Below are 144,179 nucleotides of genomic sequence, written 5' to 3' on the forward strand. Positions count from 1 at the left end.
ACCTTTCCAAAATCTGCCTCCCAATCTGCTCCTCTGTATCTCTGCTGCTACCAGGGGGCCTATAGAATACCCCCAGCAGAGTAACTGCTCCCTTCCTGTTCCTGACTTCCACCCATATTGACTCAAAAGAAGATCCTGCTACATTTCCCACCCTTTCTGTAGCTGTAATAGTATCCCTGACCAGTAATGCCACCCCTCCTCCCCTTTTTCCATCCTCTCTATCCCTTTTAAAGCACTGAAATCCAGGAATATTGAGAATCCATTCCTGCCCTGGTGCCAGCCAAGTATCTGTAATGGCCACTACATCATAATTCCATGTATGTATCCAAGCTCTCAGTTCATCACCTTTGCTCCTGATGCTTCTTGCATTGAGGTACACACATTTCAGCCCTTCTACCTTACTGTCTTTACACCGTTTATTCTGCTTCTCTTTCCTCAAAGCCTCTCTGTATATTAGATCAATAATAACAATAATAAACCAAGTTACCAGATGTTAAGCTAGGAAGATAGGAAATAACCATTTTCAGGAAAGAGGAATTGTTTGAATGGAAGTCAGCAATAACAGCTAGTAAATCCTTAACTTTCCCTCTCAAACCTCCGGCAGGCTAAAACAGAAATCATTAGCCGAATTACATTACAGAAAATCCAAGGTTGCTCATGATTACATCTCCTTTTGTACCTGGTCAGAGTGGAAAATCAGGTAAGAGAATTTATCCATAACAGTACTTTGAGACATTGCCATTCTGCTACTGCACTTTGAGCAATGCAGCAGCAGTAAGTAGTGAGACATAACACTAGTACTGTACTTGTCAATGTTTAGGATCTGTATTAATCTCTGTAGCTGAAATTGTTCCAAATTTGCTTGTGTTTAGATAGATAACCCAGCAAGGTTACAGCCATAATCTTTTCAAATATTATATTGAGCAGATAATGGACAAGACATTGGTCAAGCAGTGCCTTTTTTCTGGTTGACTATGTCTTAGAATGGCTGAAGCAATATTGTTTTTTTTAAGCATTGAGCATTCAGTCTATTCCTGTGTCAATTAGCCATTGCCTCAGTTTGTATTGAATTTATATAAAACCTTCCACATCCTCCCAACAGAAACAAAAAAAAAAAATTGACTGGGAAACCTTCCTCCACTCAGATCTTTATATATCCTTCAGAAAATAGGCAGGACATTGGTTTGATGTCTGAACCAAAGATCACACTATAAGATGATGGCACCTGTAAGGCACCCGAGAAACTATAATCAACATTTTGAGATTGAAGTATGGTAACACATTGCAGGGAGAATGTACTTTGAAGCACTGGCAGCTCAAAAATTCTTCCTCTTTGAGGTTTAAGTCTCATACTGTTGAATGAACATCCAAGTGGATATGGTTCCTCCCATGAGCTCCCCCACAGTTCAGTCTTCCAGCAGCCGCCCAGTTCTGTCTGTCATTTATGAAATCTTCGACGGGAAGTGCCCATTAACGTATGCATGTCCAGAAGAAATTAGTTATCAACTCATCTGAAACCACTGCAAGTCCCTTAACATAGTCCGTGTTAAGTAGACTGGAAAACCTACTCAGTGCAGAGGGTCTGATATCATATGTTTGTTTGGTTTATCTGGGTTTCAAGCCATGTTAATAGTACAGAAGGGCTTGTCATCCAGTACGCAGTAACGGTATCATGGAGACTATGGGATGCCAAAATAATTCAAGTATCCAAAGGGCCAGTCAAAATAAAGGAAACTCACATGTTCTTGTTAAAACGTGTTGAAATCAATCTAACATTTCACACCCATCATTCAGAGGAAAATAAAAAAGCACATGTAGATCTTATTTTCAAACAGTTGGCATGTTTACTGTTTCCTCCTGAGTTGGCTTCATTATCTTTGCCTGCTGAAGATGTATTGGGCAGCTTTTATTTTGCATTTATACAATATGATGATTCATATTCAGCTCTGGAGAAAGAACTGGCCTTAATTCACATCTCCCACAAGAGGTGGCATTTCTAACAGTATAATGCTCAGAAAAGCACAGGATATCAGCATGGTTTATATTTTAAGAATTTGTTCTAGATCTTGTATTTGTGACCTTTGCACTCAGAGTTGGTAAAACCTGAAGAGTGCAGCTAAACTATCATTTCTGATGATATAACTGATGACTCTTACAAATGACACACATCAAAGTTGCTGGTGAACGCAGCAGGCCAGGCAGCATCTCTAGGAAGAGGTACAGTCGACGTTTCGGGCCAGGACCAAATTTGATGTGTTGCTTGAATTTCCAGCATCTGCAGAATTCCTCGTGTTTGCGTTTTTAAATTCACTACTGCGAAGCCTCTTCCGGTGATGCCTACACTGAAGAAGTTTCAATCTTCTCTTCGACGGGAGTTCAGTGAAACCATCTCTCACTGCTCCCCATCTGTAATTTCTTCTGCTCTTCAACTTTTCGACCACATTTTGACTCAGACTCGCTATCACAGCCATTTTGCCTTTCTTGGAACGTGCCTCCGTCACCAACTTACTCCAGTTAGACAAAGGGTCTCGGCTCGAAACGTCGACTGTACCTCTTCCTAGAGATGCTGCCTGACCTGCTGCGTTCACCAGCAACTTTGATGTGTGTCGCTTGAATTTCCAGCATCTGCAGAATTCCTCATGTTTGCACTCTTACAAATGATTGTGTTATTAGAATTTAACCAGCTAAGAACAATAAAATTATGTTACATTGTAAAAGACAAAATATGTCCAATTCTTCCAATCATTTGTTGAAAACTGTTTGTGGTTAATATCTGGTCTTTAGTTTTGTGCTCTGTTTCATGATCTCGAAGTTCACTGCCAAGATGATACAATATTTCCTTAAAAACACTTGAAAATGTGTAATGAATATTTGGCCTTTTCCTGAGGAAAATTATGGTAGATAACATTTTTCTCAGCATATTTTGCTCTAATTCCACAACTATGTAATTATAAACACAAGAATAAGCAGAGAAAACAAAAGTACGTAAGTTCAACTTGCAGAATTTATTTTGCTATAAGATGCAAGTTTTAAAACCACAGTAATAGTTTTAATATGGTTGCAATAATTGCTTAGATTTTTCCAGGAAATGTGCCTTGTTCCAACTGATCATCCCATTTCTTTATCTAAAAGTACAAAATAACAAAAGTTATTTCACAGTAAATAATTAACGGATTCAGTAAAATTTGATTTTAAATTGATCACCTATCTATTTTCTTCAATAAATATAAAATGAAATGCTAAATGTGATCAATTTAAAGTATTAATTTAAAAATTTTAAAAAACTACTGGTTTAAACTGGTTAACAAATTAGCCAGTTTGATTTTTAACTCTATAAATGCAGATTATTGCATCACTTACCCATGAAATGGGGCAGATTGACTTGAACACCCTGTGATACCATTCACAGGGAGAAGCATCAACACCTTTTGCAGTCAATGCCTTGGTACAACGATGGAAATCTGTAAAACAATTGCAAATATAGCTTGGCTATAATTATCCAATCACATTCTCTCCTGCCCAGACTCAATTTTGAAATTGACTTTCCTCAATACAGGTGTCTCTCGCTTTTCGAACGTTCACTTTACGAAACCTCCCTGTTACGAAAGACCTACATTAGTTACCTGTTTTCGCTAACAGAAGGTGTTTTCACTGTTACGAAAAAAGGCAGCACGTGCCCCGAGCAGCAAAGCTCCTCCCCCGGAATTGCATTCTAGCCGGCATTGCTTATACATGTGCCTGTGAGCAGCCGTTTGCAAGATGAGTTCTATGGTATCAGAAAAGCCTAAAAGAGTTCGTAAGGGTGTTACACTTAGCGTAAAACTAGACATAATTAAGCGTTTTGATTGTGGTGAACGAAGTAAGGACAAAGTGAGTTTGGCTTGTGGAAGTTGACGAAGATGATGTTGAAGAGATTTTGGCATCCCATGACCAAGAACTGATAGATGAAGATCTGATGCAATTGGAAGAGGAAAGGATAAGAATCAAAACCGAATGCAGTAGCGAACGGACCGAAAGTGAAGTCGTCCAGGAACTGAACATGAAGCAACTGCATGAGATGACAGAAAAATGCGCGAGGCTAAGCAGTCAAGCATACTGTCATTTTTCAAGCCTTCCACATCAGTCACAGCAGAGGACGAACCCCGACCTTCGACATCGAGGCAGGCAGATATAGAAGAAGATGACCTGCCTGCCCTGATGGAAACAGACGATGATGAGATGACACCCCAGTGTACCACCACCCCAACCCCCGGGCCGCAGACCGATACTTCGCTGCAGAGAATGCAGCGGTAGCCGGGATGCACCCAGCAGATCCTTAAGAAAAAAAGCCGAAATAAACAAGCTAATTAATTACGTGCCGGGCAGCACCTAATTAATTAGCTTGTTTATTTCGGGTTTTTTCTTAAAGATGTGCTGGGTGCGTCCTGGCGACCGCTGCGTTCTTCGCGGATTGGTATCGGTCGGCGGCCTGGGGGTTGGGACCACTGCACCACCCCAACCTCCAACGACTCAGCCTAACAAACCATCATCAGTGTGCTCGATGCTGTCTTCCCAATTCCGGTAAGTGATACTACACTGTAGATACATTATTTCTACTTTATATAGGCTGTGTATTTTTATGTGTTATTTGGTATGATTTGGCAGCTTCATAGCTTAAAGGTTACTGGAGAGAATGTTTCTGCCGAGAGCGCTTGCATAAGATTTTCACTACAGAGAACAGTGCAGCAACGATTGTAGAAAAGTATTTCTACTTTATATAGGCTGTGTATTTATCATATCATTCCTGCTTTTACTATATGTTAGCTGTTATTTTAGGTTCTATGTGTTATTTGGTATGATTTGGTAGGTTATTTTTTGGGTCTGCGAACGCTCACAAATTTTTCCCATTTAAATAAATGGTAATTGCTTCTTCACTTTACGACATTCCGGCTTACAAACCATTTCATAGGAACGCCCTACCTTCTGATAGTGGGGGAAACCTGTATTATAAACATGTTGATGACACAAAGGTTGGGGGTGTTGAGGTTAGTGTGGAGGGCTGTCAGAAGTTATAGTGGGACATCGATTGGATGCAAAACTGGGCTGAGAAGTGGCAGATGAAATTCAACACGGATAAGTGTGAGGTGGTTCATTTTGGTAAGTCAAATATGATGGCACAATATAGTATTAATGGTAAGACTCTTGGCAGTGTGGAGGATCAGAGGAGTCTTGGGGTCTGAGTCCATAGGACACTCAAAGCTGCTGCGCAGGTTGAATCTGTGGGCAACAGTGTATTGGCCTTCATTAACCGTGGGATTGAGTTCAAGAGCCGAGAGGTAATGTTACAGCTATATAGGACCCTGGTCAGACCCCACTTGAAGTACTGTGCTCAATTCTGGTCACCTCACTACAGGAAGGATGTGGAAACTATAGAAAAGGTGCAGAGGAAATTTAAAAGGATGTTGCCTGGATTGGGGAGCATGCCTTACAAGAATAAGTTGAGTGAACTCGGCCTTTTCTCCTTGGAGTGACGGAGGATGAGAGGTGTATAAGATAATGAGAGGCATTGATCGTGTGGATAGTCAGAGGAATTTTCCCAGAGCTGAAATGGCTAACATGAGAATACACAGTTTTAAGGTGCTTGGAAGTTGGTACAGAGGGGTTGTCAGGGGCAAGATTTTTTTAAACGCGGAGGGTGGTAGGTGCATGGAATGGACTACAAGTGACTGTGGTGGAGGCAGATACAATAGGGTCTTTTAAGAGACTCCTGGATAAGGACATGGAGCTTAGAAAAATAGAGAGCTATGGATAACCCTAGGTAATTTCTAATGTAAGTACATGTTCGGCACAGCATTGTGGGCGCTGTAGGTTTTCTATGTTTCATGTTTTAAAAAACTGTCTATTATATGACACCTTGTCAAAAAAAGCCTTGCTAAGTTCAACAAAGGCTATTACAAATTGCCCAGTCTTAGATGATTCATCTTCAAAAGCAGATCTCCTAAACAAATCCAAGCTGACAGTTCTTCAAGAATCTATATTTCCTATGTAGATTGATATTAATGGTACAGTTATGCTATTGACAAGATTTTTTTTCAATAATTTGTCCTCCAGCAGTATAAGGCTGACCTATAGTTAAGAAGTGAACCCCTTTCTTTTGAATAAAAATAGTTCTGCAATTGTAGTTGTCCAATCCCTCACACCATACCAGAAGGGATTGGAAATTGAAGCTCAGGGCCTCTGTTCCTTCCCTTAACAAAATTTTATATGGACTCGATTTACCTACTCATAAAAATACAATACTCTTGAAATTTTACCCATGCATATTCTATAATTTAAAATTGATGCAGTACCTACTCATTGGTATTTCTTTCTTTCACACTCTAAATACTTTGATTTCCAGGGGCCTTTGGATTTGAGTTCCACTCTTCACCTGACTTCTATTTGCCCTAAAAACCTGCTATCTCTGCCTCAAATGCTTGTTGCTACTGTAAGACTCAAAAAAACTCAAGTAACTGCTTCCAGACTACTTTGGTAAATTATATTAGACGGCCTTCTCCAGACTGAACTTTACCTACTTATTTCTTTCCAATAACAATCTACCTAAATGACCAAACTTTCTCCCATAATGGTCTCTTATTAGATTCCCCCCCCCCCCGGTTTCACTCATTAAAGCTTCCACAACAGCCTCTCCTTCAACTGAACACTCCACACTAAGTTCTAAATGTAAGAAGTTGGTGTTATAACACCAATTTTACTCCAGTTAATTGGCATGGCCAAAAATGCCTTTTATTCCTTCCCATTAGTACTGTACTCAGAAATCTGCCTACATCTCTTCTCACTCCCTTTGCCATTTTACTTGGAGGAGGGTAGATATCATGGGGCAAATTCATTTACTACTTGCGACACACACACAATACTGGAGGAACTCAACAGATCAGGCAGCACCTATGGATAATGGATGTTTTTGCCAGAGCATACAAGCTCCTGGGACTTGATCTAAACATCAAGAAAATCCAAGTCTTGCACCAACCTGCTCCAGATCAAGCTCCTCACCCTCCAATTACCAAATTCACAATATCTCCCTGCAGAACACTGATCATTTCCCGTATCTTGGCAGCGTACTTTCTCCAAGAGCCAAGATTGACCTTGAAATAAATAGCAGAATACGCTGTGCAAGTGGAGCTTTTGCCAGGCTGAGAAACAGCGTTTCTGAAGATCAGGATATCAAGACCAACACTAAGCTTCTGGTCTATTAGTCAAGTCAAGTTTATTGTCATCTCGACCATAAGCTGCTGGTACAGTACACAGTAAAAATGAAACAACATTCCTCCAGGACCATGGTGCTACATGAAACAACACAAAACTACACTAGACTATGTATAAAGTTATAGTCCTTCGCTCCTGCTACATGGACAATATACACTTAAAATCCCTAGAAACTATCAACAAAGATGCCTCCGAAAGATTCTGAGAGTTAGCTAGAAGAACAGGTGTACTAAATTCAGCATCCTGGAGGAAGCGAACTAACTCCATAGCTACAATTGTGACTCAACACCAATTGAGATGGGTCAGCCCCATCATCCATATGTCTGACTCCCGCCTCCCGAAACAACTTCTGTTTGACCAACTCAAGTATGCAAAGTGCACTCCTGGAGGGCAGAAAAACGGTTCAAGGACAATATCAAGACCTACCTGAGGAAGTGCCACATCAACCTGAATGGATGGAAGAAGTTAGCACAGGATAGGAAAAGCTGGAGAACGGCTGTCTATGAGGGCACTGCACAACTCAAAGAATACCTCCACTGTGCCGCTAAGACTAAGCGGCTTCAATGTAAGGACAGGCTGGGAAATGCCCAACCAGCTATATCTTTCAGCACTTCAATGACCTACACCTGCCAACACTGAATAGGACTTGTGGATCACGGATCAGCCTCTTCAGTCATCTCAAGACCCACAAGTGACCAAATCAACCACAAGAATTATACTCGACTACAAGGGATCACTCTTAATGATGATGACTGATGGAAAAGAGTAAACAACTGACATTTCGGGCCGAGACCCTTCATCAGGACTGATCCTGGCCAGGAGTCCTGATGAAAGGTCTTGACTGAAACGTTGCTTGTTTGCTATTTTCCATTGATGTTGCCTGAATTGCTGAGTTCCTCTAGCGTTTTTTGTGTGCGGCTTGGATGTTATTACTTCCTCATTTCAATTAATAATCCCTGATGGTCAATAATTAATTAACTAATGCCCCAATCGCCCTACTCTCACTAATTTGAAAACCAAACAGGAAATGTGTTTTTCTTGACTTTTTAAAACAATGTTTCTGTACATACTACTTTCTCCCATGTATTCTCAATTTGTTTGTCTTGCATGATACATTAAACAATACACTTTTGTTGTCTAGTTTCTTCCCAAACTTAATTAAACTTCCAAACATGCCCATGTTAGAGAGGATGCTGATTAGTGTATTCAGTTCTAAAATAGGAATGCTGCTATAACTATGTCCCTCAAAAATGAAACAAAAGTCAAGCTGTTCTCCCAATATTTCAAATTAAGAAAAATAGTGAATCAAATTAAATATTTAAGACTGAAAAATTATGATGAATTCCAATCCCTGTTTTGAACAGAAGCTCAATTGTTTGTTGCATTACTTTGATGAATACATAAAATTCTTTTGATGGTTTAACATTATTAATGTTTCCATCCATATTTCAAACTAATTTAGCCACCTCCTAACATAAGTAGCAAATTTCCCAAGATGGCACCATTGAGGGTTTGACCCATCCGACTTCTACGGCTCCTAGCTCCCTTGGAACCAGTCCCATTCCCCATGAGAGCCCCTCCTGCAGCATCTCTCTACTTGGGTAATATATACATTATCCTCCTATTTCTATGCTCAGTATTGCAATCATCATCATCATCAGGTGCCATGCGCAGTTTGAGCTTTGACTGCCATGGCCCACACACTCCTGTTTCGAGTCAAGTGGATCAATTCATTGGTATTCATTTCCAGTTCTCTGGCTGCTGTCTCCATCATCATTTGTCTTTGTCTTCCTCTTGCTTTCTTCCCTTCAATCTTTCCCATAATTACTGTGCATTCTAACTCCTAATCACAAGTTACGTTGCCTTTTCATGATCTCATACATTATTTCTCTTTTTGTGTTTGCTCTGTTCATGACATCCTCATTAGATATTTGTTTCGTCCATGATATTCTTTGCATCCTCCTCAAAAACCACATCTCTGCTGCTACAATTCGTTTCCTCATGTTACTAGATATTGTCCAACATTCTGAGCCATATAACATAACTGGATAAACATAACATTTCAGTACTCTGAGGTGGGTTGTCAGGCCTAGTTTAGTATTGGTCGGTACACTCTTCATTCTCATAAAGGTGTCTTTTGCCATCCCTGTTCTTCTTTTGATGTTCATGTCGCACCTGCCATCTGAAGTCACCCAGCTTCCGAAGTAGCAGAAGTTCTGTACTTGTTTTATGTCTTCCCCATTTATTCTAAGCCTGCAAATAGGATTCTCCTTCTTTTTGGATATCACCATACATTCTGTCTTTTTGCAATTGATAGATAGACCCATTTTTGCACTTTCTTCAACAATTATGTCAATAAAGTTTTGTAGTTCTTCCTCCATACTTGCAATTAACAATGTCATCTGCATATCTGAAATTATTGATGTTTTCACCACCAACTTTGATTCCCAAGATGTCTCTTATTTTTTGTAATATTGTTTCACTGTACACATTAAAAAAAATCAGGGGAGAAAACACACCCTTGTCTAACGCCTCTCTTGATTTTTGTAAACTGACTCACTTCTCCATCTATTCTTACAGCTGCATTTTATTCCCAGTACAGATTTCTGATTAGGCGGGGGTCTTTTGAATCTAGATCTAGAGTTTTCTGTAATATTTCAAATAACTTATTGTGCTTCACTTTATCAAATGCTTTTGTGTCGTCCATTAAACAAACAAATCTTTTTGCACTTGAATAGCTCGTTCTGATGGTATCCTTAGCATCAACAGTGCATTTCTTGTACCTTTGTCTTTCACAAAACCATTGTTCTTTACCTATTTCAGCTTGTATCTTACTTTTAGCTCTTGTCAACAAAATTCTTATAAGTATCTAGGTTTCTGATTCTTTCATTTTTTAAGTTTTACTTTTACATGACATACTACTGGGTTATGGTCATTATTACAGTCTGCACCTGGATATGTTTTGCAATGAGCCACTGAGTTTCTAAATCTTTGGTTTATAGTAATAAAGTCAATTTGATTTCTAGTGTTATCAGCCGGACTTTTCCAGGTCCACAAGCATCTTGGATGGTTTTTAAAGTAGGTATTCATAATAACCTGATTATTCATCTTGCACCATTCTACCCATTTCTTATCTCTTTCATTTCTTTCCCCTAGTCCAAATTTTCCTATGGTATTTCCATCAGCATCTTGTCCTACTTTAGCATTTAGATCCCACATGACAATAACAATACCTTGAGATTTGCATCCATTCTTTGCTTGTTCAAGATCTTCATAGAATTTGTCTATATCCTCATTTCTTCTATCTGTTGTTGGTGCATATACCTGTATAATTGCTAAATCAAATGGTTGTCCTCTGAATCTAACAAGGAGCACTCTTTCTGATATTGCCCAATGTCCTAAAACACTTTTTGCCATGTTTTCATCCATAAGCATTCCTACTCCATTATTATGGGATGTTCCACAAGAATAATTTAGCGTTTTATTTCTATTCTGACATGTTCCAGCACCTATCCAACGAACTTCGCTAATTCCCATGATGTTAATCTTTAGTCTTTCCATTTCATTTATCACATTGTCCAATCTTCCTGCTTGATATCGGGCTTTTACATTCCAAGTGGCAACAATTTTCTTTTGTGTTACTTGAATTTTATGAGCAGTAGCTTGGTGATGGTTGGGGATCCCCTGCTGACCAGAATCAACCCTACCAAGCGAAGCATCCTCAGAATTGTCCTGAAGATGCTCTTGACGCTGTTGTTGTGTGATACACGTCAAGCTTGACCTCGATTTTCTTAGCAAATTGCAATGGTGGTTTGCTATTGCCTACCGTTGGGCAAACTAAAGAAATCACCATTTCTCTTCCCAAATGTTCATCTGCCTGTACCATAGCCGTTGACATTTGAGGTCCTAGCTCATCCGCCTTCTCCGTCATAAGTTCAGTTACTGAACCTGCCGGATCTGCCGTTGGCCTTCGCTCGTATCCTGAGCAGGAACCCTTACAGGTGCTACCGTTCCGGGTCAGAGCGGCCCTGGGAGCAATGAATGACTAAGGGGTAACTCCACTTTCCCCAAAGCTCTGAAAGTCCCCAGTCAGAGCCTCATCACCGGTTGCAGTTTAGAGTCATATCCAGGACAGAGTACTGCAATACAGTATTGTTAAACAGCTATGAAATCATTTTACCTTCAAGTAGTTGTTTCCTGACCATTTTAAGTTATTTTGTAACTTAATAAAGTAGACCTTTTGCAAGAAGTGACATCAAATGTAGCCTATTTTGTTCTCACCATAACTACATTATGAACTCTACTGCCAAAATCTTCTCCCACGGATATTTCTTGGTTCTATTTGCTGAGTTTCACACATCTTATTTTGATGTACATATTAATCTTTGTGAGCTCCCTAAAATCTGCCTACAGGACCCAATTTCTTCCTTCCACTTAACTCAACAGATCATGAGCTCTAGCTCTACCTCACTCCCTGTCCAAATGCAACCCTCTATCCTTACAAATTCTCAACTTCACAAAATGTTTTGCAGCCACTGTAAGATCCCTAACCCTATTACAAGAGGAAGAAATCATCCTAGAATCGCATTTGCAGCCACTCCCTTAATTATAGAATCACTTTTGCTTTCCTGTTCTTCCTCATTTACTGTACACCTGAACTATCTATACTGGCATGGATTTTGCATTCATTCTGAGCAAAGTGTAGGTATGGGACTCCTTGATTGCTTGTTGGTTACCTACTCTCTGACTGTCTGCAAGTGAGAGGTGTCCACTTCTTGAAAAATCCTCTCTTCTAATGCCTAACCTAGTGAATAGATTACATTGATATCAACTGCTATTGAAAGTTCAAAGCCAAAACCTTGGACACACAATGGATTCCAGTTAAGTGGGACACATCAGGACCAGTACATTTTGGCCCAATTAAGCTGCTGCCCCAATTATTCAAGATTCATAGAAATAGCTTTAAAAAAAGACAAACTACCGCTTAACTGAGTTACAGGTACTGTATTTAAATGAAATTCAGAACAAATTAGAATACTTCCAATATTACTACAGTATTATAAAACAGTTCCTAATAATTATTGCGGAATCCATGAAGTGTACACTGCCGTGTTCTTTTGATTGCCTATAAATGAACAAACTCCAGTGCACACACCTAGTGCAGATAATGGATTGCCTTCATTGCCTTCCTGCATATAGTGTCAAAACTCACTGCTTTTTAATTTGGCATCGGTTGGCCTAAATAAATAACAAATATACGCAACTGGTGCTATTTAAATCTGATCGCTCCAAGCTTGATGTAGTGTCTAACGACCACATAAGTGCACATGACTGAGGCTAGTTAGAAACTGTTGGATCCTCCAAATCTTCATTTTCATTGTAACAAACAAGATTATTGTAGATACATTCAAATTCTTCATAGTTCCTAATTTGCTGAAGTACCGAAGTTGTTTCATTTTCACTCCCAGCAGTTTATGACATCTCCAAGCCTGAATGCTTGAAATCACAGTGAGCAAAACAGTTCTGAATTGTCTTACTGCTTATTTCAAGCCAGCTATCAGTGACAAAAATAACTGATTTTTGAACACAGACAGATGCAACTGACAATATTTAAAAACTGTTTGCTCTAAGCATGATGTGGTGTCTAACGGCCACAGTACGTACACACAACTGATGCTAGTTAGAGGTTGTTCAGCAACAGTCTCCTGTCCCAATTCAGCAGCATAGTGAATGGTGAGAGGTCCTGGTAGAGTCAATGTGGAGATGATGTTTCTTACGGTGGGAGAGTCTAAGACCAGAGGACACAGCTTCAGAACAGATCCTTTTAAAAGATCTTATCCTTTTAGAACGGAGATGAGGAGAATATTTTTAGCCAGAGAGTGGTGAATCTGTGGAATTTGTTGCTACAGATAGCTGTGGAGGCCCAGTCTTTAAGAGTGCTAAGACAGAGGTTGATGGATTCCTGATTGGACAAGGCACGAGCAAATATAGGGAGAAGCCAGGAGACTGGGGCTGAGAGGAAAAATGAATCAGCCATGATGAAATGGCAGAACAGACTCAATGGGCCAAAGGACCTAATTCTGCTCCTATATCTTATGGTCTTCATTTACATTAGTTCACTCTGACATTTTAGAGTGCCTACTTATGCAGCAAAACCAGAGCATTTGAGGACAAATTGAATTTGTTAATTCAGGGCAAGTAAATATGCAAAAATACTCTTTTTGAAGCTCAATTAAAACAGATAACAGTGATTTCCTCTTCAGCTCCCGCATCATACATGCAAACTAAGAAATTTTATAACACAAGAGGCCCTCGAGTTGGGGTCGACCATGGACGTTGCGTCGCAGCTGTCTACGTGATTCACAAACCAGGGCAGTACCATATGGAGAGCAAGCTGTTGCCCATGTAGCAAGCTTCATCTCTTTGTGCACCTGATGAACCCAATGAGCAACAGAGACCAATACAGTTTGGCACCAGCAGCATCACAGGAGATGCCAGTGTTGAATTCAACATAGGACTGCCTTAAGGACTCCAACTCTGGACTTTTCCTCAGGGTTTACTCCCAAAGCCTTGGCCATGAGCAGGTAGAGCCCCAAGGCAGTGGAGGTTTGAGATCAGAATTTTCCTTCTCCCAGATGAAATGTCAACCAGGCTGACAAGCCCCATCTGACCAAAGCAACTGGCTTTATAGTGCCAGTAACTCGTCTTTGCCCCTTCTCCTATCAGTAGAAATAGTTTCGCTGGGGTTAGTAGCTAAGCCACACATGAAGCAAGGAGCTGGACTTGGTCGTCAGAGGCTATTTGAGATGCACGCCATAGAGAGCATTTACTAGGTAGTGGGAGCTTATTCCCACTGCCAACCTCGGCTGTAACAACCATAAGGAATCAGACACAGATGTTTATAAGAAGATGCAATGGGTATATGAGAAATGCAACTAAATTTCTTGGGAAAGGTGCTCAAGTAAAACAATTAGACACCTGTCACACAATACACAATGTATCATTTTCTCTTCTGGGTCTTTGTATGACAATTTGCTGTTCTACAGACCTAAACATGTAGAATGAGGTCCAACATATGATTGGTACCGTGATAAGGCCAAATTCAGTTCCAGTTAAAGAAGGTTACCAGTCATGGACACCAGCTGCACGTACGAAGGAATTTGCCCATCAAGCAATTTTCACAGACACAATATGCTTTCCATTAAAATCTCTAAATCCTCTGTGATCATAACCTCAATCGAGAGTAGCTAATCTAATCAACCAGTCTGCACTGGAATAAAAGCCTCACCACCAACTCATGGCAGGCTTCTCTTATGTGTCCCAATCAACACATTCCTGTGATTTATCTTCAAAACAGGAATGGTGTTTATTATGTTAATGGTACACGATGCATGGGCCTTATGCATAAGAGAGTTTTACAGCAAAGAGTTTCAAATAAAAATTCTATTGCCCCACTCCATAAACACATTATTAATTTAACATACTTTCCTGAGGCCAGTCAATTTCTAAGCTCAAGTCTCAACAGAACATTTTCTTACCAACATAATTTTGGAAGCAGTTCCTAGTTTGGTTTTGATTAGGAAACCTTGCATCAAAAGGAGCAGTCTTATAGTTCTTCAGCTTGTCATCAATGGTGTCTGCCATGGTGCCTGAAAAAAGATTTGAAAAAAAAATTTTACAGAACATATTTCTAAATTTTTTTTATCTGAAGAAGAATAAAGACAAAATGCCATCTGGATAACAGGATATCAAAAAGGCTCTGCACTTTCACTGAAGGAAGCTGCTACAGGTGTCTTTCTGCATGTCAAATTCAGTGGCCTGCTGCTAAGCCTCTCATTCCTCTTCACCTCTCATTTCTCTTTGAGTGTATCTAAACAGGAAGCCTAGATCACAGCCAGAGTAACTGCCACCAACATATGTGTAACACAAGGCAGGCAGTCACAGGTCCAGCTGATATTGGAGATCATTGTTCCTTTTGAATATTTTTTGAGTAAAGCCATCATGACAATTTACTAAGAAATAACATTAACGAAATGACAAAAACAAGATTCCCTCCAACCAGCAGATCATAACCATTTGAACGTTTAATGTATCTTAAGTATATGAAAGCAAAATAAGTCAAACTCCAGCTTAATAACGCGAACACGACGAAATCTGCAGATGCTAGAATTTCAAGCAACACACATAAAAATTGCTGGTGAATGCAGCTGACCAGACAGCATCTATAGGAAGCCGTACAGTTGACATTTCGGGCCGAGACCCTTCATCAGGACTAACTGAAAGGAGAGATAGTAAGAGATTTGAAAGTGGGAGGGGGAGGGGGAGGGGGAGATCCGAAATGATAGGAGAAGACAGGAGGCCTTATTCCGCTAGACGGAGCAGAGTGGTGGTAGAGGGGAACTGGTTAGGTCTGGAATCCAAAAGGAAGCGGAGAGCTTTAAGACCTTCCTGGTGGGGGATGGAAGTATATAGGGACTGGACATTACCACCACTCTGCTCCGTCTAGTGGAATTAGTCCTTACTCTTAATAATTTCTCCTTTGGTTCCTCCCACTTCCTCCAAACTAAAGGTGTAGCCATGGGCACCCATATGGGTCCCAGCTATGCCTGCCTTTGTGTTGGCTTTGTGGAACAATCCATGTTTCAAGCCTATACTGGTATCTGTCCCCCACTTTTCCTTCGCTACATCCACGACTGCATTGGCGCTGCTTCCTGCACGCACGCTGAGCTCGTTGACTTCATTAACTTTGCCTCCAACTTTCACCCTGCCCTCAAGTTTACCTGGTCCATTTCCAACACCTCCCTCCCCTTTCTTGATCTTTCTGTCTCTATCTCTGGAGACAGTTTATCTACTGATGTCTACTATAAGCCTACGGACTCTCACGGCTCTCAAACGCATCTCTCCCATTTCACGCACATCTGCTCTCACCCCATCCTCCCGCCACCCCACTAGGAATAGGGTTCCCCTTGTCCTCACCTACCACCCCACCAGCCTCCGGGTCCAACATATTATTCTCCGTAACTTCCGCCACCCCCAACGGGATCCCACCACTGAGCACATCTTTCCCTCCCCCACTCTGCTTTCCGCAGGGATCACTCCCTACGCAACTCCCTTGTCCATTCGTTCCCCCCCCCCATCCCTTCCCATCGATCTCCCTCCTGGCACTTATCCTTGTAAGTGGAACAAATGCTACACATGCCCTTACACTTCCTCCCTCACCACCATTCAGGGCCCCAGACAGTCCTTCCAGGTGAGGTGACACTTCACCTATGAGTCGCCTGGGGTGATATACTGCATCCGGTGCTCTTGATGCGGCCTTCTATATATCGGCGAGACCCGACGCAGGCTGGGAGACGGTTTCGCTGAACACCTACGCTCTGTCCGCCACAGAAAGCAGGATCTCCCAGTGGCCACCCATTTTAATTCCACGTCCCATTCCATTCTGATATGTCTATCCACAGCCTCCTCTACTGTAAAGATGAAGCCACACTCAGGTTGGAGGAAGAACACCTTATATTCCGTCTGGGTAGCCTCCAATCTAATGGCATGAACAGTGACTTCTTTAACTTCTGTTAATGCCCCACCTCCCCTTTGTACCCATTATTTTTTTTTCTCTCTCTCTCTCTCCTTTTTCTCCCTCTGTCCCTCTCATTATACCCCTTGCCCATCCCCTGGGCTTCCCCCCTCCCCCTTTCTTTCTCCCTAGGCCTCCTGTCCCATGATCCTCTCATATCCCTTTTGCTAATCACCTGTCCAGCTCTTGGCTCCATCCCTCCCCCTCCTGTCTTCTCCTATCATTTCAGATCTCTCCCTCCCCCTCCCCCTCCCACTTTCAAATCTCTTACTAGCTCTTCTTTCAGTTAGTCCTGACGAAGGGTCTCGGCCCAAAACGTTGACTGTACCTCTTCCTATAGATGCTGCCTGGCCTGCTGCGTTCACCAGCAATTTTTATGTGCCCAGCTTAATAAGTAATTATTTCAAAATACCATTACCCAGGATGTAAATACCTTCATTTGAATTCAAAACATGTTGAAAAATAAAAAATATGGGTAGTATAAATTTAACCAACACTTGACAATTCAAACATGAATCAATACATACAGTATTATCAAAGAAAGATCACTTTCTATTTTAGGGATTTGGAAGAAATAGATTCCAAGCTCTACTTTTATGTTATTTTTCTAGTACTTACGCAAAACCCCATCTGACTATAGAGCTCAAACACGAGAAAATCTGCAGATGCTGGAAATTCAAGCAACACACACAAAATACTGGTGGAACGTGTGCAGGCAGCGTTCCACCAGCATTTTGTGTGTGTGACTATAGAGCTAACTGCACCTCAAACTACATCGAATGCTCTGGTGTGTACACAGGTAACTGCAGTGATTATCAGCACTTTTACGAGGGTTCACTCTGTGAGTTTTGCACCAGCGATTTAGTAATGTTCCTCCCCATTTTAAATAAATGTAAACTGGCAGTCCTTTGAGGGTGAATTTTATTACATGATGGCTCAAAGCAGTTACGATTAATTGGATTCTGAGGCCGCGAAAGATTGGGCATAAATGTCTAGCCTTGCTCCTTTTTTTAAACCATTCATCAATTTCGTATGCACCATTCTTTGTGCATACGGTAGTTCCTGTTTACAGTTCGCTATTCGCGTATCAGTTTTAACACCCAGTGACTGGAATCTCTGGCGCCACCACCTGATTCATATGTCCACATAAGGTCATTTCCCCACAAGGAACAGGAATCATGATCTATTTCTTAATAATTTACCGTATAAACCATGAAATCAAATGCTCGATCAAAATCCCTCCTATTAGTTCGGAGCATGGCAGTTGTGAAAAGAACGGCATTCCGTTCCGCACTCTTTCAAAAAGCCAAAACACCAAGTGAATTTTAAGTTTTGTCAACACTTGCAGTAAGGTTGATTCGCAAAAAAAGATTTCATGTTTAAAAATTCCATCTAGTTTGAACCCGTCTTCCTTAACTCTTATCAGTAAAACTGCCGATTCATCCTAGCACTGTTGTAGTACGTTTCTAGGACACGCAAGGGCAAACTAAAATACGCAAATTAAAATTCCAGGATGGGATGGGTAATTCTGGACTATGGTCCTTGGGGCTATCCGGTTAACAGCCGAAGTGTGGGGCATCCCATTCCTCACGCTATTAGGTCGAGGGCCCCAATTTCTCAAGGTCATTGTTCAAGTACAACGGCAATCGATTGTCAAACACACGGCGCCACCCCCTATCCTCGAAAGGTGACCCGAGTGTCTCCCCGGGACTCAGTCCACCTACCCCACCAGGAGAAACATCAGAGCCACCCACTCCCACCCCGCCCTTCCACAGGGGAAACATCGCGAATCGTTGGACTCACGGCCGTCTCAGCTACAACGACTCGCCTTCACTTCCCTCCTCACCGCTGCTGCCCGACAACCAGCTATAGCTCCGTGCGCAATCGACAATACTGCATGACGGAGCAGGCGGGGTACGGAAAGGGCGGGGGTTGGGGTGAGGATGGAGGGCGCAGGGCACAGGGAAGGGGAGCAGCAGATGGTGGCGAGGGGAAAGGATGAAGGTCGACGGGGATGAGGGGAAGACAGGTGGCGAAGAGAGGGGGATGGCGAGTGGAAGGTTAGAGTGGGCGTACAGACCAGGTAGTCACTAACTCACGCACCTGCCGGTCTCAACTCCTGAGAGCGGTATCTTCCCCTGGCTTCAACTCGCTCTGCGTCAGTTCTCCGCCCCCGGCTGCCTACACTACGATCAAGTCCAAGCGCAAACCGGAAAAGGCGCGACGGCCGCAAGCCGCCTGGGACGCGAGATGGCGGCGGGCGCCACGTGCCGGACCGGTGCGCCGTCACCTTCCCACCAAAGCGGGGCTTGGCGGCGGCGGGAACAAAAAAACACCTTCAAGCCGTTGGTTGGTTTCAAGGAGCCCCGCACCGCACGTGGCCAACGGTGGGGTGGGGGGGGCCTCGAACTCTCCGACCCCACACCCAGACCGCCCGTCACCGGGGGCGCCCGCCAGGTGCCCACAGTTCCCTCTCACACAGTGGTATTTTGTGCCTAGTGTTAGCTGAAAATGAACCCGGAAAGGTCCGCAGATGATGGAAATCCAAGGCAACACACACACACACACAAAATGCTGGAGGAACTCAGCAGGTCGGGCAGCGTCTATGGCAATGAACAGATAGTCGACGTTTCGAGCCCAGACCCTTCTTCAGGACTGAAAAGGAAGGGAGGGGGGATAGACCAGAATAAGTTCATTTCCATAGCTGCTGTCTGACCTGCTGAGTTCCACCAGCATTTTGTGTGTGTTGTTTTGAAAATGAACCTCCCTCCCACCCAAAACCAAAACCATGAGCACCATTGCAAGTTAAGGATTCAAGCTTGTCAGCATCTTTGCTACCCATTCGCAGTCATGCTCCCATGTCCACAGGGCCAATTAAAACAAATCTATTTAGAGATACAGCACAGAACAGGCTCTTTTGACCCAGGGAGTGGAATTGCCCAGCAATTAACCCATTTAACCTAGTCTAATCTCAGGACAATTTACAATTACCTTGTCTCTTTTGGTCTCTGCATCACTGTAAATAAAACAGTGGGCGATATACCATTAAAGTTCACAGGCTTCCCAGCTATCTCAACCTCCTACCTCATCTGGAAGGATTCCCATCAATTTCTCTCATTTACTGTTCTGGCCGTGAGACTTTACACAGTAGTTTTTCTGGTTAAGTCTTTTTCCTTACCTGTACCCTTCCTTACACTGCAGTTGACAGGACTTCATCCGAGCCCTGATGCAAGGTTTCAACTGAAACAGATAATCCCACCTATGCTGATTGACCCAATAAATACCCCCAATAGATTGTTGCTCCAGATTCTGCAGTCTCATGTCTTGTTTCAACAGCTTGTTTCCAGGATGAAGGAGATGTCCTTTTTTAAAGAAGGGAGCTTCCCTTCCTCCACCATCAATTCTCTTCTCAAACACATCTCCCCCATTTCACACACATCTGCTCTTGCTCCATCCTCCTGCCACCCCACCAGGAATAGCGTTCCCCTTGTCCTCACCTACCACTCCACCAGCCTCTGGGTCCAACATATAATTCTCTGTAACTTCCGCCACCACTAAGCACATCTTTCCCTCCCCCCCCGCTTTCCGCAGGGATCGCTCCCTACGCAACTCCCTTGTCCATTCGTCCCCCCATCCCTCCCCACTGATCTCCCTCCTGGCGCTTATCCTTGTAAGCGGAACAAGTGCCATACATGCCCTTACACTTCCTCCCTCACTACCATTCAGGGCCCCATACAGTCCCTCCAGGTAAGGTGACACTTCACCTGTAAGTCGGCTGGGGTGATATACTGTGTCTGGTGCTCCCGATGCGGCCTTCTATATATTGGCGAGACCCGACGCAGACTGGGAAAACGCTTTGCTGAACACCTACACTCAGTCCGCCAGAGAAAGCAGGATCTCCCAGTGGCCACACATTTCAATTCCACCTCCCATTCCCATTCTGATGTCTATCCACGGCCTCCTCTACTGTCAAGATGAAGCCACACTCAGGTTGGAGGAACAACACCTTATATTCCGTCTGGGTAGCCTCCAACCTGATGGCATGAACATTGACTTCTCAGACTTCTGCTAATGCCCCACCTCCCCTTCGTACCCCATCCGTTATTTATTTATTTATATACACACATTCTTTTTCTCTCTCTCCTTTTTCTCCCTCTGTCCCTCTCACTATAGCCCTTGCCCATCCTCTGGGCTTCCCTCTCTCCCCCTTTTCTTTCTCCCTAGGCCTCCTGTCCCATAATCCTCTCATATTCCTTTTGCCAATCAAATGTCCAGCTCTTGGCTCCATCCCTCCCCCCTCCTGTCTTCTCCTATCATTTCGGATCTCCCCCTCCCCCTCCCACTTTCAAATCTCTTACCAACTTTTCTTTCAGTTAGTCCTGACGAAGGGTCTCGGCCCGAAACGTTGACTATACCTCTTCCTAGAGATGCTGCCTGGCCTGCTGCGTTCACCAGCAACTTTTATGTGTGCTTGTATTCCCTTTCCCACACTTTACTCTCTCTCCATCTCCTACTCAAAGCAAAGATAGGGTAGCCCTATCTACCCCTCCAACCTCCAGATTCAATGGACCAATTTCTGGCACATTCAATGAGATGCTACTAGCAATATTCCAAATGGACTGTTGCCTTCTTGACCTACACAGGCAGAACTGGACCAAATGGCCCCTTAAGCTTGCCCTATCATTTAATCATTGCTGCCCTTCCTCAGGCCTCAACCTCCTCTCATGAGCTGGTAAGCAAAACTACCACCTGTGTTGGAGACTTGCTCACTGCCTGTAACGTAATATGTGTTTTGAAACTGATTTCATTGCATTACTATGATTCATGAACACAAGGTCACAACACATTGAAAAAATAACCAAGTTATAAGAGAACAAGTTATTCAGCAGGATAAAACAGGAATTTATTATGAATCACATTTCTCTCACAGTATTTCTCATCTTTGATACAATACAAGAACACCATTGTAAAACATGAAAATAAGTTCAATCTGCCATTATATCTAAATATTATAACGTACCCAAACCATAAGCAGTTAATTTCAAAACACATTAAACTACATATGGTAAAATGAACGTTGATTAAAATCAGTGTAGCGTTTTGGAGTACATACAAAGAAAACCACACAGCACAAAGTAATAATATTGTCACATTCTCAAGGTAACTGGTACTCTGCACATACAAGGTCACCAATGAAGAAATACAGTTTTGAAATTTTAGTACTTTAGTAATGTGAACTTCTGTTTCATCTAAAATTAAGTTTTCTATCTTTGTATTAATTCATCTGCCTACAAAGGTAGGTTGGATTAAATTGGCAATCTGTTTTTGGCATGTTTAATTTAATGATTTTTAATCAGTGAATGCGCAAAATGTTGACATCTGTGTAATCAATTTGTGTCATTGCCTAACACAAAAGAAGTTAAGATTGCAAGTATGTAATACAAAATAAGCAGTGAGAATACACATCAATAAATTAGTCATACAGATACAATATATCAACCATTTTGTAAATATATATAATCATCAACTAGTACTCTTTGGAGGCATTTAAAACTTAATTAGAATATTGAGTTTATCAATTTAAAACCTGAAGCATAAAGTTCATGCCGATAGCAACAATTCATTTTGCTGTGATCATTAAACTGAATTTTTATTTACACCAACATCCGGTTGCTCATGAAAGAAGAAACAAAAAGTGGCCTTTTTCATGACTTCAGGAAATTGTACAGTGCTTATAGCCCATGAATTATTTCCGAAATCCGGTCACTACTGTAATATTGCAAATAAGGCAGCAAATTTATATAGCAAACTTCCAGAAACAAGGACAAAGTAACTTAAAAATACCCAAATTATCTATTTTATTCCTTGAAGAATAAATATTGGCAAGTACATCAGGGTGAACGGCTCTGCTTCCTAGAAATGTCACGGTATATTTTAATTCAAGAAATCCAATTCAACATTGCATCCAAAAAACGCATTAGTCACTGGAGTCAATCTACTGTACTAGACTGAATGATATGGTTCTGGCTCTGAAATGAGTCTTAAACTATAACCTTATGACTCAGACAAAAGTCTGACAGCCAACCAAGGCAGAAAAATTACTGTGCATTGTTTTTGCAACTTCAGCCATTAGTTTTTTCTTGTAATTTGTATATTGAAGTATTATAGATCTTTTCCCACATATTAAAATAACCTGCTCAATACTGGCAATCAATAACTTAAGGCCATTTGGCATATCTTCAGCCACAGCTGCAGAAATATTTTATTGGTGAAGATGGCACATTGACACAATATAATCACAAATCAGAGCTTCTTGATTTCCCAGTGTTTTTTTTTAATAAATTAATTGACCTGTTTTAAAATGGAAACTTATTTTCTCCACAACTCTTTTCAAAAGTGCACTGAAGCTTCTTTGCTCAGCCAGGTTTCTTCATTAATAAAGATCTAGGAGGAGCAATAAGTTTGTAATTAAATGCAATTAAAATGCTTCTTTATATTGTAGTTAGCATAATTTTAAACAAAGCACCATATAACCATATACAAATTATAATACAGAGCAAGGTTCACAGTATTCATCATCGATTGCCTGATAGAAACCCTGTTCTTAAAGTCAGATTTTGTGAATGTCATTTTTGGGTACCCTTAAGTCTTAAAAATGATGCAATTTGTAAAAAGATACTTTTCAGAATGTCAAAACAATTTAAAGTAAAAATAAATCCTAGCAAATCCATCAACGTGCATTTTCTGTCATTTTTTTTCCAAATCTGGGATGATCATATGTAGTGGTTTGAAATCACCTACCTATCTATATTTGACTTGAGCACATAAAAGGTTACATTTTATATAATTACAACTCCCTAAATTATTTTGGTCTAAAATTGGAGTGCAACAATACATGGAAGCAGTAAGCAAAATACATTGTTCCAAGTCATCTTTATCTTACATTCCTCTGGCATCATACAAATACAGTGCATTCCAGTTAATTGATCCATCAGTTAATCGGCGCAGCCGCTTATTTGGAACAACTCTTAAAGGACAAACACTAACCAAGAAATAACCAGCATTCCCTTCGTTTATTTGGGACGCTTAGTTGGGACAGGACGCTGTTGCTGAGCAGTTTCTAACTAGCATCAGTCACATGAACTCTATGGCTATTAGACACTACACTGTGCTTAGAGTCACTGATAGTTGGAGAGAAATAAGCAGCAAGACAATTATGACTTATTTTGCTCACTGCAGTTTCAAGCGTTCAGGCTTGGAGATGTGAGAAATGGCTGGGAGTGAAAATGAAATGATTTTGCTACTTCAACAAGTTAGGAACTACAAAGAATTTGAAGATATTGACAATAATCCTGAATTTTACAATGAAAATGAAGGTTTAGAGGATGCAATCATCAAAAGCATTATATGAAGGCAGTCCATTATCTGTACTAGGCGTCCGTGCTAATTTTGCTCATTTACAGTCACTCAAAAGAACATGGCAGTGTGTTAAATGTCATATCTGATGATCACCATGAAATCTGTGCGAAGAGTTTTTAATGCGGAAAAGCTGTTGTACTGGGACAGTTCCACTCTCTTGACCTTGGAAGTCCAGGTCCAGTGGTACAAGTAGTCATCACAAAATGGGGTCTTCTTTGGTTGCAGTGAATAACCATGACTTTGTCAGTGCCTTATCACGTCCTTCACTCTCCATGAAGCATTGCAAAAATGCCTGCTTGGACATTGGATCTCATCTGCTCTGTCTGCTGGAGCTGACTTCACGCACTAGGACAGGAATGTCGCTCTTTCACTGGGGTGTGAAGCCCACTGGCTACCCTCACCTGGTTTAGCCTGCCTGTTGAAGCAGTCTACTGGGGTGTGGCCACTGTCGCATGCAAACAGAAATTTGGAGCTACAGGTGAGAGTTAAGTGTCCGATGGGGACCAAAGGTGATTGAGTTGTCCCAGAGCGGACATGACAATTCCCTTCACCACAGGTAATGTTCCCCCGCCCCCAGACATTCCATACATGGCAGCAAACACTGGATGAATTCCTCCATCGATAACAATGAGGAGCTAATGCATAATTTTATAGTTGTGTTCTAATTTGTTCTTCATTTCATTTAAATATATAATTTGTTACTCAGTTAAACAGTAGTGTGTCTTTTTTATACCTTTTTAATATTTCCGTGAAATCCTGGCTAATTGGGACAGTCATTTAATTGGGTCAATACGTACTGGTCCTGAGGTGTGTCAATTAACTAGAATTCACCGTCTACCGGAAAATGCAATTCTTCAACACACTTCTAACTTCAAACATTACCTGTCCCTTACATCCTAACCCTTATTTTCTATTCTTCAACCTTTACACTTCACTTTCTACAGACCTTTTCTATCCCCACTTTCTATTCATTCCTTGCCTCCCCAAGGATGAGTAGAAAGTGATCCTTATGTGAACTACTTTAGTAAATGTGCATGGTTTTAAATGAAAACCAGAGGTCAGTAGTGGAACCCATATTATTGCCACAATATTTACAAATTGAACCAGTGTCCAAACTAAAAGTTCAAAAAGTGCATTAAGTCCTCTCATTTAAAAAATTGTTTGAAATCCCTTTGGAAGAATTTTGGCTTTAAGTGTTGGCTATTGGGATTTTGTGGACATAACTCCATAATGACCCCATTTGATTTGAATGATTACATATGATTTTAGTTTCTTTAATACAATGGGTATTAATTTTGAAAAGGGGCATTGAGTTTCTTCTCTAATGTACTCTTGCAAATATATTGAGTTATATTTGAAAATCCTTATTGAAAGTGCAGACTTACCATTGCCAGATTCCAATGTATACAAAGAAGACCCTAAAACCAATTCCACTCAGGTGTAAGATTTACTTAACTTTGTATATCTTTTTTTAAAAAGAAATAATTGTATATCTACAAGCAATTGGCAATCAGGTGGAAATTAGCAGCAGTATTATTTTCAACCCCTAATTTCCCATGATCATATATACGAATTCTATTAGAATTCACACTGAAGAAACAATTATTTAGAATATAACTTAAGTACTAATTAAAATATTGAAAAGATTCTAAAGCTGCCAGATAATTAGGATTGTGTACACTGCTCTAACAAAGCAATATCTTATTTTATTTGCATTCACAGTTAAATAAAATACACACAACTTCAGGAGAGACTTTTTAAATTAAAGGCCTTCTGATTTGGGACTATTATTATTTCTGCATGTGAACAGCATTTTATTTTACAAATCAAAACAAGTTTTTAATTTGTAAGTTAAAATCCTTGTATTGGATTAATAGATGTTAGCAAGTTTGCTCCATGCAATACATTGATGAACTGTATATTACAGCCCACTGCAATAAATGTTATGTTTTTCATGAGGGTGGGTGAAGATCCTCATTTATTGCTATCATTATAACTCTGCATTACTTTACCACATCATTATTTTACAATATGAAGAATATTGAAATGCACATTAAATATCAGGTCAAACTTCAGAGCTTTTGGTTAGCAAGAGATGAAAAAATTTGCAGTAAATAAACCTTCAATGATTTTACAATTTACCATTAGCTGCTGTATCTCATTCTGTAAAAATATTCTTTAAGTTCATCATCACCAAAGTCATCATGTCCTTTCTTTAGACGTCTAACCCTGCTCACACTGATGATGTCTTTCAGTTTTTGTTTGATTATCTTCAAAGGTCCTGGTTTGTTTCCCAAAGGCTGCCCCAACAACAGTACACTCCCTGCATGTCTGTTTGGTTCAAATAAGGCAGCTGGAATAAAAAAATAGGGATATTAGTAATTTTTTTTTAAGAACATTAATTTTTTTTCACTATCTGATAAAGAGTAAAAACAATAAATTACCACTAGCTATGTATTTTATGTTATCAATAGATTCTGGCATAGTTCCAGAGGACTGGAAAATCGGAAATGTAGGAAAAAGAAAGGAAACTATAGGCCAGTTAGTCTGACCTCAGTGGTTGAGAAGATGTTGGAGTTAATTGTTAAGGATGAGGTTTTGGAGTACTTGGAGGCACGTGATAAAGTAGGTCCAAGTCAGCATGGTTTCCTCAAGAGAAAATCGTGCCTGACAAATCTGTTGGAATTCTTTGAGGAAATAACAAGCAAGATAGACATAGATGTTGTGCACTTGGATTTCAGAAGGCCTTTGGCAGGTGCTGCACATGAGGCTGCTTAGCAAGAAAATTGCCCATGGTATTACAGGAAATATATTAGCATGAATAGAGTATTGGCTGATTGGCAGAAGGCAATGAGTGGGCATATAGGACAATTGCCAGTGACTAGTGGTGTTCTGCAGGAGTTGGTGTTGGGACTGCTTTTTATATTGTATACTAATGGTTTGGATGATGGAATTGATGGCTTTGTGGACAATATGATGCCAGGTGGAGGGACAGACAGTGTTCAGGAAGGACAGAGGCTGTTGAAGGACAGAGGCTGCAGAAGGACCAAAGACAGATTAGGAGAATAGGCAAAGAAGCGACAGATGGGTGTCAAGAAGTGTATGGTCAAATGGGTCAAAATTCTGCTCCTATGTCTTACGTAATCACTAAGTATTCTCCACGACTTCTCCCCTCATTTTCGTCTGTGGATGTTCATCAGGCTTTCAGGCTTAATTTTTCAATCTAAAGCAGTTGTTTCAATGTGACAACTATCAATAACATTTAAAAAAATCAATTAAAGGGGACCAGGGCCTTTCTAACCCAACAAATTTGGCAGGAACAGGTTGACAAAAAAAATTACATATTAAAAAAAAATGGGGGGGGGGGCAGGGAACATTTATGTGCAGATTTCCCAAAGAATGCTGTAGAATGTAATTGGAAATAGCAAATGGGTTTTCTTCTCTCTTGTCCAAGATGCTGCATATATTAGAAGTTTTAACCTTTTTGATTAATTGAGCCTGATGCTATTTTGACTAAATTTATTAAGTGAATTACGTAAAAAAAAAAAAAGCAGCATCCATCAAAGATCCTCACCACCCATGCCATGCTCTTTTCTTGCTGCTGCCATCAGGCAGAAGGTGCAAGAGCCTCAGGACTCACACCACCAGGTTCAAGAACAGTTACTACTCCTCATCCATCAGGTTCTTGAACAAAGGAGGATAGCCTCTCGCATTTAAGGACTCTGTTATATTGTATTTCATGCTTCTTATTTATTGCTATTTATTTATATCTGCATATGCACTGTTTGATTACAGTTAACAATTCCTGATGGTTACAGCTTACAGTTATTGTTCTATAGCAACCTCTTTGTCCTGGAGAAGCCCTTCAAGTAATTTTCAGGTCTCAGGGAACCCCTGCGTAAAACTTATTATACCCACAGCTCACGGTACGTTAGCCTGATCAGTAAGTTGTAGATATAATAATCCAAAAATAATTGTCAATGCTCTTTTTGAGTAGTGAGTGAATTTTGAGCCAACCTTGCTTGAAAAAAAACCAGGTAGTTAAGCTTAGTTTACCTTTCTTGAAATTAATCTCTTTCTTTCCCTTTCATAAATTTTAAAAACTCATAAGGCAAACATAATAAATTTCTTTTAAATAACTGGTTTAAGCCAAAATGGGAGTTAGTTTTTCTAAAGATGGGCTCGGTAGATTTAATCTAAATAAAGGTTGTAAATTGATTTTAATTAATGCTACTTACGACATGAAAATTTATTGACAATGTTGAATAGCAAAAGCTACTAAAAACCATAAACCAAAGGCATATAAATAACTAAATGAGAAAACTGCAAAAAATATGAACAGTTCACAATACAATTCACTTCTAACCTACACAAACCACCTTTTGCAATGTTTACAACAACAGCAAAGTGGCAAACCAGCAGCTGAGTTGCAGTGTATAAAAGTTCCTTCTTTATAATGAAAATTTCCCTCCAATTCTAAACTACAACCGGTAGAGTTTGTTTGCTCCCTAAGTCATTTGGCGGTGCGCAAGGGCAAGTTGGGAAAGGTTATTCGGGAGGGAGAGGCTGACGTCATAGCTTGAGTTGGGCAAGTCCATTCAATGCTTGGAAAACACAACTTCACGCACCTCATCAGCCTACTGTCCTTCCTTCATGCATTACAACACTCACCAATTACCAGTCTATTGTCCCCCCTCCATGCAATACAGCACTCAACAATTACCAGTGGCCTCCCCTATCTCGCATTCAAAACTGAGAATGGACTTAACCAAACAAGCATGGTCCTACTGCGCACTGTCATACTGGGCTGAGAGACCGCTAACGAGATTGCTGCTCGGTCACTGCCCACCACCGCGAGCACTAGCACCACGTAACATGCAAAGTTCAAAAAACGCCGTTGTTTTTTTTTTAAACCATGATCTCTCGCAGAACCCCTAGCGACCTCTCATATCACCTCCGGTTGAGAAACACTCTTCTATAGATTTGCTAGGTATGCCTACAGAGAAAGAATCTCAGGGTTGTACGTAGTGACATGTATGTACTCTGATAATATATTCTACTTTGAACTTTTTTTTGAACTTCGATTAGTAAGTTAATTGGTCATTGTAAATTGTCCCATGATTAGGTTAGGGTTAACTTGAGGGTTGCTGGGCAGTGCTGCTCAAAGGGACTATTCCACACTGTATCTCTAAATAAATAAAAGTATATATGGCCAAGAGATCGAACCTGCAGAAGTACATCAAGCATGGTCTTGCCAAGCTCTTGTATAACTGCGATAAGAAATCCTTTACTCTTGTATTTAAATCATCTTTTAAAGAAGGCCCACATGCCACTTGCCTTACTAATTCCAGCTGAACTTGCATGTTAGTTTTCGGTAGCTTGTGTAAAGCATATCCAGTTCCCTTTGAATATTAAAATTATCCCATCTCTCCATAGTGAAAATATTCAGCTTTGTGTTTATTCTACAGAAGTAGATAACATCACAGCCTTCCACTGCCTTCTCACCCGAACAAAAACCATGCAAGAGCCCATTCCTGAGCTTCTATATGTGGATGACTGATGACTGTGCTCCTCTCATGCACACAGAGGCTGCAGTCACTCAGTTTGCCAAGGCTGCAAGGGTTTTCAGGTTAACAGTCAGTCTGAAGGAAGCAATGATCCTCCATCAGAAGCCCCCCCCCCCCCATGGTGTTTACAACCCACCTCGTATCACCACTGACGACCACCCTCTCACCACAGTTGAGCAGTTCACCTACCTGGGCGGTGTCATTTCCAACGATACTATGGCAGTAAGGGATATTGACAATCGACTCACCAGAGCCAGCAGTGCCTTCGGGCACCTCCAAAAATATGTGGGAAGAACCACCAGCTGCGGCTGTCCACAAAAATTCAGGTGTATGGGGCTGCCGTCGTCACAACACTGCTATACGGCTCCGAAGTCTGGGTTTTGTACCGTAAGCAAATCTATCTGCTCGAGCACTTCCAGCAACGCTGCCTCCACTCCATCATGGGTATCAGCTGACAGGATTGTGTCTCCAATGACGAAGTCCTGGGGAAGGCTCAACATCCAAGCATTAAAGCCACTTTGCCACTCTAGCAGCTCTGCTGGCCAGGCGAAGTGCCTCACAAGGACAACTTCAGGTTACCAAAAGCAGTACTCTACGGAGAACTCTCAGGACAAGAGAGATCAAGGTGCCCCATGCAAGAGGTACAAAGACCAACAGCAGCTCTCTCAGGCAAATATAGAGGTTAGCAAGTGGCAACAGCTGGCTTGTGACAGAGACCGCTGGAGTACGCTGATCCATGGAGCAGTCAAGAATTCTGAAGAACCCAGAAGAGCGACTGCTGAAGAGAAGAGGAGATGCAGGAAGGATCCTACTACGCTCATTTCTGCATACCTCGACACTGTTTTATCACCCCTTGTTCAATCCCTTCCGACCTATGTTCGTGACACTTCTCACGCTCTTAAACTTTTCGATGATTTTAAGTTCCCTGGCCCTCACCGCTTTATTTTCACCATGGATGTCCAGTCCTTATATACTTCCATCCCCCATCAGGAAGGTCTCAAAGCTCTACGCTTCTTTTTGGATTCCAGACCTAATCAGTTCCCCTCTACCACCACTCTGCTCCGTCTAGCGGAATTAGTCCTTACTCTTAATAATTTCTCCTTTGGCTCCTCCCACTTCCTCCAAACTAAAGGTGTAGCTATGGGCACCCGTATGGGTCCTAGCTATCCCTGCCTTTTTGTTGGGTTTGTGGAACAATCTATGTTCCGTGCCTATTCTGGTATCTGTCCCCCACTCTTCCTTCGCTACATCGACGACTGCATTGGCGCTGCTTCCTGCACGCATGCAGAACTCGTTGACTTTATTAACTTTGCCTCCAACTTTCACCCTGCCCTCAAGTTTACCTGGTCCATTTCCGACACCTCCCTCCCCTTTCTAGATCTTTCTGTCTCTATCTCTGGAGACAGCTTATCCACTGATGTCTACTATAAGCCTACTGACTCTCACAGCTATCTGGACTATTCCTCTTCTCACACTGTCTCTTGCAAAAACGCCACCCCCTTCTCGCAATTCCTCCGTCTCCGCTGCATCTGCTCTCAGGATGAGGCTTTTCATTCTAGGATGAGGGAGATGTCTTCCTTTTTTAAAGAAAGGGGCTTCCCTTCCTCCACTATCAACTCTGCTCTTAAACGCATCTCCCCCATTTCACGTACATCTGCTCTCACTCCATCCTCCCGCCACCCCACTAGGAATAGGGTTCCCCTGGTCCTCACCTACCACCCCACCAGCCTCCGGGTCCAACATATTATTCTCCGTAACTTCCGCCACCTCCAACGGGATCCCACCACTAAGCACATCTTTCCCTCCCCCCCCCCCGCATTCCGCAGGGATCGCTCCCTACACAACTCCCTTGTCCATTCGTCCCCCCCATCCCTCCCCACTGATCTCCCTCCTGGCACTTATCCGTGTAAGCGGAACAAGTGCTACACATGCCCTTACGCTTCCTCCCTTACCACCATTCAGGGCCCCAAACAGTCCTTCCAGGTGAGGCAACACTTCACCTGTGAGTCGACTGGGGTGATATACTGCGTCTGGTGCTCCCAATGTGGCCTTTTATATATTGGCGAGACCCGACGCAGACTGGGGGACCGCTTTGCTGAACATCTACGCTCTGTCCGCCAGAGAAAGCAGGATCTCCCAGTGGCCACACATTTTAATTCCACATTCCATTCCCATTCTGACATGTCTATCCACGGCCTCCTCTACTGTAAAGATGAAGCCACACTCAGGTTGGAGGAACAACATCTTATATTCCGCTGGGTAGCCTCCAACCTGATGGCATGAACATCGACTTCTCTAACTTCCGCTAGGCCCCACCTCCCCCTCGTACCCCATCTGTTTCTTATTTTTATGCACACATTCTTTCTCTCACTCTCCTTTTTCTCCCTCTGTCCCTCTGAATATACCTCTTTCCCATCCTCTGGGTCCCCCCCCTACCTTGTCTTTCTTCCCGGACCTCCTGTCCCATGATCCTCTCGTATCCCCTTTTGCCAATCACCTGTCCAGCTCTTGGCTCCATCCCTCCCCCTCCTGTCTTCTCCTATCATTTTGGATCTCCCCCTCCCCCTCCCACTTTCAAATCCCTTACTCACTCTTCCTTCAGTTAGTCCTGACGAAGGGTCTCGGCCTGAAACGTCGACTGCACCTCTTCCTACAGATGCTGCCTGGCCTGCTGCGTTCACCAGCGACTTTGATGTGTGTTGCTTGAATTTCCAGCATCTGCAGAATTCCTGTTGTTTACGCAAATGCCTGCATCCGTGTCCCTACTGCTCCAGAGTCTGCGGATCCGGAATTCGCCTCTACAGTTACAACGATCATGCCGCCACTCCTGAGGATTCTTCCTCCCTCCTGATCTTCGCAAGCGAAGAACTAGCCATCACCATCAGATAACATCAGTCTTCCACTTTGTACGCTGTCTGTCATATTTTTGCCCACTCACTCAGATTGTTTTAATCCCTTTGAAGCCTTTTTGCATTCTTGGCACTGCTCAAGATCCCACTTGGTTGCATCTCATCAACAAACTTTGCAATAATATATTTGGCCCAGTGATGTAGATTGCAAACATCTGGCTCCACACACTGATCTTGGTGGTACCCATAGCAAGGATCCATTTATTCTTACTTTGTCTATATAACCGTAGTTCTGACATGTTCCAATCTTGTTTTACAGTCTCAAGAGCAGCATTGTCAAAAGCCTTCTGAAACTCTAAATAAATCACAAAGGGTACAGTTCAAGGTAAGAGGGAAAAGATTTAAAAGGGACCTCAGGGGCAACCTCTTTGTAGAGAGGGTGGTGCATAGATAGAACAAGCTGCTGGACAAAGTAATTGAAGCAGATACTATAACGTTTAAAAGACATTTGGATAAGTATATAGATAGGAAAGGTTAAGAGGTATGTGGACCACATGTGTGCAAATGACTGAAATGCCATTAATCTACTCTAATAGATGCATCCTCAATAGACTAATAGATTTTCATTTCACAAATCCACATCAAGTCTGCTCAGATATTTTCTAAATGTCTTGAAATCAAATCCTTAGCAATAGACTCCACCACTTTTTCTACTACCAATGTCATGCTAATAGATCGGTAGTTCTCTGCTTTCTCCTTCCTTCCATTTTTAAAAGTGAGGTCACATTTACCACTCTTCAATCTGCAGGAGCCATTCCAGATTTATTCATGCTCTTAACAAATTTAACCTGTCAAATCAAAGTACATTTGCAGATAGACAAAGGTTAAATTACACAAATTACAGAAAAGCTGTATAGGATTACAAGCAATTCATCATTATTTTCTACAAGTTATCATATAAGATAAAATATAGTAACTTAAATTAATTATTTATAACCGGCAATAGGAGGACTTACTGGTGAATGCAATCACATTCTCAGTGCTATTTCTTAACTCCAGAATGACATTTGGGTGTGATGGATGAACCATATAAAGGTTATAACTTTTCTCAGAGAAACCTTCCTGTAACTGAGAAAATAAAAATTCACAAATTATTTTAGAAGAGGACCTATAGAAAGGTGTATGGGGATGAAGTTAGATGAGACGCTTTATTAGAGAAAAAAAATCCAAAGAATCAAATTTCTCTTGACCCTATAAGTATATAAAAAAATTAATGTTTTAAAGAGACTGGAAATAAAAAATGAATAAAATGTCAAATATATAAGAGGCAACATTCTTCAAAATAGAATGGATTCATAGTAGGAAAGAGATTGCTAGATACAAAGTATTCATTCATTAGCTTTAGACTTGGAAGTAGACTGATAGGGTTCTCACTTACACTGGGGAACCATCAATCCTGCATGTACCCCATCACATTGGTGCCAAAAGCATGATTAAATTGATGTCCACTGTTCTGACCCACACTAAATTATTTTGTATCTAAGCCAGCAGTCTATCACTTATTCAGCATGCAATTAAGATAGATTAAGGCATCACAATTAATTCTATTCTCATCCTTACTTGATGCGCCCAGAAATCTAATTCTAAGAGACAGCACTGAATGAAGGATATCCAATCAGCCTTTTGACCAGAGGCACTGCAGTACAACTTTGTTGCCCATTTGCTAGAATCAAAAGATGCAATTTCACATACATCGTAAGTTTAGGGCTAATCACAGTAGTGTCTCTATAGTGTAAAATGATCATGGGTCACTGGTCAAGATATCTTATTATTGAGGATCAACACAGGAATAAACACAGCCCAAAATTACATATTTTTAAGAGTAACCCCCAAGATTGATTTTGCTTTCACTTCTTTACTGGACCATTAGAAGGTATGGCACTTTCTATACATTCTTCAAGTAGTGTTTGTAATAAAGTAAAATATTAGTAATGAATACATATGGCATAAGATCTATTTCTGACGGTATGAAAATGCATTACTGCACTATCAGAATATCAGAGCTGAACATCCTAGTTGCAACCTTTTATTTGTACAATTCTATTTAAAAAGGTTGAGTAAACAACAATCTGAGCAGTTAAATATGTAATTGTTTATGCTATTAACAATAGCTAAAACAATCTGCTTTAATTATTACAGTAATTGAACAGAGTAGTAAAGTATTTTCTTTTAATACTTACAGAAACATTGTTTTGTGTTGGAAGTTCACCCCAGAAAAGAAAAATTGACCGGGACATGGTGTTAATGGAAGATGGTTTTGGACAGTTCTCCCTGCATATTAATTCTTCCTCCCATAGTATTTTGCCACTTTTACCATCCACAATAGTAACCTAGAGAACAAATCAATATCATGTATTGATATTCCTAGCAAAAAATATATATCAAGTCTTAAAAACTACTTTCTAAATTAATGTTGATCTTATTATTTAACTTCATATGGTTAGTAGCTGCTTTATGTTCTTCTACCAGACACAAATTCCTCCTTTTCTAATTCTGTCTACTCTTCTGTCCCTACAAACTGTTCTCCATTTTATGACACTTTCCATGCAACCAGAGATACAATTCCTCTTCTTTCACCACTTCCCTTTACATATTCAGGGACTCTACAATAGTCTTTCCAGGAGAAGCAGCAATTGGCACTTCCAGTAGAGTGTACTACATTCAGAACTCTTCTACAGCAGAGAAACCAAATGCAGGTAGGGTGATCACTTTGACAAGTACCTACATTTAGTCCATAGGCGTGATCCTGAGTGTCCAATTGTCTGTCACTTTAAATTTCCATCCCACTCTCCTTCTGACTTAACCACCAATGGCTTCCTGCACCGACCCTCAGGAGCCACCACAAGCTGGAAGAATAACACCTTTGTGGTCTGTAATGATGGTTTTGGGGGTCAGAGAAAGTTTAGGAAGAGGGATGTGGGGAACTAGAGGACATGCTGGAGTCTAAGTCTCCGCTCTGCATTCAAACACCAGCGGCGAGAGCACGGTCAGATTTTGGGCCCACAGACCAGTGAGTATATTCGAGGTCCCGTCAGTAGCAAGACAGGAGTTCGAGGCCTGGAGTTCAGGCTCTCATCCCGGGTCCTCATTCAACATTATCTGCAAGTCCTGGATTGACACTGCAGATCCAAGCCGAAAGGTTGATCAGCTGTCCGGATCGAAGTCCAAAGGTCTATTGGAGGTTCAGATCAAAACCCAAAGGTTGATTGGAAATCCAGAAGTCAAGGCCCAATAGCTGGAGCATGCGTCTTTGAATCTCTGTGAGTACGCCGGGGAAGACAGGGCCCAGTAACTGCGAATCCACAAGTCCACCAGAGGCTGAAGAAGACAGCCTGTCCTGGAGTTAGAGGACTACGAGTTGCATTGGGGGATGGGTGGGAAGGAGGGAAAACACAGCTTGTTCCACTGGTATTGCTTTGTTGCTTGCTATCTTCTAGTTTGTTGTCTCTGGTTGTTCTGCTAAACATTGTGAACATGCTATATTGGTGCTGGAATATGTAGTGATACTCCCTTGCACATTCACAAATATTTCACATTTAGAACGGCACATTTTACCATATGTTTTGACATTCACGTGAAAAGTAAATTAAAATCTAATCCAATATCATCTTCCAAATAGACACAACACAGTCTTCTGGTCTCAATTTTACATAACTCCTTTCATTCTGAATCGGAACTGGCAACTTCTGCCACGCATCCGTTTTTTTCTGTTTGGCTCAGTTTTTCTCTTTCTCTATTTTTACAGCCTATAAGAAACTTAATCTGCTTTTAACTTCTACATTAGCCATTTGGTCTCACCCAATGTCATATTAGATTTTTTAAAACAATGAATGAATGTCTGTCAGGTCAAGCGACAACTCAACTCTTTCTAAACTCTAGAGCATGTAGTGTCTGTAGGTCTGTACAGTAAATAAGTAACCATTAAAATGTGAATGTCTGTGAGTGGATAAACACTAAGAATGTCTATCTGCATTTGGGCTTATTGTTTATGCATGTAAACATTAATATGCTTTTGAAAGTCCAAGGAACATTGTGTTGGGACATGAGTTAATGAGGCAATGTCTAGTTGATTTATGACGACTGTGTTAATGGACAGGCTGTGTTGAGACAAAAGATCAAAGAGTTTCTCTGGTTCTTGTGAGGCTTGTGACTATATTGGGCTGCGTTTTCACAATTTTCTTTGAACTTCAAGTGGAGCCGGATTGCGATCAGTGCCTGTGACCAAGGGGTGATTTCATGAGCAAGTCAGAAATGAGAGTTCCCCTGCCAACAGCAACAACCAAGTGGTGAGTAAGAAATGTGAGCCCAGAAATCTTTGTGACTTGCTATGTAGTACTTTATGCTTTCTATTCTATGATAATAAATTAGACTTAAGTTAATTTGTTGTGCCTGTATGCTTATTATCACATTTAATGGACACTTGAATGGTTGGGTCTGATTAAACAAGCCCATTACACCCTATCACAAATACTTTCTTTCTTCGACTCACCCCACATCCCATCTTCTCTGCAACTGAAAACTAAACTTGCTTTCTTTCCCAGTTCTGGCGAAGAGTCTGGGACTTGAAACCTTCTTTTCCTCTTACCACTGAAGCTATCTGATCCATTTCCTGTGTTCTCTGTTTTATTCAGATTTCCAGCAGCTGCAGTTTCTTCTTGATTTTCACTTAAAACTCTAGGCTCTTCTCAGCAGGGAACTCAATTTAAAATGCTATAGGAATGGATTCACATCCAATCTACTAGAGTGCCCAGCTACAGACAATTCTGTTTCAATCAGAATTTAGTGCAGTTAATACAAACACTCTACTTATTTAAAATGGCATTTAGACATAATGTTTAATGAACATGATTAGTTGTTGCTCTTATGGACAGCATGCAGATCCAGAATTTAGGAGACGCTCTCCTTTGGTCGGGGTTGGAGTCAACCAAGGATGTTTCGTCCCATCTGTCTATGTGATATGCAAGCCAGCTCAGTATGATATGGAGAGCAAGCTGTTGCCCATGTAGCAGGCACCCCCTCTCCGTGAACTCAATGTGGGACTGCATTAGGGACTTCAGTTCTGGATTTTCCCCCCGGGTTTACTCCCAAAGCCTTCCCCATGAGTGGATAGAGCCACAGGGCAGCGGAAGTTTGAGATCAGAGTTTTCCTTCTCCTTATAAGCTCTCAACCACGGCTGATGAACTCCCTCTGCCCAAAGCTACTGGTTTTAAGGCACATAACCTGCCTTTATCCCTTCTCCTATCAGGAGAAACACTTCTGCTCGGCTTAGTAGCTAAACTACACATGAAGGCCAGGAGCTGGACTTGGTTGTCAGAGGTTATTTGAAAAGCACGCCATTGGGAACATTTGATAGGCAGTGGGAGATTATCCCCACTATCAAACCCGGCTACAACAACCTTACAGGATCGTCCAGAATTTAAAATGTTCAAATAATAGCTACAGTTTATTCCTAACAATCTCCCCCTCCCATCCACACATCCAAACCCCAGAAATGAAAACCAAATTAATTAAAAATTAACATTGTTTTGCTTGAATTTTATAAAACCCAAAAGTTTCCCATGTATCTTTGACGAATACAGATGTTTCTTTATGATATGGTTCTTATACAACTTCAGCCCAATACAAACATTGTTGACTCTGAATTTATTGCTACTCAGTCACATTAACCAACCGTATATAAATTTGCACTGAATGCTGATTTTGGCAGGGATATCTGTATTTTGAGAATAAGGATCACAAATTGGACTGATTAAATTATCCCTATGAATGGCAGTGATTAAACCATTATAAAGATTGATAAAATATCATTATTGCCTAACTGAATGGGGAGGGGGAGAGGTTGATGCTTTGCTGCTGCTTCTACGTGGGAGGGGAGAGGAGGGGGCTTTGGGTTCTAACATTTTTACTGTCATTCATTCTTTTGGGTACTCTTCTGTTTTCATGGATGTCTGTGAAGAGCAAGAACTTCAGGTTGTATATTATATACATTCTCTGATATTAAATGGAACTATTTGTTTTGTTAATTCATAGAAATATTCCAAGTGATATTACATAAAGGTATTTATTATAATCAAACCTTCTTCTTGTCCTTTTCAATGAAATCTTCAATTAAAAAATCAAACACATCATCCATGTTAAAATAACCAGGTAATGGCACCCTGTAAATAAAAATCTTGCATCATTCCAAAAAGTATTTTTATATACTATTTTTAAATAAATGCTGTATAAAGTTATCTTGTCAAAAGTAATCTACTCTTATTTCCTTCAACTTAAAAACAATATATCGTAACGAATCAACACATTTTGAAATGCCGTTCATCACTTTTTCTAAAAACTTTCAGTAAATGCTTGGCAAAGGATCCCAAAATATTGGCATAAAATAAGGCAATTTTTCCCACAAAGTCTATGCTGGCTCTAAGTAAAAACAGTGCAGCCCATCCCCCTCTCTGCCTGCTCCCCATAATGCGGAAATATTTTTTCTATTTATCCAGTTAATATGGCAATTGAATTTATTGCCATTAATTTTCCATCAGTGCATTCCAGATTGTGATAACTTACTTCATTAAGAACCAGCCCTGAAGCATATTGGAGGGTGTTGAGTTATATTCTCTCTCAATCTTCAATGGTTTAATGGATACAAGCTCAATCTTTCCTTGTACAACAATCCTATCATTCTGGGGATCAGTCTGGTAAGCATTAACTGCATTCCCTCAATGGCATGAAATACTTTCTTTCTTAGATAACGAGACCACGGCTACACACAATACTCTAAGTGTGGTCTTACCAAAACCCTGTTCAAACGAGCCTTGCAAGACTAGTTGTTCAGTTGTTATTAAACTATTACTTTCATCTTTTTCCTGCTTTCTTTGACTCTTCCTTTCTCTTTGTACAAGTTCTGGGTTTGACTGTGTTTCCTGCATGCACCCACAATGCAACCAAACCACCTCCTTCCTAAGGTCCTCCCTTTGTTCAAGTAGTTTTGCATGCTGATCTTTAGTGCCAATTTAAACAGAAAGTGCTGGATACTAACATGTTGGTTAATGTTTCAGTTTGTGACCTTTCATCAGAACAGGTAAAGTTCAGAGATAAGAGTAGTTAGAAGTTGCAGCAGAAGAAGCAGTGAGGAAAATGAAGATAAGATGAATGGTAGAATAAAGACCAGTAAAGATTGCAATATTAATGTGGAGGAGGAGCCAGATGAAGGAGGTTGATGGTAAAGTTAACAACAGAGGACAAGCAGATGCTAGAGGAGATGCAAGCAGGTGTTGTTACCAGAAGAGGAAGAAACTAAGCCTGAGATACAAAGCTGGAATGGCTGAACTGAATATTAAGCCCAGAGGATTATAATGCATTTAACCAAAATATCTTTCTGGACTCGACAATGAGCAACTGAATCAGCCGAGAACTGATGAAATATCAATGGCCTGAAATTATGTTTTTCTTTCAGATATTACCTTTCCTGACACCTCTGCTATCCATTTTGTCTTCTATACCAGATTTTCAGCATCTGCAGGCTTTTATTTGCCCTTTGATTCCAATTTGCCAAATCAGATTCTTAAAATTGGCTTTCGGTTCACCTACTTTTCTCATAAAGTAGTCCATATCAATTTCATAACTATTGTGAGCTCATGATATAATGCTTGTTGCTTTCCAACTCTTCCACCACAGAATCCTGTTCCACATTTTTGTACAGAAGCAAGTCCTCCTTCCTGCTGGGCCAGATATCCTCCTGAATACACCATTATTTTCTTACCCGCTTTGCCTCTTTTATTATCTTTGTCCATATGAACAGATGAATCCCCTCACAAGGCTAACAATCTCAGAATTTGGATGTTTCTGTGACTTTCCAACAAATTTGCTCCTCCTTTTCCTTTTCATTGTTGAGCAATCCATAGAATACATCCATTGATGAAATGGTACCTTTATAGATTCTCCACTCTTACCAATTAGATTGTGCTTCCCTGTCTAGGCAAGCTCCCTCTCCAAAGATGTGATATTCTCTAAATGAACACTGCCCCTGAATGCCACCCATCCTTCCCCATGTACCATAACACCCCAATCCTGCCTTCTCCACCCCAGCCATGACTCTGTTATTATTATAACAGATGAATCCTACTTGACTATTTATTATGAGAGCCATTGTTTTCTATTAATATATGGTCTCTGGAGCAGGATAAGAATAGCACAGCCACGTACTGACTCACAGCTGACACCACTGCTTACATCTCTGCTTTATATAACCACACAAGTACAACCAGCCAATACAAATCAACTGAGGATCTACAGGATATTAATAAAGTAAGGTCCTAAACTTTTAATATTGTCATTACTACCCACATCTACTGTTTTAGTTGGAAATTAAATAAAAATTTACCCTTGAATCTGCGATAGATTATGATACCAACAGGTCTGCAAGCTCTGTCCATCCAAAAGCTCAACTGTATCATTTGTGCTAATTAGCAGTTTGCCAGCATTCTTTCCCGGGACATGCACCTGCTGAAGATATTTAGTAGTCTGGGAGCTGGAAGGGAGAAAGATGAAGGGACGAAATAATAAATGTTTTAAAAGTTAACAATTCAGACATTACTCCAAATTGCTATTAGTTATATTTAATTTCACTGATGACCAACAATTGTTAAATGTTCTCATATAAAAAGGCATTAGGTCTTCAAAAAAGAACTCACCAAATAGAAGGTATTTTCCTTTAAAATATTGTAAGTTTTGTTTTCAAAATAACTAACTTGATTTAATTTATGGTTTCATTGTTTGTTAGCAGTAAGAACCTAATATTAGATATGCACAAACAGAAACTCACCTGTACACTTCTACCATTCCAGACATGGTATCAGTCTTTTTCTCCCATTCGGGATCTGATTTCTTTAATATTGGATTCAGTTTTGACGTTGAAAGTGGCAATCCAGTTGCTTGAGCATAAATATCTTTTAGTGCCACTCCTTGCCCATTTCCTGGAAATTTAGAAAATTAATTTGTTATTTTAACTCCATGCACTAGATGGTCTATGATCTGCATATAAAGATAAGTAGGTGGCAAGAGGCCAGGCACATTTAAATATGTCAAAAGTTCAAAGTGAATATACGTACTTTGATAATAAATTTTCTTTGAACTTTTGACATACTTAACCAATTACCTTGCTATGGAAAAGGTGTGTTACCCCTAGAAATTTCTTCATATTTATACTTCAGTGAACATCACTAATACATGATTGATTGACTGGTGACTATTATGTTCCTGTTTGTGGGAGTTGCTGTACACAGGCAGGTTTAGGCTACTTACAAAAACTAAAGAGTTTACTTGGTTATTATCATTTAGCCAATCCTATCACAATGTCCTGAACATATGGATCAATATTGTGCTTTCTTAAAGAAATGTAGTACGTATCCTCACTCTGTAGTAACAGTCATGATCCAGTTTACAACGATAGTTTTCTTTATTCATCCCATTAAATGCTGGAAGGGAGAAAGATGGAGGGAAGAAATAACAGATGATCTCCTTTCAACCCAATCTGCTTTAGTGATAACCCTCGCGGTCTCTCACTACGTACAACTTCTTACCCAGTTTATGATCAATGCAGACCTACAGGACATTACTGTTGTTAGCAAGTATAAAATGATTTTTGCTTTACAGATATATAGGCTCATATAATTTAAGCTGTCTACCTCTTCTTTGCAACTCAGACACATTTTTTTTAGTTGTTCATTCCACAATTTAAGTAGGTCCTTAATGATCATCTATAGTTGTTTACCAGATAATATACTAACCACTAGATAGCTTTTGAAAAGAACTCCAGTCAACTTTAATATTAAATGCCCCCCCCCCCAGTACTAGATATGATTGTACCTTACTTTAATGTCAATCCCATCCAACTTTCCTCAGAAAACGACAGTAACATCCTTTTCTGAAATAATGTTTTGGCACTAGAGTTTCAGGAAAAAAAAGCAAGTTCTACATGAACTGGGAAGAGATTGACTAGGTGGGCCTTGACAAAGTTTGAAGGTAGAGCAAGCCTGGACAATTTTCCATGTTACCAAATCAAGGATGTTGTCATAATCTCTCTTGAAGCAGGTGAAGAACATCTGCAGGTGCAAATCTTCAGCAATACAAATGTGATCTTATCAGAATCCAAACCTTCATTTTATCTCTATACTTTTTGGTGTCACATTGACTGAACCAACCTGGCTGGATGTTTGAATGTGCAATTGTAGAGATCATGGGTGGCACCATCCACTTGGGATATGTGGACAAAGGTGGTCAAGGATATATCCAGCTAGTTCTCAGTATGCACTTGGTAATCAGTACCTTAGCTGATGAAGGGATATTTTATTCTGATTTGTAGGATCATTTTCCTCTGACTACAAAGACGCTGCTTTTGGTATTTAGCATGCATCTCTGTGTTGCAGCATCACAGGATAGCTGTAATTCACTGTTGGGTTGAACTGATTGGTTGTTAAATCAAGAAAAAATAAAGTATGCGCTCATTTCACAACTAACCTCAATCCCCAATGTTCACAGCACATTACTCAAAACCATTAGGAAGGTGCTATTTCTGGAAAACCTTTTAATCACCTAATCAAGCATTGTACAGCCGATGAATAAATTGAAATTCAATGACAAATGTTTTGTGAATGAAAGCAGCTTCATACTAAGAAATAAGCAGCTTGATGATTTATTTTCATTGTGTCTGTTGAAAATGAATGTTGGTCACGCTCTTAAGAGAATTTCTCAATCATTTTTCACAAAGATAGGCAGAGAGAGCTGAAGTTTAACATATCAACAAAATACATACTTCTCTAATTGTTTACCATTGTAAAGTACAAGTGAAATGGGCCATTGGTCGCCAACAAAGGCTCAGAATGATCCCAGTCAAAACTACCAACTACACATAGACCCCAAACAACAGAGAATCTGCAGATGCTGGAAATCAAAGTAATACACACAAGATGCTTCAGATGCTGCCTGGCCTTCTGAGTTCCTCCATTGTTTTGTATGTATGACTACACATGGAGGCAAGTTTTGCTATTGATGCTTCATTGTCAAAAATCCAACACCTGGTGTTTTGGCCGACCTGAAGAAAATGGAATGAGCTTTTCCAGAACCTTATTAATTGTGTAATTGTATTTCAAGAAATTAAAAGTGGCAATAAGCACAAATAGAAACACAAATATCTTAGCAGTTACCTTGAATAAAGAGAATATAGTAGGCCCCAGTATTGGTAATATGAATCAGGGGACTGGAAGGCATGAAACCTTTGGTAATATTGCGGTACACTTTTTCACCAATGGGATCTCCATTCTTTCCAGATATTAGCAGGAAAATCAATGTATTAACTGAGATACCCTAGGAGCAAAAACACAGAACTCATTCTAAATGCATATGTAAGGCTATAGACAAACCCTGCTCCTCAGTGTCTAGGGAAACCCCGCAACCAGCCAACCACGTAAGCCAGTTTATGTGGAGGCTGCATAAATGCCCAATTCACAGGTCAGACAGAACATCATAAGCGGTTCAATACGTATACTTTATAAATCTTGCCGTGAATATCGGTTAACAAAGAATACACTCTAAAAGAATAAAATGAAAGGCGCCAAAGTTCAAATGGAGTTTTAAAAGTCAGTGCACCTAAGGCTTTGTTGGAGCTCAATATCCCGCAGAACCTCAACCCTCCGTCCTTGGCCTCCGACGACCCGCACGGGACCACACCTCGGGTGGTCAACCAGAGCGCCTCTGATTGCGACCTTCCTCCGTCTTCTCCACCCGATAAACCCGCCAAACCACATGGTCCCCAGCCATATGAGACAGAATATCACCCACAAAAAGAATAACATAGACACCCATTGGTTCGTTCTCCCCCTTATCAATAATATAACCCAAACAAGCAGGGGAGAGAGAGAACTCCTTACATCGCAGTTATTATTACAGAAAAGCCATTTTATATAACATACAAAGAAGCCATTTTAGACATCTCAGCAGCCATTGTAACCAAGACCCAGTTACACTCTGCCCCCACCAAATAAAGTCATGTCCTCATGACATTAAAGGAGTTCACCAATCCTCCTTGCAAAACACATAACCCAACCCAGGTGCATAAAGCAGTGACATAACTTCCCAGGGCGGTAGAGATCACACCTTGTTCTCCCCGTGCTACATAGGTCAACCTCTCCGGGGGGGGTTCCTACTTCTCTGAGACCTCTGTACCTCCTCTGGTGACCCTTCCGGCTCAGACACCACTGGAGATATCTCCGGTCTGCTTGCCAAATCCTCTCTGAGTCTCTTACTCATGCCCCCACTGCAACCTGGAGCCTCCTGTCCTGTGTCTAGACACCCCTGTCTCTCCTTCAGGCTCCTGCAGTAACCCAGGCTGCCCACAGCTAGCCCCCCCCAGCCCCACCTCACCTGCCTCAGTGGGCCAGGAGTCTCTTCATCAGCAAGGGGAAGTTAGTGAAAAGCAGCATGCAACACACCTTCATCTCATCATCCTTTGAATCCACATTCTTCTCCCTTTCCTTGATTTGTAGCTGCTGTTTGGTTTTCTCCAAACTGGAGCACTTGGCCTGAGCTGCCCCTGCAGCCTCTTCAGCCTCCTGCAAATCGAGGCGTCAGCTTCTTCACTAACTCCTCTGCTTCCAGCCGCAGTAGTTCAGACTCACGCTGTGTGTTCATCTCTATCTGGGACGCAGTTACACCACCAGCTTCTTCCAAGCTGTTCTGGATCAATTTCTCCAGTTTCTGCTGATCCTTTCGAAGGTTGGTCATTGTTTCATCTCTCTGGATTACTTCACCAGTAAATGACTGCAGTTTCAGCTCGGAATTCAGTTTCCCCGTCTTCACTTTGACAAGCGTAGACTCCAATTCTTCAATCTTTGTCCCAAAATTGCAGCACTCAGTCTCCAGCCTGCATCCCTGAGCGTTCAGTTCAGCGGTGCAAATTTCCTCTCTCAGCAGAACAGTCACGAGCTGCGTCCTTCTCCAGACTTGGCACTCATCCAAATAAAGTTTTACTTCGTTAACCCCTAGTCGCCTGGGATCCCTCACTCGCCTTGCTTCATAGTCGTCCAAGGCGAATCCCACAGAGACACACCAGCACTTATTTAAACAGGGCAAACATGCAGCATCCTACAAAAATCCATATTCCGGACGAGCCCCCAGAATGTAAAGCTATAGACAAACCCTGCTCATCAGTGTCTAGGGAAACCTTGCAACCAGCTAACTACGTAAGCCAGTTTATGTGGAGGCTGCGTAAACGCCCAGTTCACAGATCAGACAGAACACCATAAGCGGTTAAATACGTACACTTTATAAATGTTACTGCGAATATCGGTTAACAAAGAATACACTCTAAAAGAATAAAACAAATGTAACTGGATCTTGGATACACTGGCTGCTGAGGTGTCTAAAATGGCTTCTTTGTATGTTATATAAAATGGCTTTTCTGTAATAATATCTGTGATGTAAGGAGTCCTCTCTCTCCCTGCTTGTTTGGGTTATATTATTGATAAGGGAAGGAACGATCCAATGAGTGTCCATGTTATTCTTTTTGTGGGTGATATTCTGTCTCATATGGCTGGGGACTGTGTAGTTTGGAGGGTTTTTCGGGCAGAGAAGACGGAAGAAGGTCGCATTCAGTGGCGCTCTGGTCGACCACCTGAGGAGTGGTCCCGGGCAGGTCGTCGGAGGCCGAGGACGGAAGGTCGAAGTTCTGCGGGATATTGAGCTCCAACGAAACCTTAAGTGCACTGACTTTTAAAACTCTATTCGAACTTTGGCGCCTTTCTTTGTGTAAGGAGTTTCTTCTTTCATGTTACTTGCTGACGCTAATAAAATGGTTTCTCTGTAGTGTTGTAATAAAATGGCTTCTCTGTAATTTTAACTGATGTGGTAATGTTCTCTGTAGCAGCATGTTTGGGTTATAATTAGTGATAATGGGACGTATTCGTTTGCTAACCAACTGGGATAGATGTTATTCTTTCTTGTGTATGTGAAAGCTGTTGTTCACGCGGGATTTGAGGGAAAAGGCGCGAGGAGGATGAAGAGAGAAGAGGTGGCTTGAGGAGACGGTTGCCGGACCCGCTAGGCCTGGGCTTGGGGCAGGACCCCAGGGGCCAACTAGCGGAGGAGGATCAGCGAAAGGGCATCAGTGGGCTCCAACGTTTGTGCACTGGACATGTTTATGAGATTATTGGCGCCTTTTATTTGTTTTCCTTTTCTTTTGTTTCTCTACTAACCCCATACTTAGATATAAAATCTTAATCGTTTAACCACACATTGTGGACTGAATGTTATTTTGGGGTACTGAGGTTAAACAGGGGACACAACTCGCAGCATCCACCCAAACAAGAGTGCTAAAGTATGGCCAGGGAGGGGCCCCACCCCCGCGATCATGCCACTAGATGCAATGAGTCTTACACATACATATCTGCCAGTCATATTCAACGCAACCACCTTGTACAAAGTCAAAAGTGCACGTGCTTGAAGTTAATGTAGTAATTATCAATTACTTTACAGTTTGCTAATTCTTTATATAAATGACCACACGGTATTGACTTCTTAAAAAATTTTATTTAGTGATAACAGTTTGGAGTACAGGTTTCCCCTGCCATCCGAAGGTAAAGCGTTCCTATGAAACAGTTCGTAAGCCGAAATGTCATAAAGCGAAGAAACAATTACCATTTACTTATATGGGAAAATTTTGTGAGCATTCGCAGACCCAAAAATAACCTACCAAATCATGCCAAATAACACATAAAACTTAAAAATAACGGTAACATATAGTAACAGCTGGAACGATATGATAAATACACAGCCTATATAAAATAGGAATACTTCTCTACAATCATTGCTGCACTGGTCTCCGTAGCGAAAATCTCACGCAAGCACTCTTGGCAGAAACACTCTCTCCAGTAACCTTTAAGCTATGAAGCTGCCAATTCATACCAAATAACACATAAAAATACACAGCCTATATAAAGTAGAAATATGTATGTACAGTGTATTATCACTTACCGAAATTGGGAAGACAGCGCCAAGCACACTGATAATGGTGTTAGGCTGAGTCGTTGGAGGTTGGGGTGGTGAAGTGGCCCCCAACCTCCGGACCGCCGACCGATACCGATCCGCGAAGAATGCAGCGGTCGTCGGAACGCACCCAGCACATCTTTAAGAAAAAAGCCGAAATAAACAAGCAAATTAATTAGGTGCCACCCGGCACGTAAATGTCGGCCCAGATCAGAGGAGACACAATTGGCAATCGCCTCTGATCTAGGTCGACATTTACGTGTCGGGTGGCACCTAATTAATTAGCTTGTTTAATTTTGGGTTTTTTTCTTAGATGTGCTGGGTGCCTACCGGCTACCGCTGCATTCTCCACAGCCCAGGGGTTGGGTTGCTTTGTTTCCATCAGGGCTGGCAGGTCATCTTCTTCTATGTCTGCCTGCCTCAATGTTGAAGGTCGAGGTTCGTCGTCTGCTGTGGCCGATGTGGAAGGCTTGCTTGACTGCTTAGCCTTACACATTTTTCTATCATACAGTTCTTTGTAAGCACTCAAACCATCTTGCAAATATGCCCTAAACCGACATACCCTTTCAAAATTAAAGTCGTACTTTATCATTGCAGCGAAAATCTCACGCAGTTGCTTCACGTTCAGTTCCTGGGCGTCTTCACTTTTGGTCCGTTTGCTACTGCATTCGATTTCGATTGTTATCCTTTCCTCTTCCAATTGCATCAGCTCTTCATCTACCAGTTCTTGGTCAAGGGATGCCAAAACCTCTTCAACATCATCTTCCTCACCTTCCACATGCCAAACTCACTTTGTCCTTACTTTGTTCACCACGATCGAAATGCTTAATTATGTCTAGTTTTACACTAACACCCAACGAGCTCTTTTAGGCTTTTCCAATACCTTAGAAGTCACCTTGCTAACGGCTGCTCACGGGCACGTGTTTAAGCAATGCCGGCTAGAATGCAGTTCCGGGGGAGGAGCTCGGCTGCTCGGGGCGCACGCTGCCTTTTAGCGCGCGCTGCTTTTTTCGTAACAGTGAAAACACCTTCTGTTAGCGAATTCTGTTAACTAATGTAGGTCTTTCATAACAGTGAGGTTTCGTAAATCAAACGTTCGAAAAGCGGGGGACACCTGTACCGTTTCCTACTTCCGGTCTTTTGCACCACTCTGCCACAGCAACCCCCAACAGACTGGATTAACCCAAACCTAACCATAGGATAATATACAATGACCAATTAACCCACCCGCTATGTCATTGGACTGTGGGAGACACCGCAGCACCCGGAGAAAACCCACACATTCCACAGGGAGGACATACAGACTCTTTACGGAGAGCGCTACAATTTAACTCCAAAATACAGAATGCCCCCGAGCTGTAAAATAGTCATGCTAACAGCTACGCTACCGTGGCACGCTAATAAATGGCATTGATAAATTTTGAAATTTACATGGCAGTCCAATGGTACCAAGCTTAGATATCAATCAAGTTGCAAGATAGAGATAGGCCAGAAGAATGTGCAGAAAAGTGGCAGATGGAATTTAACACAAAAATAGATGCAATTCACCAGCAAAAGAAATGGGAAGTGGCAACGTATACCACATGTCACAAATCTAAAGATTTGTGCAGGAACAGAGGGTCTGGGGATTGAGTGCATTGAACTTTGAATACGGCAGAACATTAGGAAAGAGTAGTCAATGAATCATGTGGCATCTTGGGTTTCATAAATAGATACACAAAATAAAAATATAGTTATGTTACAGAAGAGCTTAGGAAAGCCCTGTTTAAATTATCAGAAAAATCTCATTTGGTTCTGGTAACTACACCTTAGGAAAGGTCCTCAAGTATTTGAGATGATGTAAGGCAAGAGATCTAGCAATAAGGTTAGGCTAGAGAATCTGTTCTCCCTAGGGAAAAGGAAGCTGAGGGGAGATTTAATTGATGTGTGTGAAATTATAACAGATGTAGACAAGGGAGACAAAACAAAAGCTGTTGTTATGAGCCAGTAATTGAAGAGCCAATGGACACAAACTTCACACTTCGGGCAAAAATATAGAGAAATGTGAGGAAGAACCCACAGTTTGTTTTTATATAGCAAGTGGTATTAAACTGGCATTCTTAGCCTATACGAGTCACTGAAGCAGAGACTATTAATGATTCAAGAAGAAAATTAGATACGTAGGAGATCAATAACTTTGCAAGGCTAGGTGGCCAGAGCAGGAGAATGAAACCCATAGGATTGTTCTACACAATTCTAACATGGCTCGAGTGGGCAAATGACCATGTGGCTCAAGATGGCTTTGGTAACTTCTAAGTTAAAGAAAGGCAAACTACTTATTATTATTGTTTCTCCGCACAAAAAAGTTGCATATTTGGTATGCAACAACCACAGACATTCACCTTGTTGCAGTCAAAGTAATTATTTCCCATACCTGATCAGCAGGTACAAGAAACAGCAAAAAATCTCCAACTTCATCACCATCTAGATCTGGAAGCACCAGTGCAGGACTAATCACTGAAAGGTCAGCAGCAAGACTGGTATTGAGTCTCCACAATGTTTCACCTTAAATATAATGCACAAGGCAAAATTTTTAAGTATTCATGAAAAATCAAATGCCAAATAAAGGTTTAGATTGGTTTTAGAAATTACCAGCAATCAACATGCTGGATTATCCACTTCTCTTATAATTAAACCATTAAAATCTTAACTTTTACATTTTCTGCTATTGTATTAAGGTGGACACAATGCAAAATTAAAGTACATGAAATGCATGTTGAGTAACTTGACAGAATCTAAAAAAAACTGCTTATGTGAAAATTAATGGGCCAGATCACAAGGAACCACACATCATTCAATCTTGGGCTTCGTAGCACACCTACATTTGTAAAACACCTACAGGTTCACAATAAAAGCAAGTGTTGCACTTCACCATCTCTGATTACTAGGTGATATCCTCTCCTCAGTAAGCAGAGAAGAGGTACTCGACTCCCCATTCTTTGCCATCAAAGTGAACAGGAGCAGGAGGGAGCATCGTGGTTGCTCATTCTTTGGCCATCATTAACACAAGAATATCTCCAAGTCTGAGGAAGGACATATCGCAGACCAGTCCTTAACGAGTTGAAATGTTGCCACCTCTGCTATTTCTTCCTGCATTCTTACCACCCCTCCAATTTCCCTGTTTCTTCGCACTTCTACCAGCATCCCATCTCATCTCTCTCTTATCCCTCTCCTTAAACTCTTAAACTCTCTCATCATCTCTATGTATGCATTGGCCTTTCAATTCCGTAAGTAAAAAAAACTCCCTGTTCTCCAGTTTTAGTTAATAGGTTATGAACCTTTTCATATTTACAGAAATCTAAGTTTATCTAATCTATTTAAATAACTGCTCCATGATTTTGTCTCCGTAAATATTCAAAATATTTATGATAAAGTCCTTCAGAGAACACTATCATGAAGTTAAATATATTCTAAATATATGTCAGAGGAACTGATTGTAGAAAGGTAATGATTGATTCCGATAACTAGGCATCCTGAAGACCATCAAGATTTTGTAGACGACATTCAATGTGTTGAATAGAAATATCACTGAACTTAACAGGCAAAATCAGAATCTGGAAAAGGTTTCACTTCACCATCCTCAATTACCAGAAGATATCCTCTTCTGAGCAGAGAATTACTAGCCTCCCACTCTTTGCCTTTAAACGAATATGAGCTAGAGAGAGCAGGGTGGTTGGCCATCATTAACAGAAGAATATCTTCTTCAGAGAACACTACCATAAAGTTAAATATACTCGAAATATATACCAGAAGAACTGATTGTAGAAAGGTATTGGTTGATTCCAATAACCAGGCACCCTGAAGACCTTGTACCACCAAGATTTTGTAGCCCACATTCAATGTGTTGAATATCCTCTGCTAGAGCTGTCTTCCAAAGGAGGCTCCCATTTGTTCCGGAGAGAAGTGTTAGATGTGCACAAGGATGGGAAAGGCCCTCTGAAAAAGCAAGCCAGAATAAAATTTAACTGGGAATTAGTTATTATACCATTGAGCAGTTACATAGACAAGGCAATTAAAAAGCATTGTTTAAAAAAAAACCTCTCCTTTGCAGCTCAATTTGAGCAGGAGATTATGAAAATATAAGATGTAAAATTTCAAAGTAAAAAAACACTTGATATTGTAAACCCACCAGTTCACAATTACACCAATTTGTCATAGAATCATACAGTGTGGAACCAGGCCCCAGAGCCCAACATGTCCATGTCAATTGTGTTGTCCAGTGAGCTAGTCCCATCTGCCTGCATCTTTCCCATAGCCCTTTTCAACTCTCTGATCCAGTACTTATCTAGGTGGCTTTTAAATTTTGCTAATGCACCCATCCCAACCACTAGTTCTGACAGCTCATTCCAAATATGGAGCACCCTTTTCAAAGGGAAGCTGCCCCTGATGTCCCTTTCAAATCTCTCACCTCTGATCTTGAACTTATGCCCTCATTTTTCACACACCTCCCTGGATAAAAGACTATGTACTTTCACCCTGTCTGTGTCACTCATGATCTTATATTCCTCTATCAGGTTATAGAATCATACAGCATGGAAACTGACCCCTTGTCCCAACTGGTCCATTCCAACCAAAGCATCCCACTTTCTAGTCTCAGTTGCCCGTGTTTAGCCCATAATACTCCAAACCCTTCCCCGCCATATTCCTATCCAAATACTTCTTAAATGTTGCAGCTGTACCTGGCTCAACTACTTCCTTTGCCAGCTCATTCCAGGTACTCACTATACTGTGTGGAAAGAAGTTACCTCTTGGGTCCCTTTTAAATCTCTGCCCTCTTATTGTGTATGTGCCCTCTGCTTTGGACTCCCCAACCCTGAGGAAAAGACTATGACCATCCACTTTATCCATGCTTCTCATGATTTTATAAACTCCTGAGGCCACCTCTCATTCTCCCATCTTCCAAGGAATAAAGATCCAGTGTTGCCGACCTCTTCTTCCAACTCAGACCCTCTAGTCCATGTAAGATCGTTGTAAATTTCTTCTACACCCTCTCCAGTTTGACAATGTCTTTCCTATAACAGGGCGACCAAAACTGTACACGATTCTCCAAGTGCAGTGTCACCGATGACATACAGCTGCAACTTACTACACCTTCTCCTAAACTCTAGGTCTTGTCTGACCAAGGCGAGAACGTGAAATACATTCTTCACCACCGTCTACTTGTGTGGCTGCTTTCAGCAAACTATGCACCCCTAGGCCCCGCTGTTCTACAACACCAGCCATGGCCCTAACATTCACAGTACAAGTCCTTTCCTGGTTTAATGTCCCAAAAAGCGCTATCTCACATTTTTTTCTGAATTGAAAGCCATTTGACAATTTTCAGTTCACATATCTAGCTAATCAAATTCCCTGCCTGTAATTTTTCATAGCCTTCTACATTACATACAGCACTACCTATTTTAATATCATTTGCAAACTTACTAACCATGCCTTGTACATTAATGTCCAAGTAACTTATATAAAGTACAAAATACAAAGGTCTCAACGTCAACACCTGTGGCACACCACTGGACACAGGCTTGCAGTCTGAGGAACAACTCTTGACCATCATCCTCTGCTTTCTACCATGGGGCTAATTATAAATCTAATCTGCTTCCAGACTAGCCTGCCATGAGTGATCACATCAAGATCTTGCAACACACTTCAAAGTTGCTGGTGAACGCAGCAGGCCAGGCAGCATCAATAGGAAGAGGTACAGTCGACGTTTCAGGTCGAGATCCTTCGTCAGGACTGACGAAGGCAGCTCTGACGAAGGGTCTCGGCCTGAAGCGTCAACTGTACTTCCTCCTATTGATGCTGCCTGGCCTGCTGCATTCACCAGCAACTTTGATGTGTGTTGCTTGAAATTCCTGCATCTGCAGAATTCCTCATCTTTGCGACATCAAGATCTTGCTAAGGTCCATATGGACACCAGCCAATGTCCCACTCTCATCTACCACTTGGTTACCTCCTCGAAGAACTCCAGAAAAGGACTGTAAGAAAAATGTAAGCTGTTTCACTGAGATTGTGATATACAGAAATTAACACCAAATTTTTGGAATACGCCAAGATATTTTTCAGAAAAGAGTGATATTTTATAATTTTCTTCATTCCTTCATACAAATTAGTATGAGAAAACTCTGAATTTCAATATACTGCCCTCAGATTATATTCTAATTAAATGGAAAAGTGGTAAAGCCAATCAGTGAGAATACCAAGGGAAGAGAATATTGTTAGATTCACTATCAATAACTTCAAAAGGTTCAGGACCTTCAATACATAAACAGCCAGCTTGATTTAATTATGAAAATCAGCAATCTGTATAATTAAAGTGAAGGCATCAAGTTAACAGCAAACTGAAGTAATACAGAAATTGGAGTACCAATATAATAAAAGCAAAACAAAAATATCATGCACAACTACGATAGTCCCTTACCGTCATATGAACACGATCCATTGTTAGTGTCGTTGGCATCCTTGAATGCAAACATCACATCTGCAACTTTGTCTTTGTTCGCATCCCACAGTGTGAGAAAAGGGTAAGTTACTGAAATACGATAAATGAAAAAATATTTTCAGGTCTCAATATCTTATTTCTGTTTAATGAATTGAGTATGTTTGTATCTTCTCAAATAGCAAGAACTCAAGAAAATATAACCAAACTGCTTTTAGAAATCTTGAAATTATTGACCTGTCGATAAAACTAACAAGTAAAATTTAACATAAAAAAGTAATATTTCTTTAAAATGATAAACATTTAAATCCATATTGCTCTTATTATTTTGCATCATTTAATGTAATTATCCAAGACCCAAGAATGATAAGAAACACATTTAACTTTACCTGCATTTTCAAATGTTCTGGTCCATGTCCTTTGTGATGAAGGCCTCACTGGGCAAGGAATTACAAAGGAAAATGCAAACACCACAACAAGGCATAAAAATAAGACCAAGAAAAAGGCAGCGGTTCTCCACCAGGAAAGCTGACGAAATTTTGTAACCTTTTTGGACTTGGTTTCTTTGGGCTTGTCAGAAGCTTCATTCAAGTCTTGAGTTCTGACTTCTTCATTTTTCAGAGGATGTATCTCTGCCTCTAAATCTTTGTTTTCAGTCATATTCCTAGTCTACATCACAATACAAATAGCTGAGTTTCTTATTCAGAACGTTCTTCTCCTCTTGCAGCAACTCTCCTCACCTTGCCAGTACACTTCCTGTAAGGGTTAAAAACAGAATTTACACAATACAGAAACCTTTCTGTCACTGTGAACATCAGGTGAAAGAATATCCATTCAGCAGAAAGTAATCTCTTCTATTTGCTCATCATTATTTTGCAAAAATCTTCCAGAAAATATAATTTCAAGTCCCAAACAACCACGGTTTATTAGACTCACCAACAGAAGACAGAAAGGGAAGTTACACAACACCACAAGAAATGTAATCAGCACACTTACGTCACTGGTGCAACAGAAAAGTCTATTAAGTGACATGAGAAAACCTGTTTATTACAGAAACAAGTTCTAGATATTCAAGTATTACTTTTGGGAACATGAAAAACATGAATTAGGCCATTTGGCCCGTCAAGTCTGCTCTGCCATTCAATCATGGCTGATCCTCCCCCCCACCTTAACCCCAGTTCCTGGCCTTCTCCCTGTAATCTTTGATGCCATGTCCAATCAAGAACCTATCAATCTCTACCTTAGTAAGACCATAAGACATAGGAACAGACTTAGGCTATCTATAGTCCAATTAGCAGCAAAATCCAAACTGCTGGAGGAAGTCAGCAAGTCAGAAAGCATCTGTCAAGACAAAGGGATAGTCGATATTACAGGTTGAGACCCTACATCAGGACGAGATTTTGTATCAGAACTCTGGCCCATTGACTTCCACCAGTAATTTGTTTTTGGTCAGATTATAGCACCTGCTGCCTTTTGTACCTGAATCACCCATTTTGCAGCAACAAACAATCTGCTGGAAGAATCCAGCGGGTTAAGCAGTATCTGTGGGACGAAAGGAATTATCAATGATTCAAGTCAAAACACTACATCAGGACTAAAGTCTTCCAGAGGATTTTTTTTTGCTCCAGATTCCAGCACCTGCTGTCTCTTGTGTAACCCAATTTGTGTTTGGTTTCTCCAGAGCAGAGGTCATATTTTTGTCAACCATCCCTCTCTTCCTTTTTGATTTATCTGTATATTCTAGCCTGCTGGCATGTCATGAATTTCACAACAATAGTAATATTTTACATAAAGAAGTTACTGCCTTTAACAGCCACACTATTTCACTCTATAGTAGAAATTTTCTTTGTTGCCCTCCTCTGTTACCTAAGGTAACCAATTTTCTTTCTTTCTCTGTTCTGAGGCTTACAGACCCACTGAACTGTTGCTACATTTTCTACTTTTATCTAGATTAGTTCCATTTAAGCTTTTTCATAAACACCAACGATTCAAAAAGACATTGACCCAACAAAAGCAACGACAGAAAAAAATTTATTTAGTAACATTTCAGATACATTTATCTAGTAATATTTGCAACATGAATAATATGTTATATTATTCAAGTCTATGCTGCATTTTTCCATGTTTAAAATTGAAAGTGACGTTATAAATTTAAATAAGAAATCAAACAAGTTCATCTTTATGAAAGACATCTTTCACTCCATATAGAAATCTCACCATATTTCGAGAATCATGCATATATATCAGGGCGCGCATGGTTTTTGAAATACAGTGGATATATAGACACAAACGCACACGTAATGTGTAAAAATTCTGTAAAGTGAAGATGCTTTCATAGTTATAGAACAGTACAGCTCATAAACAGGCCCCTCGGCCCATTTACTCCATGCAGAATCACTTAAACTGGCTACTCCCATTGACTAGCATCGGGACCATGGGACCATAGTCCTCCATATACCTACTATCCACGTAAATTTCCAAACTTCCCTTAAACACTGAAACTGAGCACACAAGAACCTCTTACACTGGCAATTCACTCAACACTCTCACGACCCTTCTGATGAAGAACTTTCCCTTCATGTTCTCCTTAAACATTTTTACCTTTCACCCTTAACCCATGATCTCTAGTTGTAGTCCCACCCGCCCACAATGAAATGAAACGTTTCTAAATATCAAAAAAAATACTAGAAGGAGCAGTAAATGGTAAAAAAAAAACTAAATCAAATCAATATTTGGTGTGACCAGCCTTTGCCTTTACAATTGCTTCAATTCTCTTAGGTACACTATTGTGCTGTTTTATAAGAAAATCTGCTGGTAGGTTGTTCGAAGCATCTTGGAGAACATGCCATAGTTCTTCTGCACAGGTGGTGTGTTTGGAGTCATTGTCATGCTGCAGAATGAAGTTAGGACTGATCAGACACCTCCCTGATGGTATTGTACAATGGATGAGAATCTGCTTGTACTTCTCAGATTGAGGATTCCTTTGATTCTGACCAGATCACAAACTCCATTTGCCCCAAACCTGCAGGGAACCTCCACCATACTGCACTGTTGGCTTCAGACACTTATCCATGTAGTGCTCTTCAGCTCTTCAACAGACAAACTGCTCCTGTTTGCATAAAAATGTAAAATCTTGACTCATCAGTCCAAGCACTTGCTCCCTTTGTTCAGCACCCTTGTCTGTGTTTTTGTGTGTAGGTGAGTGTTTTGGCTTTGTTATCACCTCAGAGGAATGACTTTTTGGCAGCAACTCTTCCATGAAGGCCACTTCTCCGGACTGTAAAGGGGTGTACTTGGGTTCCAGTGGTTTCTCTTAGTTCAGAGCTGATAGCAGTGCTGGACCTCTTCTGATTTAGAAGATGTATCTCTCATCTGCTGCACTCAGTTTCCATGGATGACCACCACTGTGTTTCTGGTCCTCATCCTTGCCCGCTTCTTTGTGCTTCTTCAAAAGAGCTTGGACAGCACATCTTGAAACTCCCATCTGCTGCAAAATTTCTGCTTGGGAGAGACATTGCTGATACACAATGGCCACCTTGTGTCTTGTTACTAGGCTCACTCTTACCAAGGTGTAAGATTTGATGATTTGAAGACTAAATTGTCAAATCTGCCACATCGTCACCTTTTAAGTTTGGTTGGCTTTTGCCCAGTTTGATTCCTCCTACACCTGTTTCTGTTTCAATTTATCATTTAGTTCATTCAACTCATTATGTCATTGATCATTAGCGTCCTGTTTGCTATTTTTATTTAACCACACCTATAAAGTAACCAAGTTTTTATTTGAAAAGTGGACATTACTTAATATGCTAGTTAATGAAACAGAACAAAGTTCTCTGTAATATTAACTTTTATGGAAATGATTGTTTATAAATCTAACGTGCTCTTTTCTAGTGGCACATGAATGCAGAAGACAAAACATAAAAATCTAAAACAAAATTATAAAAATTTATATATACACACACACGTGCGTGTTACTCTAGATTTCCAGTGTCAACTGAATTTCTTGCCTTTATTCCCTTTAAATTGTGAATCATCTTCAACTGATCTCAATATACATTTTTAATTGGTAAACTTCTTATCAGGAGATTTACAGGATTCATTCCATAACAGGCTCATAGGTATAAAATGACACCAAAATAAAATCGTCATTCTTCCAACCCAAAGAGACCAAAATGATAGCACAAACAACAACCACCCCTCTGCATAATATTTAAACATTTGTCCAACAATTCCTTACTGCAACCACCAGCAGTCACCGACTCCAATTCTCCAGCCAATGCTTTCAAGCACTGTCACGTCCGTTTCCTCGTCCAGAGGCCGAGCACTGCGCATGCACGCTTGGTTCACGATACTCTCTGGGTATTGTAGTCCATTTCCGGACAGGCTACAACACAAGATCTTTATATGTACTACAACTCCCGACAACCCTCACGATTTGTTCGTTGTGAGAGTGCCCGGAAGGTTGGTACGTTACCGAGGGAGAGCGCCGACTAGGCCTCGGATTCACGGCGCAGTGTTTCCGACATTTATGCAGTAACATTTTGTTTTACAATTAACAAAATAATCTTGAAACAATAAAATGTCTGCTCAAGCTCAAATGAGAGCGATGCTGGACCAGTTAATGGGCACATCCAGGGACGGTAAGTATGAACATCTACCTGTGACTTTTCTATCAGGTCGTGCCTTGTTTCTTTCGTATTCAATTTTCTCTCAAAAAAAATCAAATAATTAGTTTAAAAAAATAAAGTCCGTCAAGTTCGTCATAACGAAGAGGAAAATAGACAACAGTACCCAAGGTGTTCTTCACTCGAATCGAAGGCCGTCGGGTCTGGGCTAACTTGTAGCTGACCTGTACAAATGTGCGGACGGAGGCCACATGTGCGCCTCGTAGGCCATAGCTGGTACACCCTCACTTTAGTGTTGAAACTGTAGTTGTGTGCAATTTTAGGTAACGAATTCGGGCTGAGCAAAATGGTTGAAATTAATTACGGAATATACATGGAATGTAGAGTTACTAGTTCCAAAGCAAGATTTTTAAATGAGGTAGAGTCAGCTCGCAAGAATATACCTTTGTAAATAGCTGTAAATATCCTGTGGATCAGGCAGTATCTGAGAATAGAGAAACCATGAGTAATATTTCAGATGGATAATCTTTCACTAGAGCTCAGAAAAAGCTAGAAAACACTTTTCTAACTTCCTGGTTCTGGTCATTTCTGTTTTTCTCACCACAGATGATGATTGAAATAGTACCAGTATGTTCTATACTTTATCCAAAATCTGCAGCTTATTTTTTGCAATTTTGGTGTCATTTGAAAGATTGATTGCAAAAAGACATAGAGATTGGAATTGTTATAGTAAACAGTCAGCTGAGATCAGTGAAGATTCAAAACACGTTCATTATGAAAGAATATGTAAATTATACACTTTGAGATTTGTTTGCTTACAGGTAGCCACAAAGCAAGAAACTCAAGTAACCCAATTTTAAAAAGAAAGAAAGACCATTACTACTGCGCTGAGAAAGAGGGGAAACACACACAAACCATGCAAGTGATAGGAGCAAGCTGCAGCATTCCGAACCAGATTGAGTCCTTAGATCCACTCCCATGTCTGGATCTCAGTTCATCGTATTAGTGAGGCAAAAATACTGCAAAACTCACAGAGACAGATAAAACAAGATGCAAGTGGGATACTCAACCAAAACGAAGTGTGAATTTTGAAATAAAAGTACCCAGAATATTAAAGTGCTGAGCAGGTCAAGTTGTGTCTGGAGAGAGAAGCAGTCATTTTATATTCACTCTGAAAGACTATGATTTTTTTTCTCTTCCTTTCCACTTATTACTGCTTAACCTGCCTGGTAATTCTTCGGCAGTTTTTGGTTCTTATTTCAGGTTTCTGACAATTTTTTTTCTTTATTATCTGAATTTGTTGCTTGCTAACCTTTTAATGTTCAAGAGAATTCAAGTCCATTTTCCATGGCAAGCATTTAGGACTATTCTGTATGATATACGATAATAATTGATAAATACTATTTTTGCCCAAATATTGATGCTTCAGAGAACATGCAATTCTTAGTATCAGAATTGGAGCCAGTGGATGAGATATTATTTGGAGATTCAGAAAGCTTTCAATTGGGTGTCAGTCAAAGAGATGTTAAGCAGGTAACTGAGATTGAGAATGATATTCTGGTACAAATTATAAATTGGTCATTAAAATAAAAGCAGGTCATCAGTGGGTTGTCAGGCTATGACTAATGGTTTGTTTCAGCATTGGTATTGTTCACAGTCTATTTTGTAAATTTGGATGAGGAGATCAAGTCTTGTTGATGAGATGAAACTGGGTAGCGGTGATGGCTGTGGGGAGGACGTGGATGCCCAACTTAATGGGCAAGGCATGGCATATGGAATAAGATCTGCAGAAAAAATGCAAGATTTTGATCTGGAAAAATAGAAACTTTTATGCAGCTTGGGTCTGTACTCCTTTGAGTTTAAAAAGATGCAGGAAAATATAGAAACAAATTAAATGCATGTGGGATTTGACAGTAGATGCAGAGATTGTGTTTCCCCTGGCTGTGATGTCCAGAGTTGAGAGCCAGTTTCAACACAAAAGAATCATTCAATACTGAGATCAGAAATATCTAGAGAATAGTGAATCTTTGGCATGTTCCACACTGGTGGCTATTCAAGACAGATTAACAGCTGTTTGAATATGTGGAGAATGGAGGGGTATGGTGTTTGTTCAAGAATGTTGCACTGAAGTAAAAGATGAGCCATTATCTGTATGGTTCATACTTGTTCTAAGTAGAAGAGGCCCAAAGGCCTGTATCTTATTTGGATTTTCCATATTTTTTATAACATCAGATAGAGACATTTTATGCTTTAAACACAAATAATTCAATTAATAAAAAAGATGGAAGTGTCCTGTCATTATTTTAAATATTCATGAATTTAAATTCTTTTGATTAGGTCCGCTGAATGTACCTTTATTTTAATACTTAATCCATAAAATGTGTAAAATATAAGAAAGTGTTGTGCAGTAATGTGAATCTCTAGACAGCACTGAGAAATTTTAATGTAAAATATTTTACTGAAAATTTCATAATAATTGATATTGGTTCAATGTCACAGTGTATTAGGTATACTTACTATTATATTGAAAGCAAAATTTGTTAAAATCTTTGAAAGATCTTTCTTTGAGTTGTAGCAAAAATCCCAAATATTTTCCAAAATAAAATTGCTATTGAGTGAAATGTGATAAGTGTTTCCTCCTTTTGCTGCACTTGTGACTGTTACTCCAGTAAAATAAACATAACAAGACTAATGAAACTTGGAGAAAAACCATCTTTGGTTTTGGCCTATTTATAGAGGATGAAGTTGTCCTTTAATAATATGCCCAGGACTAAATTCCAGTAAATAACAGCAGCCCTTTGAAATTGCATCTTGTTGAAACACGGGAGCAGAATATAACTGCAGTTTAATAAGTCATGCACATAAAGATTAGGCAGATCATGTTTTTAATGTCAAAAGTAAGCACTGAAGATATGTATGAGGAAACTGCTTTTGAAAGTTTCTAAGGTGATCTTTCTGTTCTCTTTGATAGCAAAATTCTTTTTGCCGTGATGGGACACATGGGTACTGTTGATTTATTTTCACTACTCTCGTACATTGCATTGTGTATGCTTTGGTACAAAATTTTTATTATTGTAGATAATATCTGATTTTATTTGAACATTTTGTTTAGAACTTTTAAAAGGAATTTTCGTTCCATGATTTATAGTGAAGAAAATCCTTAAGGTTGTGTATCTTTTAACTGTAATATCTTTCAAAATAGTTTGGTGAAATGGAACTTTTTAAAATGGTCTTGCAGTTTTTTTTTCTTTTTGAGAAGGCAAGAGAAACATGTAATTTTAAGGAGATTAAACCAAGCAATGATGCTTCCCATTTTTAACTTGTTAAATGACTGCAATTATTAGTAGTTTGTTCTTTCACTGATTGTCAAATGTTTGATTTTTGTCATCTGTTTCCCGTACTGAACTGAAAGGCACTAGGTATTATCTGGATGTTCCTTTTGTAGGAATTTGGCTTTTAACAGTGTAGTGCAAATTAATGGCTTGCACTTCAATTTCTTACAGGAAGCTCAGTTATGTTTTATTTAGTTACATTTGAAATTTGCTTCCCATATCTCTATTCATACAAACTGAACAATTGTGGCCCCTTGTTTTATTTATAAAGGTTCAATGTATCTTTGCCTGCCTACATCAATCTGCAAGGGAGTTGCAGAAAAGCCTCATGTTCATCGAGCCGTGAGTCATGAATAATTTTTAAAGCTGTTATGAATATCAAAAAAAGTGTTTGCTTTTCAAAAGTAATTAATATAAACAACATAGTTTAGACTAAATAAACTGCATACAGTGGGAGCACTACATGGTATTTGGATGCTTGCAGATCTAGAGAAATTATATTTAAATATTACACATTTATCATATACACAAAATATCATTAAAATTATCACCAGTTACATTTTACCTTTCCTTTGAACACCTTGCTACATGGTGTGGCTCAGAAAACTTTTTTTTTACAGCAAGTATAATTCTTTGCAGATGAGGCGCAAAGGTTGCGAATGCTGTGTGGTATCTTTTGGACGCTCATTGTATATTCAAACCCTAACCTGAGTTTTTTGTCTCTGAAAGTGTTGGACGCTGTCATGTGCTGTCAGTAAAAGTGGACTCTGCCCATCATTCACTTAAAGTACTTAAACCTACTTTGGGTAATCATTTTGACATTTTGCAATGTTTTTAAAAGGCATGCCTTTGTTGGAATTTCTGTATAATATGATTAGAGTACCACATTCCAGAGGTCCAAGATTAAGAAGAATATTTTTCCAAGGTGTTGCAATGAATTGTGTGTGTACTATCCAAAGAACGTTTGCATTCTGCAGTAAAATGAGGAACTAGTCCCATTATTACATGCAAGAAGCCATAGTACATTAATTTGCTTCAAAAACGGCCTCATGATGTCCAATTATTCAGTCATTTTGATAATTTTGATCTCATTAGCTTTAAACTGCCTTGTTTCAGGAGATGCAACACGACAACGTGTGAAATTCTCAGATGATAGAGTTTGCAAGAGTCATCTTCTTGGTTGCTGTCCTCATGATATCCTTTCAGGAACGGTATGTAGTTTTAATTTTTTTTTACTGATCTGGGAGATGAGAAAAAGTAACACTATTTTCACATGACACACAAAATGCTGGAGGAACTCAGCAGGCCAGGCAGCATCTATGGAAAGAGAGTACAGTCGAAGTTTCAGGCCATGACCCTTCATCAGGCCCTTCCTGCTGAAGGGTCTCGGCTAGAAACGTCGACTGTACTCTCTTCCCATAGATGCTGCCTGGCCTGCTGAGTTCAACCAGCATTTTATGTGTGTTGCTTCTATTTCCACCATATGCAGATTTTCTCCTGTTACTATTTCTGGTTTCTTTCTGTTCTCAGCTTTTAGAATGGATGGTCTGTGCTTCAAATTTCTCTGATTGCAGTATATTCTTCTCTGATCACCCAACTCTTGTGTAAACAGGACAGTTAAAAAAAATTCAATTCCAATATTAAACCTTCTGTATAAATGCAAAAGTATCAATGTAAAATCAATAGTGTATTTTGAGATTTCATTTTGATGCCCTGATTATACATCAAACTGAAACAATTTGAGGCCATACTGTTGTCATGTTCTTGAACAGGTTAGGGGTGCAGTAAATTTCCATTTCTGTGTGGGAGGGTCATGCTTTACAAATGTCCCTATAATTTATTGGACAAAATAGTGTAAATGTTAGGGATTTAATTTGTTTTACAGATAAAAATTAATATAACCATAATTTCTTTCAAGTAAAAATAAATTTATGGTCTGTAATAGACCACTGTAAGTTGCTTGGGAAGCATTGCTGTCAGTAAATTGCAACTTTTTTGTCTGAATGAAATTTCCAACTCCCTATCAGTACAAAGGTATTTAAAGCAGGTGGCATTTCAGTAATATCAGCATCCTTGGCATCCACAGCCATCTATGGCAATGAATTCCATAGATTTACAACCCTCTAACTTAATAAATTCTTCATCTCTGTTCCAAAGGGATATCCTCCTATTCTGAGGCTGTGCCCTCTGGTCCTAGGCTCCCACTATTAGAAACATACTCTCCATGTCCACTCTATGGCATAATATAGCATTCTTTGGGCAGGATAACTTTTAATTGAATACACCAGGCTAAAATTTTGCAGGATGTTCATTGATGCTTTTTATAAACAGTTGAACTAATCAGTCCTAAATTTTTGAATTCAATAGAACAGATAACAAAATTCACTGTGGGGTTCAAGATATTTTGATGTAAATGGCTAAGCTACAAGACTATACTAATGTGTTGACGTTTTTTAAGAATTTATTATTAACATGTAGTTAGTATTTTGGATCTTAGAAACCTGGTAAATTTTTGAATTTTTAATTTTACTTTTTAAAAAGTAGTAAGCCTTAAATTAATTAAGGAATGTAATGGTTAGCGCATTGTTTTAACAAAATATCGCAGCTTGCATTTAAAGGACATTGTCTGTTTTTGAATATTGTGTTTCCACTCAAAATGTTCTGTTTACTAGCGTATGGACCTGGGAGAATGCACAAAGATTCATGACCTCGCTTTGAGAGCTGATTATGAAATTGCTGCAAAAGAACGAGATTTATTCTTTGAACTTGATGTAAGTTACCTGATTGTTTGAGTGTGAATTATTTGATTATACTTTTCTAATGGTTAATGAGGAAAAGGCTCTTCAATCTTTGCCTCTTACTGTACTTTTATTTTCACTGCTAATATGAGATGTATCAAACTTCATAATGTTAATTTGCATAATTTCCAAATCAGCACAGAACTTGCTGCTAACAGCATAACAAGCTGAGGTTTATATGTTTAAATCAGACTTTGTAAGACTAATATCATTAATGGTGCATTTTTGTATGAAATTTCAATTGACTCATTTATGTTCCCAAAGAGTTAAATCTGCTTTCTTTACACAATATAGCCTATCATATGAATTCAGTCTTTCAACTGCTTTAAATGACTTGGGTAGTAATTGAGCTTCATCAAATCACTATTAATGTGATAATTAGATTATAACTGACTGATCGCTCATGCTGATTTTGATAATACAATTGAAAACAAAAAGCTGCATATCTGAACTAAGACAAGGAAATCTGGCACTGCTTCAGCCAGTGTTTAAGGACTTATTCTACTGAAGATTATAGTTGTATTCTTCCAGTAAGCAAGATCTGTTGTATAGTTTTGTATTGCAGATCTTTTCAGCAATCAGATTGTTTTATTGGAGTCAACTTTAGACTCTGACCTTAATTTCTAATGAGGATAATTGTTCCAAAGTGGTGATTTGCTTGTCCTGTTGTTTCTGCTTCATATTTCTTTTGCATCTTCAGACAAATTGAAGCTAAGTACTGCACAACTGGGAACTCATAAAAGTATGGTTGATTTCTTACAGCTGCAGTTACTGAGGGGATCACTAGGGGGAGAGCTTTAAAACTTCTGCAATTGTGCTTTGTCTGTTCTCACCCAACATGATAAATATAAGACCTCCTCTGTCTTAACTGTAACATTGTACTATTTTGAAGATTGGTTACTCTTTATATGTTAAAAGATTCTTACAAAATTAATGCTATTAAGATTTTTGAAATGGAAGGGGGAAGAATGCAAACTGTGGGGGAATAGCTTAGTGCTGGAGCAAATAGAGCGTATTTTGTGAATGAAATGGAGGACAATTGTATTGGGAACCACAGCTAGAGAGAATTTAGAATGAACATTCTTTACATTTATAGATGACAATCTTAAAGTCTTTGCTAAGAACGGCAAAATGACTGGAGTTTGAAGAGAATAGGAATATAGAATTTGAATCTAAAAGAGGTATAATGCTGCATGGCTGTTTTGAATAAGTTTGTAAAATTTACCTAGTGCACTCATGGCAGACTTGTGCCAGCAGGCACAGCAAGGATTGAAAAAAGAGAAGTATACCAAACAAGAAAATATATGTGGGGAATTCAAAAGTATGATGGGGCTATCCAAAATTTAAATATTTCACTATGGTTTTGTGAAAAAATGTCATTATCATTTTGTAGGCTATGGAACATCTTGAAAGTTTCATCGTTGACTGTGATAGAAGAACAGATATTGCCAAGAAGCGCTTGGCAGAAACACAAGAAGAAATAAGTGCTGAAGTAGCTGCTAAGGTATATTTGCCATTTACTTAGCTTGAATGTAGATTCCTGTATTCTCTTCATCTGAATTATAAATTTGGTGATTATGTCAATAAGAGAGGGGAGTTGAACCCAGTCAATGAATGATTTTAAAAATTCACTTTTTGTTGCGGAAGGAATTCAAGCAGAGTTAATGCAATATTCTTTGGACGTAACTGAATCTATGAATGGATAGTTGATGGTTGCCATGGACTTCATCTGAGGGATCTTTTTCTGTGTTGTACTTCTGAGTTTTCAGCTAGAAAATTGCAACATAGACAGTCATGGCTTTTCCAGATTAATTCCAGATTTTATATTTAACCAGATAAACTTATTCTGGGAATGTTTATTGCCCGGGGAAAAAGTTTTCTTCTATTGATAGACTTCTCAATATTGCAAGGTGAAGTGGTCAGTATGCTTTTTTTTTATAAACAAAGGAGTTGCTGCCTATTATTCACATTCAGACATCCTGATTTGGATACATGATAAATATATTTGTTTGGAACCAATAAGGGCATACATAAATGTGACTGCAATAGTGACTTGCAAATTCCAAAGTCTGCTCTGCCCAAAAGCAGACTTGGTTTGAGTGTTTTGCTGGCAAGCATTATTTTTCCTTACGTTGGTAACAAAGATGAAAGTTCTTGCAAGTTTTCAGGAAAATGAAGTATTTCAAGTCTTTGAGAAAGCATTAGTGCAGCCTATTTTCTAGTTTTCCAAAATAAGATAAAATTGAGATAGATTAGCTTTATTTGTCGCATGCACAGCAAAACATACAATGAAATGCATCAGTTGCATCAACGATCAACACAGTCTTAGGATTATGCTGGGGGCAGCCCGCGAGTGTTGCCAACACAACTTACCAACTCTAACCCACGTGTCTTTGGAATGTAGGAAGAAACTGAAGCACCCGGAGGAAACTCTACAGTCATAGGGCAGACATACAGACTTCTTACAGACAGTGGCGGGAATTGAACCTAGATCTTCAGATCTTTGGTGCTGTAAAGCCTAAAGCTAACTGCTACACTACGGTGTCGCCCTTTAACAGTAACTTTAATGTGAAATGTAACCTTTTATTTCCTCTGCAAACTTTTGGTTAAAGATCATAGATCATCTAGGGAATTTTTATGGTGTTAAGAATGCATTCATGTGCTTTTAGTTTAACAATGCAGTCCTTTCTACTTTGCATTCTTTAGCAATTTTCTATTTGACAGAATCATTCCTACTTCTTTAAAAATAATGACTTTTAGTTATGATTACGTAAAGTAACATAGCTAATATTTACTTACTCTGTTCCTAAGAGTAAAATCCTTGGTGTTTAGAAGAAGGTGCAGTGACTGCGTTGAAACGTGTATATATAAAAAAAATTGGGAGGAATTTATAGCATAGATTGTCTTTAGATGTCAGTCTTAAAATTCTACATAATTGGCATATGGGGTAATTGAGAATACTGAAGCAAATCTGAACCAGAAGGTTGAGGCAAGCTTTGGCATTATCTAAAGGGTTTTACCCAGGTCACTGTTGGCGAGTCCATCTTACTCTGTCAAGATAGAGATTCTTAACATTTCATCTTTATTGATCACCCCCTCACTGTCAGTGATTTTTCTTAGCCAAATCTTCCCTCTATCCAGGATTGTAATGTTTTTGAGTATATTTAGTAAGGTTCTAGTTACATAGCAGATGCTGCAATATCAAGTCTTAACCAGAGTACTGATTTTGTAGAACCTTCCAATTCCCTATACTTTCTTCTCAACTGCTTTTTGCCACTTGGCTCATTTCATCCACTTGAGGTATCTGACTGCTGTCAGGCACTCCCAGATTTTGTCACTTAACTACCCAATCTTCAACCATAGTGTGGTTTGGATTACTTAATGGTCTGTGAATTAGGCCAATCATCTCCCTCAAATTGCAGCAATAAACTGCAATTTACCAAAAGAAACCGTACAGCAGAAACATTATTAAAAAGCATGATTTAATTGTTTCAATAAAATATCAAGTATTTCATGTAACAATAAGCCGTTCTTTCTGAAGACTGCTTGAATATGCCAGTTGATAATTACTGATTACAATTAATAAAAGTAAATTAGCTTTTTCCATATTTTTGCCTGTATCTCAATTACAATTGTTTCCTAAATTGTGATACCTGCCAAATGAAAGGTCATAGAGCCTAATTTTGAAACTTTTGGTGTGAGTATTATTATATTGAAGAATGTTTCATTAAACACAGATTTGTACAATGCCTTTTGTAACTGGATAAAATATAAACGCACAAGATGCTTAATGTTTTTGGCTGTGTATTGAACAAAATTAAGTTCTTGAATTAGCTTGCCTAAAATCAGTGTTGTTCAACACACGTTGATTTTGGAAAAATTACGGAAGTGTTGTCAGAAAAGATCAGTTGCAACTTTTACAGTTTTTGAGAAAATGAGACCAAAGCCACCATCTTTTTAATAAGCATTAACATCTAACATGTTTTCTTAAGTCTGCTCCAAATGTTACTTTAATTGCAAACATGGGATTATGTTTTTTTCTGATTCCAGCTACTTTATGAAAATTTGATGTACAAATATGTAGCATTAGCTTGGCTTCATATGTGTCCTTTCTTTATCTTCAGTTTGATAACAAATACAGATGTATTCTATTTACAGGCAGAAAAAGTACATGAACTGAATGAAGAAATAGGAAAGCTTTTGGCTAAAGCTGAACAACTTGGAGCTGAAGGAAATGTAGAAGAATCTCAGAAAGTCATGCAAGAAGTAGAAAGAGTGCGAACAAAAAAGAGGGAAGCAGAGGTATCTGCTTTATTTTTTTAACAAGTGTGTGTTAATGCACTGATTCCACATGAAATTGCTGTGGCCAATTTGGAACATTTGAGATTTCACATTTAAATTTCTAGTGGCCAGTAGTTTTTGCTTTTGGTAGCTTGTAATCCAACTGTCATATGCGTGCACATTGAGATTTTCTACCATTTTTGCTGGTACTTAAAGTAAATGATTGTTTTGTATATGCTGTCAGTTAATGGGACGTGGGCAACCAGACTCTCACAAGTGTTGAGATGTAGGATAAAAAAAGTTTTTAAAACAAAGCATTGATGCAATATATTTAATAATCGATACCAGGGAAATGTAGTGCTTCTTGGAAAACTTGGAAATTTAATGTCCATTTTAAAATTACTAACTTGCCAGTGCCCTTTGATTAAATTGTTTTTGCATTAATTCCTGTTCGGAAATCATTACTGAAAATTTCTCATTGATGTCCCACTATGCATAGGTCACAAATAGATTAGATTATAGAAACAATTAGGGAAAATTGACACTGGGGCTGAGAAATCTGAGGAAATATTTGAAGCTTAATATAAGACAAAGGCTTTTTTTTGGAGAAGGGAATATGGAAAAGTCATGCAGAAAGATAATACTCGAGAGAAATAGTTGATAATGACTAGATGGGGTATTTATGTCAAATGAGCTAATCACTGGTATATAATTTTAATTGTTAAATTTGGTGTTTTGATATTAAAGATGTTTGTTCATTGTTTGTTATGCTTAGGATGAATATAGGAATTCAATGCCTGCTTCTAGCTTCCAGCAACAGAAACTGCGTGTCTGTGAAATTTGTTCTGCGTACCTTGGCCTTCATGATAATGATCGCCGACTTGCTGATCATTTTGGAGGCAAGCTGCACTTGGGATTCATTCAAATACGAGAGAAGCTAGATCACCTAAAGGTATTTTTTAAATTGTATTAGAAAATACATCAAGGAACTGTAGAATGTTGTGGGTGCAAGGTTTCTATAAAGCAAATATTTTCATCCATTTATGTTTGGCTACAATATTGGAAATTATTTTAATATGTTGCTTTTTATAGATAAAACTGGTCATTTTTAACTAGTAGTCAAGATGAATGTTTCTGCAGTTTCATTTATTCCTTCATTTGGAATTATAGAAAATTGTTGCAGAGAAACAAGAAAGAAGGAATCAAGAACGATTAAAGCGAAGAGAAGAAAGAGAAAAAGAAGAGAGGATGAAAAGAAAGTAAGATAAATTGCGCATATATCACTGAATGCCATTAAGATTTAATTCTCTTTAGAGCAATGGTTTTAGTTTAATGCATTCTGATTAATAATTGGTCTTAGCAACTAAAATACAAAATCTTGTTCTATAGGTATCTATTGTGTTTCTATAATCTATTAAATATTGTTTTGCAGGTCCAGATCACGTAGCAGGGATCATAAGCGGTAGGTTTATTGTGCTGCAAAATAGTTTGTTATTTTTAAGCATGTGAAGAAAGAACTTTAGCTTTAAAATTTCTCATAACCTTTTGTTTTACATGTATTTTACTTGCATTGAAAGTTTGATGTATCAGTTTTTTTACTGAGAAAGGTACTGATTGGAAAAAGTCCCTATGTTTTATTGACTTCTCATCATGCACTTCCAGAAATTTCAGTTTGCCTTTTTAACAAAGGTTTATCACATTTGGTTATATTTTTAACGGAAATTATAAATGACATATTCAGTAAATTGTATTTGAATAAATCTATTTAACATTTGATTTAATACTTCACATGATTTAATAGTGCCACTGAATAGATACTTTTTTAGATTGGAGACTGACATTTTACAGTATTTCCCTACACACATCAACAGGAAAAGAAATCTCACGTCATGAAAATTTGAGATGTTTTTCTTTTTCTAAAATGTTATTAGGAGAAAATTGAAGATTGAAGTCCACACAGTGGTAAAACCAGTAATATGTTTGCAGTACACTAATATAAACCATTTGGTTTGTATTCAACAAAATGTATAAGTTTGAAACTATCTTAAGGTTCCATATAAAACTTGAAAGCACATGTTATTAATTTTGAATGGTGAGGAAAAGTGAGATCTTTCCCCAATGACTTCTGTTGCATGTTTTTACCTTTGAAGAGCATAACGTGATGGTAGGAATATCACAAAGCACCTATGGTCAGGTGGAATGGTTGGGGGAGGGCTTGTGGGGTGAAGGCTTTGCCTTCAGGAACACTGTGTGAGAACTTGATGGTTCCAGATAGTTGGCAGCATTTTCAGCATTGGTCTATCTTGACTCTTGTCCCATTTTCATAATGATACCGGTATTTATGAACCAACTTTTAAAAAGGCATGGAACTCTGTACTGCCAACTTCTATCTATTCCCAAATCTGCGATTTGGGATCCAGGTCATGACACTGTGTTCATTTTCCTTCATAGATGCTGGTTGACCTGCTGAATTTCTCTAGCATATTATGTGGGTTGATCCTGAGACCTTTATCTGTTTTGTTTCTGCATCCCAGATTCTTGCAAGCTATTCCTCAAACTTTTCTCTGCCGTGTTTGCCACCAGCTGTTATAAGTGTCCATTGTGCTGCTGTATGTATGTACTAATACTCCTGCATGCTCTGGCTCACTGAGAAAAGCAGGGTAAATCTGCTAACACAAGATTCTGGAAATCTTGACCAAAACGCACAAAATGCTGGAGGAACTCAGCAAATCAGGCAGCATCAATGGAGGGGAATAAACAGTTGACTTTTCGTGCCAAGACCCTTCATCGGGCCGGAAAAGGTAGGGACTGAGGCCAGAATAAGAAGGTTGGGGGAGAAGACATGGTGCAAGCTACCATGTGATGTTGAAACCAAGTTGTTGAGTGGTGGAAGGGGATGAAGTAATAAATGGAAGGGATAGAGGGCTGATGAAGTAGCAATCTTTTCGGGGAGGGCAGTGGACCGTAGAAGAAAGTGAAGGAGGAAGGACACCAGAGGGCAGGTGAGGAGAAAAGAAGGGGTGACAGGGGAACCAGAATATGGAATGGAAAAAAAGAGAAGGGGAAGGGGGAGACATTACCAGAAGTTAGAGGAGATTGGTGTTCATGCCATCAATTGAAGGTTACTCAGACAGAATATGAAGTGCTGCTGGGCTAGGAGAACCAGATATTGTAGTTGACCTTGACAGGCTGTCACCTCACCCGGAAGGACTTTTGGTGTCCCGGAATGATGGTAAGAGGTGGTCTAGGGGCAGGTGTAGCATGTATCCCACTTAGAAGGATAAGTGCAAGCAGGAGGATCAGTGGGAAGGAATGAGTGAACAAGGGAGTAATGTAGAACATAATCTATGGAAGGCGGAGTGGGGTAGGGAGAAATGTGCTAATTACTGGTAGGATCCTGTTTTAGGTGATGGAAGTTATGGAGAATGATGTGCTAGATATGGAGGCTTGTGGGATTATAGATAAAACTAAGGGGAACCATAGTCGTGTTAGGGCGGGAGGATGGTATGAGGACTGATGTGTGGTAACATTGGAGAAGAATGAGGGCGGCATACATAATGTGGAAGAAGGAGGATATTTCAGATTTCCAGAATGGAGAGCTCCATCCTGAGAACAGGTGTGGTGGAGATGGAGGAGCTGAGAGAAGTGATAGTTTTTTTTCCCTCAAGTGGCAGGGTGGAAAGAGGTATAATCAAGATTACTATGACAGTAGATAAATCTACTGATCGCTGTCTAATTTAAGATGAACATTGATTTACTTGAAAGCCGAGAGAAACTGAAGTTATTTTCATAGGACAGGAAAGGCTGAAGAAATTTGGCAAGGATTCATAATTGTGTAGAGTTTTGTTAATAAAGGAAAGGAAGTATACATTCCCAAAGTAAAATAAAAGAAAAATACTTGGAAGTTTCTATTTTCTGGAATATACCTACTGACCGATTGGGGGAAGCACAATTGATAACTTTTGTAAGGAAAATTGGCAAAGGTATGGAAGGCGAGGTATGGGTTAGATAGTGGAACTACAGTTGACTCTTTCAAAGAGTCAGCATAGAGGTAATGGAACAAGTTACAGCCTCCTGTTTATTATTAAATGATAGTAAACTACTGTTGTAGGTGTGAATGCAGTCAAAGGTGAGAGAATCTGTAAAAAGCATTGCAGTTTGCTGCACAATCTTCTCCATTCTTCAGTATTCACTCTTCTGTACAGGCTTCCACCATTAGAATCCTAATAATAAATTTTCATTCCAAGCCTTTGTGTTTATACCAGAAGATTCAAGGAGGAAAATCCTGGCATTTATTTTAAAATAAGCATCAATTAACCAGTGTCAGACACATAGTTGAAATAGTCTGGCAGCTATTTGCATGTGTTACTCAATTTTGGTATTCATTGCACAAAATATTTGCTTGTGTTTACAATTTTAACATTTGTGGGTCTTGTGCAAAGCCAAAATCTTTGAACAAGTGGAAATGTGAGCAAGCAAATTTCTTTTCAAGTATTTACTAAGGTTTTGATTGGTTGGCCTTTCTATCAGGAAACTGCCATACTAAATTTCTTCCAACAACATGCAACCTGCTGGAGGAACTCAGTGGGTGAGGCAGCATTTATGGAGGGAAATGAACAGTCATTGTTCCACATTGAGACCCTTCATTGGGCCAGAGGAAATCTCAATGAATGCTGCCTGGCCCACTCAGTTCCTCCAGCATGTTTTGTGTCCATCATTGCAGTCGTTTATTTCTACTAAATTTCTTTGTTTAGCTGGCAAATAATCAAACACTGAGGTAAAAGAAACTGCAACGCACAAAGGGTTCAACCTGACTGCAATTATTCTGTTGTTTCATGTTCTTAGAAATGTGTACTGTGGTTCTCCATCTTACTACTGTTAACCATTGCTTGAAACATTTACAGATCAAGGTCACGGGATCACCGGCGGAGACGCTCTAGTTCTCCTGCTCACGAGCGACGTAGGTCTAGGTCAAGGTCCAGGTCCAGAGAACGAGAAAGACGCCGCAGGCACAGATCTCGTTCACATAGCCGCAGCAGAGGACATTGTCGCAGCTCAAGAGACAAAAGCAGGGACCGGAGTTCAAAGCATAAGTAAGACTCATGAAGTTATTGAAGTTTTAAGTTTCTGGAATATCATTCCTACTCATTATGATATTAATTCTGTGTTAAGACTGCAACAGGTTATAACCCCTTTTATGACTGAATATAACCTGTGCAGTTAGCTACATATTTTATTTGTATTAATTTTTATTGTTGGTATGGATTTTAAGAGGAATCTGTATACGATGACCCTGAACACAGGTTATGTTTGTAAAATGTTGGCAGAATTATTTACCTGATCGTCGTAATTGAAGATCTAACCAGTTATTCATGTATGATTTGTTGTATTTAATAGTTGGAGATTCGTAGCTTTTTCCAAGGTTCAGCTGTTCCATCAAAGATCCATGCTCTTAGAATTGTAAAACACTCTTTCCAATTAGCTTACCTTCCCCTTAGGGGGATTAGATTATAGTGATGGGTTTGATGTGCTGTCATTATGTGTGAGTGTCTTTTTAGCCTTATTCAAGAAATGTAATTGAGAAATATGGATAAAGTGAAACTAGTTACCACCACCAGCACAAATTAATTTTGCTGTGATTGAGAAACCTATTTGTGATTAGTTAAACATTTCTTATGAGTATTTTCTCAGAATTAACCTTTTTAAAATTGCATTCTCTAATTATGCAATAAACCATGCAAACTTCTGTTAGGTAAGCTGTAGGTTTTGGGGGTAGGGTTGGGGGTGGGTGGGGGAAACAAATCAAGAAATATGTAAATTTGTCAAGCGTTTTATAAAATAATCATTTTAACCTAACTCTTTTTACTTTAGTTATCGAAATCTTTTGTATAATTTGCATTTCTGTCTGATCAGCTTCACTGTTTACATTTCATTAAGAGCATCTTCCTTTGCAAGGGATTGATTAATAAGTGATCCGAGAAGCTTCATTTTAATTGCAAGAAAGTATCTGGAAAGTGTTAAATTCGATGTATTTTGGTGGATTTTGCATTGTAACCTGGATAGAAGGAACAGAATTAAAGATTTTTGGATGTGTGGATGAAGGATGCAAAAATGATACTGTCTGGAAAGTGGCAGAAGGAGAGAAGCAAGAGAATACATGGACAGGACGAGGGAAGGATAGTGAACACGGGAGAAAGAACGCTGAGCGCAGTAGGAAAAGAAGAGTAATCCAGAAGAAAGTGACAGAAATGATTTGGGGGAAACGAGCAAGACACAGCAATAAGAGGTGGGAGAGAGAAATGTGGGGCATGTGCAGAAGTAGCATGGTATCATTACGGAAATTGGAAAGCAGAGCTGCGCAAAGGAATTGGGGAATGGGGGAGAGGGATAGGGAGGATGGGAAATGATTTTAAAGCTATTATTACTTTTGAATAGACTTATGAAACGATCAGACTTCAGTGTTGTTCTGTAGGGCCTCTTCAACAATTGTATTGCTAAGAGGATCAGTATTTCCAATGCCATATCAATTAATTCAAGTACAGAAAAACTGATCTGTCCCCATCATCAAACTGGTGTCTTAATGACTTACAAAGCCCTTGGATGGGTTCATTCATTAGGTTTCATAATTCTTTATTTTTTTTCATTTACAGTGGAGATGTAAGAAAATCAGTGCAAGGACTGTAATCAGAATAATCCTGGTGACTGCTCTACGCTTGCCAAGTGACATTAAATTGACACCCTTCCTAGAGCAAGACTTGTATGACTCACCACTCAGTGTTTACATAATTAGGGCTTGAATTTTTGGGGACATTAACTAATTTAAAAATGAAAAACACCGACTTGGAAAATTGGTCTTTTCATACGTTCCCATCAATAAAACCCTGCACTTAGTGAATATCAACCATGCTAAATTTACAATTTGATTTGGTTTGGTGCTGCATGTTTTCAAAAATGCTTTGATAGATCATGCGGCAATCTTGTTTGCAGGGTACACTGGTCAGTGACATGAACGTGGTGAAAAGAGTCAGAGGAGTCGGGGAGGAGGAAACAATATGTGTTTGCAATTGATAATGAAGATCTTATTAAAGGAGTAATTACGGAAGAGCTTTAATTAGTCCTCAGTTAATATTGTCTTTTTTCATTTGGTTGAAAACCCTTGAGTGAAGTTCTGTGTTAATAATTGGAAATCCTTATTTAGGATGAACACTAATAAAACCAACAACAGTACTCATCAAAAAAGCTTAAAAATTCAAAACCAGTGCAAGATAGCTAATTATCCCCAAATAAAAAATAGCCTTATTATAGTATTATCTAGTATTAAGTTGAAACAAATATAATGTAATCTTTAATTTCAAAACAAAATTAAAATCTCTTTTTTCACCACTGTATTTCCTATTTCACATTCAAAATTTCTCTTAACTTTGTTCATTCTATCCATTACATTACATTTTTTTTTGCATACAATATTCTGAATTATTAGCTTTGATCTTAGCAGACTGCTCATCAAGTTAACACAGATGGGAAAGCTGTACCAGGTCACTTAACCTATGCACTTCCAGTAAGTGTTCCTCGCTGGTCGAAAGGAACATTTTGATCTCTTCTTCCAGATGCACCAACAATTGTATCATCTCGACTGGTTTGCATCAGGGTTGAAATGGAGTCAATCTACATAACTGCATACGGCATCTTTTGAAGAGTTTGCCTTGTGGGCCGACTTGGCAGCTGAAATAATAGAGGTTTGTATTAAATAAAAGTGTTGTTTTTCAAGGTCTTCACAGGATCGATCTTCTAGGGAAAAATCAAGAGATAAGGATCGAAAGGAGAAGAGTTCGGCAGAAAGGAAACATGAAAATACAAATGGGAAGTCAGAATTAAATGCAGCAAGTCCTGAAGAAAGGGAGGCTGGTGAAATCTGAAGTATTGACTGAACCAAAAAAGTTCATGTAAAACTGAAAATATTTTAAAACCCTTTTGAATTTCTCTTGTTTATATATTCCTGCCATGTAGTGCTTCATTTTGGCAGAGAGAATTTCATAGATGTAGGAATGCATTTATTTTTCCATTGGTGTTTCAAGATTTCCTCTGCAGTTTATTTATAAAAGAAATAAAATAAGCAAGTAGTTTCTTTTAAAAAATGACCATCTTTGGAACCAACATGAAGTTTTTCTAGTAAGTACCTGTTTTAGTTAGTAATTTGGTCACTGCAACGAAATAAGTTCATGTCAGCTTAATGAGATACGAGAACTTTATAACTGATGGAGTTCTTCAGATTGTTTGTTTCAACCTCATTTTATGACCCACAAAATCAAATACCATTAATATTTTTTTCAGTGTTTCTGTGGCCATTCATTAGATGAGAGGCCAAGAAGCCAGTGAAATATTCCAGTGGATATTTTCACTTTATGAAAAATAATTTTGTCAAACTTTTTAATGTTTTTGTTGGTGCAGTATATTTGTATGATTGTACAGGTTAATGTTACAACCCAAGCTCCAGGTTAAGTTAATGAACTTATTTTGAGATCTACTTTGTGTTATGAAAAATTCAATAATTTTCTCTTAAATGCAAGATACTTTAAAGTAAATCTCCCTGTAAAAGAACTTTCTGACACCAGTACCTACTGATGTCAAAAAATTATCGTCATTTCAATATTGCAACTGTTATTTTGCATCACTAATGTTTAATATGAATATTATGAGTGATGTAAATTAAATGCTCAGTGCACTGAAGTGTGAGACCTTGAAAGCTGAGCATCACACCAACTATCATTTTATGTCCCCTAACTTGATTTAAAGCCATAGTTTAAACTGCCCGTTAGTTCTTTGACACTTACGAATTTATTTGGAATCCTTTTATTATGAGGAAAGCTGCAGGTTACTTATGTGTTTGAGAGCGTGTCTCTGCAAAGTTCATAACATATCTAGTTGCAGTATAACTCATCTACTAACTGCACATAATCCATTGCACATACCAGCTGATGTTAGATATAAAATAGTAGTTAACTTTATGCATTTCCTGGTAAATTCCATGATTTTTAGATTTTTATTTTGGAATGTTAAAACTGGAAGGTTCCAGATTAAACAACACACTTTCTATAGTTCTACTATTCAGTTCAGATCATAATTAAAAGTGGTTCCCTTTTGCTTGCTTCAGAGCAAAGGCAGCAACTGTGGAATTTGTTAACAGCTTTTAATACTGAGAGTAGGGTAGCAACTTAATTTATCACCCTTGCTGAGATTTTACTGATGGATTTGGCAAAATTCGTAAATATTCATTTAACTTGTCGCAGCTTTTGATATAAGAAAATCATAACTTGAACATATAACTTTCTAAGTATGTGTGCTATTTTGTAAGTTTCATTACAGAAATATTTAAATGTCTATTAAAAGTGAATTGATACATTGCTCTTGTTAATTGGGGTTTGAATTTGTCCATCAATAAAATCTACAATTCATTCTTTTACATTTACTGAGGATTAAATAAGGTTTTTTCAGTTACGTTTATCAATTTATTAAAAAAAAACACTGAACATTCCACTTGCTTTTATGAACTACATGAAGCAGCACAATAGTTCTGTATATTTTTAAAATATTCACTATCGAAAATATGCTCTCTTCAATAAAGGGTAATGGTTAAATATCCATTCTGGCCTCAATATTACAAAGTTATACAACCAGTTTGAAGTGTCTGTAATTGTTGATTGTTCCATTATACTAGAATATTGCCAAAATTTAAAGTGGGTAATGCCTGCATACTATTTTTCAGTGTACCAAACTCTCCTCTTGGTTTGGTTCTGATATCTAAAATAGTTTTTTTTTTATTGCCACTTTGATACAGATTTTCCAGTCCTGACGAGATTGTAATCTGGATCTACTGAACAAAGCTGGCAACCTTTCCTTTACTGGAGCAGTTGTAATTTACATCACCTATTAAGTGTCTTTAAGGTTGTAAAATCACTCATACTAAATACAGAAATCAATTTTTCAGTGTTAACTATGACTTCGTAAATTCAAACTGTTTGAAATTTATTCAACGGTGATCTGCATTCCATTGTGATTTGATGCTTGAGTTTCAGAATTTGGTGTAAAATATGTTCAGTCCCAAATGTTGAGGTAATTCAATGAAATGTAGAGGACTCTTAAGATCTTGTGACACATTCTAACAATGTCTGATCAGAAACTTCAGTAATACAGGTCTAAAGAATGTAAAATAGTTTTATTCTATATTTTCATTCTTTGCTTTTTCCACAAAACATTTGCTCTTTTTCTTTTCTTTTGGGGGGTGGCCATGTAGGGAAGTTTAGCTTTAATTTTGTCTATCCTTACAATCAAAAGAGTGTTTAATTAATGTCAGGTTGTTTAATTCCATTCTATCTGGATTTTTATTTTTCAGTCGTTTGTGCCCCTCTAATGTTCCCATTAGTTCTGTTTGCATTGACTAATTTTTTTTTTCAGCCACCTTTTATTGAATATTCCTGCTACAATTCTTCTTGCCTGATTGCTATCATGCAGCTGTAGCTTGTAGATTTGTGTGACAGTGAAAGTCTGAGTTAACAGATGAAGAAAGGTTGTAATTCAAGTCCTGGTCTATGGTAAATAAAGAATTTGAGTTACAGTTTTCATTGAAGTAAGTAGGATGTGGAGTCAGGAGGATGAGGAGCTAGCACCAGAGTGGGATTTGTTAACTTTTGTCCTGACCGTTTACTGTGACTGAATATGGATTTTATTTTTAAATTGAAAGGTGCAGACTGAAGCAGGTGTATTTTGGAAACAGATAGAAAACACTGAAGATTTACAAAGGGGGGAGGTGGGAAGTAATTGAAGTGTGGTAGCACTTTACTGTTTGGAGAATTTCTGTATGCTTTCACTGCAGTATAAAGGAGGAAGAGTAAGGAAAATATAAGGCATCATCTTCTGAAAAGAAACAAAGTTGAATAATTGTGAAAAATGAAGGTCTTCTGGAGATCAGAGAAGGAAGCCCAAATCAAAAGGAAATTAGAATATTCTGACCCATGTTGAAAATAGCCAAAGGTTGTTAAAATCAAAGTGCAACCTCAAGGGCAAAGATTTACTTAAATAAATCAAAGGACTTGTTTCTTTCAGACCAGAGGGCACAGCTTCAGAATAGAGGAACATCTATTTAGAACAGATAAGGAAAATGTTCTTTATCCAGAGGATGATGAATGTGGAATTCATTTCCATAGACAGCTGTGCAGGCCAAGTTATTGGATATATTTAATGTGGAAGTTGATAGATGCTTGATTAACCAGGGTGGTAATGGTTACATGGAGCAGGCAGGAGAATGGGATTGACAGGGATAATAAATAAGCCATGATGGTGTGACAGCAGAGTCGATAGGCTGCATGGCCTAATTCTGCTCCCATGTGTTATGATCTTAGTTAAAACATTAGGTAAATTAATAGTGCTCCTGCCGTGAGAAAAATTGAAAGGAGCTAAATGGATTGAACAGGACAATGGGGATAAACACAAGATTCCCCATATACACCAGTAACAGATTATTTAAAAGCAGATATAATAGTAACACTATGGATTGTATGAAATTCTAGTTAGGGTTTATATTCACTGCTGTCTTTTTTATGTAACATTTCTGAAACTGAACCTTTTGTAAATAATAATAAGGGGCACCTGTTAGTCTCATGAGACCATGGATTTGCGCCTTGGAAGGTTTCCAGAGCACAGGCCTGGGCAAGGTTGTCTGGAAGACTGGCAGTTGTCCATGCTGCAAGTCTCCCCTCTCCACGCCACCGATGTTGTCCAAGGGAAGGGCATTAGGACCCTTACAATTTGGCACCGGTGTTGTCGCAGAGCAATGTGTGGTTAAGTGCCTTGCTCAAGGACACAACACGCTGCCTCAGCCAAGGCTCGAACTAGCGACCTTCAGATCACTAGACGAACGCCTTAGCTGCTTGGCCACATGCCAACAATAGTAACAGAACTAATAAAATTTTGATAGTCCAAGTTATCAGAGTTATGAAGGTCACACAAGTAAATAGCTTGTATCGAACCCAAATAAATATTAACACAGATGCGAGGAACTGAATAGATTACCTATTACTTTGTGTATATCTTCACCCAGTTTTCTATTCACTATTGTAGTAAAATGTCCTTCGAAGTTCTTGATTTCCTCTTGCGGTCATTCAAAATTGGGTATTATGTTCACGACTATATTGAGCCTAGGTCACAATGTTATGTACGAACCATTATGCAGTAGGCAGTAGACATGCTTAAGCAACACTTCTGTGAAATAGAATAAGGAATTATCTTGCATTACCTGTATTATTTGGAACATGCTGCTAACAGCCCACTTTATCAATGCATCTGTGTTGGAGAGGGGAAGTGAGCGAGGCCATTTAGATTAATGAAAGGTGATATCATGAACTGAATGAAATTCTGAAGGGGGAATGTTTACACTGACTAAAGAATCAAAGACCATATCTGTGGCATCAGTACAATTGTATATTTCTGAAATAAAAACCAAATGTGGTTTAAAAACTCAGCCACTCGAGCAGCATTTGTGGAAACGGAAACCAGTTAATGTTTGTGATAAGGCATATAGAGGTTAGGATCTGGAAGAGGAGGGAAAGGTTTACAGTTTCTGGACCAGAGCTGGGAGAGAGGTAAAGTGCACAACAAAAGTCCAAATGAAAATGAGTTCAAGTGATGAGGAGCAGAACTGACCATTAGCAAGACAAAAGGGACAAAAACATGATCAGAGTAAATGATTAAAGTTCAATTTAGCTCAAGTTGGAAAATTCAATGTTCATCCAACCAAGAAAATACGTTATTCTAATTTATGGTGGACTTCAGTGCGGCCGCAGAAGAGGACACAGGTGTAAAATGCTAAAATGTGTCCCCTCTCTTTCTGACCTATGATGCTAGTGTTTCCGTGGCATTTACGAACAGCCCTTATTCTGAAATGCCATCCAGCATAAGCGGCTTTCGTCTGGCGGACTTGTCCTTATTTTCATGAGTAATGTACTATTTATAGATCAGGATAAATATTTCCAGATCCTGATTCTGCCTCACGAGTTCCCCTTACTGATACTACATTCATCCTAGGTGTGATGGAGTTCTGAAGTAAACTATCCAGTTGTTCTACCCTTAAAATTCAGTGTCAGAGTTCCTTTACGCTAGCTCAATAAATAAAATTATGCATCTTGAAGGCTTTAGAATAAATGCAGTTAATTACACAAACATTAAGCTACAGGATAAAAATGTTCCATGTTTACAGAAGTACAGGAGATGGGGCTAGAGCTGGGAAGAAAATACTCTTCCGAAGTTCTGTAAACTCAGCTGTTTTGTACATTGAACATTTTATCCTGTATCTTAATGCGAGGTTATGTGCTCGGATCACTTAAGACTGGAACCCATAATTTGAGGCAACATTTGCCACGGGTGACAGACACATTTAAGTCATATTTGGAATGCAGCATTTTTACTAAACCTGGTTAAGCTATAGTGAAATAGTTTAATTAAGTGGCAGGTCAAGTAATGTAATAAAGCACTATTTTAATTTGTACATAGTTTGATTTAAACCTGTTCATTTCAATATTAAATCAAGGGCAAGGGGGTCAGGTTATTACAGTCAATAGAAGGTGAGCTAATTTGAGAAGCAGCAAGTAAATTGTGTCCAATCAACTTCTAACAACTCAGATTGAAGGAAGAATGGAAAATTGTGAGAGGTGTGCAATTTGCATTATTTTGAACTCCTGGGGAGCAATTATCTCAGTTTTGATCCCTCCTCTTGCTGCCACAATGAATGTGGGAGTGTCAAGGAGGATTGAAGAGTGGAAACATGGAGAATAGAAATACATCATTCCATGCACAAGGTCATAATTACATTATATTGCCCTGAATTTTATCATCTCTTCAGTTTGACTAGTTTCAGTTGATGTAATACTCTGCTCTTCCCATCATCTCAGCCATCCATTATATATTGTATTATTATGCAAATTTAGCACTTGAGAATGTATGCCGGGTATTTGCCTCAATTGCTTTTTGTATTGGTAAATTCCACATTTCAACAATTCTTTATTTCACTAATGGATTTATTAGCTGTTTTGTGTTATGTATGTATTTAATTTTGCACCATCTCGCAAGTATGCACCACACATGTCCCACTCTTAATGGTTCCAGTGGTTATCTCAAAGTTTTCTCTAAAGGAATCATTCAATCCTTTCCAGTCTTTCCTGGTTGTTGTGACCTTAGTTCAGATGCTATCCTGTGAAGCATATTTGTGTATTCTTCAGTATATATGTGTGTGTGTGTGTGTCTTTTAATGCATAGTTGGGAAAGCAGAACCCTTACATGGAGCTTGATCAAGATTTGATAAGTTTAACATTATTTTCAATTCCAAAATCCTGGAAATAAACCCATTGTTAGCATTTTCATTACATTGTTGCCTTCAGTGCTACTTTTAATGTCTTGTTAAAGTGATTTCTTTGCATTTCTATCCATTCAATTTGTTTTCTGTGATATAGAAAAGTAAAGTTCCATTTTCAAATGACTTCCTTATCCTTATTACACCACAAAATGCATTGAAACCAATTAAATACTACAAAAATATTGTAATTTCAATATGGAAAATATGGTGAGGAGGCAGAGCTAAAGCCTTAATGGATTAAGAAGGAAGCGTGCACAGGCTGGAGTGTTTTGACCTTGAAAGTTGAGCCATGGAGTAAGTGCATAGCATGTTCTCTCAAACATCAAAGTGTCCATGGTTAACTCTATTTTAGTGGTGTTGATGGAGCAACAAATGTGATATTCCTGTTTCAAATTATTTGCAAATTAATTTCAAATATTAATGCTGAATTGCTTGTTCCTCTGTTCAAATCATATGCAAAGATTATGAAAGATACTAGCTCTGTCCATGAACCTTAGATATTCTATTAGGGTTCTTTGACAATATATGTAGCAGATTAGGTCCACAAGGATCCTGTCTGGTTTAAGTGTCCTAAACCTTTTTCTTCCTGATTAAATTTAGGATCTTTCAGGTCATCCAATGTTCCCTTACCATTCTTGTCTTTTCTGGAACATGCTATTCCTGATATCTGATCAGCTGATCTTTAAGCAACTCCTACATGTCAGTGGAGGCCTTGCCCACAGAACACTTAACTCCCAATCAATGCCACTTAGCTCCTGTCTTATTCTGTTATAATTTGCCTTCCCCTAATTTAGATTCTTCCCTGAAGATCCAAGGTACAGTCAACATGGCTTTGTGCATGGTAAGTTCTAACCAATTTTAGAGTTTTCAAGGAAGTTAACAGAAAAATTCATGAGGGCAAGCTGGTGCACCCTGTCTAGTGGACTTTATTGAGACCTTTTAAAGGGTCCTGCATGGGAGGTGGTCAAAGTTCAGTCACTTGGTATTCAAGATGAGGTAGTAAATGGGATTAAACATTGGATTCCTGGAAGAAGCCACAGTGGTTGTAAATGGTTGCCTCTCTGACTAATGGTATGCTGCAGGGGCTCGTGCTGGATCTGTTGTTGTTTGCCATCTGTATCAACAATCTGGATGTTAATGTAATCTGGATCAGCAAATTTGTGGATAACACCAAGATTTAGGGTCTAGTTGACAGCGAGGAAGACTCAAAGCTTGCAGCGGGATCTGGACCAGCTGGGAAAATGGCAGATGAAATTTAATACAGGCAAATGTGAGATGTTGCACTTTGGGAGGACCAGTCATGGTAGGTCTTAGATGGTTAGTGGTGGGGCACCAAAGAGTGCAGTAGGAGAAGATGAATCTGAATACAGATTCATGATGCCTTTATAGTGGTGTCACAGATAGATAGGGTCTTAAAGCAAACTATTGACACATTGGCCTTCATAAATCAATATATTAAGTACAGGTATTGAGATGTGTTTTTAAAAAAGTATAAGAATATAAGTTGCCTGGTTTTCTGCATTACTCATAAAATGTGGTCTGATCTTCATCCAAGTTACAGTAAATAGACAAACATCCATCTAATAACACACAAACAATTGCAATTTTCATGTCTTTATTGAACGCATTGTTTAATTATTCACAGTCCAGGCTGGTAACAGTATTTGAACCCCTGTAGTTAACAACTGGCAGAACCCCTTTGGCAGCAATAAGCTCCACAAAACTTTTCCTGTAGCTGATCAGATTTGCACACTGGCAAGGAGGAATTTTAGACCATTCTTCCATACAAACTTTCAGTTCATCGATATTTCTGGGATGCCTTGCATGAACAGCCTCTTCAGGTCATGCCTTAGCATCTCAATTGGACTAGGGTCTGGACTCATTGAGTTGGCCTTTACAAAACATGAGTGTTCTTTTTAAACCATTCTGTTGTTGATTTACTCTTGTGCTTTGGATCATTTGTGGCATTATCTAGCTTCCATGGACCCGCTACCCTGACATTCTCCTGTAAAATATCTTGATAAAATTTGGATTCCCCTCAGCACTTGCAAGCTATCCAGGCCCTGAGGCAGCAAATCTGCCCCAAACAACGACACCCTTCCCACGTGTTTCACTGTTGGTATGAGGTTTTGGTGTTAGTCTGTGGTGCCTTTTTTTCTCCAAACATAGAAGTGTGCATCTGTGCCAAATACCTCAACTTTTGTCTCATCTGTGCACAGAACATTTCCCCAGAAGCGCTGTGGAACATACAGGTGGTCTTTTGCAAATTTGAGATGTGCAGCATCTTTTTTTAGTTTTTGGAGTCCAGTGGTTTCCTACATAGTGTCCTTCCATGAATGCCATTCTTGTTCAATGTTTTTCTTATAGTGGACACATGAACAGAGACTTCAGCAATTCTAGAGATTCCTGCAGGTCTTTTGCTATTACCTTTGGATTCTCTTTCATCTCCTTCGACATTGCATGTTGTGCTCTCGGTATGATTTTTGCAGGACGCCCACTCCCAGGGAAAGTAGCAACAGTACTGAAATTTCTTGCAGACATTTTCTCTAACTGTGGACTGATGAACACTCGGGTCTTTAGAAATGCTTTTGTAGCCTTTTCCAGCTTCATGCATCTCTACAGTTCTCCTAAAGTCCCCTGAAAGTTGTTTTGATTGAGGCATAGTGCACGTAAGTAGACCTTTTTTGAGAAGAACAGGCTCAGTAACCTGACTTTGAGTTTTTTTTATATAAGGCAGGGCATCTCTACAATCCACACCCCCAGTCTCATTGATTGGAGCACCTGACTCCAAAATAGCTTTTGTAGAAGGCATTACCACAGATGTTCACTACTTTTTTTGAACCTAGACTGTGATTGCTTAAATGGTGTACTCAGTGTTGACGAAAAGTACAGTTGTTTGTGTGTTACTAGTTAAGGTAGATTGTATTTGTCTATTATTGTGATTTACATGAAGTTTATGAGTAATTAATGCAAAAACCAGGTAATTGCAAAGGGTTCATAAACATTTTCGTGCAGATATATAGCATCTGATCTTGTCATCTTCCTCAAACTATAGGGTGAATTCTATCATGATCACTGCCTCCTAGGGGTTCCTTTACCTTAAACTCCCTAATCAAATCTCATTCATTACTCAACACCCAACCCTGAATTGCTTTTCCCCTAGTGGGCTTAACCAAGTTGCTCTAAAGAGCCATCTTGTAGGAATTTACAAATTCCCTTGGGATGCAGCACCAACCTGGGTTTCCCAGTTTACCTCATATTGAAATACCCCATATTTATCATAACTTTGCCCTTATTACATGTTTTTTTCTATTTCTCATTGAAATTTAAATCCCACATTCTGGTTACTGCTTGGGGCCCTGCATATAACTTGCATCAGGGTCTTTTTACCCTTGTAGTTTCTCAAGTCTACCCACAAGATTTCCATATCTTCTGATCCTATCTCATTTCTTTCTAAAGATTTGATTTCAATTTTTACCGCCCTTCCCTTGACTTTGTAATACATTGTGCATCCTTGGATATTAAGCTCCAAACTATCATCTTCTTTCAGGCTCAATTCAGTGATGCCTATAATGTCACACTTCCCAATGTTTAATTTTGCTACCTTATTCCTTAAACTGAGCATTCAAATAGAATACATTTAATCCTGTAGTCATCACCCTTTTGACTTTGCCCCCATGTTACACTTCAATTCATCCCACTGTCTGCAACTTTGCCCTGTTATCTGCCTCTCCACCCTTAGACTCACTACACAGCACAACAATGTCTACACTAACTGCCTCTTCCTCAGCCACATTATTCCAGTCCCCCCCCCCCCGCTAACTTAACCCCTCCCCCAACAGCTCTTGCAAACCTGCTCACAAGGATATTGGTCTTCCTTAGGTTCAGGTCAGGTGTAACCCAACCTTTTTGTACAGGTCATACCTTCCCCAGAAGAGACCCCAATGATCCAGAAATCTGAAACCCTGCGGCTTTGTAACTTTGGCAACTCATTCATCAGTACTGTTATCCTATTCCTGCCCTGATTGTCCTACCAAAGTGTCTCGACCCAAGATGTCGACTCTGCTCTTTTCCGTAGATGCTGCCTCGCCTGTTGAGTTCCTTCAGCATTTTGTGTGTGTTACACGGTATTTGGAGTAGTTCAGAAATAACCACCTTGGAGGTCAGCCTCTTCCCTATACTTACCAAGCTCTTAAACTCATCCTTCTTGCATATAATAATCCTAGCATTGTGATAAGCACATCGGTCCCAGCATATTTATTAGTTTGACCTTTGTTGTCCTTTTAATCTTGTCATACCACCTCACCCTCAACCCTACCACCTGTTATTGTGATTCCTATCCTCCAGCCATTCTAGTCTTGGCCCGAAACGTCGACTGTACCTCTTCCTGTAGATGCTGCCTGGCCTGCTGCGTTCACCAGCAATTTTTATGTGTATTGCTAGTTTAAGCTGTCCTGTGCAAGTCAAGCAAACAGGACGAGGATATTATTCCCCTCCATGTGAGATGCAAACTGCATTGTTTTTGCAGGTTCTCCCTGTCTTGAAAAAGACTGGAACGATGAGGAAAAATGTGAGTTAAGTCACCTTGGTAAGAAAAGCAGTAATGCTAACTATTTTGGAATTGGGTATTGATGATGTTCAAGGAGACCTATTTATCCTTGCACCTGAGCCACTTAAAGCTAACATATGTAGGTGCAATGGGGGTTTAGGAAAGACTGTCCAGTGAACCAACTGGCACGACTGTAGTCATTAGATTAGTAAAATGATCACCCTTTTCTTCTAATTGTGTTCTTTTTTTTTTGTGTACGAATTGAGTGTAATCTGTGTTTAGTTTGCTTCTGTTGTGAATCCTGCATATATAATGCTTTGTGCCTGTAATGTTGCTGCAAGCAAGTTTTTTCATTACACGGGCATATGACAATAAACTCTGCTATTTATTGCAAGAAGCTTTGCATAGAAGAATAAAGATGACAATTATGCAAGATTACTTATCCTCGATAAGACTACACCTAGAGCATGAATTATGACAGTAGCCTTTTGAAATTGGCCAGCAACTCGTCTCCAAGCAGTCTGATTAATATTTGTGAGGTCGGCTTTCCTATTGCTACTGATTTTCATCTGGGTTTGCAAAGTTGTGTTTTCAACTGAATTGTTGAGCTTCTATTCAATAGTATTAATGTCAGTTCAACATTGTATGTCGTAAACTGTAACTTGGTGTTAGTATAATCAGAATCAGGTTTATTATCACTGACATGTCACAGAACTTGATGTTTGTAGCAGCAGCACGCTGCAATACGTAAAAATTAAGTTGGAATATAAATAGTGTGAAAGAGGAATAAGGAGGTTATGTCCATGGACCATACAGAAATTTGATTTTAGTGGGGAAGAAGTTGTTCCTGAAACACTGAGTGTACCTCCTCCATAATGGTAGTAATGAGAAGAGAACATGTCCCAGATGGTGACAGTACTTAATGATGGATACACCTTTAGGCACCACCTTTTCAAGACGTCTTTGATGGTGAGGTTGTACCCGTGATGAAGCTGGCTAAGTTTACAACCCTCTGCAGCTTTTTTTGATCCTGTGCATTGGAGCCTCCATGTCTGCAACCAGTCAGGATGTTCTCCATGACATTTGCTGGAGTTTATAGTAACACACCAAATCTCCCAAGCTCCTAATGAAATACAGCCTTCATGATTGCTTCAATGTGTTGGGTCCAAGATCGACCCTCTATAGTTATTAGTCTTATTAAGGCTTTATTGAGTATGCCCACAAGAAAATGAATCTCAGAGTTGTATATGGTGACAATACTTTGATAATACATTTACTTCTGAGATGTTGATGTCCAGGAGCTGAAAGCTGCCCTTTCCAACACTGACCCCGCAGTAAAGATTGGTGTATGCTCTCCCAACTTCCCCTTCTTTGGTCTTGCTGATGTTGAGTGCGAGGTTATTGTTATGACTCCACTCAATCAGCCAATCTATCTCACATTTGTACACCACCTCATCACCGTCTGAGATTTTGCCGCCAAGAGTGGTGCCAACTGCAAATTTATAGAGGGAGTTTGAACTATTTCTAGCTACAGAGTCACGTGTGGAGAAGAAAAATAGGCTAAGTATGCATTTTTGTGTTGCACGTGTTTTGATTGTCAGTGAAGAGGCGATGCAATTACCAATCTCCACCAACTGGTCTTCCAATGAAGAAGTCAAGGATCTAGTTGCAGAGGGAGATACAGACTAAGATGTGATTAGTAATAAGGGAATGATTGTGTTTAATGTTGCGATGTAATCAATAAGCAGTAGCCTCACAAATGATTTGCTGTTGTCCAGGTGATCCATGGCCAAATGGAGAACCAGTAAGACTGATTTCACTGTACACTTGCTGTTGTAGGAGGAAAATTGCAACAGGTCCAGGTCCTTGCTCTGGCTGTAGTTTATTTATGCCCCTCTACTCATTACTTCCATCAGAGAGCAGTTAAATGAGCTTGGAGAGGCACACTCAGTCTTTTAGGAACAACTTCTTCCCCTCTGCTATCAGATTCTGAGTGCTCCACAAACACTACCTCATTATTTTGCTTTTTAAATATATTTCTTATTGTAACTTGCAGCATTTTTATCTGTTGGACTGCATTGCTACTGCAAAACAACATCAGTGATAATAACCAGATTCTAATTTCTGATGCATAAATTTTCATTGCCTTAGTGATAAAAATCAAAGTAAATTTATTATAAGACCATAAGATATAGGGGCAGAATTAGGCCATTTAGCCCTTCAAGTCTGCTCAGCCATTTCATCATTGCTGATTCAATTTTGCCCTTGGCCCCAATCTCCTTCATGTATCTCTTCATGCCCCGACCAATCCAGAATCTATCAATCTCTGCCTTAAATATACATAGAGACTTGGCCTCCACAGTTGCCTGTGACAATGAATTCCACAGATTCACCACTCTCTGGCTAAAGGTGTTAGGTAAATTGAAGAGATTAAAGGCAGATAAATCCCCAGGGCCAGATGGTCTGCATCCCAGAGTGCTTAAGGAAGTAGCCCAAGAAATAGTGGATGCATTAGTGATAATTTTTCAAAACTCTTTAGATTCTGGATTAGTTCCTGAGGATTGGAGGATGGCTAATGTAACCCTGCTTTTTAAAACAGGAGGGAGAGAGAAACCGGGGAATTATAGATCGGTTAACCTAACATTAGTGGTGGGGAAAATGCTAGAGTCAGTTATCAAGGATGTGAAAACAGCACATTTGGAAGGCGGTAAGATCATCGGACAAAGTTAGCATGGATTTGTGAAAGGAAAATCATGTCTGACGATTCTCATAGAATTTTTTGAGGATGTTGAAATTGCAGGGGCCCTGGCAGAAATATTTAAAATGTCGCTGTCTACAGGTGAGGTGCCGGAGGATTGGAGAGTGGCTCATGTTGTTCCGCTGTTTAAAAAAGGATCGAAAAGTAATCCGCGAAATTATAGGCCAGTAAATTTAACATTGGTAGTAGGTCAGTTATTGGAGGGAGTACTAAGAGACAGGATCTACAAGCATTTGGATAGAGAGGGACTTATTAGGGAGAGTCAACATGGCTTTGTGCGTGGTAGGTCATGTTTGACCAATCTATTGGAGTTTTTCGAGGAGGTTACCAGGAAAGTGGATGAAGGGAAGGCGGTGGATATTGTCTACATGGACTTCAGTAAGGGCTTTGACAAGGTCCCGCATGGGAGGTTAGTTAGGAAAATTCAGTCGCTAGGTATACATGGATAGGTGGTAAATTGGATTAGACATTGGCTCAATGGAAGAAGCCAAAGAGTGGTAGTAGAGAATTGCTTCTCCGAGTGGAGGCCTGTGACTAGTGGTGTGCCACAGGGATCAGTGCTGGGTCCATTGTTATTTGTCAACTATATCAATGATCTGGATGATAATGTGGTAAATTGGATCAGCAAATTTGCTGATGATACAAAGATTGGAGGTGTAGTAGAGAGTGAGGAAGGTTTTCAGAGCCTGCAGAGGGACTTGGACCAGCTGGAAAAATGGGCTGAAAAATGGCAGATGGAGTTTAATACAGACAAGTGTGAGGTATTGCATGTTGGAAGGACAAACCAAGGTAGAACATACAGGGTTAATGGTAAGGCACTGAGGAGTGCAGTGGAACAGAGAGATCTGGGAATACAGATACAAAATTCCCTAAAAGTGGCGTCACAGGTAGATAGGGTCGTAAAGAGAGCTTTTGGTACATTGGCCTTTATTAATCAAAGTATTGAGTATAAGAGCTGGAATGTTATGATGAGGTTGTATAAGGCATTGGTGAGGCTGAATCTGGAGTATTGTGTTCAGTTTTGGTCACCAAATTACAGGAAGGATATAAATAAGGTTGAAAGAGTGCAAAGAAGGTTTACAAGGATGTTGCCGGGACTTGAGAAACTCAGTTACAGAGAAAGGTTGAATAGGTTAGGACTTTATTTCCTGGAGCGTAGAAGAATGAGGGGAGATTTGATAGAGGTATATAAAATTATGATGGGTATTGATAGAGTGAATGCAAGCAGGCTTTTTCCACTGAGGCAAGGGGAGAAAAAAACCAGAGGACATGGGTTAAGGATGAGGGGGGAAAAGTTTAAAGGGAACATTGGGGGGGGGCTTCTTCACACAGAGAGTGGTGGGAGTATGGAATGAGCTGCCAGACGAGGTGGTAAATGCGGGTTCTTTTTTAACATTTAAGAATAAATTGGACAGATACATGGATGGGAGGTGTATGGAGGGATATGGTCTGTGTGCAGGTTAGTGGGACTAGGCAGAAAATGGTTTGGCACAGCCAAGAAGGGCCAAAAGGCCTGTTTCTGTGCTGTAGTTTCTATGGTTCTATGTAACTAGTAGAATGGATAGGGGAGAACCAGTGGATGTGGTATATTTGGATTTTCAAAAGGCTTTTGACAAGGTCCCACACAGGAGATTAGTGTGCAAACTTAAAGCACACGGTATTGGGGGTATGGTATTGATGTGGATAGAGAATTGGTTGGCAGAGAGGAAGCAAAGAGTGGGAATAAACGGGTCCTTTTCAGAATGGCAGGCAGTGACTAGTGGGGTACCGCAAGGCTCAGTGCTGGGACCCCAGTTGTTTACAATATATATTACTGACAGAGGAGGGAATTAAATGCAGCATCTCTAAGTTTGTGGATGACATGAAGCTGGGCAGCAGTGTTGGCTGTGAGGAGGATGCAGGGTGACTTGGATAGGTAGGTGAGTGGGCAAGTTCATGGCAGATGCAATTTAACGTGGATAAACGTGAGGTTATCCACCTTGGTGGCAAGAACAGGAAAACATTATTATCTGAATGGTGGCCGATTAGGAAAAGGGGAGGTGCAACGAGACCTGGTGTTATTGTACACCAGTCATTGAAAGTGGGCATGCAGGTACAGCAAGCCGTGAAAAAGGCGAATGGTGTGCTGGCATTCATAGCAGGAGGATTCGAGTACAGGAGCAGGGAGGTACTACTGCAGTTGTACAAGGCCTTAGTGAGACCACACCTGGAGTATTGTGTGCAGTTCTGGTCCCCTAATCTGAGGAAAGACATCCTTGCCATAGAGAGAGTACAAAGAAGCTTCACCAGATTGATTCCTGGGATGCCAGGACTTTCATATGATGAAAGACTGGATCAACTGGGCTTGTACTTGCTGGAATTTAGAAGATTGAGGGGGGATCTTATTGAAACGTATAAAATTCTAAAGGGATTGGACAGGCTAGATGCAGGAAGATTGTTCCCGATGTTGGGGAAGTCCAGAACGAGGGGGTCACAGTTTGAGGATAAAGGGGAAGCCTTTTAGGACCGAGATTAGGAAAAACTTCTTCACAGAGAGTGGTGAATCTGTGGAATTCTCTGCCACAGGAAACAGTTGAGGCCAGTTCATTGGCTATATTTAAGAGGGAGTTAGATATGGCTGTTGTAGCTAAAGGGATCAGGGGGTATGGAGAGAAGGCAGGTACAGGGTTCTGAGTAGGATGATCAGCCATGATCATACTGAATGGCGGTGCAGGCTTGAAGGGCCGAATGGCCTACTATTGCACCTATTTTCTATGTTTCTATGTTCCTAAATACATTCCTCCTCATCTCCATTCTAAAAAGACGCCCCTCTGTTCTGAGGCTGTGTCCTCTGGTCTTAGACTCTCCCACCATAGAAACATCTTCTCCAACCATAGAAATATCCTCTCCACATCTACTCTATCAAGGCCTTTTCCCATTAGGTAGGTTTCAATGAGGTCTCCCCTTGCTCTTCTGAATTCCAGCGAGTGCGGGCCCAGAACCATCAAATGCTTTTCGTAAGACAAGCCATTCAATCCTGGAATCCTTTTTGTGAACCTTCTTTGAACCCTCTCCAGTTTCAGCACATCTTTTCTAAGGTAAGAGGCCCAAATCTGCTCACAATACTCCGAGAGGCCTCATCACTGCTTTATAAAGACACAAAGTTACATCCTTGTTTTTATATTCTACTCCTGAAACGAATGCTAGCATTACATTTGCTTTCTTCACAACAGACTCAACCTGCAAATTAACCTTCAGGGAATCCTGAACCTCAGGTTTTTTTTTTGTATTTTCTCTCCATTTAGAAACTAGTCAACCCTTTCATTCCTTCCACCAAAGTGCATGGCCATACACTTCCTGACACTGTATTCCATCTGCTATTTCTTTGCCCATTCTCCTAATCTATGTCCTTCTGTAGCCTCTCTACTTTCGCAAAACAGCCTACCTCACCTCCACCTATCTTTATATTGTCTGCAAAGAATTCCATCATCCAAATCATTGACATATAACATAAAGGCAACCACTCTCAGCAAAGATCACATGTGGAACACCAGTAGTCACCGGCAACCAACAAGAAAAGGCCCCCTTTATTCCCACTCTGCCTCTTGACAATCAGCCATTGTTTTATCCATGCTAGAATCTTTCCTGTAATAACATGGGCTCATAGCTTGTTAAGCAGCCTTGTGTGGCACCTTGTCAAAAGCCTTCTGAAAATCCAAGTACACAACATTAATTGATTTTCCTTTGACTATCCTGCTTGTTATTTCTTCAAAGAATTCCAACAGATTTGTCATGCAAGATTTTCCTTTGAGGAAACCATGCTGACTTTGGCCTATTTTATCATGCACCTTTAAGTACCCTGAGATGTCATCCTTTATTGACTCCAACATCTTATTAACCACTGAGGTCAGACTAACTGGCCTATAGTTTCCTTTCTTCTGCCTCTCCCTTCTTGAAGAGTGGAGTGGCATTTTGCAATTTTCTAGTCTTCCAGAACCATTCCAGAATCTAGTGATTCTTGAAAGATCATTAATGCCCCCACAATCCCTTCAGTCACCACTTTCAGAACCCTGCTGTATACCAAACAACAGGAATTCTGCAGATGCTGGAAATTCAAGCAACACACATCAAAGTTGCTGGTGAACGCAGCAGGCCAGGCAGCATCTGTAGGAAGAGGTGCAGTCGACGTTTCAGGCCGAGACCCTTCGTCAGGACCCTTCGAAGGGTCTCGGCCTGAAACGTCGACTGCACCTCTTCCTACAGATGCTGCCTGGCCTGCTGCGTTCACCAGCAACTTTGATGTGCCTGCTGTATACCATTTGGTCCAGGTGGCTTATCTACCTTCAGATATTTCAGTTTCCCAAGAACCTTCTCCCTAGTTATGGTCACTTCACACACTTCATGCCACCCGACACCTGGAACTTCCACCATACTGCTCGTGTCTTCCGCAATGAAGATTTATTCAGTTTTTCCGCCATTTTCTTGTCCCTCATTACTACCTTTCCAGCATCGTTTTCCAGTGGCCAGATATCCACTCTCGCCTCTCTTTTACACTTTATGTATCTGAAGAAAGTTTTGGTATCTTCTTTAATATTATTTAATTTACTTTTTATTCCATCTTTACCTTAATGACTTGTTTAGATGCCTTCTGTTGGCTTTAAGAGCTTCCCAATCCTCTTAACTTCCCACTAATTTTTGCTCTATTATATGCCCTTTCTTTGACTTTTACATTGGCTTTGACTTCTCTTGTTAACCATGGTTATGTCATCTTTCCTTTAGAATATTTATTCCTCTTTGGGATGTACAGTATATATCCTGTGCTAAATTGCTTCCAGAAATTCCAGCCAGTGCTGCCGTGCCGTCATTGCTGCCAGTGTGTGGTTTTCCAGTCAATTCTGACCAACTCCCCTCTTTTGCCTCTGTAATTCCATTTACTCCACTGTAATACTGATAAGTTTGATTTTAACTTATTCTCAAATTTCAGGGTGAATTCGATCATATTGTGACTACTTCCCCCAAAGGGTTCTTTTACCTTAAGCTCTCTGATCAATTCTGGTTCATTACACAACACCCAATCAAGAATATCTGATCTTCTAGTGGACGCAGCCATAAGCTGCTCTAAAATCCATCTCGTATGCAGTTGAGAAATTACCCCTCCTGGAATCCAGCGCCAAACTGATTTTTCTGATCTATTTGTATATTGAAATCCCCCATGACTATTGTAATGTTGCCCTTTTGGCATGCATTTTCTATCTCCCATTGTAATTTGTAGGCCACATCCTTACTAGTGTTTGGGGGTCTATTCAACTCCCATCAGGGTCTTTTTACCTTTGCAGTTCCTTAACTCTACCAACAATGACTCAACACCTTCTGACCCTATCTCACCTCATTTTTTACCAATAGAACAGCACTGCCCCCTCTGCTTTCTTGCTTGTGCTTCTGATACAATGTGTATCCTTGGATATTAAGCTCCCAGCTATAATCTTCTCTCAGCCATGTTTTAGTGATGCCCACATCATCATATCTGCCAAATTTTAACTCTGCTGCAAGTTCATCTACCTTATTCCGTATACTGTGCACATTCAAATACAACACCTTCAGTCTCGTATTCACCCTTTTTGTCTTATGTCTGCCTTTATGTTGCAACTCATACTGTTGACTACAATTTTGCCCTATCAACGGCCCCTCCTCACTATACACTCTCTCTGTTTTTGAACCAGCTACCTCATCTTCAACACTGCTATCCACCTTTCCTATACTACTGACTTTCAAATATATGCAGTTCAGGACACTAGTTACACCATGCTCGCTCAACCTTTTGATTCCAAACTTTGAGGTCTTACCAACATTTGCCTTCACAACCTCTCCACTAACTGATCTGGCACACTGGCTCTCATTCCTCTGAAACTCTAGTTTACACCCCACCGTGCAAACCTTCCCACTAGTATAGTAGTTCCCCTCCAGTTCAAGTGCAAACCATCCCTGGAAGAGAGTTGAATGATCCAAAAATCTTATGCCCTCTAGCCACATATTAAACTGCATAATCTTCCTGGTTCCGGCCTCGTAGCACCTGGCATTGTTAGCGATCCTGAGATCTCAACCACGGTGCTCCTGTCCTTTATCTTGGCACCTAACTCCCTGAACACCCTACCAATGTCATTGGTACTTACATGGACCACAACTTCTGCCTCTAATTAAGAATGCTGAGAACTCCATCCCAGATATCCCGGACCCTGGCACCTGGGAAGCAACATACCTTCTGGGAATCTTTCTCGCCCACAGAACCTCATGTCCGTTCCCCTAACTAATGAATCTCTGTTACCACAGCATGCCCCTTCTCCCACTTCCCTTCTGAGTCGGAGGCAGACTCAGTGCCAGAAACTCAACCAGTGACTTGCCTCGTTTAGGTAATTCTCCTGTCCCCCACCCCGACAGTATACAAAGTGATGCGGAGTTCATCTAGTTCCGGCTCCAACTCCTTAATGCGAATTGTTAGAAGCTCTAGCTGGATGCACTTCTTGCAGTTGTAGTCATCAGAGACACTGGAGGTCTCCCTGCCTTCCCACATCTCGCAAGGTGAACATTCCACTATCCTACCTGATATTTCTACTGTCCTAGTTGAACAGATATAAAGAAGAGAATGAAAAAACTTGAGCTTTTCTTTCCTTTTGCTTTCTCTGACAGAAGCCTCTCTTCGCTGCAATCTCCAAGAGCTAAAACCTCAAGATCACCACTCTGATTATGTCCACTCCAACACTGGCTGCTGGTCAAAGATCTTTTATCAAAGTACATATACAGTATATTACCATATTCTGCCTTGAGATTCATTTTCTTGCAGGCCATATACTATCATATTACAATATGCTACTTTGAGATTCATTTTCTTACAGGGAATTAAAGAAATGCAATCAAATTATGAAAAACTATACATACAAAGACTGACAAACACCCCATATGCAAAAGAGAACAAATGATGCAAATAATAAATTAAAAATAGTACTGAGAACATGAATTTGACATTGTGACCCCTGCCCATCCCCCGCATGAGCCATCTGTTGTCGGCCCCCAACCAACACATATTCCACTCTCCCCTCCTACCGCTCCTCACAGTCCCCCACCCTGCTCTCATGACTATACCCCTCTCCCACACAAAACCACCATGGTGGGCTTCATGGCTGAACAGGTGAGGAGACAGCTGAAACGTCTCAACCCAAGCAAGGCTGCAGGACCGGATGGTGTCAGTACCAGGGTGCTCAAAGCCTGTGCCCCTCAGCTATGTGGAGTACTTCACCATGTATTCAACCTGAGCCTGAGGCTCCGGAGGGTTCCTGTACTGTGGAAGATGTCCTGCCTCATCCCTGTGCCGAAGACGCCGTGCCCCAGCAGCCTCAATGACTATAGACCGGTGGCATTGACCTCCCACATCATGAAGACCCTGGAGAGACTTGTTCTGGAGCTGCTCCAGCCTATGGTCAGGCCACATTTAGATCCCCTCCAGTTCGCCTACCAGCCCCGACTAGGAATTGAGGATGCCATTATCTACCTGCTGAACCGTGTCTACGCCTATCTGGACAAGCCAGCGAGCACTGTGAGGGTCATGTTTTTTGACTTCTCCAGTGCCTTCAACACCATCCGCCCTGCTCTGCTGGGGGAGAAGCTGACAGCGATGCAGGTGGATGCTTCCCTGGTGTCGTGGATTCTTGATTACCTGACTGGCAGACCGTAGTACGTGTGCTTGCAACACTGTGTGTCCGACAGAGTGATCAGCAGCACTGGGCTCCACAGGAGACTGTCTTGTCTCCCTTTCTCTTCACCATTTGCACATCGGACTTCAACTACTGCACAGAGTCTTGTCACCTTCAGAAGTTTTCTGATGACTCTCCCATAGTTGGATGCATCAGCAAGGGAGATGAGGTCGAGTACAGGGCTACTGTAGGAAACTTTGTCACATGGTGTGAGCAGAATTATCTGCAGCTTAATGTGAAAAAGACTAAGGAGCTGGTGGTAGACCTGAGGAGAGCTAAGGCACCGGTAACCCCTGTTTTCATCCAGGGGGTCAGTGTGGACATGGTGGAGGATTACAAATACCTGGGGATACGTATTGACAATAAACTGGACCGGTCAAAGAACACTGAGGCTGTCTACAAGAAGGGTCAGAGCCGTCTCTATTTCCTGAGGAGACTGAGGTCCTTTATCATCTGCCGGACAATGCTGAGGATGTTCTACGAGTCTGTGGTGGCCAGCGTTATCATGTTTACTGTTGTGTGCTGGGGCAGCAGGCTGAGGGTAGCAGACACCAACAGAATCAATAAACTCATTCGTAAGGCCAGTGATGTTGTGGGGATGGAACTGGACTCTCTCACGGTGGTGTCTGAAAAGAGGATGCTAAGTTGCATGCCATCTTGGTCAATGTCTCCCATCCACTACATAATGTACTGGGTGGGCACAGGAGTACATTCAGCCAGAGCCTCATTTCTCCAAGATGCAGCACAAAGCATCATAGGAAGTCATTCCTGCCTGTGGCCATCAAACTTTACAACTCCTCCTTGGAGGGTCAGACACCCTGTGCCAACAGGCTGGTCCTGGACTTATTTCATAATTTACTGGCATAATTTACATATTACTATTTAACCATTTAGGGTTCTATTACTATTTATTATTTATGGTGCAACTGTAACGAAAACCAATTTCCCCCTGGGATCAATAAAGTATGACTATGACTACTATGACTATGATTAATTGCAACATACTTGAAAGTGAGTCCATAGGTTGTAGAGTCAGTCCAGCTTTGAAATGAGCAAAGTTATCCACGTTGGTGCAGGAGCTTGATGGTTGTAGGGTAATTACTGTTTCTGAACCTGGTGGTGTAGGATCTAAGGCTCCTGTATCTCCTGCCTGATGGTATAGAACATAGGACAGTACAGCACAGTACAGGCCCTTCGGCCCATAATGTTGTGCCGACCCTCAAACTCTGCCTCCCATATAAGCCCCCACCTTAGATTCCTCCATATACCTGTCTAGTAGTCTCTTAAACTTCACTAGTGTATCTGCCTCCACCACTGACTCAGGCAGTGCATTCCACGCACCAACCACTCTCTGAGTAAAGAACCTTCCTCTAATATCCCCCTTGAACTTCCCACCCCTTACCTTAAAGCCATGTCCTCTTGTATTGAGCAGTGGTGCCTTGGGGAAGAGGCACTGGCTATCTATTCCTTTTATAATCTTGTACACCTCTATCATGTCTCCTTTCATCCTCCTTTCCAAAGAGTAAAGCCCTAGCTCCCTTAATCTCTGATCATAATGCATACTCTCTAAACCAGCCAGCATCTTGGTAAACCTCCTCTGTACCCTTTCCAATGCTTCCACGTCCTTCCTATAGTGAGGCGACCAGAACTGGACACTGTACTCCAAGTGTGGCCTAACTGGAGTTTTATAGAGCTACATCATTACATTGCGACTCTTAAACTCCGTCCCTCGACTTATGAAAGCTAACACCCCATAAACTTTCTTAACTACCCTATCCACCTGTGAGGCAACTTTCAGGGATCTGTGGAGATGTATCCCCAGATCCCTCTGCTCCTCCACACTACCAAGTATCCTGCCATTTACTTTGTACTCTGCCTTGGAGTTTGTCCTGCCAAAGTGTACCACCTCACACTTCTCCGGGTTGAACTCCATCTGCCACTTCTCAGCCCACTTCTGCATCCTATCAATGTCTCTCTGCAATCTTTGACAGTGCTCTACACTATCTACAACACCACCAACCTTTGTGTCATCTGCAAACTTGCCAACCCACCCTTCTACTTCCACATCCAGGTCGTTAATAAAAATCACGAAAAGTAGAGGTCCCAGAACAGATCCTGTGGGACACCACTAGTCACAATCCTCCAATCTGAATGTACTCCCTCCACCATGACCCTCTGCCTTCTGCAGGCAAGCCAATTCTGAATCCACCTGGCCAAACTTCCCTGGATCGCATGCCTTCTGACTTTTTGAATAAGCCTACCATGTGGACCCTTGTCAAATGCCTTACTAAAATCCATATATATCACATCCACTGCACTACCCTCATCTATATGCCTGGTCACCTCCTCAAGGAACCCTATCAGGCTTGTTAGACACGATCTGCCCTTCACAAAGCCATGCTGACTGTCCCTGATCAGACCATGATTCTCTAAATGCCTATAGATCCTATCTCTAAGAATCTTTTCCAACAGCTTTCCCACCACAGATGTAAGGCTCACTGGTCTATAATTACCCGGACTATCCCTACTACCTTTTTTGAACAAGGGGACCACATTCGCCTCCTTCCAATCCTCCAGTACCATTCCCATGGACAACGAGGACATAAAGATCCTAGCCAGAGGCTCAGCAATCTCTTCCCTCGCCTCATGGAGCAGCCTGGGGAATATTCTGTCAGGCCCCGGGGACTTATTTGTCCTAATGTATTTTAACAACTCCAACACCTCCTCTCCCTTAATATCAACATGCTCCAGAACATCAACCTCATTCATATTGTCCTCACCATCATCAAGTTCCCTCGCATTGTGAATACCAAAGAGAAGTATTCATTGAGGACCTCGCTCACTTCCACAGCCTCCAGGCACATCTTCCCACCTTTATCTCTAATCGGTCCTACCTTCACTCCTGTCATCCTTTTTTTCTTCACATAATTGAAGAATGTCTTGGGGTTTTCCTTTTCCCTACTCACCAAGGCCTTCTCATACCCCCTTATAACCTGTTATATGCCCCCTTCTTGCTCTTCTCAGCCCCTTAAGCTCCTTTCTTGCTTCCCTATATTCCTCAATAGACCCATCTGATCCTTGCTTCCTAAACCTGATGTATGCTGCCTTCTTCCACCTGACTAGATTTTCCACCTCACCTGTCACCCATGGTTCCTTCACGCTACCATTCTTTATCTTCCTCACTGGGACAAATTTATCCCTAACATCCTGCAAGAGATCTCTAAATATCGACCACATGTCCATAGTACATTTCCCTGCAAAAACATCATCCCAATTCACACCCACAAGTTCTTTCCTTATAGCCTCATAATTTGCCCTTCCCCAATTAAAAATTTTCCTGCCCTCTCTGATTCTATCCTTTTCCGTGATAATGCTAAATAAGTGAGAAGAGAGCATGACCTGGATGATGGATGCTGTTTTCTTGTGGCAGCGCTCCTTGTAAATGTGTTCAATTATGGGGAGGGCTTTGCCGTGATGGACTGGGCTGTATCCACGCTTTTTTGTAGATTTTTCCATTCCAGGGCACAACCATTCTCGGATCTCTTTTATTTTGACATTGTGTGTGGTCATGACAGCTGCTGTGACTTAAACAATAAGTAAACAACCCAAGTATTGTTCTTGCTGTAACTCTGAGCTGCCTGGACAGATGTTGCCTCCTGCTTTGAGCTGTGTTCCTCCTCATTATTTCTCTTATAGCAATTTGTCGTCTGTTCTTCCCACAGTCGGCTCAAATTCCCGAGTAGAATGACCACCAGTGTCTGGAAGCTTGAATTCCTTTTTGTATCTACCATAACACTTCTTGTAGACTTTAGCACCTTTCATGAATCCTGGAAGTACAAAATGCTTGTAAGTTATAGCAAGTGAGTGCATTGCTCTAGCTACTTCATGAGGTGGTGGTATTTGCACCACAAAGGCATATGAGTATTGGGAGCACACTGGAAGCAATCAGATGTTCGTTATACCCAAATAATGGATTTTGCAATGCAGAATTTTGCACTGAAGTTTTCTTGTATATCATTCAATAGGTACATTTAATGTCAGAAACGTATATAATATACATGCTGAAATTCTTTTTCTTCGCAAACATCCATGAAAACAGGAGTGCCTTAAAGAATAAATGACAGTTTAACGTTAGAAACCCGAAGTGCCCCCCCAGTTCCCCCCTCCCACACACAAACAGCAACAAGATAACGAGGGGGATACATAACAAATAGCTTATTGATTTACAATGTTAAAAATCTGTTTCATCCCTTTTTCTGAGCTCTGCACCCAGAGAGTCGGCCCCAAGGCACAACCCTCTAGAGACACAGCCTACGGCAGCTAACCTGCTGCTCCCTATGTTCCGTGTTTTCCAGCAATACTTCAGTCAGGGGCACTGGCCTGGAATCAGCACATCTCCAGAGCCACGAAAATCTGGAAGCCTGAAGGCACGCTCGCCTTTCAGGCCATATCCTTGGGATATCAAAAAGTAGCCGGTCGTGAGGCCCTGAGAGTGGGTCCCAGTCCCACAAAGAACCGAAGTCAGAGTGTAACTCCAGGTCACAGTCTTCAAACGAACCTTGAAAAGGAAAAAATAGAGATAGCAGGCATAGAAACCTTAAGGCAAACTGCTGAATATGATGTGCTATTGTGTAATTTTATTCTTATGTGATAAAGCTATCCACATATTTGCTATTCCTTTAGAGCAACCTTAAGTAATTTCCCACTATCATTCAAAAATTTGAGTGACTCATAAGGTTTGCCCAACCTAACTATTAATTATTTCAGGAGTTGGTTAATTACAAACCTAGCTAAACACATTCCTGCTCAGAAATCAGAGCAAGCTTGTCTGAATCTGATGTTATCAACTTGGTATTTTTCTGAGGAAATGTTATTCCTAGAGTAACATGATCTTTTCTCTTTGAAATGCAATATTTGTTACAGTGTCATAAGAGCTTGATTTTTACCTTTAGTGTCAAATTTGTTCTTCATTAATTCTTAATTTTCTGTGAATTTCATTTACACAATGAATGCTAAGAATGTACAAATCTTTCTAGCCCTGATCACCAGCTGGCTTACTCGCCACAGTGTCTGGCAACTGAAAGTCAATCTTGGCAAGCAATTGAAGCTCTCTGACTTCATCACATCAACATCACTGAGGTCTGAAATGGTCATTCTGTCAGAAACCTTGAAGCAGGCAGTCATGGTAGAACTAACAGTCCCTTTGGGAAGACCGGATTGAGGAGGCATTTGAGCGCAAGAAGGCCAAATACTATGAGTGGGTAGAGCAGTGCCAGACACGGGTGGAGGGTATGATGCGAGCATGGAGAGGTGGGGTGTAGAAGTTTTGCTGGCTGCTTGCTGTGCTAGAACCTACTCTCTCCCTGACATTATGGGAACCGCAAATAAAAGAGCCATCAGGAGTGTCACAGATGCTGCTGAGTGAGCCTCCAGATGGCTGTAGATTGAGAGGTGTGAACCATGGATGAATGCTGCTGGAACACAAGCCAGAGCCCGATCAGCCCTGGCTGGGTCACCTGCGTAAGGGTGTCTGATGTTGAAAGGTACATCACTGATGATGTGTCCCAGTACATCTTAGGGTGTATCTCAGCATCTTATATTCTTGTATAAAACAAAGGAAAAGTCTTATCAATCTGCAAGGCTCAACTCTAGCTTACATTTCAGATGTTTATTCCAGTCATTGTAGCTTTTCACCATTTTTGCTATGGCCGTATGGTTAATGTTCTTTAGAACTCTATTATTGTCTGGAACTTCAAGTAGACCCTGAAATAATTGCATTACCACTTTACTGAACTCAATGTTCCTCATAATGAGCTAAACTGTTTGATCTGCTGACTGTCAGTTACCATTTTTATAAGTTGGAAGATATTAGCATCAGTGGAGTTGCTTACTGATTGAGACAACAGGCAAGAGGACCAAAACTCTTGGGTACCAATGCTTGGGTACCTGGCTCTGAGTCTGCCATTAGCGGCATGCCATCTATCTGTCAAGGATAGGCATTGGCACTACTGGAAGGCAGGAGCAGATGGGATATTGTGTGAGCTACTGAGGTAAACAGCTGAGCAATGACTAAACTTTTGGCTTAAAAAGTGCTCAAATGATTTCCCCACCCAACCCAAAAACAGTGTTTTAGTCCTCTTGCCTGTGGCCTTCACAACTTCACGATTTATTTTGAAGGTGCAGCCCACACAAACACTTGCGAATGACTGTATTAACAATAGTCCCAAACAGATCCCAGCAGTACTCCTGCTGTCACTGATATTTGCCAGCCCTTGTCTTTCTCTGCAGCTTGCGACAAGTGCGTAGTAACTATTGTGAAAGGGAAGACGAGTGCGGCATGAACCTGACAGCTACCAAACTTACTGTCACTTTACTGAATGGCAACTTGTTGTCCACTATAGATACAACTCAAACCAGGTGCAAGGAGCTGGAAGGATTACTCATGGTCATCCCAATCAATATTCCATGAAAGCTGTCTTCTCTTTGCTATGAACCAAAGTTGAACAGTATCAGTTCAGTGCGATCAGTTTTGTCAGTGCGATCAGTCGACAATGTCAAGGAAAGAGAGACTGCTGTTGGATCAACATGCAAAACGTGGAGGAGCTCAGTGGGTCAGGCAATATTTAGGGAGGAAAATGAACAGACAATGTTTCGAGCTGAGACCTTCCAACGTGACTGTCAAGGAAGGGGGCAGAAGCCGGAACAAAGGGGGAGGAGGTGGAGCTCACAGGTAGTAGATGAATCCAGGTGAGAAGGAGAAAGGGGAGGCAATGTGTAAACCTGGTATGTGGGAAAAGCAAAGGGCTGAAGGAGGAGAAATCTGATACGATTGGGCAGTAGAACATGACATAAAATGAGGGAAGTGGAAAGCCACAGGGAGAAAGGTAAAGATAAAGGACAGATGGTGAGAGTGGGGAAGGGGAATTCATTATAATTCACTATCTGTTTTCATAGTGAGCCTTTCCATTCCAGACCATCTTTTTTGTCCCAGAAAAGGTTTCCTCTCCACTGCTATCAATGCAGGCCTCAAGCACACCTCTTTCACTTCCCACACCTCTGCCCTCATCTCTCTTCCAACAAGGCACATCTTTCCTTGCCTCTCCCCTTTCCACTTCCCAAAAGGTTCACTCTCTCCATGACTCCCTTGTCTACCATCCCTCCTCATCAATCACCTCCAGGCACTTAGCCCTGCAAGTATACACCTGTACCTATACCTCCTCCCTCAGAACCATTCAGGGGCCTGAGCAGTCCTTGTAAGTGAGGCAGTACTTCACATGCGAATCCATTGGTGTCATTTATTGTATCCAGTGCTTTCATTGCGGCCTCCTCTGCATTAGTGAGACCTTACGCAGATTGGGGGATCACTTTGTTGAACACCTTTACTCCAACCACTTCAACAGCCAGGATCTCTTGAACGCCAACCATTTTAATTCCACTTCCTATTTCCATAATGATAAATCTGTATATGACCCCCTTCACTGCCACACTGAAGCCATTTGCAGATTGGAGGAGCAACACCTTACATTCCATCTTGGTGGACTCCAACCGATGGCATGAACATTGATTTCTCTAACTTCTGATAAGCTCTCTCCTCTGTTTCCTCCCCACTCCTGTGTTCCCTTACCTCTTTGGCCTTGTTACCCTTTCCCTTTCTCCTCCCCAACCTCTTGACTTGGCCATCGTCTTAGAAACATAGAAAACCTACAGCACAATACAGGACCTTTGGCCCACAAAGCTGTGCCACACATTGCCCTGCCTTGGAACTACCTAGGCTTTACCCATAGCCCTCTATTTTTCTAAACTCCATGTAGCCATCCAGGAGTCTCTTAAAAGAGCCTATCATTTCCACCGCCACCGGCAGCCCATTCCACGCACACACCACTCTCTGTGTTTTAAAAAAGACTTACCCCTGGCATCTCCTCTGTACCTATTTCCAAGCACCTTAAAACTATGCCCTCTCATGTTAGCCATTTAAGCCCTGGAGAAAAGCCTCTGACTATCCACATGATCAATGCTTCCCATTATCTTGTACAGCTCTATCAGGTCACCTCTCATCCTCCTTCGCTCCAAGAAGAAAAGGCTGAGTTCACTCAACCTATTCTCATAAGACATGCTCCTCAGTCCAGGCAACATCCTTGTAAATCTCTGCATACTTTCTATGGTTTCCACGTCCTTCCTGTAGTGAGGCGACCAGAATTGAGCACAGTATTCCACGTGGGGTCTGACCAGGGTCCTATATAGCTGCAACATTACCTCTTGGCTCTTAAACTCAATCCCATGATTGATGAAGGCCAGTGCACTGTATGCCTTCTTAACCACAGAGTCAACCTGCGCAGCAGCTTTGAGTGTCCTATGGACTTGGATCCCAAGATCCCTCTGATCCTCCTCACTGCCCCAAGAGTCTTACCTTTAATGCTATATTCTGCCATCATGTTTGACCTACCAAAATGATCCACCTCACACTCATCTGGGTTGAACTCCATCTGCCACTTCTCAGCCCAGTTTTGCATCCTGTCAATGTCCCATTGTAACCTCTGACAGCCCTCCACACTATCCACAACACCTCCAACCTTTGTGTCATCAACAAATTCACTAACCCATCCCTCCATTTCCTCATCCAGGTCATTTATAAAAATCACAAAAGAGTAGGGGTCCCAGAACAGATCTCTGAGGCACACCACTGGTCACCGGCCTCCATGCAGAATATGACCCGTCTACAACCACACTTTGCCTTCTGTGGGCAAGCCAGTTCTGGATTCAAAAAGCAACGTCCCCTTGGATCCCATGCCTCCTTACTTTCTGAATGAGCCTTGCATGGGGTATCTTATCAAATGCCTTGCTGAAATCCACATACACTACATCTATGACTCTACCTTCATCAATGTGTTTAGCCACATCCTCAAAAAAATTAAGTTGAACCTTTATTTGATTTTGAGAAAAGATGGGGCTCATTTGCTTGTTATTATCATTTGAGCTAATTGATAGATTTTTTCCACAATCTAATTGTAAATTTTTTGGTATATTTTCTTTTCTTGCTGGCAGTTTGATGTTTATTTTTAGAAGCTTTTTGTATGACAGATGGCTCCGGGGGTGTACACCTAATGGGTTCTTTTTTTTCTCACTTTTTCTGCTTAGTAAGTTTTTTTTTGTTATCACAAATCTTTTTTCGATCTTTAAGATAATGTCTTTTTTGAGACATTGTAAGTGTTGTTACTTCAATGTACTTGTGTTATTTCTTTTGTATAATATAACAATAAAAAGATTTGAAAAGAAAGAAAAAATTTAATCAGGCTTGTAAGGCACGACCTGCCTTTAACAAAGCCATGCTGACTATTCCTAATCGTATTATACCTCTCCAAATGTTCATATATCCTGCCTCTCAGGATCTTCTCCATCAACTTACCAAACACTGAAGTAAGACTCACCAGTCTATGATTTCCTGGGCTATCCTTACTCCCTTTCTTGAATAAGGGAACAACATCTGCAACTCTCCAATCCTTCAGAAGCTCTCCTGTCCTCATTGATGATGCAAAGATCATTGCCAAAGGCTCAGCAATCTCCTCCCTCACTTCCCACAGTTGCCTAGGGTACATCTCCTCCGGTCCCGGTGACTTATCCAACTTGATGCTTTCCCAAAGCTCCAGCACATCCTCTTTCTTAATATCTACATGCTCAAGCTTTTCAGTCCACTGCAAGTCATCCCTACAATCACCAAGATCCTTTTCCGTAGTGAATACTGAAGCAAAGTATTCATTAAATACCTCTGCTGTTTCCTCCGGTTCCATACACACTTTTCCACTGTCACACTTGATTGGTCCTATTCTCTCATGTCTTATCCTTTTGCTCTTCACATACTTATAGAATGCCTTGGGGTTTTCTTTCTCATGGCCCCTTCTGGCTCTCCTAATTTCATTCTTAAGCTCCTTCCTGCTAGCCTTATAATCTTCTAGATTCCTACCATTACCTAGTTTTTTGAACCTTTCATAAGCTCTTCTTTTCTTCTTGGCTAGATTTACAACAGCCTTTGTGCACCACGAATCGTGTACCCTACTATCCTTTCCATGTCGCATTGGAACATACCTGCTCAGAACCCCACACAAATATCCCCTGAACATTTGCCACATTTCTTCCATGCGTTTCCCTGAGAACATCTGTTTCCAGTTTATGTTTCCTGATAGCCTGCCTGATAGCCTCATATTTCCCTTTACTCCAATTAAACGTTTCCCTAACTTGTCTGTTCCTATCTCCCTCCAATGCTATGGTAAAGGAGATAGAATTGTGATCACTATCTCCAAAATGCTCTCCCACTGACAGACCTGACACCTGACCAGGTTCATTTCACAATACCAGATCAAGTACAGCCTCTCCTCTTGTAGTCTTCACTGTCCTCCCTTTGGTTCTCCACCTTCTCCTTATTCTATGGTCTGCTGTCCTCTCCTAGCGGATTCCTTTATCAATCTTTCGCCTTTCCCACCCATTGCCTCCCAGCTTCTCACAGGTCTTAGCCTGAAACAATGACTGTTGGTTCCCTTCCTTAGGTGCTGCCTGACCTGTTGAATTTCACCCCAAGGACCTTGCTTTTGCTGCCGTATTTGCGCGGGAAGGTGGGGGGAGGGGGTACTTTGGGGTTCTAGGATTAAACTGTGGTTCATTCTTTGGTACACCCCTCTTTTTGTGGATGGTTGTGAAGAAAAAGCATATCAGGATGTATATTGTGTGCATTTCTCTGACATTAAATTGGACTTTTGAACCTTTGAACCTTGAAACTGTGTTTCCTTTGCCTTTTGACTGCAAGGTGAAAGGCAGATGAATGAACAGAATGTATGTACCTAACAAATAGTTTCTCTCCTCCCAATCTGTCCTTCATGGATCCTTGAGAGTGCATTGACTTTGGCCTCACCTATTGATGTCCATACAATGCTTTGTCTCTGATTTTAACCTGATTCATAGAAACATACCTGATGCAGGTCAGTCACCTTGCAGTTCTTGTGAGTGGCTTGAAGGAATTTGGTGCCAAGGCAACTAGGGAGGAAGGTGCATTTTCTTATCAGTTGACATGCTGGATGCATCATTTACATCACTCTCCAGAAAATAGGAACATTACCTTCTCAATTATTTAACTGGCTCTGTTCTTTCATGAAGAAGGATAAAAATTATGACATATTGAACAGAATTTACAATGTAAAGAGGATTAAATGGTGTGTTAGGCATCTCTCACAGGAATCTGCAATCCATCTCTTTGCATTTAGCATTGCCTCCCTATACTTCAATGAAGGATTTTTAATTAACAAATACCATCCAATTAGAAATAAAAATGAAACTTGCATCAATATGATTCAAAATGTAAGACCCTAGGGCTTATCTTTCCTCGTTGCCTTTTTTATGGGCTTTATTGGTCTGCTACTTCAACTTAGCCAATGACTGGACAGTTGCTCTCATCACTCAGGGGAAGCAACTGTGACTGTGATGGCTGACTGCAATAGAGGTTTCCGGATGTATTATCATTCAGTGAGCAGTTGAAGCCAGTGGCCAAGGCAAGGGCATTGCCTGAGAACCAGTGTTGGAGGAATATATAGCACTGCCCAGAGAAGGAAAGGAGCATTCACATCATCCCCTATATTTGGAGCTTTTCTGGCACTGAATTGTTATTGAGCTGCATATCTACTGGGATCCAAATCAACACAACTGTCAATAAAATCATCAATATTACACCAAATTAGTTGACCAAGTCCTGCAGTACTACTTTCTACCCCCTGAGGGCAGCAGTGTTCTCCTTATATTCAGTAATATATTCACCAAGGATAGAAATCTATTTCTAATGAAGACCAAGCAACACACATCAGAATGCTGGAGAAACTCAGCAGGCCAGGAAGCATCTAGGAAAATAGTACATACACATAAGAACATAAGAAATAGGAGCAGGAGTAGGCCATCTGGCCGGTCAAGCCTGCTCCACCATTCAATAATATCATAGCTGATCTGGCCATAGACTTATCACCACCTAACTGCCTTTTCCCCATAACCCTTAATTCCCCTACTATGCAAATATTTACCTAACCTCATCTTAAATATATTTACTGAGGTAGCCTCCACTGCTTCATTAGGCAGTGAATCCATAGATTCTCCAGTTTCTGGCAAAAGCAGTTCCTCCTCATCTCCATCCTAAATCTACTCCCCCAAATCTTGAGGCTATATCCCCTAGTTCTAGTTTCACCTACCAGTGTAAACAACTTTCCTGCCTCTATCTTATCTATCCCTTTCATAATTTTATATATTTCTATAAGATCTCCTCTCATCCTTCTGAATTCCAGCGAGTACAGTCCCAGGCAACTCAATCTCTCCTCATAATCTAACCCCGTCATCTCTGGAATCAACCTGTTTAAAAGGTATGAAACAGTATGTATAGTTATGATAAAGCACAGTACAGCCATTAAATGATTTCAGCACAGGTCCCTGAGTGTCATAGCCTGAAAATTGATGGTGCATGGGATGTTGTCCCAGAGCCATGTTTCTGTGAGTATAAGCATGCAGTAGTTCCTCTCTCAGGCTGGCTCAGTTGCAAATGGAGATAATCTAGTTTGTTTTCCAGGAAGCGAAAATTGGAGAGTAGAACTGAAGGTGAGCCAGCCTGCTGGGGTTAGCCTTTTAACCTAACACAGATTCCAGCGCACTTGCCACATTTCTGTTTTCTCAAAGATGTTACTTGTTGTGTGGCCTCTACCTCCAGGGAGAGAGTACATTGGTCTGCCTGTTTAACTACAACCCCCGATGACAACATAACACACCTCACTAGTCCAGGCTCTTCAGCTCCTGCAGTGGTAGCACTTGAGCTGGTGCTTCACAGTGTCAGGCATAATGATGCAGTTTGTTCTTCCTCATCAGCCTCCCCTGACTTCTGTTTGTGTGCGGCTGCCTGCCTGTTTCTGAGTGTGTGTGTGTGTACGTACGTACTGTACATGCAGCCAACTGATGCAGTTCCAGCCAGCATGTCAGGCGCAGTTCAGAGTATTAGAATTCCTAGCAAGTCCTGTGAGTCAAGATATTGACAGCTGGGTTACTGTGTGCAGATAGTTCACTAGCCATCTCCTGCCATCTACAAACATATACTCTAGATACATAACTACAAACATATGAATTAGTAACAGGAATCTCCCACTCAGCCCCTTGAGACTACTCCATGTTCAAAAACATCATGGCTCCTCCAGCAACCTTCCACACCATTACTGAATGAGAACCCCTCTCCCTTTGCCCTGAAAACATTCAAAGCCCCTGCTTCCTTCATTGAGGAAGAGAGTTCCAAAGACTCAAATCACCCAAGGAAAAGAAAATGTCATGTCTATCTTAAATGGGCGATGCCTTGCTTTTTACCATGACCCCTAGTTCAAAGTTCTCTCACAAGAAGAAGTATCCTCTCCATATCTCTCAAGAATATATGTTCTCATCTAATTACTTCTCACTGTTCTATTCTCCAATTTATACAAACCCAGTCTGCCAACCCTTTCTCATAAATTGATCAACCTGTTCCAGGTATTAGCTCAGTAATACTGCCCTCTACTTCTTCCGAAGCATTTATATCCTTGACTAAATAAAGATATGGATATGGTTTCACCATTGTGGCAGATACCTAAAGCATAACTCCACTACATATGTGTTCATTTTCCCTCACAATAAAGTATATTATTCTGTTATCCTTTCTAATTATTCAGAATGCCTGCATACTAGCCTTTTGTGAATCCTGCACTAAGTCACCAGATCCTTCTGCACCTCTGAACTCTGTAATTGCACACCACTGAGCCATTACTTTTTCCTTCCAAAGTAAACAAAACAAGTTCATATTTACCGAATTGACTTCCATTTGCCAGACCTTTGCCTCTGCAGCCCCTTGTTGCAACTTTACTTCCTGCTTACCTTTATGTCATCAACAAATTTGATGCCTTTATCCAAGTCCCTTATATAAATTGTGGTAACTTGAGGCCCTGTACTGAACCCTGTGAACTTTACAGTTTTGTAAGCAGAATACCATTCTTTCTATGTTTATTCTCTCTTTCCTGTTAGCTATCCTGTTTGTGTTATTTTCTACACTATTGGCAATATTTTTCAAAATAACCATAGATGTGACATGGTATCAAATGCCTTCTCTAAGTTTATTAGAGTCATAGAGTATTACAGCATCCCTGATAAAGGGCCCTTTGACCCATCTAGTCCATGCCAAACTATTACTCTGTCTAGTCCCATTGACCTACACCTGGACTTAACCAAATCTTCATGTATGTACTTATCCAAATTTTTCTTAAGTGTTCAAATTGAACTCAACATCCACCACTTCCAATGGGAGCTTGTTCCACACTATCCCCATCCTCAGGTTCCCCTCAAATATTGCACCTTTCACCCTTAACCTATGACCTCTAGTTCTTGTCTCACCCAAACTCAGATGAAAAAGTAATCTTGCATTTACCCTATCCATACACCTCATATTTTTGTACACTTCTGTCAAATCTCCCCTCGTTCCCATATGCTCCAGGAAATAAAGTCTTAACCTATTCAACCTTATCCTATATCTCAGGTCCTCAAGTTCCAGCAACTCAGGTTTACAAGTCCCTACGTAATTCCCTTTTACCCTTAGGAAGTATTACTCAGACATAGAATGCAGAAAATTACAGCAGAGCGCTGGCTCTTCAGCTCATGACACTGTTCCAGCCTTTTTATCTATTCTAGGATTAATGTAACCTTCCCTTCCACATAACCCTCCATTTTCCTTTCATCCATGTGCCTAAGATCCTCTTAAATGTCCCTAATGTATCTGCCTCTACTATCAGAACTGGCAGCATGTTCCAAACATCCACCATTGTGTTTTAAAAAAACTTACCTCTGACATCCCTCCTGTACTTTCCTCCAATCACCTTAAAATTAGCCCCTCCCCCATCCCTTCATATTACCTACTTCTGCCCTGGAAAAAAGTCTCTGGCTATCCACTCGATCTGTGCCTCTTATCATCTTGTACATCTCTATCAACTCACTTCTCATCCTCCTTTGCTTCAAAAAGAAAGGTACTTTCTCATTCAACTTGTCCTCGGAAGGCATGGACTCCAATCCAGGCAGCATCCTTAGAAATCTCCTCTGCATCCTCCCAAAGCCTTCCATATCCTTCCTATAATGAAGCAACCGGAATGGAACACAGTATTCCAAGTGTGGTATAACCAGGCTTTTCTAGAGCTGCAATATTATTTCATGACTCTAGAACTCAACTCCCCAACCAATAAAGGCCCATACACCATACACCTTCTTAATAAACCTATTTATTTGCACTGCAATGTTGAGTGATCTATGGGCATGGACCCCAAGGTCACTCAGTTTCTCTACACTTCTAAGAATCCTGCCATTAACCCTGTATTCTACCTTCAAATTCCAAAGTGAATCATTTCACCTTCTTCCAGGTCGAACTCCACTCAGAAAAGCACTTCTTCAAAGAACAGCAGTAAACAGGCCAAATGTAAATTTTTCTGTCACAAAACTGTGTTGGCACGGCTTGATTACCTTAATTTTTAATAAGTGCCCTAGTATAATGTATTTAATAATAGATTCAAACATTTTACTTGACTGATTTTAAACTTGCTGCCATATAGTTTCCTGTATTCTTTGTTTACCCCTTTTTGAATAATGGAACTGCATTCTTCAACCAAATGAAACCTCCCATGAATCTAAGGAACCTCAGAAAATCAACACCAGTGCATCAACAATCCATTTCTTTTAAGTTCCCGAGGTAAGGTCCATTAGAATCTAAGGACTTGTCGGCCCGCAACTCCAATAGTTTGCTCAGCACCACTTTCTTGGCAACTGTAGGTTTGTGATTTAATTTTTGTGACTTCTTCCCTTCCATTCGCACAAATTTCTCTGTATCAAGAGATCCTCCGTCCTATTTTAATGTTGTTCATAAGGATTGGAAGAGGACTATATTATTTCCTTCATTCTGAATCTCCATCAACTCTGCACTTGCAGCAGTGATAGGATGGGGTGCTTTATGGGGGTTGAATTGTGATATTATTCAGTATAGGGATGAACCAGCATCTAGGCTAATTTCAATGAATACTGTTCATGACTCATGCAGCTTCCTTTATTTGGCAAAGTAGTCAGTGAAGAAACCCCTTTGCTCTTGTTCAGGGATTATGGTCTAAAACTGGGCTCCTGCTGTTTCATCTGTCTCTTTATTATTATTATTTTATCTTTTGTATTTACCCTTTTGTTGTCTTTTGCACATTGGTTGTTTGTCCACTCTGTTGGGTGCAGTCACTCATTGATTTTTTTACGGTTATTAGATTTACTGAGTATGCCCACAAGAAAACTAATATAAGGGTTGTATATGTTGACCCAACCATATCGGTATTTATCACTCTTCCTAAGAAACCTGGAACAACAGAATGTGAATTACATAGGACCATAAGTTTAATGAGTCATATCACCAAGATAAAAGTAAGGTACAGGTTGAAATAGGTAAAGAACAATGTGGTTTTGTGAAAGACAAAGGTACAAGAAATGCACTATTGATGTTAAGGATACTATCAGAACGAACTATTCAAGTGCAAAAAGATTTGTTTGTTTTATCGACTGCACAAAAGCATTTGATAAAGTGAAGCACAATAAGTTATTTGAAATATTACAGGAAACTATAGATCTAGATTTGAAAGACCTCCGCCTAATAAGAAATCTGTACTGGGAACAAACTGCCGCTGTAAGAATAGATGGAGAAGTGAGTCAGTTTACGAAAATCAAGAGAGGCGTTGGACAAGGGTGTGTTTTCTCCCCTGATTTGTTTAATGTGTATAGTGAAACAATATTACAAAAAATAAGAGACATCTTGGGATTCAAAGTTGGCGGTGAAAACAACAATAATTTCAGATACGTGGATGACACTGTGCATTGTGCACTAATTGCAATTATGGAGGAAGAACTACAAAACTTAATTGACATAGTTGTTGAAGAAAGTGCAAAAATGGGTCTACCTATCAATTGCAAAAAGACAGAATGTATGGTGATATCCAAAAAGAAGGAGAATCCTATCTGCAGGCTGAGAAAAAACTGGGAAGACATAAAACAAGCACAGAACTTTTGCTACTTCGGAAGCTGGGTGACATCAGATGGCAGGTGCGACATGGACATCAAAAGAAGAATAGGGATGGAAAAGACACCTTTACGAGAATGAAGAGTATACTGACCAATACTAAACTAGGCATGACAACCTGCCTCAGAGTACTGAAATGCTATTTTCATCCAGTTATGTTATATGGCTCAGAATGTTGGACAATATCTAGTAACATGAGCAAACAAATTGAATCAGCAGAGATGTGGTTTTTGAGGAGGATGCAAAAAAATGTCATGGACGAAACGAATATCTAACGAGGATGTCATGACCAGAGCAAGCACAAAAAGAGAAATAAAGTATGAGATCATGAAAAGGCAATGTAACTTGTGATTAGGAAAGTGGAGTTAGAATGCACGGTAATTATGGGAAAGATTGAAGAGAAGAAAGCAAGAGGAAGGCAAAGACAAATGATGATGGAGACAGCAGCCAGAGAACTGGAAATGAATACCAATGAACTGGTCCACTTGACCCGAAACGGGAGTGTGTGGGCCATGGCTGTCAAAGCTCAAACTGGGCATGGCACCTGATGATGATGATGATGATGATGATGATGATGATATGGTGACACAAATGTACTTTGGATCTGGCATGGGTGTAGTATCAGGTGTGGGGTTACAGCACACCTTTAGTAATAAAAGAAGGAAAGATTTAATAGCGCCACAAAGTCACACAGCATAGAAACAAGCCAAGGTCCACATCAGCAATTAAGCACTCATTTACACTAATTCTGTTTTTATTCTCCACTCATTCCTGTTAACAAGTACAAAATTCAAAGTAAATTTATTATCAATGTACATATATGCCACCCTGAGATTCATTTACTTGCAGGTAATCACAGTAAATACAAGAAACACAACAGAATCAATGGAAGACCCCACCCAACAGGATGGACAACAATGTGCAGAAAGAAAACAACAAACTGCAATGCAAAAAGAAAGAGAAAAAATAAATATTAACAATAATAATTAATAAATAAATAATCAGTAGATATCTGGAACATGAGATAAAGTGTCCTTGAAAGTGTTCAAGACCTGATGGTTGAGAAGTAATAGCTGTTCCTGGACCTGGTGATGTGAGCCCTGAGACTCTTGTACCTTCTTCCTGATGGCAGCAGTGAGAAGAGAGCATGACCTGATCCATGGGGATCCCTGATGATGGATGCTGCTTTCCTGTGACAACGCTCTGTGTAGATGTGCTTAATGGTGGGGAGGGCTTTAACCATAATGGACTGGGCCGTATCAAATACCTTTTGGAGGATTTTCCATTCAAAGGATTTTCCATACCAGGCTATGATGCATCCAGTCACTTTACCCTCCATCACACATTTATTGTCAAAGTTTTAGATGTCATGACGAATCTTCGCAATCTCCTAAGGACGTAAAGGCACTGCCGAGTTTCCTTCGTAATTCCACATACATGCTGGGCCCAGGACAGGTCATCTAAAATGAATACTCCAAGGAACTTAAAGTTGCTGACCCTCTCCACCTCTGACCCCCCGATGAGGACTGGCTCATGGACCTCTGGTTTCCTTCTACCAAAGCCACTAATCAGCTCCTTGGTCTTTCTGACATTAAGTGGTTGTTGTTGTGGCACCACTCAGCCAGATTTTCAATCTTCCTCCTATATTGTAATCTGTCAATGAAGAACATCCTGATGTATGTACCTTTGCAGTCCATGTGTTTCCAGGTTGGTGAAGAGCTAGTGAAATGGCATCTGCTGTACACTTCTTGTGCTAGTAGGCAAATTGAAGTGGATCCAAGTCGCTTCTCAGGCAGGAGTTGATACGTTTCATTACCAACCTTTCAAAACACTTCGTCAATGCAGTTGGAAGTGTTGCAGGATAATAGTCATTGAGGCAGGTTAGCATGTTCTTCTTAATCACCAATATAACTGAAGCCTGTTTAAAACAGGTGGGTACCTCGGACTACCAAAGTGAGAGGTTAAAGAGAGAAGATGTATTTTAGAAGTTTTGTAAGCAGCCCGCAACATGTCACTGTGATTCACCAGAGCCATCTTGAAATAACTATCCACCAACCTGAACCAATTCTCCCTCTTACCTTCACACTATGAGTGATTTATAGTAGCCAATTGAAATCTATGCAGTATGGATGAGATCTACACTGATGACACCTGAGTCGGGATTAAGTCTGGTTCACTGACGCTATGATAATGCAGTTCCACTGTGTCACCCATTGTGACATCAGGCAATCTTTCCAACTCTGTGACTGAAATACCAGTTCTGGAGGCCCCAGCCAAGGGGAACATCTATTCTGCAACTACCCTGTCTCGGCTCACATGAATCCTGCATGTTTTTATGAGATCCTACTCATCTATCTAAACTCAAGAGAGTACAGGCACGGTCATGTAATCTCCCCTCTTAGAATAACATTGCTGCTCACTCCTATCACACCCTTCCCAAAATTAATGTGGTGAGCAAGAACCAGTAAGGCTCTTCAACTAATCAGAATGAAGAGCTCTCATTATAAAGAACTGATTGTGTGGATAGCCAGAGGCTTTTTACCAGAGTTGAAATGCTTAACATGGGTGGGGGGGTGCATAGTTTTAAGGTGTTTGGAAGTAGGTACAGAGGGGATGTCAGAGGTAAGTTTTTCACACAAAGAGTGGTGGGTGCGTGGAATGCACTGCCAGCGATGCTGGTGGAAGCAGATACAATAGGGTCTCTTAAGAGTGTCTTAGAAAAATAGGGAACTATGTGGTCGGGTAATTCTAGGCAGTTTCTAGAGTAGGTTACGTGGTCAGCACAACATTGTGGGCTGAAGGGCCTGTAATGTGCTGTAGATTTCTGTGTTCTATGTTCTAATCAGAATGTAGAATGTGGAAATTTAAATGAGATTTATGTGACAGACAGGGAATATAGTCCAGATCAAATTAATGGAGGGATGGTTAAAAAAAACAGAGCAAAGAAAAATGTAGATATTTAATAAAACATGAAGACTAATTTTCTTCGTACATTTTATTAGCTTTCTATTTTATTTCATATTATTATTTATATCTTTTGTCTTCTGGACAACTCCAGCTGTGAGCATCTTTCTTTATCCTTCTTACTTCAATTCAGTGGAAGCCAACTCTTGTAAGTACTTTAAATTTAATTATTCCTTGCTTTTGCCTTAACTATTCTATTAGTGTAATTACAGTTCTCCATTGTCGTCAGTCTGTGCTTTCTTCAGTAATTGGGCTACAAGTTTCTCCTTTGTTCTTCCCACAATTTGACGTGTTGTATAAATCCTTCTGTGTTCTAACTCCTTTATTACCCTTTCATTTTAGCTAAACAAGTTATGACAGTATCCACAAGGTATTTCAGTGCTACAAGGTTCATTAATCAATGCCGCTACCACTGTATTTTTCTCTAGTCCATATAACTAGTAGTTTTGTGTAAAGTCTGTAACTTCTAAGTAAAGTCTGTTATTAATACTACATATTGGTAATACCATATGCCAATTTATTCATCCTAGTTACCAACTTCATTTACCATCTTGCATATGTTTATACAGATCCAAGCCAATCCGTCATAGACTATTCTGCATTGGTTCACCCCAGAACTCCCTGTTTTCATTTCCATATCCAATTACTTCTGTTTCAGAAGCTTTCTTTCATCCTAATTTCCCATCCAAGTCCTTAGACCTCCCTGTTTTCCCTCTCTGATTTTTCATCCTTGTTTCTCCCTTTTCTGACTCAGTTTAAAGCCTTCCTGTAGGCTGGTTCAGTTGCTACCTAGGCCTAGAAATGGCATGAAGTCATGGGGATCTGAAACCTTTATTCCCCAAAAAATTCCCATGTATTCCTGTACTCACTAACCTGTGGTGCTGGAAAATAAATGTTTGAGAGCATGAAGACCAACATGTATGATTGCCACTTGCCAATTCATCACAATGCATGCCATATGGTAAAATGGTATGTGCTGTGATGAAAGATTGCTTGTAAGCATACCAGATAGTCAAAGGCACAAAAAAAACAATCATTAAGGATATCTTCAGGGAGATTGATTGAATTCTACATATATGTATTATGTCAACATTTAGTTAATTATATGATTGTGATATGAATGAGACGCTTAGAGGAAGGATAAGAAGCTTTGGCTTGTTCATGTTGTAAGGTGTAGATGAGGTTATTTATAGCACTCATCAAATATTTGATTCTAAGTTTTCAGCTTTTTCCTCCACTCTCCTGCCTCATTCTTGCCAGTTTATCTAGTGTGCAGCATAATATTGGAAATCCTGTTAGTTGCTAGGATGAGTTCTGCAATTTTCTTCTAAGTGTGGTACTTAATGGGATATGTGCCAACATGTTTCTGTCAGCATATCATCCTTATCGCAGGCCTGTTCTGCACATGTATGTGGATTCTGGGCTGAATACATTTTACTCAGTACCAGCCTTTGACATGCAAGTTCAAGTTAAAAGCCACAAAGAACACTTGCAGAATAAAATAACTTCTATTACATTTCTACTGACAGGGAAATTACATTCTCATGAATAACATGTTGCCTGCAAACAACTTAGCAACTATGTATTAAGGGAATAGAATCTCATTTGATTCAGAAAAGTGATACATTTGCATGAGATTCAAGCAAGGTAATTAATGGCTCCTAGTACCTTGGGATGCTTCCATCTTTTCTTCCAATATGAAATGATACAGCTTGGAGAAGCTCAGTGGATCAGGCATAATCTACAAAGGGGAATAAATAGTCAATATTATGGACTGAAGCCCTTCATCAGGACTGGAAAGGAAGGAGGCAGAGGCCAGAATAAAACGGAGGAGGAGTGGAAGGAGAACAAGCTGGCAGATGATAGGTGAGACCAGATGAGGGGGGAAGATGGTATGAATCAAGAAGCTGGGAGGTGGTAGGTGGAAGAGGTAAAGGACAGAAGAAAGGAGGAATCTGAACAGAGAGGAGAGTGGACCCTGGAGGATGGGAAGGAGTAGGGAAACCAGAAGGAGGTGATAGGCAGATGAAAAGAAGAGAAGGAGTGAGAGGAGAACCAGAATGGGAAAAGGAAAAACAGAGGGCGGGGTGAGAGATTACAGGAAGTTAGAGAAATTGATGTTCATGCTATCACATTGGAGACTACCCAGACAGAATATAATGTATTGCTCCTTCAACCTTAGTGTGGCCCCATCGTTGCAGTAGAGCAGGCCATGGACAAATTTGTTGGAATGGGAAAAGGAAGTTGAATTGAAATGGATAGTCACCGGGAGGTCCTGCCTTTTGCAGCAGATGGAGCAAAGATATTTGACAAAGATGTCCTAATCTACTTTGGGGTCTCACTGATGTAGAAGAGGTTGCACCAGGAGCACCAGATACAATAGATGACCTTGACAGACTCACAGGTGAGGTTTTGCCTTAGCCAGAAGGTTTAGGGCCCTGAATGTTGGTGAGCAAAGAAGTGTAAGGGCAGGTGTAGCACTTTGTCACACTTGCAGGGATAAGTGCCAGGAGGGAGATTATTGAGGAAGCACAAGGGAGCTAGGGAGTACATTAAAGTTGTAGTTGTCATCTGTGCGTCTTTTACCAATGAGCTTCTGGTTATTATTCCTTCCACCACTCAAAACAATACTCTTATGATTTTAAACCATTTTACTTTCAGCTTAATACTTGAGGAAAATCTTTGATTCATTTCTACTGCAGATACTATAGAGCCTTAGAGTCTCTTAGAGTCATTAAATAATCCCATTTACTCACTAGTGCAACAGTTCAACAGAAAATAAGTCTGATACAATAGAAAATATTGATCGTAATGAAAATAGTAATGTTATCATGTCTTATCTACTGTTTCAATGACTTGTATCATTTTGGAATATCTTTGGAGACACAGCTGAAATAAAAAAGATAAATGGAATTCTTGGAATCTTTTTCAATAGCTTCAACATGAGTTCCAAGAAATGAGCCTGAATGAGTTTGTTTTCCATGTTAGTTATCCACACTCCTACATGTCCTAGCTGTGATTTGGCTGATTACACTCTTATCTATAGACTCATGTCCCATTCCAATGGCAAGTATTGAATACAAAGTTCTTGGCTGATGACCACAGCAATACAGAAGGCATGCTGCACATTTGGTGATGCAGCCTTTGAGATGAGATGCCAGACCATGATTTTCTCTGTTCTCATAGGTGAGTGTCATAGAAAATGTATGACCTTTTTTTTAGAAAATATATGGTTTGGATAGAAGCTGTTATTTTCCCTCCAGTATAGTCCAGACAAAAAGAAAAATCTACCCACTGCAATGTGTCATTCCAGGGCCATCCATAGGCTTGCAGATCACAGCTCTCCAAACCAGGTACACTATTTAAAGATCTACTCTGCCACAGCATTTATCTCTGCAGGCATCTGTGAAGGCTGTGAGGTCATTAGGAAGCAGATAAGACATCTGTTGGTGAGCGGTGAGCTTGTTTAAGGTGCACTGCCCCTCTTCTGGTTATCATCTGTGGTTACTATAAAATGGCTGCCTTTTAGTGCTCAGTGAGGAGGGCGACTGGAAGCAGCTGTGGATTTGAGAGGGTCAGCTGTTGACTGCAGCACCTGGTAGAGGCACTGTGATCTGTGGTAATTAATCAGCTGTGGGACCTGAAGTTATTGCCTGATAACCAATAGGTGGGGTAAAGTTGCTACCTTCAAGAGAGAGGACAGTACTTCCAATTTATAGAGGACCATGGGAACTCTTCCAGGACTGACGAAAAGCAGACTTTCTTGTGATTCTGATCAGTTAGTTTTCTCAGCACGTCCAGACACATACCAGCCTAAACAATTGGACTTCTGCGGCATCAATCTGCTTCCTGTTGACAGCAGTCTGCTCCTGGCTGTAAGCTCTCTGCTCTTGAAGGACAGCAGTCTCCTCCTGGTCGTCAGCTCTCTGATCTTGAAGAACGGCAGTCTCCTCCTGCTGACAGAAAACAGAGCTCCTATTGGAGCGGCCTGAGGCATGTAGGCTTTGGAAGTCTGCCTATCTATGCCTCAGTGCAAGCAGACACCTACTCCAGTGCTCTTGGTATTGTGGTGTATCAATACCACAATAGATTAGAAATAAGTCCTGATTAGAATCAATTGCTAATAGTATCGTCAAAAATGCCTGCAACCTGACCACTGCTTTTCTCTCTTCTACCTTCTGGGAAAAGATACTGGAGTTTGAAAACTTGGGTTTCCAGACTTCAGAACAGCTCCTTCCCCACTGTTATCAAAATCAAGTACCAATCACCCCTCTTAGATTCCCTTCCTGGCAGTGCTGTGTGTTCTTGGATTCTTAATTCTACCTCTCTCAGTTTTCCACTTTACTTACAGCCTGTTATGCCACTGGCACTTAGGGCAGCAACGGAGGTCCTCCATCTCTGGCAGTGTTCAGGGCTTCCTTCATTGTGCCAGTAGCTTCCTCTCAGTTTTCACTACTGTCAGTCATGCAGGTCCCGGGTAGAGACTCAGGAATACCATCACACTCAGATGTACGATTCTTCATTGCTGTTTCCGTAACAATTTTGTTCCCCAGTCAAAGTGGTTAGCCCTGAGCTGAACCCCCGAACCTGGAGGACCAGTGGACCACTCTTAGTCTGTCGTCTACCCTTTGACCTGTTTCGCATGGGTGACCCTACCGAGAACCAAAGCAGAAAGCCCTCACTCCAGCTAGCACAGTTCTCCGATAATTGAGGCACGCAAGTCTCCAAACCGAACAGCAAGGTTGTCGTCCCCTTGGAGGATTGTCAATTTAGCATTTCCTTTATTGCATTAGCTCAGTTTACTACCGTAATTTGCGCAACTCTTCAGTTTTGTGTTCATTATTGCATTTAATGTTGTATTTATTACTACCATGTATACTGCTTAATCTGTGATCTTCATGTGAGCAAGGAATTTCATTAAATCTAGTGTATATGAATCTGAAACTAAATCGGAATGTTAATCTGAATCTGAAATGATGCATTGCTAACTCCGTGTAAAGTCCTGCAGGATCGTGGGGAAAGTCTCAGCCCCCTACCCACGCACGTCAGGTAGTGAGTCCTTGCACCAAGCATTTCCATATGCATCCTCAGCAGTTCTTTCACAATGTTCTCAATTATAATCTTCATTTGAGTCTTACAAGACAGACTGACGTGTGGCCTTTCCCCCAGTAGCTGACTCGGCTCTGCTGCCACTAAGTAGCTGTCCATCCGAAATGTCCACCTAATCTAACCAGTTCACATGTTTGCAGTTCCAGGCCCAGCTGGGGTTTGATTGGGTCAGATGGTGGGATTCTGCCTCTGTGCGTTGGACAAAGGGGTTGGTGGAATGAGGCAGTGATGACTCTGCAGTGGGAATGACAGAATAAAGAGCTGGTCATTGCGAATATGCACTGATTTTGGGAGGAATACCCAGCAGATATGGCCATATACGTAGACAGAGTATTCATTTCTTGGAGGAGATCATGCGTGCTGCAGGTCCTGTGGATCTTTGAATAGTTTCCAGGCCATTGATGTCCTCAAGCCCAGCAGAAGGAGGATGAAAATGGAAAGATTTTCCTCTGGTTATCAGGGACAAAGTTCAAAGTAAATTTATTATCTAATTACACATACATCGTTCATACATCATACGTCATGCACCGAGATTCATTTTCTTGTGGGCATACTCAATAATTTCATAATAGATTAATAACCATAATAGAATCAATGAATGACTGCACCACCTGTGTGCAAAAGAGAACACACTGTGCAAATACAAAAAGAAAGAAATAATAATCATCTTAAATAAATAAGCAAAAATATCAAGAATATGAGATGAAGAGTTCTGGAAAGTGGGTCCATAGGTTGTGGGAACATTTCAACGATGGGACAAGTGGTTATCCCTTTTGGTTCAAGAACCTGATGGTTGAGGGGTGTGACGGGATCCTGAATTACCCCTATGAACTCTGCTCGTTTACTCCTATTAACTGCTTTTGAGAAGAGAGAGAGAGTTATTTAGCATCGATATCTTGTTTTGAAAGAGAGAGAGAGAGAGATGAAGACTAACAGTTGGACTGTCACTTTAAGGCACTGGAAGTTAACTTTTGCATTTCACTGAGTTGGAGAGCGAGATGGCACCGAGCAGCTCATAAGTTGCTATAGTGACCAAAGACGGTGTTATTTGATGTTATGATTTTCGGCAGGTTGTTGATACTTCTCAAGGACAGTCACCTGCTTGTGCATTTCTTACACAGAGAGAGGAAGGAGGAGTCATATGAGTGACAGCTGATGCTCAGCACCGGAAGATAAAATAAGAGGTCAGATGATAGACCTCAGACACATGTTTTGGACACTGAATGAGTGTTGTTGTGCCTGCAGGAAAAGTGGGTTTTGGAGGATTGATTAGGCGGATCGATCCATCACTCTTGCAGTGGAAAGAGAAAAGGGGTTGATTGGTGGGGAGTTGTCCATGTATCCACCCTCGTCTGGGGGATAGCTCCAACACAGAAAACCGGTCCCCTTTGTTAAAGTCACAGTCGGTGACTTTTAAACGATTTTGAAGGACAACGAGAAGATTGATGGCGTCAGCTCACTTGAAGACTCAAAACTCTCCCTCTCTCTCTCTCTCCATCACTATTCAACTCAATACCACGAACTGAACTGAACTGAACTTTACTCATCATTGTAAGACTGTATCTTTTTAACCCCTAGACTTAAAGAAGCTTGGTTTTTCATACATATATTTCCACACTTACTGATATACTTACTTATATATATAATCATTGCTAACCTGTTTGATTTATCTGCATTTATATTACTGTATTGCGTAGTTACTAATAAATATTATTAGTTAATAGCAATATTGGACTCCAAAGTGTTTTCTATTTCTGCTGGTTCTTTATTCCTATCACGGGGTACGTGACAAAATTGGGGCCTGCGTCCGTGATATGAACAAGTTAGTCAGGAGGCTTGTTGAATTGACTGGGGGAAAAATCCCTTTTGATTTGTTTGTGTGGAAAAACAGCAGAAATGGATGTTAGGGACTTTCTGAAATCACCAGACCTGGTGACTTTGAAGATAACTAGAAAGGATGATGTGTGGGACATTGCTAAAGAATTGAGAATTGAGGTAAAGAAGGGTATGACTAAGGTGCAAATTCAAAGAAAAGTAGTTGAATATTATATTTCGACAAAGTAATTTACTGAGGATGTGTTGAAAATATTTGTGGAAGGTAAACCTGTTGAGGATGAGCTTCAGCTTCAGTTGGAAAAATTAAGAATGGAGCATGAATTGAAAGTAAAACAGCTCAAGAGAGAGGCTAGAAAGGCAGCAAAACAGAGAGAAGAGGCAGAAAGACGAGCAGAGGTGGTTCGAACTGGAAAAGATAGAGAGGTTGCAGCAAAGAGGTTTAGTGTCGGACCCTGATGATTTTTACAGCTCGGAAGGGCTTGTTTTGTGTGATGAATTGAAAAGTTGTGTTCTTGATGATGTAAGAGCATACCCAGATGCAGAGGATGCCGCTACCCTGCAAGGAGCTGATAAGAAAGCAGACTAAGAGGTTTTAACCCACGAGGTTGAGTTTACTCCAGAAAAGAGTTTGCCAGAGAATAGCTGGGAGGTTGGGGGTGATCTTGAATTTGAAACTGGGACAAGTGATGACAGCCCAGAAGAGGCAGCTGTTCCGATTGCCTGGGTTCAGGTTGTGGAAGTAGCTGTGAATTCACAGGAGTCTGAACCTTATGTTAAAGCTCAGTTAAAGTCTGAAGTGTATGACTTAGTTGAAAAGGAATGCAGTTTTTTGTGTCAGATGATCTTGGTTCAGTGAATAATATTCCACCTTGGCACCGGTGGAATGTAAGGATTCTCAGTCACTTGTATTAGACTGTGTTTTAAATGTTGGTGATGAGGTGGAATCTGGTGAGGTAAGTGTTCCTGAAAATAATGGGAAAAGTGCTGTTCTGTCATGGTCCAGTCTGTGAAGTCTGCATTCTGGTTCAAGGTCCGGTCTGTGGACTCAGGACTCCGGGTCTTCCAGCTGTCCCTTGTTTGAGTTAATCATAGGCACCTGATTCCCACCTTTGGGCTTGCAATATAAGTAGCCTTGGGATTGAGTGTGGGCTGTGGGTTTGTCTTGTCAGTCCCTCGTGGAGCAACTTGCTGATGGAAGGCTAGTGAAACCATTCGTGATCTCTAGACCTGGTTGTAGGACCACTGCTTCATGGAGCCTTGTTGCCACTTGTTGGAGTTGTCTTTGCGGTATGGATTTGGCTGTTTCCTGGGCCAGCTGAGTGGCTGCCAGCCACTCTGAGCTAGGTGGGGATCTGGCTGTTTCCATAACCAGTGGAGGTTGCTGGCTGTCACTGTGACTCGGAGCAACCCTGAAGCAGAGATGGATCTATCTGTTGTTCTTTGGTGTTTGTCTCTTCTTATCCTTACCTCTGTGGAGTAAGTCAGGCCATTTTGCCGTTGCCCTGCGGGGGGGATCTGTCTTGTCTTGTCCTCGCCTCCGTGGGGTAAGTCAGGCTGTTCTGCTGTTGCCCTGTGGGGGTCATGTCTTGTCTTGTCTTGTTGTTGCCTCTGAGGGGTAAATCTGGCTGTCCTGCTGTTACCCTGCAGGTGGACCTGGCCCACCTTGGTGTGGAGATGCAGTTGAGTCCCGGCTTGTCTTAGGATAAGTCCTGGCTCTATGTTTATGTTCTGTCCTGTCTCATGTTGGTGTCATGTTAAAGATGAGTCCGAACTTGTTGAAGGATAAGTCCTGGCTCTATGTTGATGTTTGGTTCCCAGTCTGTCTCTGAGCTCCAGCCTCCGTATTTCAAGACGAGGATCCCGCAGCCAAGCTCCAAGAACCCAAGCCTTGAAGATCCTGCAGTCAAGCTCCAAGAACCCAAGAACCCAAGCCTCGAGGATCCCGCAGCCAAGCTCAAGACCCAAGAACCCAAGCCTCGAGGATCCAGCAGCCAAGCTCAAGACTCAAGAACCCAAGCCTCGAGGATCCCGCAGCCAAGCTCAAGACCCAAAAACCCAAGCCTCAAGGATCCCAAGCCAAGCTCAAGATCCAAGACCCCAAGCCTTGAGGATCCCAAGCCAAGCTCAAGACCTAAGACCCCAGCCTCAAGCCTCAAGAGCTAAGACCCCAGCCTGTCTCCAAGCTCAGGCCTCTAGACCCCAGCCACATCCTGTACTGAAGCCATGTCATGTCCTTGCCTGGTTCCGGGGTCCGAGCCAGGTTCTGGGTCCTTGTCCAGTCTCAGGCTCGGAGTCCAAGCCTTATCTCCTAGTCCATGGTTCCTAGTCCTGGTCCTGCTTTCCCTAGCCCAAGTCTGCATTCCTGTCCCTGCTCCTTGCCTGAATCCTGTCACGTCCCTACTCCAGTCAAGTCCTGTTCCTTGTACTTCAGTGACTGTGTCTTGCATTTGGATCTGTTCCCAGCACCCCATTGTGACATGTTCCTGGACTTTTGGATAAAGTGCTGGAAAAGGTTGGATTGGTTGTGCGACCTTTGACCCTGCTTGCAGAACAAAGGCCTGCTGAGAAAGGATGTGCTACTCCGTTGAATTTTGTTTGGATATATGGACACCTGCAAGATTATATTGCTGAGAAGAAGAATTGTTATGGTTTTGGGGTGAAAGTTGCTCTGGAAGCAAGTCAAAGTGAAGGTCGTAATCAGATGAATGGATTGTTTGGTCTCTTCCATAATGTATACATAGTTCTCATAAGCCTGATGATGGTGCTAAGTTTGGTAAACAATGTTGGGAGGTTGACAGCTCTCCAAGATAAGAGTGTTTCAGCAATTCAGCTGATGAACAAGGCTGTTGCTAGGGAACCACACAGAAAAATTGATGTTCATCCCGTCTGGGTAGATACCCACGTGTTTAGACAGCCTGTTGAGGCCTATGATAGCAAAATCAGAGGAATAAATTATAATGATGTGATACAGACTTTTCTACCTTCCAGATTTCAGCAGGACTTAGAGGGTAGTATAGTTGACAAGAGTAAGGTTTGTGAGAACGGTTTGTCTTTATTGAGGAAGAATATTTATAGAGGAACAGAAGCAAGATTCTGGAATGGTGGCTTTAAGGGAGATAGCTCTCACAGGAGAGGAGGTTCAGAGAGAGTCAGTGGGATATTACCTTAAAGATGGGGTGTTGATGAGGAAGTGGAGACCAGCCACTGTGCCTGCAAGTCACGTGGTAGTTCTGAAAGTTTACAGGGCTGAAATTTTAAACATGGCTCACAGTATGCCTTTAGGTGGACCTCATGGAGTGAGAAAGACAGTGAACAGGATTATGAAGGAATTTTACTGGCCTAGTTTAAGGAAGGATGTTGTGAATTTTTACAGCACTTGCAATACCTGTCAATTGAGGGGAAACCTAATCAGGTTATTCAAGTCACACCACTTAAACCAATATCTGCTTTTGGTGAATCTTTTTCTAGGGTCATAGTGGATCATGTCGGCCCATTGCAAAAGACTGCAGCTGGTTATCAGTATGTGCTAACAATTGTGTGTGCTGTGTCTAGGTCCCCTGAAGCAGTGTCTTTTGAAAACACTGAGGCCAAGACTGTGGTAACAGCATGCAGTAAATTTTTCACACTGGTAGGTCTGCCCAAAGAAATTCAATTTAACCAGGGCAGTAACTTTACTTTGAGAACATTCCAGGGGATAGTTAGAGAATTGGGAGCTAAGCACATGGTATCATCTACATATTACACAGAGTCCAAGGGAGCCTTGGAATGGCTCAACTCAACTCTTAAGACCATATTTAAAGCACATTGTGTGAGAAATGGGAAAAACTGGGATGAGGGGTTTCTCCTGCTCTTATTTATTGTTGGAGATTTGATTCAGAAGGCATTGGAGGGTAGTTTGTTGAAACACGTATTCAGTTACAGGCCAAAAGGACCTTTGACCCTACTCAGAGAACTGTGGTCTGATTTAGAAATATGTGTCAGTGTGCTTAATTATGTTTTAGAACTCTGGAAGGGATTTAGTAGGATTTGTGTCCTTGCAAAGGAAAGTGTACAAAATGATTGAATCAAAATAAAACACTTGTTTGCTAGAATTGCAGCTGGGAGAATTGTTATGGAACAAAATGGAGTCGTGGAATCTGATAATGGAGTGGAAAAACATGTTTACCCACTGAATCTAGTCTCACCAAAATGTCAGAATTCCATTGTTTTGGAAAATATTACTGATAAGGTCTATCAGTGGGACCCTAAACCACGAAAGCAAGTAAAAGGACTACGTGACATTTTGAAGTGGTGCACAGGTGCAGTGCATCATGTCATTATAAATTCAGCCTGGCCTATGAGACGGTACCTTTACAGAGTGAACTTTGAGAACAGTAAAACGGTCGAAGAAGGAATTAGAAACAAAAAAGAACAAGGGAAGAGACTGTATTGATAGAGTGGGGGAAGGCTAAATGCCTTATAAAGATTAACCTTTAAAAGGATGCTGGGGTGTTCCTTCGACAGAGACGGCTAATGAGATATCAGCATTTGTGACACCGTCTAGACTGTATGAGTACAATGTTTTATCCTTAGGGATGGAGAATGCACCAGGGACATTTCAAAGAACGATCAGTTCTGCGATTGGAGGGTTAGGAAGCACAGAGATTTATATCAATGATTTAGTGGTCTGGAATGACACGTGGGAAGAGCGGATTGCAGCTGTAGAAAAATGGTTTGACCAATCTTATCATGAACCTTGATAAGAGTGAGTTTGATCATGCTACTGTTATTTATCTTGGCTACGTAGTAGGCCAGGGTCGCCTGCCTTCTGTACAGGCCAAGGTTCAAGCTATTGCTGAGGTTCCTGTTCCGGCCTGCAAGAAAGCTTTGAGAAGGTTTTTAGGAATGGTTAGGTATTACTGTAAGTTATGTAAGAAATTCGCTGACATCGCTCTCCCCCTTACAAAACTCCTAGGGAAAAGCAAAAGATTTGTATGGAATGACCTTTGCCAGGAGGCATTTGAACGTCTGAAAACCATCCTGTGTTATCATCCTGTGCTCTAAGCACCTGATTTTTCAAACCTATTTTCTATAGCAACAGATGCTAGTGACGAAGCTGCTGGGGCAGTACTGTTACAGGAAGGAGTGAATGACATTGAACATCCAGTAGCTTATTTTGTCAAAGAACTTTAATGTACACCAGAAAAAATTATTTAACCGTTGGAAAGGAATTACTAGCACTTATTCTGGCTTTACAACATTTTGGGACCAATGTTCAAAAAAAAAATCTCGAAATCTTTCTGTTGTCCAGAGACCACTTGTGGTTTACATGGGTTATAATCCGTTGGTGTTTCTAACTAAAATGAAGGATAAGTATAGAAGGTTGTTAAATTGGAGTCTGATATTGCAAGAATGTGACTTAAAAATCAGACGTGAAAGATACTGACAATATTATAGTTGATTGGTTATCCAGATATTAAGTTGGAAATCGTATACATTTTTGCTCTGTCATCTGATGATTTTACCTGTATTGTTTCAAACTCTATAATCTACATTTAGACAAAAAAAATTTGTCTTTGTCAAATTTTTTTTCCTGAGGAAGGGGAGTGTGACGGGATCCTGAATTACCCCTATGAACTGTGCTCGTTTACCCCTATTAACTGTGCTTTTGAGAAGAGAGAGAGAGTTATTTAACATCGATATCTTGTTTTGAAAGGGAGAGAGATGAAGACTAACTGTTAGACTGTCACTTTAAGGCACCGGAAGTAACTTTTGGATTTCCGCTGAGTTGGAGAGTGAGGTAGCACCGAGCAGCTCGTAAGTTGCTATGGTGACCGAAGGTGGTCTTATTTGATGGACACCTGATGTTATGATTTTTGGCAGGTTGTTAATACTTCTCAAGGACAGTCATCTGCTTGTGCATTTCTTACACAGAGAGAGGAAGGAGGAGTTATATGAGTGACAGTTGATGCTCAGCACCGGAAGATAAAATAGGTCAGATGATAGACCTCAGACACATGTTTTGGACACTGAATGAGTGTTGTTGTGCCTGCAGGAAAAGTGGGTTTTGGAGGATTGATTAGGCGGATCGATCCATCGCTCTTGCAGTGTAAAGAGAAAAGGGGTTGACTGGTGGGGAGTTGTCCATGTGTTCACCCTCGCCTGGGGGATAGCTCCACCACAGAAAGCCGGTCCCCTTTGTTAAAAGTCGATGACTTTTAAAGGATTTTGAAGGACAACGAGAACATCGATGGCGTCATATCTCTCTCTCTCTCTCTCTCTCTCTCTCCCCCTCCCCCTCCCCTCCCCTCCCCTCCCCTCCCCTCCCCTCCCCTCCCCTCCCCTCCCCTCCCCTCCCCTCCCCTCCCCTCCCCTCCCCTCCCCTCCCCTCCCCTCCCCTCCCCTCCCCTCCCCTCCCCTCCCCTCCCCTCCCCTCCCCTCCCCTCCCCTCCCCTCCCCTCCCCTCCCCTCCCCTCCCCTCCCTCCCCTCCCCTCCCCTCCCCTCCCCTCCCCTCCCCTCCCCTCCCCTCCCCTCCCCTCCCCTCCCCTCCCCTCCCCTCCCCTCCCCTCCCCTCTCCTCCCCTCTCCTCCCCTCCCCTCCCCTCCCCTCTCCTCTCCTCTCCTCTCCTCTCCTCTCCTCTCCTCTCCTCTCCTCTCCTCTCCTCTCCTCTCCTCTCCTCTCCTCTCCTCTCCTCTCCTCTCCTCTCCTCTCCTCTCCTCTCCTCTCCTCTCCTCTCCTCTCCTCTCCTCTCCTCTCCTCTCCTCTCCTCTCCTCTCCTCTCCTCTCCTCTCCTCTCCTCTCCTCTCCTCTCCTCTCCTCTCCTCTCCTCTCCTCTCCTCTCCTCTCCTCTCCTCTCCTCTCCTCTCCTCTCCTCTCCTCTCCTCTCCTCTCCTCTCCTCTCCTCTCCTCTCCTCTCCTCTCCTCTCCTCTCCTCTCCTCTCCTCTCCTCTCCTCTCCTCTCCTCTCCTCTCCTCTCCTCTCCTCTCCTCTCCTCTCCTCTCCTCTCCTCTCCTCTCCTCTCCTCTCCTCTCCTCTCCTCTCCTCTCCTCTCCTCTCCTCTCCTCTCCTCTCCTCTCCTCTCCTCTCCTCTCCTCTCCTCTCCTCTCCTCTCCTCTCCTCTCCTCTCCTCTCCTCTCCTCTCCTCTCCTCTCCTCTCCTCTCCTCTCCTCTCCTCTCCTCTCCTCTCCTCTCCTCTCCTCTCCTCTCCTCTCCTCTCCTCTCCTCTCCTCTCCTCTCCTCTCCTCTCCTCTCCTCTCCTCTCCTCTCCTCTCCTCTCCTCTCCTCTCCTCTCCTCTCCTCTCCTCTCCTCTCCTCTCCTCTCCTCTCCTCTCCTCTCCTCTCCTCTCCTCTCCTCTCCTCTCCTCTCCTCTCCTCTCCTCTCCTCTCCTCTCCTCTCCTCTCCTCTCCTCTCCTCTCCTCTCCTCTCCTCTCCTCTCCTCTCCTCTCCTCTCCTCTCCTCTCCTCACTTTACTCATCATTGTAAGACTGTATCTTTTTACCCCTAGACGTAAAGAAGCTTGGTTTTTCATACATATATTTCCACACTTACTGATATACTTACTTATATATAATCATTGCTAACCTGTTTGACTTATCTACATTTATATTACTGTATTGCGTAGTTACTAATAAATATTATTAGTTAATAGCAATACTGGACTCCAAAGTGTTTTCTATTTCTGCTGGTTCTTTATTCCCATTACGGGATACATGACAAGGGGTAATAACTGTTCCTGAGCCTAGAATTGTGAGTCCTAAGGCTCCTGTGCCTTTTTCCTGATGGCAGTAGTGAAAAGAGAACGGGTGCTGGGGGGTGGCGGGGGGTGTCCCTGATGATGGATACTGCTTTCCTGCAATAACACTTCAGGTAGATGTCCTCAATGGTGGGGAGAGCTTTACCTGCAATGGACTGGGGCTGTATCAATGCAGTTTGAAAAATCTTCCATTCAATGGTATTGGTATTTCCATACCAAGCTGTGATGCAGCCAGTCAATATGTTCGCCACTACATGTCTATAGAAGTTTGTCAAAGTTTCAGATGTAATGCCAAATCTTCACAAACTTCTAAGGAAGTAGAGATGCTGCTGTGCTTTCTTCATTATTGTACATAGGTGCTGGGCCCAGGACTGGTCCTCCGAAATAATAAAGGAGGAATTTAAAGTTGCTTACCCTCCCCCCCCCGATCATCCAGTGAGGACTGGCTCAGGGACTTCTGATTTCCTTCTCCTGAAATCAATAATCTGATCCTTGGTCTGAGTAAGAGGTTGTTTTTGGGGCACCACTCAGCCAGATTTTCAGTCTCTCTCCAAAATGCTGATTCATCACAAGAACGCTGTTCTGTGCAACTTTATCCTTCCCTTTATCTTATCTTTTATTAAGCTTCCCTTTATCTTAGTGCTGAGACATCATGATTGTCCTGTTTGATTGATAGTGATTGTGTAAGTGGTGTGTTTTGTGCTGTTGTGAAACATCGATGTTTGTAAGAGAACAGTGAAGAGACAGCTGCCAATGTGTGGGCTACTAATGTGTGTATGTGAGAGTGCATGTGTGTGTGAAAATGTGAATGTAAGTACAAGTTTATGTGTAAATAAGAGTGTGCATGAGTGTGTATGTGTAAGTTAGTGTGAATGGAGTGTGAGAGTCTATGGGTGTGTGGGAGTGCATGTATGTAAGTAAATATGTGCAAATGAGTGAGTGTGTGAGCAAGTATGAGTTTAGGTATATGTCACTGTGAGTCCATGTTGTGAACTGTATTGCTGAGGCAGTGATAAATATAGACAGATTTCATAGAGGGGAGGCTAGTTCCCTAGATGTGATGAGCTGTGTCCACAGCACTCTGCAGTTTCTTGCGGTCACGTGCCGAGTTGTTGCAATACCAAGTCGTTATGCATCCAGACAGAAGGTTTTCTGTGGTATATCAGTAAAACATGGTAAGAGTCTATGGGGACATGTTGAATTTCTTTAGACTCTTGAGCAATTAGAGACATTGGCCGTGACATTAACAAAATTGAACCAGGACAGGCTATTGGTGGTACAAATAATAGTTTTTCACTTTCCTTCGAGCTCTAAACTGATCATTGTTTTCTTGATCATTTACAATATGGTATCCAGACCTAAATGGAAAAGCCATGAACTGTCGACAGCCACGATAATCGATGAAGAACTGCATCAGCTGAGTGCCAATTTTTTTAACCGTCAGCAAAAAGAGAATATAATGTCATATTTGTTCTGTTTATTGTCGGTACATGTCCAGTAGTGTTTATTAATTAGACTTCCAGACTAAGATCTGTGCCTTGGCAACTTGGTTATCTTCCAGTCTTGGGTTATGCACCGGATGTATGGTACAATACAGTGCACTGGGATGTGATACTATACAAGTAAAAATAAAGTATAGTTATGCTTAACAACATAGTTTTCAATTCCTTAAACATAACATCCTCTTTTTTAAAAAATATACTCTTCATCTTTTACATGTATGTTTTGTACATACATTATAGAATCATATGTTATAAAATCAACTTCTGTTGGAGAGCGATGGTTGGGTCCTTTATTAGTTGCAAAGCCTGTCCTCATGTGGATCTCTTACAGGGAGTCCAATAGTAAGGGAAAAACTTAAGGATGAATTTTATGGCCTGCCCTGATGCGAAAAGGTACAAGATGCCTGCCTCGTAAACTAACCATTGATGCTCCAGTACAAATCTGTCCCAAAGCAATCCACCATTTTAAATGGTGGCTGATCCAGATTGTATAGAATGCTTTATTGCAGATTTAAGCCTGATGTGGTTTGTGTGTAATTGCACAGACACGTCATAGGACTCGTGATTATAATAAGAACACTGGTTTGCACATCATTTCCATAAGATATACCCTCCCATTTGCTTCAACCAAACCGAAATGTAATCACCTGTGCAGCACTTGCATTGCAACTATAAGCATCATTTTACACACAATAGAAATTCTGATCGAAGATGTTTCAAAATCACTGTTCTGCCTTTATTTAACGTGTCTTCATAGAACCTTTGATCCTTTGCGACCTTGCTTTTGTCACGATAAAGTGACTCAGAATAAGTCTTACAATGATCAACATGTCATTGTTACAGCAACTCAATAGCTTCTAGTCACTTACTTGGAAAAATTACATAAAATAAAATACCTTATATTCATGGAGACTGCAGTTCTTTAGAAATTAATTTTCAAAATTATAGAATAAGTATTGAAACTCAGTGAGCAGTAATGTGCACACTCAATATGTCTTATGCATTGGTTGCCAAATGAATCTTTAGGATAGCTCAGCCACAATGCGCAACCTCTGTACGTGACTTTTGTACCCATGGACACAGAAAGCAGAAAGTTAGTGTACTTTGGATTGTTCACTTTACCTGAAAATAAAAGAGTAATGGAAGGCTGTTCTTGATATTAAAAATTTAAAATATATAAAATATATCTAATGTTAAATTTACATCACAAAATTAAGGTACGAAGCCCTCTCAATTTTTATCATTGCTTGGTTGATGGATATAAAATAGCTTTGCTTTGAATGTTTTAACATATCTCTTAAAATAACCCTTCCACAATATTTTATGTTATGACTTTTGAAATGGATTTCAGTACGGAAAATCTACAAACCTAAAATGTTTCATTATTAGACAGCTTTGAAACAAAGTTTTAAAGATTTCCAAATTTAAAATTGTGACCATTATAATCTTTTACACCCAGTTTGCAGAATTTTCAAATGAATCCCTTTCCAAATGTATCATAAATTCAAAGTTCAAAGTAAAATTTATTATCAGAGTACATACATGTCACCACACCCAACCCTGAAATTCTTGTCCTGCGGGCATACCTAACAAATCTATAGAACAGTAACTGTAAACAGCATCAATGGGCAACAAACTGTGCAACTGCAGATAATAAATATTTAGCAATAAGTAACAAGATAAAAAGTTCTTGAAGTAAGACCATCAGTTGTGGGACCACTGGAAGTAGAATGAGTATAGTTATCCCCTTTTGTTCCAGATCTTGATGGTCGAAGGGTAGTAACTATTCTTGAACCTGCTGGTGCGAGTCCTGAGGCACTTGTACCTTCTACCTGAGGGCAGCTGCAAGAAAAGATCATGCCTTGGGTGGTGAGGATCTCTGATGATGGATGCTGCTTTTCTATGGCAATGTTTCATGCAGATGCGTTCAATGTTGGGTGGTTTTTATTCAGTCAAATTGGCACCTACATACTGCAATCCCGTGGTTGACATCTTCTGGATAGACCATGAAACCATATATTTCACTTTCTTTTATGTCTTTTATATTTGCTTTTTGTCTTGAATATGATTCTGGAACTGTTGGAGCCTGTGATTTGCAGTTTAGAGATCATTTGGGCGTTTCAGTGCTCTGAAGTCTCTGAAGAGATTCCGGGAGGCAGTGTGCGAACCTTGTGGTGAGAAGGCTGTGGGACAGGGCACGAGCCAATGTTCTTCTCTAATTTGATAATTAAAACTTCCATTGTTCACCATTTAAAATGAAGAGGGAGATTGAAACATTGAAACTAATATGGAAGGTGAACTCTGGCCGCCTGCCTTTTGATCACCAGTGGGATCACTCTGCTGCCAGAGAGGGGAGAGGCTGCTGCTATGCCTGGAGAATGTTACCCCGGTTTTTGATTATGGACTTGGACCATGGACTTTTTTTCAGTCTGGCAGTTTTTTTATTCTGTCTTTTTTGCCTAATCTTTCTCAGTTTTTTTTTGTGCAGGGGAGTGGGTTTTGCAGGTCAATGTGCCTGTTCTGTTTTTGTTCATTTTTTTTCATGCAGGAAGGGGGGATTTGGGGATTGGGGATTGAGGATTTTGCTCTCTTTCTTGGTTTCGTGGCTATCTGGAGAAGAAGAATTTCAGAGTTGTATACTTTGATAATAAGTGAAACTTTGATGTACCTTGCCAAATCCATTACATTTTGTAGGATTTTCTGCTCAAAGGCATTGGTGTTCCCATCCCAGGCTGTAATGCAGCCAATCAGCACACTTTCCACCAAACATCTATAGAGGTTTGCCAAGGTTTTTAATGACATGCCGAATCTCCACTGACTCTAAGGATGTAGAGGCACTGTCATGCTTTCCTTACAATTATATTTATATGATGGGTCCAGGACAGGTCCTCTGAGATAGTGACCCCCAGGAATTTAAATTTACTGACCCTCTCCACCTCTGATGGTTACTGGCTCATGGACCTCTGGTTTCCATCTCATGAAGTCTACAATCAGTTCCTTGGTCTTATTAACATTAAGTGAGAGGATGTTGTTATGACACCTCTCAGCCAAATTTTCAATCTCCCTCCTGTATGCTGATTCATCACCACCTTTGATACAGCCCACGACAGTGGTGTCATCAGCAAACTTGCATATGGTGTAGAGCTGTATGTAGCCACACAGTTATAGGTATAAAGTGAGTAGAGCAGAGGCTAAGCACACATCCCTGTGGTGCTCCTGCTCTGATAGAGATTGTGGAGGAGATGCTTTTGCCAATCTGAACTGATCTGGGTCTATAAGTAAGGAAAAACTGGATCCTATTGCACAAGGGCTTACTGAGGCCCAGATCTTGGAGTTTACTGATTGCTTTTGAGGGGATGATAGTATTAAGTGCTGAGCTGTAATCAATAAAGAGCATCGTGATAAGCATCTTTGCTTAACAGATGTTCCAGCTTATTATAAAATAATCAACCTGCTTCATATATAAAATATAAGAGGAATAAATGCATACATATGAAAATTGAGACAAATTGACTTCAGTACAGCCAATGCTCAACTTTGATCTATCTTTCTGTACTCCATAGAGGGAAATCTTATACCCTCAACATTGTTCACAGAGCCATTAAAGGCCCTTTGCAACTTTATATTGACAATATATTGCATATACTACAGTTGTCATTAATAAATTTGGATGCTAGTAAAGATCAGCTTAAATATAGGGAGGAGATTAGGCCCCAGTACGGATCCATAGGGCCACCATTCATTATACCTTGATAATTCTCTATTGTCTGCCTCCTATTCTTTTACAAATTGTCAGGCTTGCACAGGCAGGCACCTCCTAGTCTCCACCCAATGTATATGGAAGTCTGTATAGATTATATCTGCTCTCTTATCTGCTTCTTTAGTTATCCAACTACAAGTATACTTATTAAGCATATTTAACTGTTGGAAGTGCATGCAGGGTTTCACTGATCAGTTCAGATCTATACAGGGGTTCAATTATTCTGACTCTAATAACAGATTATATTATTTCTCCCAGGAACTAAATTTTAAATTTTTGATCTTTGTGTTTATTTTTCAAATTTCTCTTTCTTATCAAACTTGAATTATCAATGTCACAATTGTGGAAGATAATGCCAACAAAAGAAACAAAGAAAATGTAACAGTGAACAGATGGGCATATCCAGAGAAAGAGGAAGACATAGCCATCAAGGCACTTTCTTGAGACATAACGTATCAGCAGAAGCAGAGAGGTTATACAGCTCTTGACGCTGGAAGCAACAAACATCATATTTCTTGTTGCTTGGAACAGTTACAGATCTTTCAATAGTCTAAACTAGGTGGGTGACTCAGTGAAATGGTGAGAAGGATAACTTTGCAAGTGGGAACAAGAGGTGCAATTGATAACATGTCCTGTTTCTGGCAGAACAACTGCAGCAAGCTAGCTCGTGCACAGAAGGGAAAAGGGAAAGTTCTCCCTGGTCTTCCTCCAAGTCCACAGGGCTCTGCAGAAAGACAGCTGAAATATTCAATGCAATCTGAGGCATCTAGGCTTATGTCAGTATCAGTATCAGAATCCAAATCAGGTTTAATATCACCAGCGTACGTTGTAAATTTGTTGTCTCTGCAGCAGCAGTTCAATATAATACATAATAATAGAGAAAAACATGAATTATGTCATGTACAGGATTATGATTATTATATGACCATGATTGAGGACACGCAGTCCTCTTTTATTGTCATTTAGTAATGCATGCGTTAAGAAATGATACAATGTTTTTCCAGAATGATATCATGGAAATACATGACAAACCGACTTAAAAACTAACAAAAGCCACATAATTATAACATATAGTTACAACAGTGCAAAGCAATACTGTAATTTGATAAGAACAGACCATGGCACAGTAAAAGTCTCAGAGTCTCTCGAAAGTCCCATCATCTCACACAGACGGTAATCCTCCAGCGCCGCCAACTTGCCGATGCAGCATCCCGGAAGCATCCGAACACAGTCCGACTCCGAGTCCGTCCGAAAACTCCGAGCCTCCGACCAGCTCTCTGACACCGAGCACCGAGCACAATCTCTGCCGAGCACTTGGACCCTGGCCCCAGCAACAGGCAATAGGCAAAGCCGAGGATTTGGGGCCTTCATCTCTGGAGATTCTCGATCGCACAGTAGCAGCAGCAGCAAGCAGGCATTTCAGAAGTTTCTCCAGGTGTTCCTCCGTGCTTCCCACGGCTGTCTCCATCAAATCCGGATTGTGCACGGCCCCCTAGTTACACATACGATATTCATTCGGAACGGCTGCGCACACTGCCATGTTCTCCTCCCTTAATATTTAACTATATTAAATAATTAAATAAGTAGTAGAAAAAACTAAAAATAAGTAAAAATTTGTGAGGTAGTATTCATGGGTTCAGTGTCCATGCAGAAATCTGGTAGCGGGGCGGGGTGGGGGGGAGAAGCGGAATCATTGAGTGTATGCCTTCTGGTTTCTGTACCTCCTTCCTGATGGTAGCAATGGCAGTGAGAAATATAATATTTAATGGACAACAAGAATGATTTAAGCAATAATTTAATTTTGTTCAGATGTTTTGTTCTCATCTTAATGTTAATCCAGATACTTAAGGATTATTTAAGCTAGTTGAAACAAGTTTTGCCAGGGTGAGCTTCAGTAGCAGTAAATTTCCTAAAGTTAAGACCCAAAGGGAATGGTGCCGATGGCAAGCATCTGACGGAACTCTGGAATGCTTTAAAACTATACAAGTCCTCAGTCGCTTGTTACTCAGTCTGTTCTGTAATCACTGACTTATCTATTTTCCCTCCAGCTTTCTGTGTTCCGTTCACAATACTGGCGCCACATTTGCTACCAAGGTGAACTTCAAACTTAATATTGACCATCAGTAAGATTCCCTATACCTACCTCAGCAACATCAGCCAATTCTACCCTGCCTCATCTTGTCTGCTGCAGAAACCTTTTATTATTTTTGGACACAACTATTCCAATTCATTGCCATGCGACTTCCCATGTCTAAACCTTTGTAGATCTGAGGTCCTCCAAAATGTCACACGGTGCTTCTTGATTAACCAGTTCTTCAATTTTACAAGCCATTCATTAGTGTAAACTAATTAGTAAACTAGCTAGTAAAGGGTTAGTGTAAACAGTGGTGGATGGTCAGCACAAACTTGATGAGATGAACGACCAGTTTCAAATCTCTCTATGGACTTGTCCCTCTTTCTCATCGTACTTTCCCCATCACTCAAGTGTTCTTCTGAGTCTAGACTTTTAGCCATCTCGTTTAACCTTAGGAAGGTGTACGTGCAGTTGCAAGGGGTTTGAGATCAAGAACTCCCCTCCTAAACTTCTGGGCTTCTTTACATTTCTTTTAAAGTGCCCCTTCTAACAAATCTCTTTGATTGAGCTTCTCTTTATCCATTCAATAAGGTTCAGTGATGACTCAGCTAATTCTGGACTATCAGTGCTCCTGTATGTCTCCTTGGGATACTTTACTGTGTTAAATGCATTTTTGTTTCTGTCAGTACAAACTGCTGAATCTGTAACAACATGTATCACTATAATAGCCAGATTGAAATACGTGCTGACAAGCTTTACTAGACTTAGGTGATGGTGTTGAATACCAGAAGGAAGAATGTAATGGTTTATGTAAGATAGGTCAGATGGGAAGCAGCAGAGCTATTTGAAATAATTTATCTGGTGTAGTACATCAGTTGTAACTACTGTAAACCATTTAGATTTAATAGATCCATGCGAATATTCTGCATTTGTGAGGCATGCAGAACAGTTGCTCCTTCTCAGTCAGCTGTGTACATACATTTATTGATGCTTCTGGACACACCTTCAGTGATGTCCCTGGAATCATCGGGTGTTTCGGGTCTTTCAACATCATACAACCTCCTCCAGGTGACCCATCCGGGGCTGATCAGACCTCAGCTTGTGTCCAGATGGCTAGCTACTTATGACTCCATGGCTCCCCTCTTTTGAGCCACAGCCATCTTGAGGCCCTCTCTGCCACATCGGTGGTACTGCGGATGGCTCTCCTCTTCCTCTCTCCCTTAGTCTAAGAATAGGCATCTGTTAGTCTCCCTCGATGCCCAAAATGCTGAAGGCTCTAACTAAAGAATGGGCTATGAATCCCCTACAACCAACCTCCACTGGGAGACACCTCGCTCTCCATCCAGCCTGCTGACAGTTGCTGACCAGTCCTGCGTACTTGGAGAGCTTCGTTTCAAAGGCCTCTTCCAAGCTATCTTCCCATGGGACTGTCAGCTCCAGCAGCATGCAGAACAGTTGCTCCTTCTCAATCAGGAGCATTGTTCACAAATCAGTGCCGTTTTTGCTCAGGACCATTTTTAATAGAGCAAGAGATGCTGCATCCAGGATCAGGAAAGAATGATCATAACAATCTCTCCTTTCATTTTAACTTGATTTTCGATTACAACATTACCTGTGATTAAAAATCAACAAAATGCAGATGATGGAAATGTGAAACAGAAATGGCTAATGCTGGAAATGCTGCCCCTTCTGTTGTCCTTCTCTGTCAGTGAGTGGGAAAACAGGTCAACCATGCCAACAAACAGAACACATCTGCACTTAAAACAGAATCATAGCGAGAAAGGAAATTGGTCCTTCATCCCATCAAATTTGTGCTGACTGTCCACCATTCATTTACACTAATCCGACATTAATCCCACTTTTTGTACTCCCCAAATTCCCTTCAAACCACCCCCCCCCCACACACACACACACACACGATTATACCACTTTGCTATAAGAATAGGCATCTGTTAGTTTCATGAGACCATGGATTTGTGCCTTGGAAGGTTTCCAGGACGCAGGCCTGGGCAAGGTTGTGTGGAAGACCGGCAGTTGCCCATGCTGCAAGTCTCCCCCCTCCATGCCACCAATGATGTCCAAGGGAAGGGCATTAGGACCCATACAGCTTGGCACCACCGTTGTCGCAGAGCAATGTGTGATTAAGTGCTTTGCTCAAGGACACACACGCTGCCTCAGCCAAGGCTTGAACTAGCGACTTTCAACTCACCAGACGAATGCCTTAACCACTTGGTCATATTCCAGCACTTAGCTATATACCATGGATATTCCACAGAGACCTATTAACTTACCAACTTGCATCTCTTTGGGGTGTGTGAAGAAACTAAAGCACCCAAGGAATGTCCACACATTGCAGGGAGAACATACACAACTCATGGACAGCTCCTAAAGTTAGGATTGAATCTGTGGCTCCAGGAATGTGAGGCTGTGGTTTTACTAGCTGTACCATTGTGTCACCCTAAATCTGCCTTTATCTCCAAATTCTCCCAGTTCTGAATAAAGGTAGTCCACCTGAAACATAACGTCTGTTTTCTTTTTCCATTAACAGTGCCTAACTGCTGAGGGTGTCCAGAATCATTTTTTAAAATACTACCTGTATCTGCTGTTATCACGTCCTTGAAGCTCTTAAACATTTGCATGGGTTCATTTGCTCATTATCTTAAATCAGTTTCTTCTGATTTCTGCTGTCAAATCCATTACTGAATTTAAATACCACTATTAAATCTCCCCTTAATCTTCTCCATGCTACAGATAATGCACCTTCTTCTCCAATGCCCCTATGTTACTGAAGTCTTTAATCTCTGGTGTCACTCTCGTAAGTGGTCTCTGCACTCCCTCTGGATGTCCAATCCTTCCTGAACCATAATGCCTAGAACTGAACATTATAGTTTGGCATGGACCAGATGGGCCAAAGGGCCTGTTTCTGTGCAGTATTTTTTATGATTCTACGCCTCTAGGTGAGATGAAGTGTAAATTTTATAAAAGATTCGTACACCTTCATCCATGGCACTTCTCTACTCGTACTGTATGTGCTAGTAAGTTAGAGATTTCTTTCCAAGAATATTCCTTATTACTCGAGCTATCGTCATTCTATATGGAGTAATATCAGCTTTTCCCACAAATGTGGCCTGACCCGCGGAGTATTTCCAGAATTTTCTACTGATATGGTATTTCAGATTTCCAGCTGCTGCAATTTTTTTTTGCTTTTCTCTTTTGTTCCCACACAGGAAACCCCCTTGTTCTCTGCTGACCACAAAAAATCCAGCCAGCTGGATTCCCAACATATGTATTGTATTCCCAACTTAACACGTTAGCTTTGGAGATCTATGAACACACCACTAGGCTTGTTCGTTCCTGCACCTCCTTTCAAGTTGTATAGTTCAGCTTAGATTCACTCTC

At 40.7% G+C, this 144,179-nt stretch overlaps 3 protein-coding genes across 13 annotated transcripts; 1 reads left to right on the plus strand and 2 right to left on the minus strand.

Annotated features, from left to right (window-relative positions):
- Window positions 1–2,986: 2,986 nt before the first annotated feature.
- Window positions 2,987–19,126, minus strand: LOC140203418 (cytochrome c oxidase subunit 6B1-like). 2 transcript variants are annotated; one of them, XM_072269480.1, is made up of 4 exons: window positions 18,923–19,126; window positions 14,784–14,894; window positions 3,361–3,461; window positions 2,987–3,125 (listed from the first exon to the last, which is right to left on the minus strand). In XM_072269480.1, the coding sequence occupies exons 2-4, from the start codon at window positions 14,887–14,889 to the stop codon at window positions 3,072–3,074; spliced, it is 261 nt and encodes an 86-aa protein (XP_072125581.1). In that variant the 5' UTR covers window positions 14,890–14,894; window positions 18,923–19,126; the 3' UTR covers window positions 2,987–3,071. The 2 variants fall into 2 exon arrangements, with proteins under 2 accessions (XP_072125581.1, XP_072125582.1); XM_072269481.1 differs by lacking the exon at window positions 18,923–19,126 and adding an exon at window positions 18,623–18,850.
- A 2,571-nt stretch (window positions 19,127–21,697) lies between these two features.
- fam234a (family with sequence similarity 234 member A) lies at window positions 21,698–59,057 on the minus strand. 3 transcript variants are annotated; one of them, XM_072268554.1, is made up of 13 exons: window positions 59,009–59,057; window positions 54,607–54,973; window positions 54,200–54,310; window positions 51,532–51,720; window positions 50,159–50,289; window positions 43,911–44,070; window positions 41,531–41,681; window positions 41,090–41,236; window positions 38,792–38,873; window positions 34,895–35,044; window positions 33,671–33,782; window positions 26,381–26,591; window positions 21,698–23,263 (listed from the first exon to the last, which is right to left on the minus strand). In XM_072268554.1, the coding sequence occupies exons 2-12, from the start codon at window positions 54,875–54,877 to the stop codon at window positions 26,383–26,385; spliced, it is 1,713 nt and encodes a 570-aa protein (XP_072124655.1). In that variant the 5' UTR covers window positions 54,878–54,973; window positions 59,009–59,057; the 3' UTR covers window positions 21,698–23,263; window positions 26,381–26,382. The 3 variants fall into 3 exon arrangements, with proteins under 3 accessions (XP_072124655.1, XP_072124653.1, XP_072124654.1); XM_072268552.1 differs by lacking the exon at window positions 59,009–59,057 and adding an exon at window positions 58,455–58,538; XM_072268553.1 differs by lacking the exons at window positions 21,698–23,263; window positions 59,009–59,057 and adding an exon at window positions 58,455–58,538 and having other exon boundaries at window positions 25,128–26,591.
- Window positions 58,657–83,659, plus strand: luc7l (LUC7-like (S. cerevisiae)). Of its 8 annotated transcripts, none has more exons than XR_011887235.1 (11): window positions 58,657–58,857; window positions 63,291–63,385; window positions 64,847–64,945; window positions 66,366–66,476; window positions 69,131–69,274; window positions 70,029–70,205; window positions 70,424–70,512; window positions 70,686–70,715; window positions 74,158–74,346; window positions 76,746–76,989; window positions 79,089–83,659. XR_011887235.1 is itself a non-coding variant. In XM_072268560.1 (11 exons), the coding sequence occupies exons 4-11, from the start codon at window positions 64,850–64,852 to the stop codon at window positions 77,167–77,169; spliced, it is 984 nt and encodes a 327-aa protein (XP_072124661.1). In that variant the 5' UTR covers window positions 58,839–58,857; window positions 62,446–62,516; window positions 63,291–63,385; window positions 64,847–64,849; the 3' UTR covers window positions 77,170–78,652. The 8 variants fall into 8 exon arrangements, 5 of the variants coding, with proteins under 5 accessions (XP_072124658.1, XP_072124656.1, XP_072124659.1 ...); XR_011887236.1 differs by having other exon boundaries at window positions 76,749–76,989; XR_011887237.1 differs by having other exon boundaries at window positions 76,861–76,989.
- Window positions 83,660–144,179: the final 60,520 nt, after the last annotated feature.

This window comes from Mobula birostris, chromosome 9 (genome assembly GCF_030028105.1).
Source record: "Mobula birostris isolate sMobBir1 chromosome 9, sMobBir1.hap1, whole genome shotgun sequence".
Classification (NCBI taxonomy): Eukaryota; Metazoa; Chordata; class Chondrichthyes; order Myliobatiformes; family Myliobatidae; genus Mobula; species Mobula birostris.

Excerpts from the sequence above, each read along its gene's own strand:
- luc7l (XM_072268555.1), top strand. The coding sequence starts at position 58,797 with ATGTCTGCTCAAGCTCAAATGAGAGCGATGCTGGACCAGTTAATGGGC. Across the intron at positions 63,386-64,846 it reads ATGATATCCTTTCAGGAACG|CGTATGGACCTGGGAGAATG; the intron begins GTATGTAGTTTT and ends TCTGTTTACTAG. Across the intron at positions 70,716-74,157 it reads CGTAGCAGGGATCATAAGCG|ATCAAGGTCACGGGATCACC; the intron begins GTAGGTTTATTG and ends AAACATTTACAG.
- LOC140203418 (XM_072269480.1), bottom strand. The coding sequence starts at position 14,889 with ATGGCAGACACCATTGATGACAAGCTGAAGAACTATAAGACTGCTCCT. Across the intron at positions 3,462-14,783 it reads CTGCTTCCAAAATTATGTTG|ATTTCCATCGTTGTACCAAG; the intron begins GTAAGAAAATGT and ends ATTGTTTTACAG. Across the intron at positions 3,126-3,360 it reads CAATCTGCCCCATTTCATGG|ATAAAGAAATGGGATGATCA; the intron begins GTAAGTGATGCA and ends TTGTACTTTTAG.
- fam234a (XM_072268554.1), bottom strand. The coding sequence starts at position 54,877 with ATGACTGAAAACAAAGATTTAGAGGCAGAGATACATCCTCTGAAAAAT. Across the intron at positions 35,045-38,791 it reads TTGAAAAGGACAAGAAGAAG|GTTACTATTGTGGATGGTAA; the intron begins GTTTGATTATAA and ends TTTGTTCTCTAG. Across the intron at positions 33,783-34,894 it reads CAACACAAAACAATGTTTCT|TTACAGGAAGGTTTCTCTGA; the intron begins GTAAGTATTAAA and ends TTATTTTCTCAG.